Below are 111,704 nucleotides of genomic sequence, written 5' to 3' on the forward strand. Positions count from 1 at the left end.
GAAGATGCGAATGATCTGCAAGCTCTAGTAAATGAAAGTCAAGGAGCACAGTGAAAAAAGGGGACAACTAAATGTAAATCAGACTAAACTATTGACAACGGGTACAGCAACCAGCCTCAAGAAGAAGAGGATGACCAGCAGCAAAGTGGATGGACTTGGTTACGATAGCAATGAACGCACCACTGAGAGACCTTCAAGGCCAAGTTGAAGACAGATTATCATCCTGGAGAGAATCCATCAATGTGGTCGCTAAGAATTGACACCGACCTGACGGCACTTAATCAAACATCTATGCGCGTGTGTATAATATATAGGTCTACAAAATCTCTCTGTAACTGCAATATATAGTGTGTTAGAGTGTCCAATATTCATCTTTCTCTACACTATTTCTTTCTCCATATATAGTGTATGTGTCTAAGACACAATCTCTCTCATATATACCCCCCTCTATATATAATGTATATATAATAGATAATCTTAGTATCAATGCATGTCTAATTCACAATCTCTCCCCATATACACATACACATATAGTCTATGTGCCTTATATCTCTACACAATATCTTTATATTATGTGTCTAATTCACAAATGTGCCCCCTCTATATATAATGTATGTCTAATACACAATCTTACTCTCAGTGTCTAATTCAATCTCTCTCTCTCTCTCTCTCTCATGTGCCAAATATCTCTCTCGACACATCTCTCAATATCATTATATTCCTTATATGTGTCTAATTCACAATCTGTCTCTATATATAATGTATGTTTAATAGATAATATTACTGTCAACATATGCCTTTCACAATATCTCTCTCTCTCCCTTACTATCTATCTATAGAACGTGCCCAATATCTCTACACATCTCAATGTCTAATTCACAATCTCTCTCACACACACTCTATCTAATGTGCCCAATATATATCTCTACACATCTCTCAATATATGTCTAATTCACAATCTCTCTCTGCATATAATTGTCTAATAGACAATCTTCCTCTATCCGTGTATGTGTCCAATAGACCATCTCTCTCCAAACAACCTTTCAGTGTTCCCTGTATCTCCACAAAGTCTCTACATATATGCACACACACATAGGAAACTGCCATATACTGAGTCAGACCATTGGTCCATCTAGCTCAGTATTGTTTTCACAGACTGGCAGCGGCTTCTCCAAGGTTGCAGGCAGGAATCTTTCTCAGACCTGTCTTGGGAGATGCTGCCAGGAAGGGAACTTGGAACCTAGATGCTCTTCCCAGAGTGGCTCCATCCCCAAGGGGAATCTCTTACAGGGCTCACACAGGTAGTCTCCCATTCAAATGCAAACCAGGGCAGACCTTGCTTAGCATAGGGGACAAGTCATGCTTGCTACCAAAAGACCAGCTCTCCTTTCCACATATATTATGTGTCTAATATCTGTCAACTAAACTATATATATGAAACCATAAAAATACAAATGTCAGGAGACTGAGATGGATGAACAAAGATATCTAGTGCAGTTTTTTTGGTTATTTTCTTAAGCGAGTTTTGTGGAAATCCAACGTGGATTGAAATGCAGCTACCTGAAATATTTGTTAATCATTCTGTGAAAGTCCAGACTTTGTCTCTAAATAAAACAGCCCAAGTTTGTCAGAAGGCATAATTAACCATGCCTTTCCAATGGGAGAGTTTTCCTTCATTTTCCAGGAAAGTAATGAATTTTCTAGGTTGCCTCCCATTACCTTCCCCCATTATCTAGTGTGGTTGACGTCTGGAACCTATCCATGGTTTGGTCTGTAAGTTTCATGTCAGTGAATGAGCGAGTCCCAAGCAGTTTTCGATTTATAGAGGGGTGTGTGTGTGTAATATTTGTCTACAAAACCTGTCTCCTTGCAAATGCACCTACTGTGGATATCTGCCTACAAAACTGCTCTCTTTTTAAGAAGAGTTGTGTGTCTAATATCTATGAATTCACTCCCTTTTAGCTGTAAAGGAAGGGAAAAAATTGTGTCCACAAAAGAACATGTTGTGGCTTTCTAATGTTCATTCCTATTAAACCATCGTTTCTTCCCTCAGGAGTGCAGCAGATGGCACCACAGCCCTTGTTCTTCCAACTAATCCAGACTGGGATCAGCTTACTCACCGCAAAACTGGTCGCCTGGGTTTTCCCACCATCTGCATAATTTCAAGTAAATGGTTTGTGTAAGCAGCAGGCGAAAGGGGGAGACCAAGAGATGGAAGTTCTGTGGCCTGGCCCCTTACAAGCTTTGGAGTTTCAAACTCTTAGCGCAAGGCCTGTCTGCTCTGACCGGCAGCAGCTACGGTCAGGGACAAAGAGACTATTCCCACCCTTGCCAGAAATCCTGGAGTTGGAAAAGGGAGCAGATGGTTCTGTACGTAAAATGTGGGCCCTCCCTGGTCTTGGAAGCAACCTGGTCAGCTAGCTCATTGGTTCTCCGAGGCCAGAACTGTCTGCTTGGATTGGCAGCAGCACACCCAACTCACAAGCAAAGGTCTCAGCCCAGCTTTTTGTGGGAGAGTCTGGAGACACAACCAGAGGCAGGTAATGGGTGCAAATGTTGTCGTGTTACAGCTCTACACCTGTTGAAGTGGTGGCACTGGGGGAAGAGGAGAGAGAGGGAGGGACACTAGGTCCCATGAGTACAAACAGTACTGAAGGTCTAAGCTTGTGGGAGGAGCTAGACTGGAGACCAAATAATAGCATAGTGTAATGGTTGGACTAGGACTGGGAAGACCAGAGTTCAAATCCCCATTCAATCATGAAAATCACTGGGTGACTCTGGGCCAGTCATAGATCTCTCAGCCTAACCTACCTCACAGGGTTGTTGTAAGGATAAGAATAACCATGTACTGAGGATAAAAATAACCATGCACTCCGAGCTCCTCAGAGGGCGGGCAGGATATAAATGTAATAAAGGTGAACAATTTTGGACCACCACACCTGAGGAAACTCCTGCTTCAAGATACCCTTTTTGAGATGGAGCGGCCAGAACTGAAGTGGTTTGTTTTTTTTTAAGTGGAGATCTTAGATTGTAGTAATGACGCTTGCAGTTTTATCGAGACCCATTTCCCAATTCTACTGTTTGGTCCCTAGCATGTTTTCTAGAATTAATATCTAGCTTAACTTAAGAACATACTAGCTCCTCCTAACCTACTATTCTCTGCTGTGGGAAGAGCAGAAAGTTCCAAGCTCCCTCCCTGGCAGCATCTCCAAGATAGGGCGGAGAGAGACTCCTGCCTGCAACCTCAGAGAAGCCGCTGCCAGTCTGTGAAGACAATACTGAGCTAGATAGACCAATGGTCTGACTCGGTATGTGGCAGCTTCCTATGTTCCTAAGTTAGTACCACAGATGGACTCTGGTCACAGCTGGCTTTTTAAATTTGCAATGGAAGATTTTCTTTTTCTGGCCTAGCAATCCTTTGTAGAACCTGCACTTAGCCCTAGGCTCTGCTCTAAGCCCATTAAAAGGGCATTTTCTGTAACAGTCTCATTTACTGCATTTTTATACCATCTAACAAAATTTTCTCTAGGCAGGTTACAAAGTCAGACTGGAGACTTGACAAAAATTTGTCTCTAGTTTGAGACAAATAAATCTCTTGAGACTAAAACACACACCTCATAACATTTTCTCTCCTGATCAGCAGTGGGAGGAGAGCTGGTCTTGTGGCAGCAAGCAAGAGTTGTCCTCTTTGCTAAGCAGGGTCCACACTAGTTTGCATTTTAATGGGAGACTACATGTGTGAACACTGCAAGGTATTTCCCTCAGGGGATGGGGCCACTCTGAGAAGAGCATCTCCACATTTGCATGCAGAAGGTTCCAAGTTCCCTCCCCAGCATCTACAGATAAGGCTGAGGGAGACTCCTGCCTGCAACCTTGGGGATGCTACTGCCAGTCTGGGTAGACAATACTGAGCGAGACGGACCAATGGTCTGACTCGGTATATGGCAGCTTCCTAAGTTCCAAACTGTTCTGCTGTCTGCACAGCATGCTGTGATCCCAATTGGTACTGATGAGGCCATCATTTTACCTCCTTCGTGAATGTTGTTTTAACAGGCCGCGATGGCTGTTTGTTTCTAAAAAGAGAACAATTCATCAAGTCTTGTGCCTGTGTTTCTTTCTTACGCAGAGAAAGCAGAGGAGCCAATTAGCCAAAGCCCCATCACACTTACAGAAAAAGAAAACAGAGAGCTTTATTGAATGGAGTAGCATACTGCATGTTACATCCCGACTACTGCAGTGGCCAAAGTGCTCCCCCCACCCAAATATTTTTTTCCCAACATCCTTTTCAACAAGTGGTAAGATGTGTAAACCAAAACATGAAAGTTACAAGGTTCAAGTGACAAAAACCCACAACACAGCACAGTGGGATGGCTAGGACAGCTCCAGATCCCCGATCCCTCTGCGCCCAAAAGGAGCCATGTGTCCTGACGGAGGCAACAGGGAGAGATCGGGGGCCCGGCCCCTCTTTGGCATCCCTGCTGGGAAGAAGGGGCATCGGAGAATCAGTCACAGCAACCAGAAGCCTTGCCCAGCTCCAGAGTTTGGGGAGTGACCTAAACTTTCCAACGGTCCCGAGAGGTTGTATTCCCCGCTCCCGCTCCCTATCACATCACCTGCTTGCTGCTTCCTCCAAACCATTCAAAAGCAGAGTCTATAATGAGGCGCTATAGAAGAAATCAATTCCCTCCCCACTCTCAATTCGGAAGGGGAATGTACACTTAAATACAGCTTCATAAATAGTTACATTACAGGGAGAGAGAAAATCACACACACCTCTCGAGGATCTTCAAGTCCTTTCCTCGTAGGACAAAAATAGAGAATTGTGGGAAGGTTTCCGGGGGGGGGGGAGATCAAGTGTGTCTAATATAGACAGTTACTTAAAATACAACTCTGAACAAATTGGGGAGGGGGGTGACCAGAAGAAAGGAGGTGGGGAGGGTCTTGCTGCGTTGCTTAAGAGTTTAGTTCCATACAGATATTTTCCCACTGCTCTAGGTTACCAGCTCTTAACAGACCATGGGAGACAACACGTTTTGATGGTAATGCAACATGTGTTTTCTTCAACACACTTTAAAAGAAGCTCATTAAGATATATTAACCATAAATGCTCGGTCCAGAGCTAACTTCTCCTGGCGGTGTTTAAAAGACTGGAGGGTGTGCAGCTATTCCCTTCCTCAATCTCCCAGCAAGGTACAATGTTCTGCTTGGGCTGAGAACCTGGTTGGGATTCCAAACAACCATGGTTGGGATTGCCTTTTCAAACCCTGGCTTCAAAGCTAGCCATGGCTGTAGTCATAAAGTTATGCCATGTCAGGCACAGGAAAAGGGCAGAGAGAAGTGGAACACCCCCAATTCCTTAACCAAGGTTAAGAGCAGAAATTGGACTTGCACTGGATTTAAAAAACGTGTTTGGTTTCAAGTTGAGATCATGACGCAGGGGGAGAGGGGGAAAGATTCTTTAGCTGTACACTGAAAATTAACTAGGAGAAATCTACCCCCTCTATAGCTTCTAAGCTTTCTTTATTGCGATGGTTGACAGAAAAATATATAAAACTCTTATGGAGGGGGAGAGAAATTCTTCCCATTTATCACTATAAAAAGGTTAGGGGAGCTAGAGAGAAATACACATTCTCTTTTGAAGGCAAGGGCAATAAGATTTCATGTTTTCTTTTTTAAAAACTTAGACTAAATTTTGTTTTAAAAAAATAATCGGCACAATGCATACCCCAAGTGATTGGCGATGCGGAAGGAATTCCCACAGCCTGAGTTAGGAAAAAATACAGCAATGTTCAGTGTCACATAGCTTTTCTCTCCCCTGCCTGCTCCCATTTCCAACAAGCTTGGAAAGATCAACACACATGGCAACTAGTGGAAGGAGAAGACCCGTTGCTATGTTTGTGTGTGGGGAGAGAAAGAGGGTTGGTCATTTTCTGAGCAAAAAGGAAACTGGGCTGAAAATCCTCAGAATCAGGCTCGATGCGTAGTTATCAAAAAGCCCGGGAATTTGGGGACTCTGTCGTGTGTTTTTTTTAAAAAGAGGTTTTACAAGTCTGAGCCCTTAGAAGGGCTTAATACTGAGAATGAGGGGGAAAGGAACTCCTCTCTAAGAGGGTGAGAGCAAAAGTTTGGTCCACAGATAAGAATACTGAAGGCTTCAAAACCATTCTGGGCTGTTCTTGCTTCTGGAGACACACAGACATACGGTGTAGTTGTAAAACCAAAGCACTGAAACATCCCTCCTTTCCCACCCTCTCTCGCAACCCCCACACAGCACCGTGTGGCAAGGGCGGGCCAAGGGAGAGACTTGCTTGCATCACTTCCTCTTCCTCAAGGTGATAGGCATCCCTCAGACATAGGGGCTGTTTGCCTGCCGTAACACATTGAAGATTTTAAAATGTGCGAAACGCACTCGATATGTGGCCCAGAAGGAGAAAAAGTGTCTCTCCCTCAGAGAGAGGCTGTTTTGGTGCGCTGACTTCAACAACAACAACAACAAAAGTACTTTCTTGGTCTAAAATCATGTGCTAAAAAAGCAAAACCTAAAAACCGGATATGACAATTCAGGAAAAGAAAGAGAGTTTAAATACGTTTGAGAGAATAAAAAATAAAAAGACCACACGGATCTTCCGCAGACTCTTCTAAGCAGGCTCACCAACGCACACAGCAGCCCTCTCCCTCTGGAGGGACTGGGAAGCGGCTTTGGGACCCGTTCCGCCCCCTCAGTCCAATTAGGGGTGGGGGCCAGCCAGAAGGGCCTCCTGTCCTCTCTCCAGGCTTAGCCCACCGACCCCTGCCTGCTGAGAGGGTCCTATTTGCCTGCGCCGGGAGAAGTCTGGGGCCTTTTGAGGGCCTGGGGGCTTTGGGAGCGGGACTGGAACTGGCAACACGGCGCTGCCCAGTCTTCTGACGCTCTCGAAGGGGTGTCCGTTCCAATCCAAAAAAGTGTCCTAGGTGATCGGCTGCCCAGGCGGGCCGAAGGTTTGGCAGACTCCGCAGGTCTTCTACAGAGCATGGAGAAGTCTTCTGTTCGCATCAAAGTAAATGCAGCCTCGTCCCTGCAATTTCTCACTGAGGAAGGAAAGACAACAGGCAAGAAAATTAGGCCAGTTTCAGAAGGCTGAAAGCGCATGGCTGAAGAGAAGGGGGAGAGGCAAAGTGCTAACCTGTTTCCTGTGTGGTCATGAGAACAGAGGAATCTGACTGACTTGAGTCAGACCCTTGGTTCATGCCACTCAGTCTTGTCTACAGCAGGCCTGCTCAACTGAGGCCCCCCAGCTGTGTTTGAACTACAACTCCCATAATCCACAGCCACGGTGGCCAATAGCCAGGGATTATGGGAGCTGTAGGCCAACATCGGCAGAAGGGCCCAAGTTGAGCAGCCCTGGTCTACACTGACTGGCAGCAGCTTCTCCAAGGCTGCAGGCAGGAGTCCCTCTCAGCGCTACCCAGAGATGCTGCCAGGGATCCATCCCAGGACCTTCTGTGTGCAAAACAGACGCTCAACCACTGAGCTACGGCCCTATCCTGTAGCTCAAGTAGCCCACACCCTGGATATTCTGGGAATCCAGCAGCAGGCCAGCCATAGGCTGGAGATCCTTCTGTTGGCCTGCGGCGAGAGCTACTAAGCGACTCTCCTAGGTTTCCCCAGACCGAGTCTCCCCCTTTCTCCTCACCTCTGTGAAGTATCAGGTCTTTACCTTCAGGCCAGGGCTGAACTACAACTCCCACAGACCCCAACTACTAGCCACTGTGGCTGAAGATGATGGGAGTTGTGGTCCAGCCATAGCAGGAGGGGCAAAGCTGTGCAGCCCAGCTTGAGACTGCAAGCCTGAGGAGGAGCCCTGTGCTGTTTCTCCATGTTGTGGAGTGTCTAGCAAAGTTGGGTGCTTGAAATGCCAACAGACTAAAGCGCTGGGGAAGGAAAAGGACCATCACTACAAAGCCTGTGTCTTTACGGCAAAAGACACAAGACAGAAGCTCAGCCTTCGACTGAGTCAGGCCCTTGGTCCACCTAGCTCAGTATTGTCTACACGGACTGGCAGCGGCTTTTCCAAGGTTGCAGGCAGGAGTCCCTCCCAGCCCTACCTGGAGATGCTGCCAGGGAGGGACCCTGGAACCTTCTGCATGCAAAGCAGACACTCAACATAAGAACAGCCCTGCTGGATCAGGCCCAAGGAGGCCCATCTAGTCCAGCATCCTGTTTCGCACAATTGCCCACCAGATGCCTCTGGGGAGCCCACAGGCCAGAGGGGAGGGTATGCCCTCCCTCCTGCTGTTACTCCCCTGCAACTGGGACTCAGAGGCATCCTGCCTTTGAGGCTGAAGGTGGCCCACAGCCCTCCGACTAGTAGCCCTTGATAGACCCCTCCTCCATGAAGTTATCCAAACCCCTCTTGAAGCCATCCAGGTTGTTGGCCGTCACCACGTCTTATGGCAGAGAATTCCACAAGTTGATTATGCGTTGTGTGAAAAAGTACTTCCGTTGGTTGGTCCTAAATCGCTGAGCTACGGCCCTGTTCCTTGTTGAGGAATGTGTGAATTCTGAAACAATCCTCCACCCAGGAGATGATTATTTGACTTGGTTAGAAGCGTCGTTGCACAGCAAATAAGAAGCCTGCTTGGCATGCAGAAGGTCCCAGGTTCAATCCCCGGCAGCAACTCCAGGTAGGGCTGGGAAAGACTGCTGCCAGAAATCTCCAAGAGCGGCTGCCAGGCAGTGCAGACAATACTGGACTAGATGGACCAACTGCCTGACTCAGTAGAAGGCAGCTTCCTAGGCACAGCTTTGGTCTTAGGGCCTTGGGTTATGCATGGAGACTCAATGTGGACTCAATTTGGGAATGCCCTCCCATGGCAGAAACAACAGGCCCCCTCCTGGCCTGCTTCAAGGCAGCTGCTGAGAACCTGAGTGGATTTCCCATGGCCCTTTCGACAGATGGCTTGTTCACTAACGGGACTTTGCTCTTGGATACTCTGGACACTTCTAGAGGATGCTTTTAATTCATTAGCCATTTCAGGCCTGGGAATGCAAGAGAGGTAGGAAAATAAATCCCTATAATTAATTTAAGAAGCAGATAACTGCCTGAACAGGGGAGACACAGGCAAAGGCAGGAAGAGGCAGGCGGAGAAAGAGAGGACTTACGAAGCTGATCTCCGTCTCCGGCAAGTCCTCAAACTGCTCGGTCAGCTCGGATGCTGGCTGTTCGGCCACCTGGGCTCCTGGGGAAGCACTGCGGAGCAGGCGGGGAGGGAGAGGAGAACGTGAGAGGTGGAGGAGTGCGGCCACCGTGATGAGCTTGCAGGCTGATCAAGGAGGCTTGCCATCCCACTGCCCAGAGCCGGCTCCCTTCCAGACCAAGGCCTCCCATCGCAGGCAGCCGCAGAGGTCCCCGCTCCCTTAGCAAGAGGAGAAGGAGCCTGGCCCAGCTATCGGCTGCAGGCAGCTTGCTCTCCCGCCCCTCTGAGAGAGAGAGAGAGAGAGGGAGGGGTCTGGCGGGGTGTGAGGCGAGGGCAGGTTGTTTGGGGAGCAGCCCTGTTTCAGAACCAGCGAGGGAAGGGCAGTTTGGTGGCACTGGCGTACGGAGCTCCCGTTCCAGGACAAAATGTTGTAAACTGCCCAGAGCCTTGAGTTTTGGGCAGTATAGAAGTGTGTGTTAATTTAAATAAATAAATAAAATAGCTCACTTCACTTCTGGCACAGCCAAAGGTCCCAACTCAGTTCCTCCCCCTCACTCCCCCCTGTGCCCCTATTTGTCCCTTGAAAATGTGCAGGCAGGTGTGGGAGGGAGGAGGGTGGGTCTGTCGCTCCGAGGCAGAGCCCTCCCTTTGCACTCAGAACCTGCCAGGCTCAAGCAGGCAGTGGCAGATGGAGCCCCCGCAGAGCTGCTGCCAGTCAGAGTTCAGCCTATCAGACTGGAGGCCCAACTCAGCACACAAGGCTGAGTACGGACATTGGAAGCTGCCTTCTACCGAGTCAGGCCGCTGGTCCATCTAGCTCAGCATCATCCACACTGACTGGCAGCAGCTCTCCAGGGTTTAAGGCAGGGTGTAGACTTCCTTGCAGACATCGCCAGGGGTTCAACGTGGGACCTTCTGTGTGTAGAGCGAGGGCTCTAGGGCCAAGCTGCAGCCCCTTCCTCATATGTCCATCAACCAACCAATAATATTCCTGATATTGTTAAAAGGCTACAACCCCTGCAGTCAGCTCTGCCCAAGTTCTATCTGGATGGAAACACTGCAAATAACCGCCCAGAGACGGAAGTTTGGGACGGTAAACAAATTTGAACACACACACACAAATTCTGCCTCCTGGAGTGTGCAGCTTGGCTAACTCAAAGGAGCGACTTTTCTTCTTCTAAGCAGCATGCTGCTTTGGGCAAGGTGTTTTTTTTGCAGGGGGGGGAGGAAGGGTGTTTGTTTTATTAAAACAAGAGAAAAAGGTGTCCATTAAAATTAAAACCACCACCACCACCACCAGAAAAGCAATTATATACAAAAGTTACAGAGACATCACGCAGTAATAAGAAAACTGAGCGAATACACCATCATGTCTACCTCAACCCAAACACACATTGGAAATTAAAAGTGACTAGTCCTTAAGGTGATTGGAGGGGTTCCCTCCAGCCACCACATCCAAAATTTCCTCCATTTCTCTCAAGGCAAGGTTTCCCTTTCTTCCCACCACCCGCTTTGCTGCTTTGGGGCATGCTGCAGTTTGCGGTCTGTGGCTGGATGGGGGAAAGACGAGACGCTCCCCTCTTTAAGGAGGAAGGCAGAGTTTGCCTTTGAACTCTGCAACTTGTGGGCAAGGGCAGCCGACAGCCAGCTGGGCCCACCTGCCCCCATCATCGTCGTCAGCATGCTGCCTGCAAACGTGGCCTGGCCTACAACAGACCAGTTGGAAGGGACCTCAGAGGCCTTCTAGTCCAACCTCCTCCCCGGGCAGGAAACCAATACAGGAGCCTTGAAGCATGGTCAGCCAGCCCGCTTTGAAATCCTCGAGCAAAGGAGATCTGACAAGAATGCATACACATTTCAGGCTGCCAAATTCTGTGGTACAGCACAGAAAACTCACCATGAAATGACAAAGGCCCCCCTTACTTCAGTTTATTGAAATAAATCAGTTTAAAGATTGCACAGGAATCATTTTGTTTATACGGTGAATAGGTTTTTGTCCTAATTTTGACTGATACAGACTGCTTTGTTGCACTGGGTATGGTTCATAGACTGTAATAAAGGTTTGCTTTGATTCGAGCCCACCATGGCGTGAGGCAGACTGTTCCACGATCAAACTGCCCAAAAATTCTTCCCAATGTCTAGCCTAAAACCGCTTCCTGGTACTTTCAACCCACTGGTGTTTCCAACACGAATCTCATCCGTGCCAGGTTGGGCAAGACCTTGTTTGAAAGCACCCGAAGCGTGGCTGTGAAAAAGTCGGGGAAGTTACTCCAGAAGGAAAACTGCTCTGAATATACTGCCTCACTGGGGCTACAGAGAATCACAACATCCCATTCTTCTCTGTAACAAGGGATGCTCAGAGGTTGCTGACTACAACTCCCATCATCCCCAGCTGCAATGGCCTTTGTCTGGGGATGATGGGAGTTGTAGTCAACACCTGAGAATCCCCATTACAGAGAGTACCACATCCCACCCCCGTGCACCAAGAACAAGCAATAGTCTTTGCAGGCAAGGTGGTTTTGGTTTTCAGGAGATGCTGCTCCGGCAGACAGCTGGGCCCTCCCCTCAGCTTGGGCACCTGCAGCCCAGCTGGGATCCCCTTCAGATATGGGCCCCCAAGTCCTAAGCAAGTCAGGCCCAATTTGTAAAAATAATTCCATCTGCTGAAGATTACAAGTGTTTACTCCATAATGAGCAGTTCCTGTTTTTAAACAGAAGAACTGTTAAGTGACGCTCTCAAATTGTTCTCAATGTTGTCCCAGCACAGACTGTTTTTAATTCTGGGGTTTTGTAAAGTTATATCCTGAGAGAGAGCGTGGGTACAGGCCCTGCTTGCATCTGAATTGGAGACTAGAAGTGTGAGCACTGTAAGATATTCCCCCCTTAGGGGATGGAGCCGCTCTGGGAAGAGCTTCTAGGTTTCAAGTTCCCTCCCTGGCAACATCTCCAAGACAGGGCTGAGAGAGATTCCTGCCTGCAACCTTGGAGAAGACGCTGCCAGTCTGGGTAGACAATACTGAGCTAGATGGACCAATGGTCTGACTCTAGGAACATAGGAACATAGGAAGCTGCCATATACTGAGTCAGACCATTGGTCCATCTAGCTTAGTATCGTCTTCACAGACTGGCAGCGGCTTCTCCAAGGTTGCAGGCAGGAATCTCTCTCAGCCCTATCTTGGAGATGCTGCCAGGGAGGGAACTTGAAACCTTCTGCTCTTCGCAGAGCGGCTTCATCTCCTGAGGGGAATATCTTGCATCTCTGAATCAGTATATGGCAGCTTCCTATGTTCCTATGCTGTACACACTTGAAGCATGTTGGGTATCAGCACAGGAATTCCTGCATTTGAGGTCATTGTCTTGGGGCCAGTATTCCCTTGCAGGTTAAAATCTAGATCCCTGCACTGACCAGGTCTTTGTCCTCGAAGATGGGGCACAGACAGCAGCTTCTTTGGGCCTGGTTCTTGCTGAGGTGGAAAGCAGCACTGCAGACAGCGAGGGGTGGGAAGTTCCTAGAATGACATGCTCCTTGGCACAAAAAAAGATGCAGGACTGGAAGAGACCCCCCCTGTGAAACTCTTGGAAGCTCCTTCCGGCCAGAGGAGGGATACTGTGTGCACAATGTACCAGTGGTTTGACCTGGGAGAAGTCAGCTGCATGTGTTAAGAATAAAAGGTCCCTCAACCCAGATAGCCAGCATGTCACAGGAACACAGGAAGCTGCCTTATGCTGGGTCAGACCCTTGGTCCACCTTGCTCAATATTGCTTACCCAGAGTGGCAGCGGCTTCTCCAAGATTGCAGGCAGGAGTCTCTCCCAGCCCTCTATGGAGAGGCCGGCGGGAGGAACAGCAGCCCCATATCTTGCCAGTGCTCACAAGTCATCTCCCATCCCAATGCAACCAGGGAGCCCCTGCTTAGCAAAGAGGACATTACATACTTGATCCCACAAGACCAGCAATCCTCCTCAATTGTCAGAAAGGGAGCCCACATGTCCGCCCCCACCCTCCAAAATTTTACTACCCACCTGCCAGAGAATGCAATCACGCACACATGCCCCCAGGCGCGGTCTGAAACATTACAGCCCAAACAAGGCTTACGACCTCAGGGAGAATGAGGCCCTGCTCCACCCACTGCTTCCTGCAGCCCAGGATGCCTTGTCCCTCGGGGGGGGGGGGGGGGGCGGCATGCACATTTGGAGCGGCCGGTTTCAGCCGCTGCCTCCTCTAGCTAGGTTAGGTCTCACCTACTTGGAAACATGCCGGCCTAGCTATCTCCTCATCCGAGTTGTCTGAACTGAGAACCTCGCCTCTCTCTGACCTACGTGGGAATTGAAGAGACAGGCCCATGATCATGGAGGAACTGCCTGACTATATCCGGTAAATATACGCTCCCCCCCATCCCCTCCCCTGCACCAAGTGAACCTCAACTTTAAAGTAGCATTCGACCAAAGAAGCTGCAATCCCACGTATGCTTACCTGGGAGCAAGCCTTGTTGAATATAGTGGGATATATACTGAATTTCCAGTAATCCACAAACCTTCAGTTTAAAGGTAAAAGTTAGAATACACTCCCCCATCTGAACATAGAAAGCTGCCATATACTGAGTCGGACCCTTGGTCCATCTCGCTCAGCATCATCTTCACAGACTGGCAGTGGCTGCTCCAAGGATGCAGGCAGGAATCTCTCTCAGCCCTATCTTGGAGATGTCAGGGAGGGAACATTGAACCTTCTGGTCTCCCCAGAGCGGGAATCTCTTACAGTGCTCACATATCAAGTCTCCCATTCATATGCAACCAGGTCAGACCCTGCTTAGCTAACGAGACAAGTCATGCTGGCTACCACAAGACCAGCTCTCCTCTCCATATTATACTCCACAACTGTGCCAGTATAATATTCTGAGCAGATGTGCCTAGGAATGGGCTAAAGCAGGGGTCCCTATCCTCCAGATGATGCTGAACTACAACCCCCAACACCCCTAGCTACAATTTATTGTGGCTGGGGGTGATGGGATAATTTATTGTGGCTGTTGGAGAGGTAGTAACAGCCTTGTGGTAACAAGCATGACTTGTCTCCTTAGCTAAGCAGTGGATAGGAGACTTGATGTGTGAGCCCTGTAAGAGAGATTCCCCTGAGGGGATGGAGCCACTCTGGGGAGAGCATCTAGGCTCCAAGTTCCCTCCCTGGCAGCATCTCCAAGATCGGGCTGAGAGAGACTCCTGCCTGCAACCTTGGAGAAGCTGCTGCCAGTCTGTGAAGACAATACTGAACTATATGGACCAAGGGTCTGACTCGGTATATGGCAGCTTCCTGTGGGAGCTGTAGTTCACAAACATCTGGAGTGCCACAGGTTGGGGACCCCTGGCCAAAGGGAAAGGCCAAGGCGTGGTGGCCACACACATCAGCTTGGCTACTGAGGCCAGACAGGATGCGTGGGCTAGTGCTGGAAGTGGAGCCACAGCCCCTTTAGCCTCCTTCACCAACAAGAAAAGCAGCAGCCCTCCCATTTTTGTGGTGAATGAAAGGATGGTGGGTTTGTTTGTTGGCTGGACACTCTAGCCAATTCTCTTCTGCCTAGGACCACCCCAAGGAGGTACAATGTTGCTCCAATCCATCAGCACTAGTCTTTTTTCAGGAGGGAAACAACTCCTGGCAGCTGTGTGTGATTTCCTCACAGCGATTTAACATCCTTGCTGGCCAAGCACTAACCCCACAGCACTGAGGACTCATCTGGATCCAGCTCATGCCTTCGGGTGCCTGTGTGAATGCAGCAATGGGCACATCACGGGAGCTCCTAGTGTCTCCCCCTGAAAGGCCTTTTCGGACCAAGAGTCCTCGAGCTCTTCTTGGTCAGGGGAAACTAGCCCTGCTTCCTGATCTGGGGCCATCATGAGTGCCAGGCTTATGACCCTGTGCAAGTGCATTCCTAATGTGAACAGGTACAAATATCTGCCCACCCGATACTGGACAATGGAAGCAAAAGGGGCGTAACTATCCTAGGGCAAGGGGAGACAGTTGTCTGGGGGCCCACTGCCTTGGGGAGGCCCCCAGAGGCAAGTCACATGACTGACTCCCCCAGCCGTGCACCCGCCCGGGCTTCCTTTCATCCTCCGAAACTGATGTGAGTGTTAAGACCTGGAGCTACCAGAACAGCATCTCTTTCTCTAGTACCATTCAATGACTTGCATCGTCCACAATTGACAAAACCTTTTAAAAAATAATTTAGGATGATGTTCTCTTGTGGCACATAGGAGGTGTGTGTGTGTGTGTGTGTGTGTGTGTGTGTGTGTGTGCGTGTGTGTGTGTGTGTATTTACTATGCTTTTTGTTACCACTATTCAGCCTCATTTAAGATTTCTTTACTTCAGTGGGGGGGCATTTTTAAATCTTGTCTCTGGGCTCACTCCAACCTCGCTAAGTCCCTGGGAAGCAAAGAGGTGTAGAGAGAGGTTCAGGGACAGGGTCAACTGGCCCACTTCAGACCACCTATTTTTAACAAACTGGTTCAACTGGCCCCAAACCTACAGTTTTCAGGGGGCACCAGAAACAGCATCTAATTCCTGGTGCAGAGTACCAGCAAGGTGTCATGACAGAGTGCTGGACTCGGACTGGGGAGGTCCAGGTTCAGATCCCCATGAAACTCACTGAGCGACTCAGCCTAACCTACCCCACAGGGCTGCTGTGAGGATAAAGGGATATTCCTCTGTGTGAACCACCCTGAGCTGTTTTGGAAGGGCAGCATAGAAATCGAATGAATGAATGAATGAATGCATGAATGCATGAATAAATAAATAATGAAGGGAACCATGTACACCACTCTAGGCTCCTTGGAGGAAGAGCAGGACATCACCGTAAGAAGTGAATGAACCATGAAGGTTCAAAAGTGAAATGGGAACTGGGTACGTTTGTTACCCCTCCCCAAAGAAGTGCCCCCCACGCCACTGCAAAGAGGTGCTTGTTACAGCACCAGGGAAAGTGGCCTGAAGGCAGAGGGCAACCTCCAGCGTAACTCCTTAATTAAGGCTTCTACCTGCAGAGAACATCAGTCCTACAGTGCCAGCAGGCCTGCAGAGGTCTCGCCTCACCTAAGGGAGCAGAAGCTGAGCACGGTCCTAGTTTCTGCCGAGAGATCTCCCTGCGACCTATGCAAAGATGGAATGAAGCAATACATAAATAACCAAACAACTGGTTATGTGGCTCTCTGGCAGGGGCCGGACCGACAGCAGCTGGGCAGCCACACTGAGCAGAGGGCGCCCCGGGAAAACCCCAGCGGGCACAGCCAGCTGGAGGGCAGCCCCCTGCTACCGGGTGCCCCCTTCAGCCCCCACTTTCTCTGTAATTTAAAAGAGGACTAAAAGCTTGTTTTGAACAAACAAGAGCTTGTAGTGCCCATAGCAAGCTTCCCAAAGCTTGTGCTGGTTGGTTCTCATTGCCAGAGTCCTCTCCAGCCTCCTCTCAAGTCAGTTAGTGGCAGTATTAACAGCAGCAGCAGCAGCGCTGCCCACAGGAGGACACAACTAACTCCCTGCCAACTGAGCAAAGAGACCTCCTTTAAAGTGGTGCTTCGCTTGTATTTAGCAGGGGAAAGCAACTGGCCGTCTCCAGCCCCAGCAGAGCACCCTTCCAGTGGCAGTTGCTGGTAGGTTTCTTTTCAGATTGTGAGCTCTTTGGGGACAGGCGGCCATCTTATTTATGTATTATTTATTTTTTGATGTAAACCGCTTTCAGAACTTTGATTGAAGACTAATATATAGATATCCGTAGTAGCAGATCACTCCATCTGCATCAAGCTGGGGCTTCTAGCCCTTCCTTTTCTCCACCTCTGGGGAGACCGTGATCAGCTCCTCCCAAACTGAGAACACAGACAATCTTTGGGGTCAGCCCATCCTAATACTGTGAGAGCCAGTGTGGTCAGAGTGTTGGACTAGGACTGGGGAGACCAGAGTTCAAATCCCCATTCAGCCATGAAACTCGCTGGGTGACTCTGGGCCAGTCACTTCTCTCTCAGCCTCACCTACCTCACAGGGTTGTTGTGTGGATAACCATAACTATGTAGACTGCTCTGGGCTCCTTGGAGGAAGGGCAGTATACATGTAAAAATAAAATTTAAAAAATAAAAATAAAAGAATTAAAAATGACTGCTTTTTACAGGGTTGTCGGCCTAGCTGGAAGAAATAAGAAGGCATCGTGGGAAAGTGAAATGCTCTCTCACGTTTGGGTTGAATTGGCAGGGAGCAGCCTCAGGCCCTGCCCAATGCAAAAGGCTTGTGGAGAAAGAAAGGCAGTTCCTAATACTCCATCATGGCCAAGAAACAGAACCCAGGATGGGCCCAGTGCAGAAGGAGGAAGCCTGAATCTTCATGGCAGGAATCATACACTGTTGTGCTCCCTTGGCAAGAGTGAAACATACCGGAAAAGTCATTCCTTCAGTTCAAAGGTTTAAAAAATAAAAAAATAAAACACAAGGGGAGGGGGAAGAAGGCAGATGCTAAAATATGTCATCTTTGTAGGTCTGAATATCCCCAGCCCTCACCTAGGGGAGCAGTTTTCCGGAAGGACTTGAGTCGGAGCCTTTGAGGTACCCAATTTGTGCACTTCAGACCTAAGCAGAGAAATCAAGAGAAAGAGAGGGGATCCCTGGCCTCCATGGCAAGTGAGGAAACTGGTCCTGGGCAAGTGGATTTATTCCCACACCCCACCAAAAGGAGCAAGAACATATTTTGGGTTTGACCCACTGAAGGTCCAAATGGATCCCCTTTTCTTTGGGAGGATGATTTATATAATCCAGTTCTTGAGCTGCTGATTCAGCACAGAACAAAGTAATGTAATAATAGACATGGATTGGATTCCAGCTACGTTTTTTTGCCACTGTGTTTTGGGAACTGGCTCTAGGCAAAGCTTATTCCAGAGAGCGCTTTTTACCTGATCGTCTGGGAGACAGAGCAACCCAGGGGGGAAAGGCTACCTGGGTGTGAGATACAAGTCGTCGTCACCATGGATCTGCCTCCTCATTGTTCTTGCTCCCTTTTTAGGATGGACGGACATGCAAGGATGCACCCAGCTGGAGGATTTCTTCTTGGGAAAGGGTGTGGGGGGAGGCAGCATGCCTTTCTCATTCTCCAAGTGCATTCACAGAATACAACATTCAACAGAAGCAGATGACATCCAAGGAGAAGTGTATCTGGGAGGTGGCAGGAGATTTCTAGGTCCATGACTGAAGCTGGGCCAGGCAGACGCACCAGTAGGGACCGTCCAGTGAGGCTCAAACCATCTAATGTGGATGTGTGAATGGCTGGGGGCGGCCTGGGGACAGTGGTTGCTATATGCCCTTCAACAGGAGGATGCAATCAAGGCAGCTTAATAGGGCCCTTGGGGACACAGAGCTCCTTCAGGGCTCCAGCAGAACGCCAGCACAATACTTAAGTCCCCAGGGCTCTGCTCAAATGCGTGACTGAGCTGGTTCAATCCAGCTGCTCCCCGCTCCCATCTCCAGGTAGGGCAGGGAAAGACTCCTGCCCAAAACCTTGGAGAGCTGCTGCCAGTCAGAGTAGACCGTACTAAGCTAGAGGGACCAAGGGTCTGACTCGGTGGAAGGCAGCTTCCCATGTAGGGGTGGGGCCACAGCTCAGTGGCTGAACATCTTTGCATTTGCAGAAGGTCCCTGGCAGCATCTCCAGGTAGGGCTGGGAAATACGTTTGGCTGAAACCTTGGAGAAGCTGCTGCCAGTCAGTGTAGACAATACTGAGCTAGATGGAGCAATGGTCTGACTCAGTATAAGGCAGCTTCCTACATCTTTATGAGCAGCGCTGAAGCTGACTGAAGCGGGTGGCACACAACTATTTCTTCAACATGCCAGCAGATGGTGCTGTCGCTGGTGTTTTTCTAAAGAGAACAGCAAACCCCGGCAGGGCTTTTAAGCCACCCCCAGGATGGCAGAGACGGCTCCGAGATGCTCTACAGCCCAAGAGGAAGGGAATGCGGGGAGGGTGGAAGCAGCACGGACACTCAGGCAGCTGTGCCTGGGGAATCTTTCGGCCCTGCACGGTTAAAATCAAGACTCCTCATTTCAGAGGCCCGACGAAGCCGTCTGCAGGGCTGCTTCTGGCCGAGCCCATCACAACAGAGTGAAATTTATGAGCCCACAGTTGCTACAAGATGGCCATCAACTGGCTCCGGAGGATAGGGCTGGAGAGATCAGGCAGTTCACGCTATTCTAATTAGTCCGGAAGCTGCGATCATTTTGCGAACAAGTGCGAGGGAAACAGCAAGGCTGGAGGGGGAGGAAGTGAGCATCTGGGAGGGAGGAGCTGGGTCCAACGGCAGGGTCCTACTCCGTCCTCGTACCCAGCACTTTACCGAGGTGGGAGGCATCCCCCCCCCGACCCAGCGCCTCTCCCCCTCCTCCTCCAACCTCGCTGCTTCCCTTGCGCAGGTTCACAAAAAAGGGAGAACACAAAGGAGGGACAGCCATTTCTCCTGCCCCAATTATGATCACGTGAACTACCTTACTCACTGAAGGGTGTGTTTCACACAGACTTGTGCATTCATTTCACACCGACATTCCTCAAGCCTCTTACCCCAGAGAGCAGTCTTCGGAGTAGAAAGATGCACCATCTGACACACAGTCCCATTGGCTCTGGGTTGTGTACACAGCCGATGGCCTCCAACAGGGGAGTCCAGAGCGGTGTACTGCATACTTGAGTTTCTCTTTCACAACAACCTTGTGAAGTAGGTTAGGCTGAGAGAGAAGTGACTGGCCGAGAGTCACCCAGCTAGTTTATTATTGATTGATTGATTTGATTTATATACCGCCCTTCCAAAATGGCTCAATGGTTTCATGGCTGAATGGGGATTGGAACTCGGGTCTCCCCGGTCCTAGTCCAGCACTCTAACCACTACACCACGCTGGCTCAGTATTTGCTTGGTGCCCTTCCAAAAATGGCTCAGGGCGGTTTGGGGGCCTGTTTGGACAGGGATTCCGTCCCTCCCCCACCCCCTCTAACAAAGATTCCTAGATGTTGTTCACTACAACTCCCAGCATCCTCAGCTGCAATGGCCTTGGGCTGTGGATTCTGGGAGTTGTAGTCAACAGCATCTGGGAATTCCTGTGTTGCTAGATGTGCTTATTCTGCGCAGCATGAGGCGGGGAGGGGGTCCTTGCTCCCCCAGGCTCACTCAGCAGGGAGAGCAATCTAACTGGGAGAGGCTGCACTGAGCAAGGCGCACAGTCCTGATCCTGCCACGTGTGTTGGAGGAACAAGACAGGCCCTTGTGCAGCTCCAGGGCCCACCCTTGAGAGCCCCCGACTTCTGGACAAGACAGCATGAGACACCAAGATTAGAAGATCGGAGAGCCTCGAAAGGTACAAGAGGATAGCGTGTCAGCTGGACGCAGATCAGGTCTTTTGACTGCTCCTTGGGGCAACGGATTTCGTTCACTCAAAAGGTTACCCACACCTGCCTCCCAGAAGTTAGTCTAAGACAAGGCTGCTCAACTTTGGCCCTCCTGCAGATGTTGGCCTACAACTCCTATAATCCCTGGCAATTGGCCACTGTGGCTGGGGATTATAGGGGTTGTAGTCCAAAAACAGCTGGGGGGGCCCAAGTTGAGCAGGCCAGGTCTAAGAGGATGGGGGCCCTTGCTAACTGAGCCAAGAAGCACCCCAGCACAACGTCCCTTTTTGCTGTTGCTGGTGTCTACCTTGTGTTTCTTTTTAGGTTGTGAGCTATTTTGGGACAGAGGGCCAACTTAATTTTTTTTAAAAACATAAACTGCTTTGAGAACTGTTGAAAAGCACTATATAAATATTTGCAGTAGTAGAAGACGGCTTTGGCTATCCTTTGAATAGGCTAAATTTACTGATTTTCAGTTTACTGATTTGGCACATTTCTATATATGCAAATCTCTAAAGTCTAACAGAATTAAAAATAATTTAAAATATAGATGAAAACTCCAAAACTTAAGAACTATAAATTAGATCAGGGGTTCCCAACCGGGGGTCCTCCAGATGCTGTTGAACTCTCATCAACCCCAGCTATAATTCACTGTGGCGGGGGGTGATGGGAGTTGTAGTCTAGCAACATCTGGGAGGACCCCTGGCTGGGAACCCCTGGACTAAAATCCATTGTGTCGCCTCCATGCTGCCACTCCCTGGGAGGAAGGATGGAAAGTCAGATCTCAAGTTAAATAAAGCCTTTGAATTTTGCTGGTGACAGCTTTACGTCACTTCCCAAAACGGCCCTTCCAGGAAAACGAAATGCTGTTGTCAGGAGGGGCTGTGGATACTCTGAGCGAGCTCCTGGATCCAGACTCCACGCCAAGGAAAGACCAAATCCGTGAGGTCAGCACACAGATATGTGCTTTGCTTGCACAATTAATCCTGACTCAGCTGGCTGCGGGGAGGAGGGCGAGGAGCTACACAGAGGAGCCAAGCATCACCTCTCGACGCCGGGGCTTCCCGTTAACCCCTTCCCCTGCTCACAGCTTTTCAAGCTCATGCCAGCACCCATAAGGACTAGAAACTTGCTCTTTAAAAAAAAAAACAAAACCCAAGCAAATTCCAAGCTAGTATTCTCAGGATCCTGAATTCTCCCCGCTTTCCCACTTCTCCATTTCTGGGATGCGATCATGAAAGCCACGCACAGACACGTCCGCCATCTATTTTTCCATATAGCTGATTCGGTCACGGCTTCAACGCTCTTTCTGAGCGGAGTATTCTGGCTTGAGATCAGGTCACAGAGGAAGCTGACACTTGTGGTATGAACACAGAAATGGGCACACACAAAGCAGCAGAAAGCTTGCAGCCCCACGTGAGCTCTTTGCAGGCCGCACGGACTCCCCTGCTCCCTGTCATGCACCAGAGCACCGGCTGGAAGCTCACCTGTTGGCTGGCGAGTTGTGTCCTCGGCTCCCGAGAGAGGAGGTGGACAAGGTCGTTGCTGCTGAATCGCTGTTCACTTCCTCTACGGGGGGAGTCCGGGGGAGAAGGTCAGGGCGGCCCAGTTGGGAACCTGGGAGAGTAAGGGGGCAGGGAGAGCGGTCAGCTTAGCCGACTCCCTGACTGTAACACAGAGCGCCTACCCAGCCTGTGCTGTGTGCAAAATGGCACTTCCTGCCCAGGGCTCCCCAGACAGAGTGAGGATTTTTGTTTTTGAAAGAATAGGAATACGACAAATATTTATATACCACTTTCCAACAAAAGTTACCAAAGCGGATTACAGACAGAAACCCCCCGCCCCCGTCCCCAAAGGGCTCACAATCTTAAAAAGAAACAGAGGATAGACACCAGCAACAGCCACTGGAGGGATGCTGTGCTGGGGACGGAGAGGGCCAGTGGCTCTCCCTCTGCTGAAGATCTGCAACCAAAAGCTCCGACTGGTGGCTGTTTGTGAATCTGCACATTGGGCCACCCAGTCAAAGAGTACAGAATGGGAGGGCCCAACAACAAATACAGGGAGCACTGCATGGGACCATGATGCAGCAGGGAATCCTGGATGTTGCCGACTACAACTCCCATCACCCCTAGTGGCAATGGTGGGACGTGGGGAGCCGTAATCAACACCGCCTGGGAATCCCCATTGCAGGGAACACTGGTCCCATGGCATGATAGCAGGGCACAGGATGCGGCCAGCTTGCTGAAGCTAAGCAGGTCTGGGCCTGGCCAGGGCCTGGATGGGAGACCACTTGGGAACCTCTTGCCTGCTCCCTTGAATTCCAGGGTGGGGGAAAACAGGGCACTCTCTCAAGGACGGACAATCCCAACAGCATCCTGCTCAGCTCCCCAGCCCGGAGAGGCAGAGAGGCCTCCATCTTTAGCCACCACCCAACTCAAGACCAGGGCTGGGTTATCCACTAGGCACAATGCCAAGGGCCTGTGAGAATGTTTTAGGCCTCCCCCCGCCCCTATTTCAGAAGACACAAAAAATGAGTCAAGGAAACTACTACGGACAATCCAGCCCTGCAGATGCCCATTCTGACACATTAGGGGGTGTATTAGACAGATACACTGTAAAGGGAAAGTGTGCCCTCGAGTCGATTCCGACTCCTGGCACCCACAGAGCCCTGTGGTTTTCTTTTGGTAGAATATAGGAGGGGTTCACCATTGCCTCCTCCTACACAGTATGAGATGATGCCTTTCAGCTAGAGCACAGCAATCGGTTATTGTCAAAGGTTCCTGATTTTATGTATTTGATGACATTTTAGATTTTGTTTCCGTTTTTGTTTTCTCTCTTTACTGTGTATATTCTGTGTCTATTGATGTTTGATCTAAGATCGTAAACAAACAACTATAGCCTTTCAGCATCTTCCTCTATCGCTGCTGCCCAACATAGTAGCAGCGGGGATTTGAACCGGCAACCTTCTGCTTGTTAGTCAAGCATTTCCCCGCTGCGTCGCTTAAAATGCAAATCTCTATCGCTCTATCTTGGGGGGCGGCAGCGACGATTCTGAGAACGCCGGGGGCCTACCAAGACTTTAAACCGGCCCCGCTCAGGACAGCCACTCACCTTGCTCGGCCTCGGCCTCCATCGTGACCTGCACTTTCATTTCGCACAGCGCTTGCATCTGGGAGGGGGCCCCACCCTGGCCCGGCCGCCGGGGCGGTGCTGCGCCAGACCGGCTCTTTTTCGAAGGGGAAGGTTTTACTGAGGAAGAAGAAGGAGAAGAAGAGGGAAAGTGTCACGTACACAAATGGGACGTCATCTTAGCCACAGCCGCAATTATTGTGAATGCCAGGCGTAAAACACAGCGGGCGAGGGCAACCGAGAAGGCAGAGCTAGCTGAGGGAGGCTCCAGTCCACCGCCCCCTCCCCTGGCCTGTGGTGCTGCAGCCACGACTTCTCCCTCCGCAGCAACTCAGCTTCTATTCAGCGGAGTGGGAAAGCAGCCCTGCTGGATCAGACCGAAGCTCCAGCATCCTCCTTTCTGTAGCAGCCAATCAGGTGCCTTCAAGGAGGTCCACAAGTGGGGGAAAGGAAAGCAACCGCCCTTCTTTGTCACTTTGCCCCAGCAACTGGGACTCAGAGGTAGACTGCCTCTGAACATGGAGATTCTATTGGGTCCAGTGTGTGCGTGTGTGTGCGTGCGCGTGTGGCGGGGGGAGACGGATATGGGGTTTTTGCAACCATGCAGAAAAGTGAGGCTGTAATTCGCCTCTCTTTGGAAGGAAATGGGAAAACCTTCAGGCACTTGGGAGGACCGTTACCTCTCTAAGACTGGCAGGGGGTCCAGAATGTCCCCTGCTGCTGCTCCGCTCGTCAAAGGATGAAATGAACCCCCAGTCTACAGAACAAGGTCACTTACGAGGGATTTTCTTGAATACCACGTTACACATGAACTTCTGGAACCTCTCTGCATAGAAACTGGGTCGGTGAACTGAAACCGTATCCTGCAAATGACAATGACCCAGTCACATGGCAAAGCGCTTTGGCTATCGAGAAGCAACCCAAGCCTACAAAACTCTGCCAAAAGGGTGTGCCTCCCGGTACAGGAACCTGACGCAGACTTGAGGGTTGTCAACCCAATAAAGTTTTTTAAAAATCAATATTACTCATTCCCACCCTGCAAAAGTGCCCCTTGGAGATGTAGAAAAAAGCACAGAGAAGGAAGCGGAGATACAGAAGAAAGTAATTTAAAATTGCTTTTCCTCCTAAGGTGGAAGAATAGCAGCTTTGTAAAAGCCACTTCTGTCAGAGGCTTGCGTAACGTGCAAACGGATTCTGAAGAAAGAGATCACTTCTCAGAAGGAAGGCCTGGCCTACTTCCCTCTCACTCCCTAGCACCCACAGGAGGACACAACTACCACCACAAGACAAACAAGCACACCCTTCACAGTGAATCTTACCTATTCAAAACTGTCCTTTAAACCATTTAAAATGTTTGCCAAGTGACCTGCCAACCACGGCCCTAATTTAAAGTTCAGGCTGCTGCAGAGGAGCAAGACCTGCCATCCTGAACGATGGCTACGGATATTTATATGCCCCTGGGGCGCTGGCTAAGGGACTGCAGAAGGAGCAGCCCACCAGCCTGCTCAACAAACTTCCGGTTTCAGTTCTGGGGATGTCAACCCATGACACCGCACCCCTCTTTTGAAAGGTGCCGGTACCTCCTAGACGAGGAAAAGCGCCAGGCAACGGTTCTATTGACTTACCCCGTCATGAACCAGTGCTTTCCATGAATGCTCTAGCTTCTTCATGAACCTGGAAAGGAGGATTGGACAGGGTGAGGGACACGTTAGTGCAGGTTTTCACTGGGAAGGAGAGCTGGGCTTGTGGGAGCAAGCGTGCATTGTCCCCTTTGCCAAGCAAGGCTCACCCTAGTTGCACTTGAATGGGAGACGACATGTGTGAGCCTTGTAAGAGATTCTCCCAAGGGAACGGGGCCTCTCTGGGAAGAGCATCTGTATGTTTGCAGGCAGAAAGTTCCAAGTTCCCTCCCTGGCATTTCCAAGAGAATATAACACTAGAACCAGGGGTCATCCCATGAAATGGATTGCCAGGAAATCTAGGACCAACAAACGGAAGTACTTTTTCACACAACGCATAATCCACTCGTGGAATTCTCTGCCACAAGATGTGGTGACAGCCAACAACCTGGAAGGCTTGAAGAGGGGTTTGGATAACTTCATGGAGGAGAAGTCTATCAAGGGCTATGAGTCGGAGGGCTGTGGGCCACCTCCAGCCTCAAAGGCAGGATGCCTCTGAGTCCCAGTTGCAGGGGAGTAACAGCAGGAGTGAGGGCATGCCCTCTTCTCTTGCCTGTGGGCTTCTCAGAGGCATCTGGTGGGCCACTGTGTGAAACAGGATAGACTAGATTGGCCATGGGCCTGATCCAGCAGGGCTGTTCTTATGTTCTTAAGATAGGCCCGAGACTCCTGCCTGCAAACTTGGAGAAGCCACTGCCCGTCTGTGTAGACAATACTGAGCTAGATGGACCAAGGTCTGACTCAGTAGAAAGCAGCTTCTTATGTCCCTATGAAGAGCGAGTTGCTGGAAGAGCGTGTGAAAGAAGCCCCATCAGCCACCTTGCCAACAACCCAAGCCTCTTGGCAGTGGGATGTTCTAGGCACTGCCAGGAGGACTAGCTGGTCCGCTTCAAGGATTTTGCTGCTACTGCATTTTCGCTGGGGTCGCTGAGTAAGCGTCAGGGCAACCACCAGAACAGGCAACAGTGCAAGGACAGCCAGCCTGCATCCCCACCCTCTGTAGCTGTGACTGGACTGAAACTCCATTCCTACCACCACTTTCCAATGGAGGTTTCCAAAGCAGTTTACATAGAAAAATAAACAACACATACACAAGAAGCTGGTCCCCTGTCCCCAGAAGGGCTCACAACCTAAAAAGAAAGTAGATGAAGTAGACACCAGCAACAGCCACTGGAGGGGTGCTGTGCTGGGGTTGGAGAGGGCCAGTTGCTCTCCCCCTGCTAAACGTAAGAGAACCACCACTTTAAAGGGTGCCTGTTGGCTCGGATGGCAGGGGCTCCAGCCACCACCAGCCACAGTGGCCAAGAGACAGGGCGAAAAGAACAGGAGCTGCCCTCTTCCAGGTCAGGCCATCGCTCCACCTGGCTCAGTAATGGCTACACTGCCTGGCCGTGGCTTCTCCGAGGTTGCAGGCAGGAGTCTTCTCCAGCCCTCCCTGGAGATGCTGCTGCCAGGGAGGGAACCTGGGGCCTTCTGCAGGCCACGCAGAGGCTCTCCCGCTGAGCGACTGCCCTGCCCCTCCAGGTGAATACCTGACAGTCACCCATCCAAATGCAAACCAAGGCAGTCCGTGCTTAGCAAAGGGGGCCATCCATACTCACGACCACCAGACCAGGTCTCCTCTCCTCTTCTGGGCCTTGTAGTCTAATAACAGCTGGAGAGCCTTGACCAACCTCGAGGGAGTCGCCTGCTACTGAACAGAAACCCTGCAGTGCCAGCGGAAATCCCCCAGCATGCTTTGGGCCTCCTGGCAGGGCCAATGTTGACTACTCTATGGACCCATTTGATGAGCTCAAACACAAAATATAATTTTTTTTAAGAGAAGGGCCTGTCTGCGTCCCCTCCCCACACCCAGCTCACTCTGACGCAAGCGAGCCCTTTGGCCTCGGCAGATTTTCAAAGCAATCCTCTGTCCTGCACCCACCAGCCCGCTTTGAAGTGAGTTTGGCTTCGGCTCCCTTGTCACAGCGGCACCCTGCAAACAAAACGCCAGCCAGCCAGAATTCCTGGCAACGGCAGGCCGCCGCCCGCTCCCCTCCGCTCCCCCCACATCGCTCCCTGAACACCCCCCACGGCATAATGACTTGATACAGAACAGGACCTGCAGGGACCTGCAAACAGGAGTTGCTTCCTCAGCGGGAATTCCTTGCTGGGGACAGGCCTGCTTCCCCTCCCATCGACTGGGGAAAGAGCCTGGCCCTGGACTCGGGGCCCTCTCCTTAAAGGAACAAGGGCTGCTTTCCCGGGTCGCGTTCCTCCTTCTCAGGCTGCCAGTTGTCTTGGGACACTTTCGCTTTGAGATACGACATGGATTGTGTCGGCATATTCTTGTGCACTGTGGTCCCGCGATAAGATGGGCGGCGGCGGGCGGGGGGGGGGGGGGAGGTGGTTTGGTGGTCTTTCAAAGAAAAGGTTAGGAGCACAGGAAGATGTCTTAGACCAAGCCAGGCTATTGGTCTAGCTAGCTCAGTCTTGTCTACACTGACTGGTAGCGGCTCTCCCAGGTTTGGGGCCGGCGTCTCTCCCAGCCCTACTTGGGAGATGCTGCCAGGCAGAGAACCTGGGACCTTCTGCATGGGAGCAGATGCTCGACCACTGAGCCACGGCCCCATCCCCTAAGAGAAGTTTCTTACAGCGCTCACATGTCGCCTCCCACCCAAGTGCAAACCAAGGCAGACCCTGCTTAGTCAAGGGGACCATTCATGCTTGCTACTGAAAGACCAGCTCCCTTCCTCCAAGTCTCAAACAAGAAAATCTACCTCCTCGTTCTAAGGAGGACACTTGGGGCTGCTCTGGTCTCCAGATAACAGGACACTTAATGAAGGACATTTGAGGAAGATGATGATTAATTCTATTTCTATTTCAATTCAATTTCTATAACTCTCTTCCAAAAATGGCTCAGGGAACGAAGAAATAATACATAAATAAAATTGTGAGCCCAAAGGGCTCACAATCTAAAAAGAAACAAAAGAGAGACCCCAGCAACAGCCACTGGAGGAATACTGTGCTGGGGGTGGAGAGGGCCAGTTACTCTCCCCCTGCTAAAGAAAGAGAATCACCACGTTAAAAGGTGCCTCTTTGCCAAGTTAGCAGGGGTTAGACATAGAGACGAACCGATTTCACAGCTGGCTTTGCTGTATAATAAAGGAGGCGCCATCTAGTCAGAATGGCATCACATGGCTCCAAGCACACACAAACGTAAGAGCAATCCTGCTGGACTGGACCCAAAGGCCCCTTTATTCCAGCATCCCATTTCCCACAGTGGCTAATCGGAAGTCTCTGGAAAGCCCACCAGGAGGGGCTGGAAGGCAACAGCTCTCCTTTGTAACATGCAATACTCAGGTAGACTGCCTCAATATATGTAGACTCTACTCCTAACTACTGGGGCTAAGAACATCATCTGAAGAGGCCTGCCAGACATCCCACATCTCGTGGGAAGGAGTTCCACAAGCGCACCCTGTGAAAGAGGCCTCCCTTGGGTCTGCCTTGAATCTGCCACCATTCAGTTTCATAGCAGGTACACTACACAAAAAATCCAAGATAATGCAACATGAGATTGTGGACTCTGTCTCTTTCCCCACCACACATACAGCCCTTTGAAATGTTTTACTTATCTCTTCCATGAGTGGAACTGTGGAAAAATACTTTACTACATCTCTTTGCTAGTGAAGCTCAGATTGCTTCCGGGCTCAGATCTGACCCATTCTGTTGTTGTTGTTAACATCTTATTGCAATTAATTTCATGAGCAGGCGAGGCATGTATTAATCTTGGTTTCACCCAACATATTCACTAGTTCAGATCTGACCCATTCCACCGCAGAGCAGGGTTTTCCCTCAGTGATGGACTACAACTCCCATCATCCCCAGCCACAATGGATGACAATGGGAATTGTAATCCAACATCCTGAGAACCCAGGGCTAGGAATCCTCGCTTTAGAGCAGGGCTGTATCACTTTGGCCATCCTGCCGGTTTTGGATTACAACTCCCATCATCCCTATCCACAGTGGCCAAAAGGGATGATGGGTATTGTAGCCCAACACCTTCAGCCCTGCAGTTATGCAGCCCTGCTTTATAGAAAGGAAAGTCGCTGATCCAAAGTGAACACACCAGAAACAAAATCTGACTCATCAAAAGCTAAGCTTGAACTATTCGGCGTGAAGGGACGAGGAAAGCACATGGACAAACCTGTGCGAAACCAGCAAGGTGAAGAACTGCAGACCAGCCTGCGAAAACACTCTTCTCACCTGTAAGACTGCAACACGTCTATGATCCCAACGTAGAGAAGGAGCCTCTCACCCTTGGCATTGCGTGCCGGGATCCCTCCCATCCTAGGAGGAAGAAAGCAAGAGATAGGGACGTGTGAGCTCCTGGCTGAGCACGGAAGTATGAAGAGGCTTGGGAGAAAGAGCTTGCTTCATGAAAAGGCTAGGATGCGTTCCGGAAGTTCCAAGGGATGTCCAAGCTTCTCAGAAGCACCATCTCAGGCGAGGTATTCCCCTTTCATGACCAGACAGGAGGGGATGCCCCTTCTCGTTCCATCTGGGAAGAGGCATTCCCTCTTCACTCTCACACAGGAGGGGATGCCTCTTTTAAGATGGTGACAGCTGCAACACGTACATGATGCAGCATCTTAAAACCAGGAAAGCACGTTTTCAAAACGAGTGTGCAGGTTTAAATCAAAGCTCATCTGATCCATCAATTCAGATTTCTTTTGTCAGGGGGCAACCCAGGTTTACGCCCCTCACTCCCATCTCCACGTGGCCACAGACACTTACTGGTCGTCGGTCTCTATGGTGCCCCCTCGCCGGGCCTCCCCTTGGATGGACTCCATGGCCGTGGAGTAGAGGGCCTTCTGGGCATTGGGCCGCCGCGTGTCTGCATGGGACGTCCCGTCCGCCACAGCCCGCTCCCTTTGCGCCAGATCAATGTTGTGAACGGCCACCAGCAAACTGTAGTCCATGATTTTGAAACTCTGCAAAACCTGGAGCAGCGGGGACAGGGGGGGAACCACACGCATTGTCAGGCCGGATATATCTCAAAGCCCGTCTCCAACTTGGTTACACAAACAAGGAGTCCACACTGCATCACTGCAGTCCTATGCCAAGCTTGGAAATTTAGACATTTAACTTGCCATGCCCCAAGGGATTCTTCAGGTCCTTAGCCAAGCTCAAGATTTTATCAGCCTATAAAGGGCTTGCCGAGGTGGAACGGCTCGTTCCTCTTTTAAAAGCAGGTACAGACGTCTTTGCAACGAAACCAAGAAGAGTGCAAATGGCTCCAGTTCAAAATCTGGGTGCCCCCATCATCGGGAATTTGGTAATTAGTGAGTGACCCTTTAAGACCTTCAAATTTATTACTTAAAAGCAGATAACAATACCCTGTACAAGTGTTGTTAAAAGCATAGTAAACTTTTGAACTGGTTTGGTTACAGTATTGGGAAGTGAAAATTCATCTTGGGAGAAGTCCCCAAACTAAGTGGTACAGGAAACCAGCAAAGAAAGATCTGATTATGAATAATACATCAGCACATCCACAGATTACTAAAACCCACACTATGGAGAATATAGTTAAAAGAGCAGTAACAGTCTCATCAGAGGAATGAATACAAGGAACAAAGAGAGAGCTACTGCATTGGGACAAAGGAATGGCTGCAGGTTTCCTTTAATAAGAATGGCCGGAATTAAATGTATACCTGACTTACCGGTTTTGAAAATTCCCTTTGTATCTGACAATTTTGTTAGACAATGTCAGAGGACATGACGTACGTATGACATTAAGGCCAATGTGGTGGTTCAGTCAGCTAAGCCTTTGAAACATCAACTGGTGAGAATGAGATTATACGACAGGAGATGTGACAAGACAGATTGTCCAGTATGTGAAATGGGGCGAGGGGAGCCCCTGGTGGCGCAGTGGTAAAACTGCCGTCCTGTAACCAGAAGGTTACAAGTTCGATCCTGACCAGGGGCTCAAGGTTGACTCAGCCTTCCATCCTTCCGAGGTCGGTAAAATGAGTACCCAGAATGTTGGGGGCAATATGCTAAAATCATTGTAAACCGCTTAAGAGAGCTCCGGCTATAGAGCGGTATATAAATGTAAGTGCTATTGCTATTGTAGATTAAAAATAGTGTACAAAACAATGTGTAAAGAGTGTGGGGAGTTTTATACTGGAGAAACAGGAAGAGAGTTAATCACTAGATTTAAAGAACACTTGGCAGATGCAAAGTATGTGGGGAGAGAGGGAGGGAGAGAGAGAGAGAGAGAGAGAGAGAGACCATATGACCAAATATCATGAAAGAATCACAATGCCTATTAAGGTGGATGTATTGGAGGTGGAGCGTTGCTTAGTAAGAAGACAGATTAGAGAGGCAACATATATAAACTCAAACCCAGTGTAAATGGCAGGGAAGAGTTAAGGGAGACCGTGAAGTATATTGGCTACTAGGAAGAGAACTGGTCTTGTGGTAGCAAGCAGGACTTGTCCCCTTAGCTAAGCAGGGTCCACCCTGGTTGTGTATGAATGGGAGACTACATGTATGAGCACTGGAAGATATTCCCCTTAAGGGATGGAGCCACTCTGGGAAGAGCAGAAGGTTTCAAGCTCCCTCCCTGGCGGCATCTCCAAGAGAGGGCTGAGAGAGATTCCTGCCTGCAGCCTTGGAGAAGCCGCTGCCAGTCTGTGAAGTCAATACTGAGCTAGATGGACCAAGGGTCTGACTCCGTAAATGGTAGCTTCCTATGTTCCTAAGGAGTATGTAATGTAGGAACACAGACACACAGCTGTATGACCTTGGTTCCCTTTACCTCTTGTCTCCCCCACTTTTACCTTATTTGTTGACTGAAATTACTGCCAGAGTGTGTGTAATTAAAGCTGTGAACAATATAATCTGGTGATCCACAGAAGATGGAGGAACAGCACTAAGACTGGTGACACCCACACGCTTGTTTTGTTTTTACTCTGCTTTTAACATTTCAAACAGTGTTGGCATTGTCATCTGCTTTTACGTAATATATTTGAAGGTCAAAGGAGTACTCAGGAGTCACCTTAAATATGCCTATTGCATTGCCAGCTTATCAATTCATACTAGTAAGTGAGTCAAGGCCCCTTCCGGGAGTGGCTCCCTGATTGGGTGGACCTTTAGTCAGAGGGGCACCTGGGCTCAAATCCTTGCACATATAGCAAGTTCATGAGGTCACTGAGTCCATCACCCTCACCCAGCCTAACCTACTTCACAGGCTTGTTGCAAAGACGGCCTGGGGGTGGGGAGGACTGTGTATATTGTCCCCCAACCCCTTGAAGGAAAAACAGGAAAATAATAAAAGCAATAATCTCAACAGAAAATGGTAGGCAAGGATATTTGTTCTCTAACTGGCACGATGGGCTGCAGAGCAATGTAGAACAGGCCTGCTCAAATTAGGCCCCCCTGATATAGAACCTTGCGGATGGGGTTTCTGTCCGTATATTTGACAATTTTGCATTTCTCTTTCAAATTTTGTAATTTTTATATCATGGGATGTGGCGAAGGCCACCCGCTTGGAAGGCTTAGACAAATTCATAGAGGACACATATCAATGACTACTCATCCTGATGGCTTAGGATGTCTCTGAACAGGGGTGCAGAAATGTTGGCTCAGTTTATCAGCCAGAAAAAAATATTTTACTCGCCAGATGGTTCCTCAAGCTATGCTGGCACATTACTCACCAGGACTTTTCCCACTCCTCACAGATTAGTAGATTTCCTCAGCCCTGCCTCTGAATCCCAGTTGCAGGGAAGCAAGGACAGGAGTGGGACCACACCTTCATCTCCTGCCTGTGGGCTTCCCAGAGGCACCTGGTAGGCCATTGTGGGCAAAAGGATGCTTGAAAAGATGGCCCTTGGGCCTGATCCAGCAGGGCTGTTCTTAACAAATTGTAAACTTGGCCACAAGTACCCCCACCCCTAAGAGTGAGCCAAGCCTCAAGCACTCAGCACTTTGAGATGCAGCAGTGGAAGCGCTTCCCTTCCAGCCCCCACCTACCAAGCAGTCCCTCTGCAGTGTCTTGCACAGGGCACTGTACATGTCGGCATCCAGGAAAAGGCCGTCCGAGACCTCCTGCATGAAATCCAGGTCCTTAAAGGTGGGGAAGACCTTCTCGCGCTCCTTCTGGGATGCCCGGCGCTTGTAGGTGGAGCCTTTCAGGTCATACTTCTGGTGCATGCGCACGGAGCGGGGCAACAGGTTGTTCATCACCACGATCCGGATGTTCTTGCCGCCGGCCTGGACGCAGTAGAGCCCGTAGAACTTGGGCAGCAGGGTGCGGGGGTTCTGGTTCAGGTTCTGGAACAAGATGCCTCCACATTCAAGCCGTGCCACAGTATGGGAGAAAGGGGGAGATCCTTCGGGCTCAGGAGCCCACCTGACCCAGGGCCGGACAATTCTGGATCTCAACGAGGACAATCAACCCGAGACTGAGGGGGAGGAAATGGCCACCCAGAGCTATCCCATCTCTGCATCACCCCTCGAGAGCTTGGGAATGGCTTCTCTAGGAATGGCTAGTGTTTTCTAATTTGAAATAATGTGGTGGGCGGGGGTGCCATTTTTGTTTCTTTGCCCCAACAGCAATCGGTGCTACCCAGGATTGCTCTTGCACCCAAGAGGGGTTAATCTTATCAAGCCTCTACTTCCTGAACATCATCTCAGTTCATGAGCCAGACCCACAGACTTTCGGCATCAGTACCATCACAGGGGACAAGGGCTCGTCATGATTTCTGGCAGCATCCACACACACCCCCCCGCCCCCGCCCAGAGAGGGAACATACTAGGTGATAGCCTTGTTGCACTGACAGCTTCCTCTGTGTCACCATCCCTTCGTCATCCCTACCCACAAACAATTAGGGTAAAATTGCTGCCGTTTTTGCACAGAGCAAAACGCTAGGGTGACAGGAGACAAATGACTGAACTCTCTCCATGGAGTCATCTTTGGAAGACTTCCTGTCAATTTTCATTCCCATGCCTCCAACAATGATAAAATTGTATAATAGTTTCCCTGTTAGAATTTTTAAAAGCCTTTAAGACAGCCTTGCAAGTTTGGCCACTGCAGGCTTGACAGTCAGGACAAGAAAAGCATGAACACGCTGAAAGCTGAAAGATGACCATGTTATCCGCGATTTCCCATTTCTAGGGGTGCGGACCTTGACAAAAATCACCACAAGCATCTGTGACCACCCCAGGTGCCTCATGGGCCATTACAAAATGCATATTGGGGGGGCTGGGCTTTCTTTCCATCCTACCCAACTTTGAGTCTTTCTCCCCCCCCCCCGGTTGCATTCCTCAACATCCAGCCTGAAGAAGAATGCTGGGGAATTCAAAAGCTTGCTCACTACTTTGGGGCCTTGGAAATGACTTGCCTAGCCAGCTCATGCTGCCGGGTGCCGGTTCAAATCCCCGCTGGTATGTTCCCCAGACTATGGGAAACACCTATATCTGGCAGCAGCAATATAGGAAGATGCTGAAAGGCATCGTCTCATACTGCGCAGGAGGCGGCAATGGTCGACCCCTCCTGTATTTTATCAAAGACAACCACAAGGCTCCGTGGTCGCCAGGAGCCAACACAAACTTTATCTTTAAGAAACGAATTGCCCTACGGTGGTACCTGGAATGAGCATCTGTGGCAGGGAGGACACTCTGCGTGCCTCCTAACAAGCAGAGCAACTTCAGGATATTATGAATATCGGACATCACAGACAGGCAACCTGCAGACACTCCTTCCCCTCTAGAGTGGCTCACCATGTAGTAACCAGGCAGCAGCTTCTGCAAGAACTCGGCTTCTTTGTGCTGAACTGTTTTGATGATGAACTCGTCATCGCTGGAAACGTAGAAAATGGAGCCGCTGGCCCCGGAGTTGGAGAGCTCGATGAGGGGTTCGCTGCAAAGGGAGCACTGGGGGAAGAGAAGGAGGTCTTGTCAGTACGGGGAGGGGGGCTGGTCTTGTGGTAGCAGGCAGGAATTGCTCCTTTTGCTAAGCAGGGTCCACCTTGGTTTGCATTTGGATGGCAGACTACATGCAAGCGCTGGAAAGTATCCCCCTTCGAAGCTGCGGCCCTAGCTCAGCGGCAGAGCATTCGCTTTGCATGCAGGCGGGCCCCGGTTCCCGCCCTGGAAGTGGGAGAGACGCCCTCTTGAAATTGCCTGAAATTAGGGAGAGCTGCTGCCAGTCAGTATAGACAATCCTGGCCTAGAAGGACCAAGGGCCTGACTCAGTAGAAGGCAGCATCCTAGGTTCCTCTCTCCAGGGGCTACCCACTGGTCTTGGGTCGCAATCCAAAGTGCTGGCTACGACCTACAAAGCCTTCAAGGGTTTGAAGGGCCACCTTCTCCCAGGCACACCTACCCAAGGCCCTTTTATTATTTACTTACTACATTTTCATACCACCTTTCTGCCTTAACAACAAGGCACCCAAAGCAGTTTACAATATTAAAAGAAGCAAATTACAGAAGATAAATAAAATGTTGTCTCAGGCTGTTGGGTCTTTTCAGGAGCGGAGGACAAGAGCTCCCTGGCCTGGGTGCCTCCTTTCTTGCCTTCCTCTCAGGACACACCGGTCTTTCCGTACTCCTGGGAAGGTGGGCAGGGGGCTGCCCCAACAGGCTTACAGGTCAGAGCGGGTCTCTATGGGGGCCGATGTTGTGCTCTCCCCTGGCCTGGGCACCTCCTTTCTTGCCTTCCTCTCAGGGCCTTTTCTGGGCACCCCGCCATCAGAGGTTCGGTGGGTGGTAACCAGAGACAGGGCCTTCCCTGTGGTGGTGCCTTGGCTCACACACAAATGTCCTGACTATGGGGAGAGGGCCACACCTCAGGGGCAGAACATGTGCTTGGCATGCAGATGGTCCCAGGTTCAGTCCCTGGCAGCATCTCCAGGTTGGGCTGGAACAGACCCCTGCCTGAAACCTTGGGGGAGCGGCTGCCAGTCAGAGTAGACAATACTGAGCTAGAGGCACCCAGGGTCGGACTCAGCAGAAGGCAGCTTCCTAGGTTTCTCTTCGAGATGTCAGATAAAGACCATTCTGCTTGCCTCCGCTTCCAACCGCCATTAATGCTGACTGGCTCCGTTTTGATAATGCTTGAACTGCTGTTCAGCTCGTTTTGGGCTTGTGCAGTAATTAATTCCTTTTTGCAGTGAGCTGCCTGGAAGGCTATTGTAGTGGAGAGATGGAACTTTTTAAAAAAAAAAAAAAACCTGGCAAACTGGGAACATGTACAAAGCTGCCTTCGACCCAGTCAGACCTTTGGCGATCTAGTTCAGCTTTGTCTACACCAGGGCTGCTGCTCAACTCCAACCCTCCTGCAGATGTTGGCCTACAACTCCCATAACCCCTGGCTATTGGCCACTGGGGCTGGGGATTACAGGCAGGGTCCAGAAACAGCTGGGGGCCTAAGCTGAGCAGGCCCGGACACCAACTGGAAGCACTCTCCGAGATCTCGCCTCGTCCTCCCCAGCTCTGCTACCTGGGGAGATCCCGCCAGGGATGAACCTGGAGCCTTCCACATGCAAAGCGGGGGCTCTCCCAACAAGCCATGGCCCCATTCCCAGCTGGGAGAGCACCAGAGGGGCTGTGTATACATGCACAGAGTGAGCACAGCTGCAGCGGGGTGTGGGGAGAAGAGGCCAGAGGGGACTAGCCAGGCAGTTGCCCAGTCATCAGTATTTCCCAGGCTGCTGCATTAAGGCCTGTTTGTGTCCGTCACGTGGCCGAGCTGTCTGAGGCAGGAGGGAGATGGGAGGGGGGGGTGAAGGTGTGCGTGGGAGGCTGTAATTACTGCATCCACACCCTCCTACCCCGCCCAGCTTTAAACCAGCAGATTGAGCTAATTGAGGGCTGGGAGGACCGAGGGAAGATGCAAGATAGCAACAGGAGTGATGGTATCTCAGACACCAGTCTGTGTGGCTGCCACGATGAAGCGGACCAAGGGTACGAGGCTGGAGCTCAGCAGCCAATCGCCTTCGTGTCCAGAGGGACCCCAGCATCTCTGATGCCTGGGGAAGACCCTGGCTGCCCCAAACCCTGGAGTGCCACAGCCAATCAACGCAGCAACGCCAAGCTACACAGACTAAAAGAAGGCAGCTTCAGAAGGATCATGTGCCTCGTTTCTGCTTTTGCAAGGTTTTACGTTGAACACAAAGAGCAGGCTGCTAGTCCTCAAGGTTATGTGGGCAGGGAGAAGCTCAAAATAAGAAAGCTGTGTGTGTGTGTGTGGCTCCCTGTGCCTCGAATGGCCCTGCTTATACTTATGGAGATCTTAAGTTGCCTTCTACTGAACTAGATCCCTGGTCCACGTAGCCCAGTGAGGTCTACTCTGACCAGCAGCAGGGCTAAGGTCTCAAGCAGAAAGACCTGCTCTTGTGGTAGCAAGCATGGACTGTCCCCTTTACCAAGTAGGGTCTGTCCTGGTTGTGTCTGAATGGGAGGCTACATGTAAGCACTCTAAGACATCCCCACCCTTAGGGGATGGGGCCACTCTGGGAAGAGCATCTACCTGCTTGCATGCAGAAGGTCCCAAGTTCCCTCCCTGGCAGCATCTCCAAGATCGGGCTGAGAGAGACTCCTGCCTGAAGCCTTGGAGAAGATGCTGCCAGTCAGAGTAGACAATACTGGGATAGATGGAGCAAGGGTCTGACTCAGTATAAGGCAACTTCCTATGTCATCACTTGGTACCAGAGAACCCTCTACCAGAAGATGCCGAGGACTGAATCAGAAACCTCTGGTATGCAAAGCAGATGGCTTTATGCACTGACCTACAACCTCAAGATACTGCTTCCTACTGAGTCAGAGCACTGGTCTATCTAGCCCAGTGCTCTCAACACTGACTGGCAGCTCTTCAGAGCATCAGGCACAGAGGGATCTTTCCCAGACTAGCTGCCGGAGCTCCATCTAGCTGGAGATAAAAGAAAACTAAGGCTGGATGGCGAAGCCCAGCAGTTCCATGCCCTAAAACAGAACAGAGCTGTTCTTTGTGGTGACAAGCATGAATGGTCCCCTTTGCTAAGCAGGGTCCACCCTGGTTTGCATTTGAAGGGGAGACTACATGTGTGAGCACTAGAAGATCTTCCCCCACCAGGGGATGGGGCCGCTCTGGGAAGAGCCTCTTCCTGCTTGGATGCAGAAGGTTCCAAGTTCCCTCCCTGGCAGCATCTCCAGATAGGGCTGAGAGAGACTCCTGCCCACAGTCCTGGAGAAGCCGCTGCCAGTAGACAATACTGACCTAGATGGACCAATGGTCTGACTCAGTAGAAAGCAGCTTCCTATGTAACCCAGAATTCTTTGACTGACACACAGAGGCTCTGCAGGGACATGTAGGCGATTCCAGCTTGGATGAAAAGGCAAACAACTGCAATGCCCCCCAAATCACAGTTAAGGCAAATTCAAGGTCCCTTTTGCAGGAAGGAAACCATCCCACAATTCCCAGGAAATAACACAGATTTATTTTGGTCTACTGAACATAAAACAACAAACATCAACCCCAAAACAAAAACAACAAAACTAAGGATCATTAATCCAATCAAATCGTATAACTCCAGAAGGGAAAAAAGCAAAAGCAAAAGCCAATACAAAACTGAATTAAAATTAAAACTCAACTCGGCCTCATCCAGTCTCTCCGACCGTCTTCCAATAGCTGCCACACGGAACTTAGCTACGTTTTCAGTTACTGTTGCATTAGAATCAGGGGTGTGTGTGTGTCTATCATAAGAATTCCCGGGTTATGAGCAGAGAACAGGAGAACTAGAACTGGTTCTAATATCTTTGTAAAGTTACAATCCATAGAAGGATATGAGCTCATGCTTTAATGGCGCCACTTCCAGATGGGCGAGGTAGACCTTTAAATCAACCTTCTACAAGGGCTGATGGCAGGACATTCAGCCTGGCCCTAGAAAAGGCTTTCCTGCATTTGGGAACAGAAAGGTAACATGCCGCTCCCACAATTCAGGAGATGACACACCTGCCATTCTCATGGAAACGCAAAGAAAGTGACAACTGGAAAACGGTCTCAGCAGGAAGTCTTCTCATTCGGAAAAGGCCTTCCTGGATTACCTGCTCCTGCTGCACACCCTGCAAAAGACTGCCCTAGCTATGTTCATCTGCTGCTTATATCTGGTAGGTTCTGTAATTTTCAGAGATCCCAATTTTTAGCTTTTTAAATAACTTTTAATTTGAAACTTTATTCTAAAAATGTAATTTTAATTGTGATTTTAGCCTGGTCTTTTAACTTGTTTGACAATTCAGATAACTTTATTAGTCTTATTTTACACTGTATCTATTTTATTAATGTTGTGAGATTCCCTGATCAGTAGTGTACTGGAAGGGCAAGGTAAACATATTCTAAATAAATGAATAAAGTTACCCTGCCAGGGGAGCCTCCATTTTGCACGTGTACTGATTCGCCCCTGTTTAAGGACAGCAGACCAGCTCAGACCTGACCTTCACCTGCTCCCCCACATAAGCAGATCTCAGCCTGGCAAGATTTGGGAAAAGGCAGGCCCAGGCTCTCAGCCACTCACCAAGTAGTCATCTGGCCGGATCCCAAAAAGCTCGCGGAAATAGCGGAAAGCGACAGGGGCGTAGGTCTTGAAGCGGAAGTCATTGTAGTGATGGGCTGGAGTTAGGTTGCTGCCTTCACTGGAGGGAGAGAGGCAAGGGGCCATTAGGCATATGAGCACCCGAGCGCATAAACACACAAAAAAACCACCCACAAGATCTTCCAAGGTTGTGATTGCCAAGCCTCCTACTCACAGGGAACATGCGTCAAATCAAAGTATATGCCCAGAAACCCCTGCACCAGTGTTCCCTCTAAAAAGGATTCCTAGATGTTGTTGACTACAGCTCCTGGAAAGCCCAAGCAAAAGCCACTGCAGCTGGGGATTCTGGGAGTTGTAGTCAACAACATCTGGGAATCCCTGTTAGAGGGAACATTGCCCTGCAAATCTGCTGAGCAACATCCTGGGGAGTACTGAAGCAGCTCGGTGTAGTGGTTAGAGTGCTGGACTCGGACCAGGAAGACCAGAGTTCAAATCTTCCTTCAGGCATAAAACCTGCTGGGCGTTTCTGAGCCAGTTACTTCTCTCTCAGCCTAACCTACCTCACCAGGTTGTTGTGAGGAGAAATGTAACCACCCATATCGCTCTGGCCTCCTCAGAGAAAGAGAGGGATGTAAGTGTAAAAATAAGTTAAAATAAATAAAAATAAGTCTCTTGGGGTTGCAAACTGCAAAAAGGTTAAGAGTGGGGAACAAGTGCTCCTTCAAGGAAGCTTGTCTGCCATTAATGAGGAACTCTGAACTCTAGGGTCTGAAGAACAGGGCATCTAATCAAACCCCAAAACTGTTTCAATGTTTCTTCCTTCTGCATCATAGAACTAAACCCAAACCTAAAATCTCTGGGTTGCCCTGGCCTTGAGCCAGAAAAGAAACCACAAACCACAAAAAGGGACAGCCAGTCCAAAACAGGGGTTGGATGATCAAGCACTCTGCTTTCATTAATATGATTTAACAGTTTCCCGTGGTTTATCCAGTGGTATATATTTTGTTTGTAAAATCCTTACACAAACAAACAAAACATCCTATCTCTGGTTAAACAGTTATCATTGCATTAATGATGTGGAACAACACTGAAAGCAAGAACATCTGAGATCATTCGGCATGGAATGTACTTAAACTAGCTCCGCGTGTCTGAAGTAGTGCCGGAACTGAAGAGAGTCCCAGCATGCCAATGAACCTGACAAAGACTGACTGCACATTTTGAGTGGCTTGACTTATGCACTGAAAACAGCTGCGTTAAAAAAACAGGGCTTGCGTGCCATCAAGTATCACCCATACCTGCCCCCCTGGAGTGGATCTCTTCCCCAGGAGACCTCAAAGCCTCCATCAGAATATTTCCTCCAAGGCTATCCTTTGCCACCCAGGGCTTATGAGCTGGTTTTGGTCAGAGGAAGCTGCCACATACCGAGCCAGACACTTGGTCCATGTAGCTCAGGGTTGCCTACACAAACTGGCAGCGGCTTCTCCAAGTTTGCAGGCAGGAGTCTCTCTCTCAGCCCTCTCTGCAGATGCCAGGGAGGGAACTTGGGAGCTCCTCCATGCATGCAGGCAGGCGCTCTTCCCAGAGGGGCCCCCTAAAGGGAATCTCTTCCAGTGCTCCCACAAGTAGTCTCCCATCCAAATGCAAACCAGGGTGGACTCTGCCCAGCAAACGGGATGATTCATTCTTGCTGCCACAAGGCCAGCTCTCCTCCCGTGGTCAGAGGGGTCTGGAAAATATTGATGTGTGAACACATGGAGAGGCTCTTTTTATGGAATCGGAGCACTGGCCCAGCTAGCACATGGCTGTCCCCTCCTGACTGGCAGATGATCAGCTGCACTGCAGGCAGAGGGGGGCCCTTTTCTACCGGCACCCAAGACCCCTGACTGAAACTTCCTGCATGCAAAGTATGGGAAATACCCTGAAGCTCAGCCCCTCCCTGCACAGCGCATGGGCTACTCCACGGCTTCTGCCATTATAAAGAGGTCCCCCCACCCCGCTCCTGCCACCCTGCCGTACTGAAGTCCAGAAGGAAGAAAAAAGGTTCAGAGCTCACCCAGGGAAGAAGATGCTTTCAACTACGTAGAAGTCTTGCATGAGCACATCTCGCTCAGGTTTGGTGCTCAGGCTTCCCACTGTGTGGGTGATCCCAAGCTGGATGGCACCTTTGAGGGCTGAGGACGTCGTCTGGGGGCAGAGGGGAAAAAGCGTTACACCTTCTGTATGGCCGTCCACAAGAGGAGGTGCTTAAAGAAGAAGCTTCCTTTCAATAGAAGAGCATCTCTTTATTCCGCGGTGGGGAGCTTAGTTTTCACCACCCTCTTTCCACGTGCTGGCATCTGTCGTCGCATTTTAATATAGATGTTCGATTTCTCTGTGTGTATTTTAAACATAGGAAGCTGCCTTCTACCAAGTCAGACCTTTGGTCCATCTAACTCCGTGTCGTCGATCCAGACAGGCAGCGGCTTCTCCAGGGTTACAGGCAGGAGTCTCTCTCAGCCCGATCTTGGAGATGCTGCCAGGGAGGGAACTTGGAACCTAGATGCATTTCCCAGAGCAGCCCCATCCCCTGAGGGGAATCTCCTACAGTGCTCACACTTCTAGTCTCCCATTCACATGCAACCAGGGCAGACCCTGCTTAGCAAAGGAGGCAATTCAGGCTTAGTACGACGAGACCAGCTCTCTGACCATTTTAATGCTTATTTTATTCTGCAAATATAGAATCAGCTAGACCACACACGCAGGAGGAGTCAAGCTGAGCCTCAAACATGGTCTGAGAGGTTTTTTCACCCCAACCTCGACACCCCTTGGTTGCCTCAAACCCAGAGCTGCTCAACTTTGGTCCTCCTGCAGACGTTGGCCTACAACTTCCATAATCCCTGGCTAGTGGCCACTGTGGTTGGAGATGATGGGAGTTGTAGCCCCAAAACAGCTGGGGGGGGGCCTAAGCTGAGCAGGCCTGCAACATAGAGAGTGGTGGAAACCAGTTCAGAATGAGCAATACAATTGTCAAGAACTCAGATTTCAATTGTAGGATTAAGGTTTTGTTTTCCTGCTTCTTGTTTCAATTCTTGGGGGGAGGGGAGACTGTGAAAAATTGCAAATATCTTCTTGCACTGTAATGGTGAATTGAATATCAAACTGTATTTGTGTGGCCACCTCATAACCTTTGTTCTCTGGGAAGCTCACAAAATCAAAACAAAGCGTAAACTAAAACACACGATTAAATACACATTAAAAATGACAATACAACCAAAAAACATGTAAAGTCATTTTAAAAGCATTTAAAGACGCGTTAAATAGTTACCGTGTCCATTTTATAGAGCAACAGTGCAAGGAGAGACGCAGGGAGTTATTGTTAAAATTATTTTATAGTAGAATCTGGGTAGATACTGTGTCACAAAGCATGAAGGAACAGGTCCCTGCCCCGAAGGGCCCACAATGTAGATATCACACAAGGGAGACAACAGAGGAAGGGGAGGGAAACTGAGGCAGTGGTGAGCAGAGGAAGAATACGCCTTTCTTTCACGCGCATGTACTCAGGCTTAGTTCAGCCAGGCATGAGGACTGAGGTGTTAAACACAAGGCTTCTCAAACTTGGGTCCCCCAGATGTTGTTGGACTTCCACTCTGCAGTCCAGCACTGGTGTGTGGGGCTCTTTAAGGGCGGGGGAGGGTGTACTCCCCCCCCCCCCGTAGCCACGTTTCCCCCACGGGCGCGTTCGTTTCGAAAAGCTTTTGGGGCAACAGGATACCTCCCTGCCGCCCCTTCCCCCAGTCTTTGGCAAAAGGCTTCAAAAAGCCTTTTGCGCGTGCGCACATCACGTCTCTGTGACAGACGTGCACGTGACAGAGACGTGATGTCCGCACGCGACATATGCACGCGCGAAAGGCTTTTTGAAGCCGTTTGCCGATGACTGGGGGGAAGGGGTGGCAGGGAGGTATCCTGCCACCCCAAAAGCTTTTCGAAACAAACGCGCCGGCGGGGGAAACGCAGCGGGGGGTGGTAAGTACACCCTCCCCGGCCCTTAAAGAGCCCCCACATACCAGTGCCGGACCGCCCTGGAGGCCTTCAGAATGGCCTCGGGACCGGTCCGGGCTCATCCCTACCAGGCAGCATATCGAGGTAGGGCTGGGAAAGACTCCTGACCAGTGGCCCCTCTAATTCTTTAGATCTCTGTGCGGAATGAGTTTTGCTCTGGGCGGCAGTGTCAAGGCACTGTGTGTGCCTACCTGCATTCAGAGGGGGGCCTTCCTGATACAATCTGAGCGGGATCTAAAATTAACTGAGTGGACATCCAAATACCTGTGAGCGCACACACATGTGCACGCCTTACACAGTGCTCCTGACTGAAACTGAGCGCCACTGCCAGTCAGTGCAAGCAGAACTGAGCTAGATGAACCAAGGACCTGACTCAGCATAAACCAACAAGGAACAAAGAGATTCCCCCCCACCGCTCTGCCCCGGCAAACTGTCCACTAACCATGTGATGAAAAAACAAACACAACTTTGTTGGATAGACCTGTAGGAGGAATTATATTCAATCTAAGACAAGACAAAACCATTGGAGATGGTATGAGAGGAATGATCAAGTCCATAGTGTGGAAACGGAGACGATGCAGAAAAGAATAAGTCCACACATGCTGACTCAGTAGAAGGCAGCTTCCTACGTCCCTCTCCTATTCCTTTGCGGGGGTTTATTATTATTTTTACATTTAGATCCCGCTCTTCCTCCAAGGAGCCCAGAGCGGTGTACTACATACTTGAGTTTCTCCTCACAACAACCCTGTGAAGTAGGTTAGGCTGAGAGAGACGTGACTGGCCCAGAGTCACCCAGCTAGTTTTCATGGCTGAATGGGGATTGGAACTCGGGTCTCCCCGGTCCTAGTTCAGCACTCTAACCACTACACCATTCTGTCCGGCTGCAGCTCAGTGGAAGAGCACCAGCTTGGCATGGTGTCCCAGATTCAATCCCTGGCAGCATCTCCAGGAAGAGCCCGGAAAGACCTCAGCACTGCCGGTCAGAGAAGACATGACTGAGCCCGATGGAACAATGGTCTGACTCTGCATAAGGCAACCCCTGATCTCAGTTTTGGAGACAGGACAGAGGGTGTGCACGGACCGTTTGGCCAATTCGGACTGAACGGTGGGTATGTGAACTGGTTCAGGCAAACCAACTTGAACCGGCCCAGTTTGTGATCAAACCGGTTCTACGCACCGTTAGACAGGACCGTAGCTCAGTGGCAGAGCATCTGCTTGGCATGGAGAAGGCCCCAGGTGCGATCCCTGGCAGCATCTCCAGGCAAGGCTGGGAAAGGCTCTTGCCTGACACCTTGGAGAGCTGCTGCCAGCCAGTGTAGACAATACTGAGCTAGATGGACCAAAGGTCTGACTCGGTAGAAGGCAGTTTCCCGTCTCCCAGCACAAATTAGTACACAAGGAGGGTGTGTGTGTGTGTGTCTAAACAGGTCTGCTGTGTGGCGGCACCTGAAATATTCATTGTTTCCCCATTCTCTCTGGCCTGCCTCAAAACATGACTGAGTAAACCTCGCCCAAGAACTTAACAACTGCCTTGCTGGATTCAAGTTCCATCTAGCCCAAACTTCTATTTTCAACAGCAACCAAGTAAAATGCTGCCAGGTGTTCACAAGGAAGGCACAAAGGAAATGGCTGTACCCTGTTTGTCCCTAGTACCTGGTGCTGGTATACTGCCTTGGGACATGGACGTTCCATTGAGCCAAGAGATGTTGACAGACTTCTCCATGAATGCAATCCTTTCTAAAAAGCAGTCCTCCCACCAGCTGGAGAGTCCTAATGCCACTAAGTTGGCCAGGCAAACCATTATCAAGCTTCCCTAGCAGGCCGCGTTACATCAAGAAAGCTAACTATCCCCCCCATTAGGACACAGGAAGCTGCCATATACTGAGTCAGACCTTGGGTCCACCTAGCTCAGTATTGTCTACACAGACTGGCAGAGGCTTCCCCGTTATGGGCAGGAGTCTCTCCCAGCCCTATCTTAGAGAGATGCTGGGGAGGGAACTTGGAACCTTCTGCCTGCAAGCACGCAGGTGCCCTTCCCAGAACAGCCCCATCCCGAGGGGAATACCGTACAATGCTCATGTGTAATATCCCGCTCAAATGCAAACCAGGATGGATCCTGCTTAGCAAAGGGGACAATTATTCATGCCTGCTACCACAAGACCAGCTCTCCTCCCTGGGGCACAGATTCTAAATCCGCTTCCATGGGAGCACATTCCAGTGCAAATCAGGGAGCTTATTATCACGGCAACGTGTGTGCGTGCGTGTTGTGGAATCTACAAATGGTTCAGACAACAGCCCAAGCCAGTTCACAGTTTTTTTTCTTTGAAACATAGAAAGCTGCCTTATACAGAGTGCGGCCCTTGGCTCATCTTGCTCAGAACTGCTACGCTGACTGGCAGCAGCTCTCCAAAGGTTCAGGCAAGAGTCTCTCTTAGCCCTACCGGGAGATGCTGCCAGGGATCGCACCTGGGACTCTCTGCATGGAAACAGATGATCTCCCATGGAACTACGACCCATCCCCTAAGGCAGGGGCTCCTAACTTGTGGTCCTCCAGATGTTGCTGAACTACAAGTCCCATCATCCCCAGTCACAAACTGTAGCTGGGGATGATGGGACTTGTAGATCAGCAGCATCTGAGGACCACAGGGCGGGAAACCCAGCCCTAAGGGGAATATTTTACAGCAACCCATGTTCACACATAGTCTTCCATTCAAATGCAAACCAGTGTAGACCCTGCTTAGCAAAGGGGGCCATTCCTGCTCACCACTGCAAGACCAGCCCTCTCCTGCTAAGCTCCTCATGCTCTTGGATCTAGGATCAAGTCCAAAGATTTAAAACCAGACCGCCGACATTTGACAAAATCAACGGACTCTGTGACCAACAATGTGAAGGCAGTCAGTAAATGGGCTTCTGTTATCGCCTTTACAACTAACTGATTTAGAAAAGGGGCTGCCTGAAACAAATAAAGATTTCACTAAATAACCTACCTCCTAATCTAGGTGCCCCAGCTCCATGGCGCCTGGGATTTGTCAAGCCCTGGGCCAAGATTCCATTCTGACCCTAAAGACGCAGGAAGTATTTGCCCAGCAGCGCTGCTCAAGGGAGGGAAATCTCTAATCCCCTCCTTCACCCAGAAACAAGTGCTGGCCTGTGATGTCATCAGGCAGTGCCATGGCAAGGGAAGGCCCCTAGCATGTCTGGCGTGAGGGCTGGAGTTCGGAAGCCTAGGGTCAGGGACTGATGAAGAGAAGTGAGAGAGCTGAAGCGTGGAAGGAGGTAGGGATCGTGAGTGGGGGCAGCTGAGACCCACCTCAACAGGGCTGAAAAAATTTTCAAACTCGGGTGGTCAGGGATTAGGGAAGAGGAGGATGTAGCCTGCAAATCAAGTTTATAGGGGGAAAGAAAGGAAGACAGACAAACAAACAAACAAACAAACAAACAAACAAACAAACAAACAAACAAACAGAAAAGAGGGGTCTACGGCAATTTGGCAGCATTGATCAGCCTTGGAAAAACCACGGTTCCCTATTACTTGAACCATTCAATATGTGCTAGGCGCTGTGCAGAAATTTTGATGTTAGTCCCTGCTTGCAGGATCACGATTAAATTATATGTGAGTGAGTGAGTGAGAGAGAGAGAAGGTGGAGGGAAAGGAGAACAAACTTGGCACACACAAGGAGAGAGGCAGAAGGAGGAAAGATGAATAGGAAAAAGAAAAAACCCCAATAGTGCAGCAACAGAGAAGCACAAGAGGAAAGCAAAGTTTGAAAATAATGTCTTAGAGCAAGGAAAAGAGGCTGGCTGAATACATGAGAATGAGGAGGAATAGGTTACTAGTCCATAAGGTTCTGGCTTAAGTGTTTCACCAGCCCGCATACTTGGGTTGGTGGCCTCAAAGGGAGGGAGGGAGGGAGAGAGAGAGAAGCTGGTTTGCTTTGAGGAGATTCTCTGCTGCGTACAGCGAGGCTTCTTGAGGGGGCAATTTCCCTTATTTTCCTCGTTCAGACGGATGCCTCTTGGACCACCTCCCAGTACAGCTACTGCTTGGTGGAAAAATACAAGAGCTACCCTGAGGCTCATTTCCACAAAGCCGTTTTCTGGAAATCCCCTCCCTTCTCCCTTCTTTCCGACTTCTCAACCCAGCCCAACCCAACCTCTAGCATCCCACAGAAACTTGGCACTGGGGAGTTTTCTACCTTCACTTTCTTGCTGGGTGTCCAACTCCCACAAAAGGTCCAGCCTGTAACCCTGTACGCACGCACCCACCATCTGCAAGGTTTTATTCACAGGCTAGACTGAAGCCCAGCCTTCGCTCAGAAACAGAGCTCCTTGGTGGAGGCCTCTCCACTTGGAGGTTTATCCACACTGGGATCATGGCAACGCTGGGGACTGCCTGGCTTCCTGCTTCCGTCTGGGGAGGAGCAAGACACCAAGCTTTGCTGCTGCACTACATGCCCCGTGGAATCAGGCACATGCATTGCTTTTCAAGTTCCTAGCCTTCATGACGACAGGCAAGTGACAATATTTCAGAAACCAGAGGATGAGCCTCACAGGCCGTTTACGGGTTACAGGAGGGGAGCCGAGCTGGCAAACTCACATCTCATTTCAAACCATCTCATTCATTCATTCACTCCTCTAGGCAAACTCAAATCCAAGAACTCTCTTCCTGGAAGGAACTACCTCCCTGAGCTCCCACAGGGTACTTGCCACCTTTCCTCCTCAAAACCCACCTTTCCCACAAAGACTTGGGCACAATCCCTTCACCCCTGCCCACATATACGTGGCTGAACTCAATGCAAGTTCCTCCCTCCTCATCGAACTGAGTGTGAATCCCTCCATTCCCCTCCTCTCATTTCCCCAGGTTGACGTCTACCATTGCAAGCCACTTGGGGCAGGGACCTCTCCTCTTATAAGTTCTAAGAGTCCACACACACACACACACACACACACACACACACACACACACACACACACAGACACACAGAGAGAGAGAGAGAGAGAGAGAGAGAGAGAGAGAGAGAGAGAGAGAGAGCCACAGCGTGCTTCCCTGCTTTGTAGTAAACCATTTAGGGTACTCTAGCGTAGAACATACACTATAGATCAACAACAACGTTTTATGTTTCTGGACTGCTCTGCTCTGTGCTTGTGCCATTGTATTTTAGGCTTAGACAAGTGCTGCTTTTCAGCCCCGAAGTGGTATGTAGTCCATGAGCCGGCTGGGCTAGTGGTCGGTCCCCATCTGGGGGGACGAGCGCTCCTTGTGATTTTTTGACAAGATCTATTCCCCTAGAGATGGAATTCCCTAGTAACTGCATTGCAAATACTTTCTCATGATGGGATTGTCCAGGTCATCGGCCCTGCAGTGGCTGAATGTGCAAAGGGATTTTAAAAGCTTGCAAACGTTTTAAAGACTGCTATGAAGTTTTACTGATGTCAGAGGAATGGGAATAAAAATGGCCAGAATGCCCTCCAGAAATTACTCCATGGAGGGAGCATGACAATTAGTCCACTGTCATCTTGACCCTAACCCTTTGCTCTGTGCAAAAAACCACTGCAATTTGACCCGAATCATTTCAGGGAAGGAAGGGGTGATGACACACAGAAAGCTGCAAGCAAGACAATGCTATCGGCTAGTATTTTCCATCACTTGGGGAGGGGGGGAACGTTGCCGAAAATCATGAGCATTCGTCCCTTGAGAAGGTACTAATGGCCAACATTTGTGGCCTGGCTCAGGGACTAATATAAGTTTATGCTACATCACCAAGCCGGCTCATTGACTACCTACCGCTTTGGGGCTGATAAGCAGCACACTTCCAAGCTTAAAATACGACAGCTCTCGCCATTTTGGCCATGCACACAGACACGCTCCCATCTGCAACGTGGAGACAGCAACCCCAAGCTCCCCGATGCACTGCTGTAAGGACTCCCGAAGGGAGGATGGGGCCGTAACTCAGTGGCAGAAGAAGACCTGCTTTGCATGCAGAAGGCACCAGGTTCTATCTCTGGCATCTCCTGGCAGGGCTCACTGTCCCCTCTAAGGCATGCACACATACGTGCGCTCACAAGTTTTTGGAAGTCCGCTCAGTTCATTTTAGATTCCGCTCAGGCTGAATCAGGAAGGCCCCTCTCTGAATGCAGGTATGCACACACTGCTCGGATACTGCCGCCCAGAACAAAACTCTTTCCGCACAGAGGTGAAAAAAACTAGAGGGACCACTGGTAGGCTGGGGAAGAGCCCTGTCTGGAACCCTGGAGAGCCACTGCTGGTCAGAATCTAGATAATCCTGGGCTGGATGGTCTGATGGGCGAAAGCAGCTTCTGATGGACCTGTGACCACAACTGTGAAGCCCTTTTGAGCCTTCAAAGCACTCAGCCAGGTCTCAACAATGTGTTTTTTGATCTAGAAGCCAGTCCAAATTTTAGGAGCCAGACAAATGGCTCCTAACATTTGGACACAACTGGTATATTTATCGGACGTCGTGATGGATATTGAGGGCAAGTGGTAATGGGCTTTCCTTTATCCTCTTCCAAGTAACATCCTTAGAACAGGAACAGGGCTGCCTGGGACAAACATATTTTATTAAACAACTCCAGCTCGGAATATGCTAGTTGAGGTGCCATGGCTCCTTGATGCCCAGAATGTGTCCAGCCCTGGGCTAAGCAGAAGCTTATGGGGGGCTTCCATTCTTTGCAGCTCCTTCCCACTGACAGAAGCAAAAGCAGGTGAGGGAACTAAACCTTGGGCAGAACCCGGATCACAGAATCCAGGCGCTCTACAAAGAATGCGCTCCACAGCAGTTTACAAAACAGCCAGCAATAATCAAAGAGCAAACCAGATCTCTCGCCCTTTCATGCCACAGAGCCTTGCACGGATTAGGAGGCTGAGCAAAAGATCTGGCCACTGGGCACAGGCTCCAGAATGGGAGGGGACACCGAGCAAGCTGCCCACCCCGCTTAGGAGCGCCAGCATCTCTCTGGGTTTACAAACAGGTGTGTGAGGTCGGCGCCATCTTTGCCGAGTCCGGTCAACTGATACCACAACAAACGCCAACCCAAGGGCCTCGGGGAAAGGCGGGGACATGCGGTGCTCAGGACAACAAACCCAGAAGGAAACAGGAAGTGGCTCTTGCACCTCTCTCCTCATAGCAACACCGATGAGATTCCTGAGAACTGCTCAGAGGCTTATACAAACAAACAAGCACACCTCCGCCTGATCTTCAGTCCTGAAACATGACAGTGCTTGGGCTCCAAGAACTGTCTTGAGTAAGTACTCTGAACTGTACTGAACACCCACACTTAATTCCACTGGATGCCAGAAAGCTGGAAGGAGCAAAAACACTCTCTCTCTCTACTTCAGTTCCTCAGTAATCTGTCCCCACTAATAGGAGAGCAGATTTGTTGCATTCTTCATGAATGCCCCCCCACCCCCCCACACACCAGTCTTTGGTGTATTATTAAATACAGGCAGGTGTGGCCATTTCAACCTGCAGGCCAGCACTTACGTAAAAAGATGACCGCCGGAACGAGTGGATCGTACTACCATCCATTTAACCCAGACACTGGAGACAGGCTTTTCAGCCGAGCGCGTTGAAGCATGCTGCTCAGCTCCAGCTGAAGAGCTGGGCCCCAAAGTTTAAAATGGTCGGAAGCAAGGGAAAGAATCGGGCCCCCACAGTCTGTTCGACAGAAGCAGATCCCAGCTAGGTCCAGTCCACAGCAAACTGCTACCACCTCCCAATGGCAAAGGAGAATCGGGGAGGAAAGAGACTCCTAGGAACACAGGACACTTTCCAAGCAGTAAGCGAGAAATCCCTGCCGCGGAACAGCGACGCCAACACCGGCACTGCAGCCCTCACATTCCTGGAATCTGCCGACACACGGCCATCAAGAACTGCTTGCAAGGTTTGACGTTTACCTGAATTGCTCCAGGATTTTGTGCGCAATTGGATGACTCAGATACTCGAGAATGCTGGGCGGCATCTGCTGAGGGAGGAGAGGAGGGGAGAGAGAGATGCACACACAGACTTACACAGAAAGAAATGCAAAACAGCACCTACCTTTTTATATGTGGTTTCGCCGGTCGAGTCAACTCCCCGGTGCCCTTTCCTTATTGTCTGGGACGAGTATCCAGAAGAAGAACCCGGCATCTAGGAGTGGAAGAGAGAGAAAAAACAGCCAGGCTTGATTTGCTTAATCTAATTCCACGTGCTTTATTTGTTTAGCATATTTATATACTCACCCAAAACTCAGGTCTCTGGGTGGTTTCCAACAACACAACACAGATTAAAACAAAAATTAACCATTTAAAAACAATTCTATCATCCTAATTAAAAGCCTGGATGGATAAATGTGTCTTAACAACCCCTTTAAAAGCTGTCAAGATGGGGACTTACACACACCACCTTTCATACAGGCATTTGGCAGAGTGCAACAACAAATATTTATATACTGCTTTCAACAAAAGTTTCCAAATTTTATATAGAGAAATAAATAAGTAAAGAGGGCTCCCTGTCCCCAAAGGGCTCACAATCTAAAAAAGAAACATAAGACAGACACCAGCAACAGCCACGGGAGGGATCCTGTGCTGGGGCCAGTTACTCTCCCCCTGCTAAATAAAGAGAATCACCACTTTTAGAAGGTGCCTCTTTACCCAGTTAGCAGGGGGTACAACACAGCATTAAGAAGCCAGAAGCCAGCACAGCATAGTGGTTAGAGTGTTGGATTAGGACCGGGAAGACCCAAGTTAGAATCCCCATCAACCATTAAACTCAATGAGTGACTCTGGGCCAGTCATGTATCTCTCAGCCTAACCTACCCCACAGGGTTGTTGTGAGGATAAAAATAAGCATGTACTCTGAGCTCCTCGGAGGAAGAGTAGGATATAAATGTAATACATATAGAGAGCCAGTGTGGTGAAGTGGTTAGAGTGCTGGACTAGGACCGGGGAGACCCAAGTTCAATCCCCATTCAGCCATGAAACTCACTGGGTGACTCTGGGCCAGTCAGGTCTCTCTCAGCCTAACCTACTTCACAGGGTTGTTGTGAGGAGGAACTTAAGTATGGAGTACACCACTCTTGGAGGAAGAGTGAGATATAAAAATGTAAAAAATAAAAATAAAATAAAAATAATTAAATAATAAATTAAAATGGCACTAAGAGTCAATAATATTATTTATTTAAATCCAAAGGCTGACTCCAAAGGCTCTACGCAGTTCACACAAATAATAAAGGCTCAAATACAACCAAGCGAGATCAATAGCTGCTCCAAAAAGTGAGATCCAAAAAGAACAGCATGAACCTCCTCAGGGCCCAAAGCATGGGAAAACTGTTGAGTTTGGGGGCAACAACCCAAAAGGCTCTGTCTTGCATACACACAAAGCTTCTTTAAGCTTCAGGACACAGAGCAGGGCTCGCCTCCCACAATGATCAGCAAGAGAGAAGAAACGTTTGGGAGAAAGCAGCCCCGCTTATCTAGAGCTCAAGATGAGACGCTCTAGAGGGGCTTTATAGGGCAAACACAGCCCCTTGAACTGGACCCAGAAACAAAATTGGCAGATCTAGGGATATGCTCCCAATGGGCAACTGAGGAAAGAGCCCAGGTTGTCACATTTTGTGCTGGCTGAAGGTTTCAGATAATCTCCAAGGACAGCCCTATGTACAGCATGCTGAGTAATCCAGAGGCAACATAACTAAGGCAAGGGTGACCGTGGTCAGATCTGCTTTCTCAAGAAAGGGGTACAGCTGAGACACAACCCAAAAGGTGTGCAAAGGCCAGATCCAGCAGGAACCCTAGATTGCATACCTGCTCTTTCAGAGTGAAGGCAATCCCATCTACAGTAGAACGGACCAAATCTTTCCACCCTGATTAGTTTTCTATTTAAGTGCATTTAACTGTTTAAAACATCCCAGCCCTTTCCTCAAGCTCAAAGCAACTGACGTATATACGGAGTTATGAACACACTGGTCAAACTAAGAGAATTAGTCATCCACACCCAAGGCTATCGGGGCGTGCTTTACACCCCCTCCAAAACTCCGACACATTTGCCACAAGGAGTGAAAATGTGAAACTACAGGACTTGAAGGAGGGGATCAAATGGGTGACCAGAGCTGGCACAGAGAGACAAGAGGCAACAGCCCTCGGGATGTGTGGGGTCAAAGATGTGAAGGGCTTTAGAAGCAACTCAGTATGTGTGTAACAAGCAGAGATAGAGAAGCTACTGAGGTAGACTGTACAGTCGAAATGCATCTGGCCGTTATCTACTATTGACCATATTTTGTACATCATGATGATCCTGGAAGGAACTGGATGGGAAAACTACATACTGTAAATCTGAAGAAACCTTGTTGAAAATAGTTGATACAGGTGAAACTCGGAAAATTAGAATATCGTGCAAAAGCCCATTAATTTCAGTAATGCAAATTAAAAGGTGAAACTGATATATGAGACAGACACATTACATGCAAAGCGAGATAAGTCAAGCCTTAATTTGTTATAATTGTGGTGATCATGGCGTACAGCTCATGAAAACCCCAAATCCACAATCTCAGAAAATTAGAATATTACATGGAACCAAGAAGACAAGGATTGTAGAATAGAACAATATCGGACCTCTGAAAAGTATAAGCATGCATATGTATTCAGTACTTGGTTTGGGCCCCTTTTGCAGCAATTACTGCCTCAATGCGGCATGGCATGGATGCTATCAGCCTGTGGCACTGATGAGGTATTATGGAAGACCAGGATGCTTCATTAGCGGCCTTCAGATCTTCTGCATTGTTTGGTCTCATGTCTCTCATCCTTCTCTTGGCAATGCCCCATAGATTCTCTATGGGGTCAGGTCAGGCGAGTTTGCTGGCCAATCAAGCACAGTACACTGTATACTTTTCAGAGGTCCGATATTGTTCTATTCTACAATCCTTGTCTTCTTGGTTCCATGTAATATTCTAATTTTCTGGGATTGTGGATTTGGGGTTTTCATGAGCTGTATGCCATGATCATCACAATTATAACAAATTAAGGCTTGACTTATCTCGCTTTGCATGTAATGCGTCTGTCTCATATATCAGTTTCACCTTTTAATTTGCATTACTGAAATTAATGGACTTTTGCATGATATTCTAATTTTCCGAGTTTCACCTGAATATCTCATTATTATGATACTGCAAGCGGCATTGTGGATTATTGGGAATAATTTCCCTCTCAAGCAGAGGTTTATTGAGACTTGGAAGATTACTAATAAGTAGATTACATGCAAGTATAATTAACTCTAAATTCTTTTATAATGGCTGTTCAGTTCAATTTTATTGCGATCTTTGATCAAATATACAATCCAGATCAAATAAAAAGAACCTTTAAAAGTAAATATCAATACAAACGTATATTTGTATACATGTGGAATCTATTACATAAAAATTGAGATAAAATAGCATAGGGTAAAACAAAATTAAGAAAAAAAGAGGAAAGGGGCAAATAAAACTGACCGTTTCCGATACACCATGTGCAGATCTTAACCACAGCCGTACAAAATTTGGTTGCCATGTGTGCGACATCAGTGTATTTATCAATTCTCTTGTAATAGTTGATTTTGGGGTTTTGGATCAAGGATACAGCCTTATGGTTTCCCCTCTAAGGGCTTTGAGAGGCCAGAATCAGCACTGTGAGCTGGGTCTGAATAGACCGAGAGGGGATGCACAGGCACACATTTCTGCCCAACTGCGAGGACAACGGTCCCCAGTCTTGAATGTTGCTGGATTACAACTCCACCATCCCCATTCCGTCTCTGTGGCTGGGGATGAAGGGAATTGTTGTCCAATCCCACCTGGGGGCCCAAGATAGGGAGCCCCCATCCTAGGAGAGACTCATCAGTGTTTTGAAGGAGCTGAAGCTTCCGGTGGGGGGCAGGGGGGCTTCAAAATGTCATGTCCATGGAGATATTTTGCAGAAACTAGCCAAGCATGTGGTTTGCTTCTGCAGAGACTTTTGACCCCTGAAGTAAGACACTGTTAAGCACTGAGTGCCCATACCATGGCATGCACCCCTGGCTTGGAGAATCAGGGCTTGGCTAATTGATCATTAGCATACCACTTAACACCTGGGCTTCAGGTAACAGAATCCACCTGTGCCGCCCTAGACCTGTGACATTCGTGGCACATGGCTTCCCTCACCTGTCCCAACTTACCTCGAGTGATTTTTTTAATGTCGTCATTCCTGGTGCCCCTGGTTGGGAAGAGAGAAGGAAAACTATTAGGAACTTTGCCATTAAAATTAAGACAGGCCTCTTTCAACCTCGAAATTGGGCGTCCCTGAAGCTGGGTGGGCAACTCTGATCAGGTTGATTCTCTCAGTTTAAACCCAGGACTGCACTGCTTTGGCCCTCCAGCTGTTGTTGGACTACAACTCCCATCATCCCCAACTACTGGTCACCGTCGATGGGGAGGATAGTTGTAGCCTAGCAACAGCTAGAAGGCTGTTATGCAGTCTGGAATAACATAAGAAGATTGGGCCTGCTCAACTTTGGCCCCCCAGCTGTTTTTGGACTGCAACTCACATAATCCTCAGTCACAGTGGCCAATAACCAGGGATTATGGGAGTGGAAGGCCGAAGCTGAGCAGTCCTGCTCTAGACTGAATTTCCCCCTCAGTCCTGGAGCTCAGCGAGCGACCATGAGCCAGTCAATTCTCTCTGCCTGACCTACTTCACAGGGTTGTTGAAAGAATAAGGTGAGGATGTGAGAATTACCCTTAACCCCTATGAGAAAAGAGCAGGTTAGCAGTGAAATAAGGAACTAAAGATTCCAAACAGGAACCCTTTAAAAAAAAACCGAGAGAGAAGTCTCATTTCTGCTTCCCTCCGATCTTTTCTGTTTCATCACAGTGGAGAGAGGAAAGCCCCAGCCAGGTTCAGAGGAACCACTACCCCACTTGTGAGCAGGTCATCCTAACCCCACTCTAAGGTGTATCAGAGCAGTCAACTTTGGGACCCAGCCCAAATTTCCTCTGGCTTGACTAGATTCTCTGCATTCCTCGTGTTTTGTGTAAACCAAGAGACCGGAAGGGATCTGAGTCATTCACGTGCCAACAGCTTAAATGCTTTTCAATGCGCGCGCGCGCACACACACACACACGGCCTTCTAACTCAGCACAGCCTAGGAATGGCACTTTGTCGTCTTGGGGACTGCTCAGGACAGTGGCCGGGGCAGCGACAGAACAGCGAACTTTATAAGGAAGTTAGAGACATTTCACAGCAAGGGCTGTAAAGTTAGGGAGCACATGTGCTCGGGGCACAACGTGATGCACAAAATCATTGAAGCACGGAATCTCCGTTTCTCATTGACAAGGCCGACACCACTAGAGAAAGGAGGGAGGCAATCACATTGCAAGACTTTTTGCTTTCAGTGTGCTCTCATGCTTTGATTCCTTTTGACAGAGGAATGGAGTGAAAATTGGCAGGAATGTCCTCCAAAGATGACTCCATGGAGAGAGTAGGACAAATTTGTTCATTTTTACTCTAACCCTGAATCTAACCCTTTCCTCTGTGCAAAAGCAACTGCAATTTCCCCCTAATCATTGGGGGTAGGGGTAAAGAAAGGATGAGAACACAGAGCAAGCTGTAAATGCAACAGTAATATCTCTAAAGGGGAAAGACAGCACCACTTTAATGAGTAACAATTAAAAACAAAGATCTTACCAAACTTGAGCAAACGTGTTTCAGTGTTAAAACATCATTCTCAATGTTCTATCTCAAACAGCTGGAAACTCTAGAGTGTAAATTTATTTAAGCTCAAGAGTTTACAGCTGTTTGAGATAGAGCATTGAGAATGATGTTTCAACATTGACATGTGTTTGCTCAGGTTTGATCTTTATTTTTAATGGTTTCTTCTTCAGGTGCTATCTCCTACCGGAGGTTAGCTATCATTAAGGCTATTCTGACTTTGGATGCCGCTGTTCTAAGAAGTTGTAAGGATGCACATCCAAACCATACCCGCAAATTTTTCAGCCAGGATGTTCTTCTGACACTACTTCTTCCTTTAATCTTTCCCTGTATGATTAACTGCAGTAAGGAGTATTTTCTCCCCTCTGATAACATGACCAAGATATTCAAGTTTTCTTCTCTTAATGATGTTGTTTGCTTTTTCTCTTTTGCCAATGATGTTGTTTGCTTTTTCTCTTTTGCCATTCTTCTCAAAATTTCCTTGGTAATTCTATCTACTCATGATTTATTTAAAATATTCCTACCCTGCCCCTCCAGTACATTACTGCTGTATATTGTCATAACATTGACAAAATAGTTACAATATAAAATAAGACTAATAAAATTAACCAAATTAAACAAGTTAAAAATCCAAGCTCAAACCAAAATCAGAATTAGCTTTCAAAATTTCAAACTAGATTCTTTAAAAAGCTAAAAACTAAGAATTATAAAAACTAAAAATCTAAAAAACATATCACATATAAGCAACAGGTGAAACATTAAAAAGCCTCTTTTAAAAGATGTATTTTTAGTTGTTTTTTAAGAACACAGAGGGAGCATGGTGAAGCTGTTCAGGGAGGGCATTCTAAAGCTGAAGGGCCACAACCAAAAATGCCCCATCTCTAGTCCCCACCAACCGGATCTCTGTTAATGGTGGGGCCATGAACAGGGCCTGAGATGATGAGCTGAGGGCCCTGGCAGGTTCGTATGGGTGAATACGGTCCGACAGGTACCCCGGCCCCAAGCCGTGTAGAGTTTTAAAGGTCAAAAACAGCACCCTGAATCTCGCCCAGAAGCGGGCTGGTAACCAATGAAGCTGCCGCAGGATGGGTGTGATCATGAAGCATGGGATCCACAATGCATCCTTGCACCTACGAGCATCCTCGCGACAGCATTCTGAACCAGCTGAAGCCTCCGAACTGTCATCAAGGGCAGCCCCACATAAGGTGCATTGCAGTAGTCCAATCTGGCTGTTACCAAAGCACGAGTGACTGAGGTCAGGTCTGACTTCTCCAAGTAGGGTTGCATCTGTCGCACCAGCCGTAGCTGGTAGAAGGCACTTCTGCACACCACCACCACGTGACCTGTGCCTCCAAGGATAGCAATTGGGTCCAGAAGCACCCCCAAGCTGTGGACCTTTGTCTCTCAGAGAGAATGTGACCCCGTCCAAGACCAAATTTACCTCACTATTTGGATAATTGGTTTTACCAACCCAGAGCACTTCTGTCTTATCTGGATTAAGATTCAGTTTGCTTCAGTGTTCCAACAGGGATTCCCAGATGCTGTTGACAACAACTCCCAGAATCCCCAGCTGCAATGGCTTTTGCTTGGGGATTATGGGAGTTGTAGTCAATAACATCTGAGAATCCCTGTTAGAGGGAACAATAGTTTGCTTGCCCCCATCCAGTCCAGAACAGCCTCCAGGCCATGGTTCAGAGCATCCACTGCCTCCCTGGTGTCTGCTGACTTAAAAGATGGGTAGAGCTGGGTGTCAAAAGCATACTGATGGCACCACAGCCCACACGTATGGATGAGTTCTCCCAGAGGTTTCATGTAGATGTTAAACAGCATGGGGGGACAGAACAGATCCCTGTGGCACCCCCCAGCACCACCTTCTGTGTACAACCCTCAAGGTAGGAGTGAAGCCACTGTATAACCATGCCCCCAAGTCCCAACTCAGAGAGATGTCCCCGAAGGATACCACGGTCGATAGTATCGAAAGCAGCTGAGAGGTCCAGGAGAATCAGCAGAGTCACACTCCCTCTCTCAATCTCCCTACGTAGGTCATCCACCCTGTGAGTTCCCAAGAAAAAATAGCTTTTGCCATTGGTATTTTTACTGAAAAAGTATTTGAGCAGTAGCACTCCTTTTTACAATCTAGAAAAATGCGTAAATAAAAAGAATTGGGAAGCCGATTAACACTGATACAGAAGGAGACTTTGAAGATGCTGCAGGATCGAGCCAACAAGAAAAACTACAACCCTCTCAGGAGGTGATCTCCCTTCCCAAATTGTGAGACATTTTCACCACATAATTACGTAGCACAAATTCAGCAATCAACGCAGCGAATTGAAGAGAAATTGGATTCCTTTCAAACAGAAGTGAAATGCAGATTTGATGTAGTGGAAAGGAAGTTAGCCGAGCATGACAAACTTATTCATAAGATGACGGAATCTCAGAAGGAACTGGAAATCATGAAGACAACACGAGAATCCGATTATAAACGCCTGGAACAGCGGGTGAAGATTTTAGAATTTCAGTCTCATGCCTGTAATTTGAAGATTCGTGGTGTGGGAGAAGAGGTGGGAAAAGAGAATCTGGAAAAGGAGATTGAATCTCTTCTTTTACAATTTTTGGGATTTGACCCGGAAGACTCTCTTGATATCCAAGAAATTTATAGAGTGAATTCCAGATATGCCCGAGATAAGAAATTCCCAAGAGATATTATGATAAAATTTACAAACTAAAGGACCAAGGAAACACCTCTTCCAGCACAAAGTCTCCCCTAGAGAGTAAGCAGATGGAGATTTTACCAGATGTCCCTGTTGACACTTTAAGGAAGTGCCAGGAGTTAAAGTTTCTGACTGTTGCTCTTCAGGAGCGAGGACAGGTGGGCAGTACCTTTTTGTTTGGAAGTCTTTATGGACCGTGGGAAGGCACAGATATACATGTCTCAAGATGCAAAACGTTTTCTGGAATCTTTAAGTGTAACAAACCCCTCTTACCAGACCCCTTTTACCAGATAAAACTTTGGATGGGGACCAACCAGAAGATGCAAAATGGGATCAAGCCTCAGCTTAGAGGGGTGGGGGAAGGACAAAAAAACAAAAACCAAACAATTTTAAGAACTTAGAATCATTGATGAACTAAAAATATTTAATGTAAATGTTAATGGATTGAATAATCAATTCAAAAGGAGAAGATTCTTTCTGAAATTGAAAAAAGAAAAAGCAGATATCATTTGCCTTCAAGAAACTCATATTAAGTTCGAGTAATGTTAATTTTAGGGATGTGCAAAAAATTTCGGGCACAGAATGATCTGTGCCCGAAACGAACAATTTCGGGTGATTCGGGGCCGAACCGAATCACCCCCGATGTCCCCCGATATTTTTCAGGCACGAGCCGAATCACCCGAATTTCGGGCACGAAAAATTCGGGTGATTCGGTTCACGGTTGATTTTTGGTGAATTTTTAAAGTTTTAGTGACTTTGGGGCAGTTTGGGGGCATAGAATGGGATCTGGGCAAAAGGAGTGGGGTGGGGTGGTAGTGCCTAATGGGTGCAGGCTACCACCCCAATTTCAGGGGGATTGGGCCAAGGGCTGATTTTTGGTAAATTTTTGAAAATTTCATGTCTTTGGGGCAGATTGGGGCATATTGGGGCAGAAAGTGGGGCCTGGGGCAGAATAGTGGGGTGGGGTGGTAGTGCCTAATGGGTGGAGACTACCACCCCAATTTCAGGGGGTTTGGACAAAGGGCTGATTTTTTGAGAATTTTTGAAGTTTTAGTGACTTTGGGGCAGTTTGGGGGCAGAAAGTGGATCTGCCCCAAAATAGTGGGGTGGGGTGGTAGTGCCTCATGGGTGGACGCTACCACCCCCATTTCAGGGGGATTGGGCAGAGGGCTGATTTTTTGAGAATTTTTGAAGTTTGGGTGTCTTTGGGGCAGATTGGGGGCAGAAAGTGGATCTGCCCCAAAGGAGTGGGGTGGGCTGGTAGATAGTGCCTAATGGGTGGAGGCTACCACCCATCCCCAATTTAAGAGTGATTGGGCAGAGGTGGGAATTCTGGTGAATTTATTTTTATGAGGTTTGTCTTCATAAGGTGAAGTGTGCTAAATTGATTACTTCCTCATATTCATAGTAAGTGTGAAAAAGTGAAAGTGGGGTCATGAGAGTTGTTTAATTGAAAAATATCTCATTTGCTATGATAGAATGAGAATTCACACCTCAGAAGTTTTTTCTGAGGTGTGAATTCTCATTCTATCATAGCAAATGAGATTTTTTTCAATTAAACAACTCTCATGACCCCACTTTCACTTTTTCACACTTTCCTTTACTATGAATAATATGAGGAAGTAATCAATTTAGCACACTTCACCTTATGAAGACAAACCTCATACAAATAAATTCACCATAATTCACCCCTCTGCCCAATCACTCTTAAATTGGGGATGGGTGGTAGCCTCCACCCATTAGGCACTATCTACCAGCCCACCCCACTCCTTTGGGGCAGATCCACTTTCTGCCCCCAATCTGCCCCAAAGACACCCAAACTTCAAAAATTCTCAAAAAATCAGCCCTCTGCCCAATCCCCCTGAAATGGGGGTGGTAGCCTCCACCCATGAGGCACTACCACCCCACCCCACTATTTTGGGGCAGATCCACTTTCTGCCCCCAAACTGCCCCAAAGTAACTAAAACTTCAAAAATTCTAAAAAAAATCACCCCTTTCTCCAAACCCCCTGAAATTGGGGTGGTAGCCTCCACCCATTAGGCACTACCACCCCACCCCACTATTCTGCCCCAGGCCCCACTTTCTGCCCCAATATGCCCCAATCTGCCCCAAAGACATGAAATTTTCAGAAATTTACCAAAAATCAGCCCTTGGCCCAATCCCCCTGAAATTGGGGTGGTAGCCTGCACCCATTAGGCACTACCACCCCACCCCACTCCTTTTGCCCATATCCCATGCTATGCCCCCGAACTGCCCCAAAGTCACTAAAACTTTAAAAATTCACCAAAAATCAGGATTTTGCCCAATCCCCCTGAAATTGGGGTGGTAGACTCTACCCATTGGGCACTACCACCCCACCCCAAAATTTTGCCCCTGGGCCCCTTTTTACCCCCCCGAATCGATTCGGATTCAGATTCGGATTAAATCCGAATCCGAACCGAATCAAGGGTGATTCGGGTGACCCAGATTCGGGCACAAAACAGAACAGGGGTGATTCGGTTCGGGTCCGAGCCGAATCACCCGAAATCCCGAATTGCACACCCCTAGTTAATTTGTTGAACTGTAAATCTTTGGGCCACAAGTTATGTGGCCTCCGGGAATACAAAAATAAAATAAATGGAGTGGCAATTTATGTTAAGGACCTGTCGTGGACTCTGGAAGAACAAATACAGGATACAGCTGGCAGATATATTATACTGAGGTTTCAAACTCAGCAAATCTGCATTACTGAGACTGACTGAGGTTGAAGTGGCTCCACTTACGTATGCTGATCACAACCCGTTAGACTTAACAGAGAACCCACAGGGCCAAGAAGGTGGAGACTGAATAATCTTTTGCTACTACAAGAAGAAGTTAAGTTGAAGTGCCAAGATGAATTAAAGAGTTTCTTCCAGAGAAATATGACATCAGAAGACTCGTTATTCTCCACATGGGACCTCCAGTAAAGCTTTCATGAGAGGATTGCTTATGTCGGAGGCCTCGAGGAGGAAGAGGAATCTGCAGAAACAGAAGGAGTCCCTACTAAACGAGCTGAATCGCTTAGAAATGACTCATAAGATGAACCCTTTGAAGGACATATGGCAGGGTATAAAGGAGTTTCGTAAACAAATGGATCTCATAGAAGCAAAAGAGACATACAAGAACATGATTGATACAAAACAAGAACATTTCGAGAAGGGTAATAAACCTGATAAACTATTGGCGTATCAACTGAGTAAGGCAGGCAAGAAGAGAGTCATCACCTCCATATGGGACGAGGAAGTGTTTGTTTCAAATACAGACAGAATGATTGACTAGTTTACAGATTATTACTCCAAATTATACAGAAAAGAAATGTTGGATCTGGAGCAGATTGCACAGTACTTAGAAAACCTACAGATAGCAGAGTTCACTGACAGACAGAAAGAACTGCTGAACAAACCAATTTCCAAGGAGGAAACCAGAGGGGCAATATGTCATTTAAAAAATAATACCCCTGGCCCGGATGGATTCTCTTCGGTTTATTTCAAGTACTTTCAGGAAATATTAACTAGCCCATTGACTCAGGTAATGAATGAAATACTACACTGCCATGCGCTACCTTCCTCTTGGCAGGAAGCATTCATTTCTCTTATTCATAAGGAAGGGAAGGATGCAACTTGATCCGAATAATACTGACCAATTCCTTTGTTGATTATAAACTTTTTGTGGCGATTCTGGCAGGAAGGCTGAAGGGCTTTCTGACTGATATAATACATCCCAATAAAACAGGATTCATACCGAAGAGAAATATGAAAGACAATCTGAGATTTGCACTGTATGCAATAGATGATATTACAAAGAAGAAGAGTAAAGCGGCGATGATCTTCTTGGATGCAGAGAAAGCATTTGATAATCTGGATTGGTCCTTTTTGTTTATGGTTTTGGGAAGAATGAACTGTGGATCAAATTTCCTCTCATGGATTCAAAGTATCTATCAGGAGCAATCAGCAAAGATAATAGTGAATGAGACTCTATCAAAAAAATGCGCCATCAACAAGGGTACCAGACAAGGGTGCCCTCTTTCTCCACTGTTGTTCATTTTGGCTCTCGAACCTCTGACAAAGAAAATTCGGCAGGAGAAAAGAACTTACGGAAATAAGTTGGCGAAGCAAGAGCATAAAATAAAATTGTGCACTGATTATGTGGTCCTTACAATTACCTGGCCAAAGGACTCTCTAGATCAGTGTTTCTCAACAGCCGGTCCGCGGACCGGTGCCGGTCCGCGAAGAGTTGAGTGCCGGTCCGTGGCTCAGGGAATTAACCCCCTCCCCCACTGTGAACCTCCTCCGTGTTTTTTTAAAAAAATGTTGTTGAAATTCCAGCCGCCACGTGGCTGAGGGAATGGCTATGAGGAGTGTGTGTGTGTGAGCCAGTAGTCCTTATATCCCGCCCCACCCGCCTCGGCAGCGGCTGATAACAGAGCGACGCTGTAGCTCGCCATCTGGCCCGATGGCACTTCTCAAATGCGAGGCGAGCTCGTGTAGTTAATAGTTAAAAACACAGAGGTTTGCAGTTGTCCTGGACAGCCAGAGCGGCTTTGCTTCTGCTCCTCCTTTGTGAGTGTGTATAAATGTATGAGCCTAAATCTGCTGCTATCTAATTGAGGTGTTGGGATTCCTCGCGTGAGAAGTTGATTTGTAGTTTGAACACGTGGCTCATTCAAAAAGCCGGAACATTCAAATGATTTTCTCTCCTCTTCCCTCCTTCCCCTCTGGATTTTTTTTTTTTTTTTAATGGCGAGGTGGTGTGCCTACATTCATGCTGCCAAAGGGGCTTGGTGGCAAGACAAAAATAAAGTCATTTCCCCCAATCTCTCCTCCTTTTTCTTTTCTTTTAAACCTACCATCCTACTTCCAAAAGCATGATGATTTCCTCTATCTCTCCAGATAATGCAGCGAGCGTTTAGTATTCTGATTTGATCACGGGCTCCCCCCCCCCTTTTTTAACTCCAGTAAGAGAGCGGGGAAAGAGGAGTGGGTGTGGGAGGGACAGATACAAGCAGCGGCGGCTCCCCCCTCCCTTCTTGGTGTTTGTTTGTTTTGGCAAGACAAGGTGTGTGTGTGTGTGTTTTAAAGTTCAGTTGGGAGAATGTCCTCCAACTTCTCAACCTTAGCTACCCTTCCCCCGCCCCATTATCTTTCCGGGGGCTATTCTCTTCGGCTCATGTCCTGGTCGTTCCTGCCTCCGGTATGTTGCCCCTGAATGCTAACATGGACCGAGCTCTTTTTGCAAGAGGTGTTCAGCCCGGCTTGTAGAACTGGGCTGCACTTATTTAGTAGAGCTTCAGCTTCAGTAGCACTATGTGAGGCCTTTAGGGGGGTTGGCGCTCGGTTAGCCTGGGCGAAGACCTGTGTAGTTTGTGGTCCTCTCTTCTCTCTCCCCACTTGCAACTCACACACGCTGTCAGGTAACGTGCAAACTGGGATTCTTAAAAGCCTTTTCATCATTGAGGAGGAGCAGGGCCGCCATGAATTGGAAGAATATTTTTTAAAAAAACACGGAGGTTCACAGCATGCAGGGGGTGGGGGATAGAAGGACTACTGACTCACCCCCACACACCTGGCAGCCATCCCCAGACAACCCCTCAGTCACGCACCGGCTGGCATTGGAATTTTTAAAAATACATGGAGTTTCATGGCATGGGAAGGCAAGTGGCAAGCAGAGTGAGGTGCAGCGCGGTGGGGTGGTTCTTTCCATCAGTTTCATTTTAAACTTTCTCTCTCTCCCTCAAGCCAAACCTACCTATCATGTTTCCATCTCCTTCTTTTCTAGCTTTTTCTTTCTTTCTCTTCCTCTCTCTCTTCAAGCCTGCCTCATCCCCTTTTCCTTTTTCTATCCCTCTGTCTCTCTCTCTCTCTCTCTCTCTCTCTCAAGCGAAGCCTACCCCATTCTCTTTCTCAAGCCAAGCCAGAACTATTTCCCCCCTCTTTCTTTCCCCGTCTTGCTTCTCTCTTTCCTTCTTATAAAAGCCTGTGTGGTGAAGGAGAAAAACAATCTTATCAAAAATTAAGAGAAAAACTTCTCTAATTTTTTTCCTTAGAAATGCTCCATGTTAAGTGTGATGATTTGGCAGAGGTAGAAAGGAAGAACAATGCATTTTATTGTTATGTTATGTATTTTGTACAGATTGTATTGTATTTATTTTATTAGAATTTTTAATTCAATTTATTTTATTTTAATTTAAATAAATCTTGGCCTGCCAGAGCTTCAAAATTTTTGATTAAATTCATTTCAATTAATTTCACTTTGATTTAATTAATTGATTGATATTAAGTTGAGTTGTGCACACCTGTAGTATACTTTAGTACTAATAGATAAACTTAAAACCCTTTTACTAACTGCTGGTCCAGGAAACTCTGCACAGATAATGTACCGGTCCCTGAAACTGCGCACTAAGAATTTACCGGTCCTTGACTCCGAAAAGGTTGAGAAACACTGCTCTAGATGCAATAATGGAAAGAGAAAAAAACAGTACAGTAAGGTCTCGGGATACAAGATTAACAAAGGCAAAACACAGATCATCACATGGAACCTGTCAGCTACGGAATTACTGTATCTGAAAGACAAGACTGGATTTCAGACGACAGCAAAACCTATTAAATATCTGGGGATTAACCTAACAAGGAACAATAAATACCTGTTCAAGAACAATTATCTAACAGTGTGGAATCTTATCTTAGCCAACTTAAATAGGTGGAAAAAGAAACATTGGACTTACCGTGAAGGGTTCTTTCTCCTCTGAAGTAGGAGGTCACGGCTTACATAGGGTTAACTTCCACTCCTTTGTTCCCAATAGACTGGAAGTCTCAGGTCTTTCATGTGTCGCAGGTCCGTCCCCCTCTCCCAGCATGCTCAGGTGTGTTCCCCCAGTTCCGACTGTTGCATCTCATGATCAGCCTGTTGTTGCTCAGGTTTGAAAATGGTTTGTGAAGAAGAGCAGATAGCATGCAAGGGGAGTCCGGAAGTAGATACGACAGCCTGAGATTGGAAGACCTGAGGTGTCAGTACCAAGTTATACAATAGTTAGTGCTGGCAGAATTGTCAGCAGGGCATGTCTTAGATAGTGCTGGAGGAGTAGTCAGAAAGGCATGGTCTGACCCTAGATAGTTCCTGATCCACGGGAGGGCCGCGTGACCTACTTCAGAGGAGAAAGAACCCTTCACTGTAAGTCCAATGTTTCTTTCTCCCTCAAAGGAGGTGGTCACGGCTTACATAGGGACCTACCAGAGCAGTATTGAATCCCGGGGGAGGGAAGTGGATCAGTGCTGCACCACCTGTTGTAGTACCGTGTGCCCGAAGGCTGCCTGCTCTGCAACAAGCGAATCAATTTTGTAATGTTTGAGGAAAGGGGAAATAGAGGACCATGTGGCCGCGCGGCAAATTTCCCCCAATGGCACCTGTGCTGAGAAGGCTGCCGACGTGGCTGCGCCGTGGAGCGCGCTGTGATGCCTTGGGGCACTTGCAAGGACAGGGCCTGGTAGGCTGATGCAATACATGCCCCAAGCCAGCGTGCAAGAGAGACCTTGGAAGCCTTAGCGCCCAGGGAGGTAGCGTGGAAAGATACGAAGAGGGCCTCGGACCATCTCAGGTCTTTTGTTCTCCGAATGTATGTGCGCAGGGCCCTGCGCACGTCTAAGGAATGCCAGCTGCGTTCCTGTGGATGCTTGGGCTTCGGGCAAAAAGAGGGTAAAAAACTATTGCCTGTGACCGGTGAAACATTGAGTTTACCTTTGGGACAAAGGTAGGATCGGTTTTTAAGAATACTGCGTCAGGCTGGAAAACACAGAGCTCTTTTCTTATTGAAAGAGCCCCCAGTTCTGACACTCTGCGGGCCGAGGTGATGGCCACTAGGAATAGAACCTTATAAGAAAGATACTTCAGTGGAACCGAAGAGAGCGGCTCAAAGGGGGGCTGCGTGAGGGCATTTAGGACTTTATTGAGGTTCCATGAAGAAAAGTGATGGATTGGCGGGGGGGGGGGCCTATGTTGTTCACTCCTCGCAAGAAGCGAGAAAGGTGAGGGTGGAGCATGTTGTTACCTGCCCTCCTTAACTTAAGGACTGACGCTAGAGCCGAGGCCTGTCGCCTCAGTGTATTGGGCCTCAGGCCTTGGTCCAGCCCCGCCTGTAGAAAAGTGAGTACCTGGGGAACCTTGGCAGAATAAGGGTCTACCTTCTTATGCCTTGCCCATCTGAGGAAGGCGGCCCAGGTTGTTTGGTAGATCCTTTTTGTGCTATGCCATCTCGCTGCCAGGATCGTGTCCTGCACTGTCCTGGAATAGCCTCTTTTTGCTAACTGTGCGCGCTCAAACTCCAGGCATGTAGCTGGAGCCACGCTGGGTCCGGATGGCGCAACGGCCCTTGAGTTAGGAGGTCTGGCCGTAGAGGGAGGGGCATCGGGGGCACTATTGAGAGTAGTATTAGGTCAGCAAACCAAGGGCACCTTGGCCAGAACGGGGCCACTAGTATGACCTGTGCTCTTCTCTCTCGGATTCTTGCCAACACCCTTGGAATGAGGGCTACTGGGGGAAAGGCGTACAGGAGACCCTTTGGCCATGGAGAATTCAGGGTGTCCGTTCCCTCCGCGAGGCGGTGGTGGAACCATGTGAAGAAACAGGGAAGTTTGTTGTTTGTCGGGGACGCAAACAGATCCACCTGAGGGAGCCCCAGATGGCGCTGTATCTGACTGAAGACGTTGGGGTGGAGAGCCCATTCTGACTGGTCCACTGTTTGGCGGCTCAGCCAATCCGCCTGGATGTTGGCTGCCCCGCTCAGGTGCTCTGCCCTGATCGAGGCCAGATGTCTCTCTGCCCACTGGAAGAGTATATTGGACTCCTCCATCAGGGACCTCGACTTGGTCCCTCCTGTTGATTCACGTGGGCCTTGGCTGTCATGCCTGTTCTCACCAACACATGTTCTCCCTGCAAGTGGGGCGAAAAGTGGACCAGGGCTAGTCTGATGGCCCTCAATTCTAGCCAATTGATGCTGTGTACGGCCTCCTCTGGGGACCAGAGGCCCTGTGTCATCTGCTCCCCGCAGTGAGTCCCCAGCCGGTCAGGCTGGCATCTGTAGTGACGGTCACCCTGTTGGGTTCCCTCAGGGGGTTTCCTCTTTTTACTGCTGGGGACAGCCACCAGAGTAGGAACTGTCTTACCTGCGGTAGCAGGGGAACCTTCCTGTAGGAACGGTTGGCGATTTCGTCCCGATAGGGTAGCAGTGCCCATTGGAGAGGGCGCGTGTGCCACCTTGCCCATGGCAGGCATTCTATGCAAGCAATCATGGACCCCAGGAGCTGGGCTAGCAGCGAGACCTCTACCTGGGACCTTCGCAAGAGCAGGTGTATCCGCTTGCGAATCTTTTTCCCCCTCTCCGGGGGAAGGGATATGGTCACCGCCCTGGTGTCGAACCAGGCCCCCAGGTGCAGCAACGTCCTGGACGGCTGGATGGCTCTTTGCATCGTTCACCAGGAACCCATGTGACTGGAGCAGTTGGCGAACCTTGGACACGTCTGCCTCTGCCTGTTGGAAAGATTGCGCTCTGATCAAAATATCGTCCAGATACGCATGGACCCGAAGCCCTTCCAGTCTCCTTTGTCCCACCAGGGCAGCCAGTACTTTGGTGAAGACTCTCGGGGCTGAAGAGAGGCCAAATGGTAGGGCCTTGTACTGGAAATGTTCCTGGTTGTAACAAAACCTGAGGAACCTCCTGTGAGAGGGGAAAATGGGTATGTGGAGATATACCTCTGTCAGGTCTATCGATGCTGGGAAATCGCCTGGAGCGACCGCCTCACTGATGGAATGGAGTGATTTCATGCGGAAATGCCGCTTCCGAATGAAGCGGTTCAACTGCCTGAGATTTAAGACCGCGCGCCATGAACCATCTCTCTTGGGCACCAAGAACAAAATGGAGTAGACGCCATGACATAATTCGGTCAATGGCACTGGCTCTATCGCTTGGATGTGGAGCAGGTGGAGAATAGCTTGCTCCATCCGAAGGTGCTTGTTTTGGTCCTTGGACCTTGGACAGATGACAACTTGGTCGTGCGGCAGTGTGGTAAACTCCAGGCAATAGCCTGACCTGAGTGTGTCTAGAACCCATTTGTCTTGTGTTGTCCTCACCCACCTGGGGGCGAAGTGCTGCAGCCCGGCCCCTACCAGCAGATCGTCAATTTTGTTTTCGGTTCTGTCGCCCCCCGGACTGGGGAGCCGTGTAATGGCGGAACCCTGGTTTGTTCCTCTGGTTCCCGCGGTTGGTGGTTCCCCACTGAGGTCATCCCTGGAATCTGCTGGAGCGTTGGTCTCAAAAACGAAAGGCCTGCTTAGAGGAACGAAAAGGCTGTCGGTTATTGCGGAAGCGGCTACGGCCATCCCTGCGACCCGCAGGCATGGCCCTTTTCTTATCCTGTGTCTCCACCAATACCTCGTTCAGAGCTTCCCCAAATAGGCTACCGCCCTTGAAGGGGGTGGAGGCCAAATTGGATTTGGACTTGTCGTTCACCCGCCAATTCTTCAGCCAAAGTGACCTGCGCAGGACCACATTGGCTGCCATAGCTCTGGAAGACGACTGAATGGAATCCAGACTCGCATCCGTCATGAAGGCGGCGGCCTTTGCCAGCTTGTTCAAACCTAGCTGAAGCGCCATCTGACCGGGCTTGATCTTGGTGAGGAGGTCCTTAACCCACAACACCGAGGCCCAGGCCATTATGGATGTCGAGGCAGAGGCCCGAATGGCGGTGGCTGACGCCTCATGAGCCTTGCGCAGGAGAGCATCCGCTTTCCTGTCTTCTGGTCCTTTGAGTTGTTCATCCCCCTCCTTGTTCATAATGGCCCCAGAGACCAGGGCCACCATCGGTGTGTCCACCTTTGGTACCGAGATCTCCGCCATCGTCTCCTCAGGTAGCATATAAAATCTCTTAGGGAAGGAGCCTGAATGTTTAGTGGAGGCAGGGTTTCCCCAGTCGGCCATCATGGTGTTGCGGAAAAGGGGCGGGAAGGGGACCACCGGCCGATGCTGGCTAGTGGAGGGAAAAACCTCCTGTGAAAGCTGCCCAGAAGCCTCCTGTGTTTCAGCAGGGAGGCCGCTGCATTAATGACCCTCATGGCCTTAGAAAAGAGAACCTCATAAGCCTCCTGGGAGAAAAGCCTCAGAATGGTTCTGGGCCTCTGGGGGACCTCCTCTTCGGAGAGCTCCCCCTCCTCATCAGATAAGGAATCCCCCCCCCATGCTCATCGGGGTTGGGACCCCGATCTGGAGCGACCCTTATAGTGGTGCTTCCAATGAGCCTACCATGAGCCGATGTGGGGATCCCCACTCCTCTCCCACTACTGGTACTGGGGAGGCTGGTACCCTGGATGTCTGCACCTGCGCCAACTGATGATTGACGACGCCTCCTCCTGGACTGGGCCCTGGGAGGGGCTGCCCTGTCGGGGCTGCTATCGGAGGGTGAAGAGGAAGAGTTGGTGCGTGAGCGCCTAGTTGAAGGCTGAAGCGACAAGTTTTGAATGGTCCCTGTGAACTTCCTCATTTCCAGGGCCACCATCTCTTTGACAGAGCATGAGAGGCCCCTGGCGCTCGCCCTCAGCAATCTGGCCATCATGTCCCGCACCCAGAGGGACATATCCTGCTGAAAGTCACGACAGTGTGTCCAGATAGTCAATTTGTCCAGGTGGCTACGCCACATTGCTGGTTCCCTCCATAGGGGGAAAAAGGGTGGTGCGGCACGCATGCAGCACGCTTCCGGGAGGTTGCTCCCCGCCGCACAGCTGATCGGCGCCCCAGTAGTGGTTGGGGAAGAGCATGCTGCCGCGGCGCCTAAAGGCGGACCCGGAGTCTGAGCACCAGTCGCTGTTGTTGCCACGGTCGGGGCTGAGACCGTGGGGCCAGGGGTGCCCTCACCGGTGCTCCCGCCGGCCGAGAGACCGCCTGGATGGTGCAGTCCTGGAGAGGCGTAGTTAACTGCCTCCCCCTCCACATGGTCCGCCACGGTTGAGCCGAGGGGCAAGGTCGGGGGAGGCAGAGTTGTTAAGTCCCCACTTCCCCCATGCGACCCGCTGGCCACGTGCACCCGAAGTTCCAGAATGGGCAGAATTGGGGGGGCCAAGAGGAGCGGAGCTCCACTCCCCGCTGCCTGCCTGCCAGCTACATGCGTCCCCATACTCCCAGGCTGCTGCAGCGAGTCGCTGCAGACAGCCTGGATAAGGATCTGTTCGCTCTGCCTTGGAGCAAGGATCAAAGAGCCTTGTTTTCCCTTGTCTCCTTTTTGTTTGGGGGGGGTTTCTTTCTCTTTCCCATGCCATGTGGGTCAGGGGAATGATGGTGGTGCCGTTTAGTGGCCTTTTTACTAGCCACCTTACTTCTCTCTCCCACCCGCCCCGTGCTCTCTGATAAGGAGCCAGCTAGGGTGTCCCCAGCCTGTGAAAGGTCCATCCCAAGAAACAGAAAGGAGAAAAAGATCACCAAAAGACGGATGTATCTAGATAGAATTGGGCAGGAGCCCAGGTGTATGTCTGATCAGGAGCGCAGACAGGAAGGAACTGGGGGAACACACCTGAGCATGCTGGGAGAGGGGGGCGGACCTGCGACATCTGAAAGACCTGAGACTTCCTGTCTATTGGGAGCAAAGGAGTGGAAGTTAACCCTATGTAAGCCGTGACCTCCTACTTCGAGGGACAAAACTAAATCTTTCTTGGCTGGGAAAGACAGCAGCAGTTAAAATGAATTTTTTTATTTCAAGTTATTCTGGTTAAGATTGAAGATAAAACATTGAACATATAGCAGAGGCATATAAACTCCTTTATTTGGGCTTACAAGAAGCCAAGAATCAAGTTTAGGATCATGCAAGACACAAAAGAATGGGGAGGATTGGCTGTCCTTAACTTGAAACTATACTACCATGCCAGTTGTTTGACATGGATCTCGGACAGGATCAGAGAACCGTACGATTCAATTACGGACATGTAGGGATCAGATCAGTCGGATGGACTACATAAGTTTTTATGGACTAACATAAAAAGAAGTGACCAGGAAATAAAATCCCACACAATTAGAAACAATTTGTTAAGTGTCTGGGATAAGTATAAGAAAAGGATTAGTCTGGATCTATCACCTTTGGCATCTATATTAAACATCTTTTTTCATGAAGAAGAAAAATCTAATAAGTTTGACCTTTGGAGAGAGAAGGCATATAGCATGCGAAATTTAACTGCTGGAAAAGCAAAACCTAAATCTATTCAAACTCACTTTGGAATGGTCCAAGGAACCTCGTGGTTTCAACATTTACAAATTAGCTCGATAGTGCAGAAAGAAATACAAAAACAAGGTGATAAAGTCAGAGACTTAACGGAATTTGAAGTATTAATAACCAAAAATGTTGATCATTTAATGGGATTGATATACAAGTTGCTGTTGAAATACGACTCAGGAACAGAACAGATTAAAGACTGCATGATTAAGTGGATGCAAAACTTAAATAGGTCAATTGATATTCAACAATGGAAGCATCAATGGAAGGTGAATATTAAATTTACAGCAAGTAGTGCCTTACGAGAAAATTGGTACAAAATTTAGTTTTGTTGGTACACGACTCCGGTGACCATTAGAAAGATGGACAGCAATTAACCAGGAGATTGTTGGAAATGCAAGAATCACGCGGGGACATTCTATCACTCGTGGTGGACTTGTGGCACAGCACAACAATTTTGGGGGGAAATTCTTCTTAAGATGCAACAAATTTTAAATATAAATTTTCCTTATTCACCAGAACTTTTGTGTGTGTGCTAAATATGACTAAACCCAGTATACCTACCAAATACACAGAGTTGTCCTTATACATGATTACTGCCGCTAAGGATTCTTTACTGGCAGTCACAAGCAATCCCGACTTTGGATGAATGGCTACTAAAGCTATGGGAATATGCCTCAATGGCTAAGGTTACTGCTTATTTGCAGAATAATTCAGAGAAAATATTTGCGTCAACTTGGGAATCTTTCATAAACTACAATATAGCACAGGGTCAATATCCACATCCCAGATTTGGTTTTTCTTAATACCGAGGGCTGACTAGTGTATTACTTATACCTTATACTTTTCTGCAATTTCCGTTATGAGGGCAAAGGTTGGCAAAGGGTGGAAGTGGAATCTTGGATTGTCATATGTAAATATATCATATGTAACTGCTGGAAGCTCAAGAGATGTTAATGCAATCATGTTACTTCTTTCTATCTTCTTAATAAATAAAAATTTAAAAACAAAAAATAACAAATGCAACCAGGGCAGACCCTGCTTAGCTAAGGGGACAAGTCATGCTTGCTACCACAAGACCAGCTCTCCTCTCCAGGATAGGGCTGAGAGAGACTCCTGCCTACATCCTTGGAGAAGCCTCTGCCAGCCAGTGTAGGCAATACTGAGCCAGATGGACCAAGGGTCTGACACGGTATATGGCAGCTGCATTCAGTAGTGGATCGACCTGGAATGATCTCTGCTGCCCACATTCTTAAAGACACCTAGAGCTCTCAACAGTTAGGAGCCATGTACAACCAGAACTGTGCGGGATGGTGTAATTCCGCAGAAGCACAAAAAGGCGGAAGAATCTACTTCTGGGCCCAAGGAAGAGCTTCCTCTTTGTTCCTAACCCTTAAAGAGACGCTTGAAAGCATGTGGATGCCTGCAGAAGTCTCAAAAGCTAGACAAGGGACCGAACAAGATCTTCAGTGGTTGAGGGCAGATTCCAGCACTGGCCTTTGTGCCCTCATGACTGGCGAAAACCCAGAAGGATGCACAATAAAGAGAATAAAGCAACACTATCTCCTTAACTTGCATGATCTACATACAGCCCAAAAGGGAGCTTTCCTCTGGAAATTCAGAAGGTGGCTGTGCTTGAAGAAGGCACAACCCAGCTTATGACCCCCTTCTGGGGAAGCCCTTTGGCCTTCTTAAGAAAGCAAACCACAAGTATTGAGAGTGACTTGGCTCAACTTGGCTTCCTCAGTCCTTGCACTAGCATCAGGGGGAAACAGTTGGCCTTGCAGTGGTGAGCATGTGTTGTACCCTTTGTTAAGCAAGGTCCATCCTGCTTTGCATTTCAGTGGGGAGACCACATGTGAGCACTGTAAGATATTCCCCCTGAGGGGATGGGGCCTTAGCTCAGTGGAAGAGCAACTGCATGCTGGCATGCAGAAGGCCTCGGTTCAGTCTCTGGTAGCATCTCCAGGTAGGGCTGGGAAAGCCTCCTGCCTGAAACCTGGGAGAGTCACTGCCAAGCAGTGTAGACAGTGCTGAGCTAAGTGGACTATGGGTCTAACTCGGTAGAAGGCAGCTCCCTATGAACCTATGCCGGTTTTCATGGGGGTGGGGGGGTTGGCTTCGCTGCCTAAGCCATGACTTAGAAACAGATCCCACCAGAAAGACGGGCAGGCAGCCTCTTCCCATCCCCATAGGCATCCAAGAATCCCACCATTTTAGCCAGTCACCTAGCACTCGCTCCTTCGGAAAATGCTGCAAGAAGTCCCTACACTAGCACTGAAAGGTTGAATCACACTCTTTCTGCACACCCTGTGCTTCCAAGCAAGACTGATTCACTGCTGCCTGCCGAGTCTGCTTCGGCATGCAGATCCGTGGACTGAGCTGGCAGGGCAGACGGGAGCCGTCCCGCCCAAGGTGCCCGGGCTCAGCCCGTCCTCTGCTTCCTGTGCTGGGGGCTTACACAAGCCAAGCAGGCTGTCGGGTTCAGACAACACTCAGGAAACCGCCTGTGGTGACATTTCAGGGCTGGCCATTCATTCTCAAGAATCTGCTTCTGCCTACTCAACAGAAATGGGGGGAGCCAGCCGGGCCCAGCAGAGAGGGAACTGCTGTATACTGTGTGTGTGTTTTGCAGGGGTTCTCAAACTCAAGTCCCCAGATGATATTAGACCACAACACATAGGAACACAGGAAGTTGCCATATACTGAGTCAGACCCTTGGTCCATCTAGCTCAGTTATTGTCTACCCAGACTGGCAGCGGCTTCTTCAAGGTTGCAGGCAGGAGTCTCTCTCAGCCCTGTCTTGGAGATGCTGCCAGGGAGGGAACTCAGAACTTTCTGCATGCAGGTGCTCTTCCCATCCCCTAAGAGTGGGGACGTCTTACAGTGCTGACATGTAGTCTCCCATTCAAACACAAACTGGGGCAGACCTTGCTTAACAAAGAGGACAATCCATGCTTGCGACCACAGGACCAGATCCCCTCCCATTTGGATTGGGCAGCCATGGATTCCAGTCTCATCTCTCCACCACAGACTCGCTGTGTGCTCTTGGACAAGTCCCCAGTCTGTCAGCCGACTGCACAACCCAAGCAATTCACAAGAAAAGTTTTGGTTTTTGAGTCACTTTAAATTCAGAGTCTCTTAGTTGAGCTCTTTAACCCTTTCCTCCCCAGCATCAACTGCAACAGGGGCTTTGGCAGAGGTTTCCCCTCATGCCTGTCACCTGCTCACCCTGACTGACTGGCTCATATGCCAGTGGGGGGGAGGGGTATCTTCCCCTCCCTTGCCAGGAACTATATTGGGGGTCAGATTTGGTGGCCCTGGGAAACTCAGTCCATTACCAAATGACCTTTCAAACCCAGGGGAAACGCCACCTTCTAATACAAGATCACTTCTGCATTCAGTTGAACGCCACACCACAGCTGATGAAAACAGGAAAGGTTGTGCGAGCCAGTGTCAACTCCTGGCGACCACAGAGCCCAGTGGTTGTCTTTGGTAGAATACAGGAGAGGCTGACCATTGCCTTCTCCTGTACAATATGAGATGCCTTTCAGCACCTTCCTATATCGCCACTGCCCAATATAGGAGTTGCCCATATTCTGGGAAACACACCAGCAGGGGTTTGAACCAACAAGCCTCCTGCTCTTTAGGCAGGTCACTTCCCTGCTGTGCCAGTAGGAGGCTTGATGAGGAAAACAGAAGCTGCCTCAAATTGAGGAAACTCCTTCGAAGCACTGTTGGAAGGGCACTGCCAGCTCCCATCCCCTTGGATATTAGCTGTGCTAATAGTTCGTGCACAAGAGCCACTCTTATGCTCAAAGCTATTCCTAACTTCCCTTACAAGAGCCACGAAGGGATCTTTTTTTAGGCAGCCTGAAGTGCATCCAGTCCGGGAAAACATTACCACGGCTACCACTACTGCCTCCTGGATTAGTTTTCTTCCTCACCAGGTTCTGCTTCAACCAAGGTGGCTAAACTTGGCAAATTCCCTGCTAACTTGGCAAAGAGGCACCTTTTAACGTGGCGATTCTCTTTACTGAGCAGGGGGAGAGTAACTGGCCCTCTCCACCCCAGCACAGCATCCCTCCAGTGACTGTTGCTGGTGTCTATCTTGTGTTTCTTTTTAGGTTGTGAGCCCTTTGGGGACAGGGTTCCATATTATTTATTTATTATTTCTCCGTCCCTTGACCCATTTTTGGAAGGGCGGTATAGAAATCAAATCAAATAAATGAATGAATAAATAAATAGGTAGTGGTTTCGGGAGCTGCAACACCCTTGCAAGTAATGGCTAGTAAGATTCTAGAAGCAGTCAAGCTATTGTGTTGAACCAGGGGATACTGGCAAGAGTGCAATTCTCTTCTCCAGAAAACGGTCCCTTAAGAGGCCACCAAGCTCCATTCCCTCCTCAACTTCGTAAGAACTGCCCCCCAGATCAGCCTGAAGGTGATTTATCTGCTCTAGCACAGTGGCCCACCACTGTGAAGCTGACTTTCCTGCTGCAGGGAGCCAATCACCACATCACAGAGAGGGTGGTCGATATTGCTGTCAAGGCCTCAAGTTGAAGAGAAAGCTGGGAGTTCACTGGGAGAGCTGGCGTGGTGTAGAGTGCCAAGCTAGGACCTCAGAGTCCCCAGTTTAAATCCCTCCTCAGCCATGTTGCAGGGGAGCAACAGCAGGAGAGAGGGCATGCCCTCACTTCCTGCCTGTGGGCTCCCCAGAGACATCTAGTGGGCCACTGTGGGAAACAGGATGCTGGACGAGATGGGCCTCCTTGGGCCTGACACAGCAGGGCTGCCTTTATGTTCTTGTGAAACTCAATGGGTGACTTTGGGCCACTGTTCCCTCTAAGGGAACAAGTTTCTAAGGGAAATTTGTGCATGCACTCCCAAGTTTTTGGATGTCCGCTCAGTTCTTTTTAGATTGCGCTCAGGTTAAATCAGGAAGGCACCACTGTGAATGCATGTGTGCACACACATTGCCTTGATACTGCCACCCAGAACAAAACTCATTCTGCACAGAGATGGAAAAAAATTAGAAGGACCACTGCTCTGGGCCAGTCACTTCTCTAACCTACCTCACAGAGTTGTTGTGAGGATAAACATAAACCATATACACTGCTCTGGACTCCTTGAAGGAAGAGCAGGAGATACATGAAAGCAAGCTGCTGAAATCTGAGCATATTCCATGGGGAAATTTTAACCCTGTTACAAGTTTACTTTTTAAGATTACTGTTAAAATGTTGCTTCATTCCTTTTATGATTTCAAAATTATTTTTATTAAGTGGTATTGATTGTTTTAAGTTCTGTCCGCCACCTTGAGATTTCGGTGTCGGGCGGTTTATAAACATAAATAATTTTATGATTGTAAGAAAATTATATTATTTTATTTTCTATGGGGTTTTTGGTTTTGATATGGTCAGATGACTAATCCATGAACTTATTATTTCATTCAGCAACCAGCCAGATGCTTCCAGTAAGTGCCAATGCCACAGCCAGCAAAGCAAAAGTAGAAGTGAGCTTCTTTCCTATCCAAAACTCCTGAGAGTACTCCAATTTGAGAACACATTCCTCCGCCCACCCCCAGACCTCCCAAATCTGGCAACAGTGGACCAAGAGTTCTGATTTGACATAATGGCTCATCTGAGATGCATCCCGGCTGGGGTCTATTTTAAGGAGCCTGTGCCGGGAAGTTTTCAATGTGCATCTCAAGCTTGATAAAAATAAAAACAGGAATGCTGGCCAACAGCAATGCTGATCAACAACTCTGGTGCTTCCAGGGCAAGGAGCTCCATGCAAGGTGAGGAACGCCACCATTTCCCAGATGCACCAGCTGAGGCAGTAAAAGCTGCCCAGAGGAAGCATCAAGTCTGAAGCCCCAGGCTCACGCTCCGTGCCCAATCCGTAGTGAGCGGCTGCAAAATCACCACTTCATTCGAGAGCCCAATGTCAATGGCAAGTCAGGGGGCGAAATGGATGCCAGAGCCTGAGTCCAGGATAAGCGTATTAATTCCAGCAAGAACATACGACTGTTTAAAATGTCACGGGAGGCAATGCAAATTGGCTACAAAGAACTCTGCACAGCTATGAGGGGAAGCTGCAAAGCCCTCGGCCTAAACTGTTAGGCTTAGGTCAGTGATCATCATTATTTTTCAAGTGGGGGCCACTTTGGCAAAAAACCTTCCATGCGAGAGCCATTTCCCACGGTGCTGACCTCCAGACAGTGCTGCACTTTCCCCAGTGCGGGGAGCAGTGTTCTCTCTAATTTTTTACAGCTATGCGTGGAGCCCCTGGTGGTGCAGTGGTAAAACTGCCGCCCTGTAACCAGAAGGTTACAAGTTCGATTCTGACCAGGGGCTCAAGGTTGACTCAGCCTTCCATCCTTCCGAGGTCGGTAAAATGAGTACCCAGAATGTTGGGGGCAATATGCTAAATCATTGTAAACCGCTTAGAGAGCTCTGGCTATAAAGCGGTATATAAATTTAAGTGCTATTGCTATTGCTATGAGTTTTGTTCTGGGCAGCAGTATCACTTTAGGGTTGACAAGGACCGCCACTGGCTTCCAGGCCTTACAAGGACAGACACTGGCTTTGATCTTGTCTACCAGACCTTCAAACCGGAGTATCGGCGGGCAGCCAATGGTCTGGCTCTGTATGAGGCAACTTCAAAGACTAGAGAGGAACCACCACCCAGTGGAAGAGCACCCGCTGTGCATGCAGAAGGCCCCAGGTGCATCTCCACTTAGAGCAGAGGTAGGTAACCTTGGATCTCCAGCTGTTGTTGAACTACACCTCCCATCAACCCCCCAGCCACAATAAATTGTAGTTCAAGAACAGCAGGAGAGCTATGGGCTGCCTACCCCTGAGTTAAAGGATCTCAAGCAGCAGGTCTCAAAAGACCCTGGCCCACCCCAAACAGAAGGCAGCTGCCAGTCAGAGCAGACAAGATGGGCCAGTTCAGAAGGAGGCAGCTTAATTCCCAGTGAGAGGCTTTAGGCAACTTCTCCCGTAGGAACATATAGAGAGCTGCCTTCTAATAAGTCAGACCCTTGGTCCCTCAGGCTCAGTATTGTCTACCCAGACTGGCAGCGGCTTCTCCAAGGTTGCAGGCAGGAGTCTCAGCCCGCTCTTGGAGATGCTGTCAGGGAGGGGACTTGGAACCTTCTGCATGCCAAGTCAGTTTACTGAGTCAGACCCTTGATCCATCTAGCCGACCATCTAGCCAAGTATTGTCTACACAGACTGGCAGCAGCTCTTCCAGGTTTCAGGCAAGAGGCTCTCCCAGCACTCTCTGGAGACACTGCCAGGGAGTGAACCTGGGACCTTCTTAGATGCTCTGCCACTGAGCCATGACCCCATCCCTTACAGGGAATTTTGTACAGCACTCAGATGTAGTCTCCCATCCAAATGAAACCAAGGCAGACCCTGCTTAGCAAAGGGAACCATTCACCCTCTCTGCCACAAGACCAGCTCAGATGCCCAGCCTGCAAACTGAGCACACATCAATAACAGCCTGCTTTCCAAGGCATTGATGTGGAAACTATTATTGAGATACAAAAGCATTATCGAGAATGTGCCCTAAGCACTTCGAGTGCTGCAAAAATGTGCATTCCAGATGCCAGCACAGAGATCTGAACAAAGAGATTTTAAAACGTTTTTTTTGAAGCCACTTAAAATTAAGGAGCAGCTCTCACACGCAAGGTAGCAGCTTCAGCACCACCACCACTCCAAGCGTCTGAAGAAAACACTCGACTCCACACTGCACACGGTAAGCTTCAAGCCAAGGCTGTTTAGCAGCTAGTAATAGGAGAGAGGGGAGAAACCCATGCGACTTTACCCATACATCTACGTCTTCGAGAAGACATCACTGAGCAGCACAGAAAGCTGAGAGCTATACCAGGAGGAGGAAAAACAAAACAAAGCAAAATACATGTCATTTAGGAGTAGAAATTATAGACCGAAGCTTCCAAGCAAGAGGAGAGTTGTGTTACCTTGGCTAGGGAAAGGAACAAACAAGCAGACAGAAAACCATATATCAAAGCAAAATGTGAAGGAAAAAACCAAACAAAACCCCACCAGACTAAAACAGAGAGTCAGGATGGGAGTAAAGGACTCCTCCCAACTGTGGAAGGACAAGTCACTTGTTTACTACAGAGGAAGCTCCAAAGGGACCTGGATTTCTACAGCATCTCCTCCACCGGGAACAGCCTTCCTCTCCCCTGCATCAAACTGCCTGCTCCGCTTCACCTTCCTCCTCATGCCCCACTGCAAGGAAGCCCTTGCTGAAGCTCCACAGCAGAACCCTGACCCTCAAGAGATGATCAACAGGATGCCAACTGGGCAAAGAGCAGGCCAATCCACTTGCCAGGTCACCAGTGGTGAGTGCACCCGGCCCTCCGCTGAGCAGAACACCCAGCCCCACACAGAGCTCCTCCCCAGAGGTCTCATTTCCACTGCCATTTTGGAAGGAAGAAAGAATCAACAGGAATCCCTCCTGAGCAGTAGGAGAGGGCGCCCATGGTTTCTTCCCATCTCCACTTCCCAGTGCAAATGACAGAAGACCTGCTTCTCTTCTAAGTGTGCCGGAAAAGGATCTGAGGAAAGAGAGGGGTCTGGTGGCGACTACAGACAACAGCTGGCTAGTGAGCTAAGCCTAAATGTGTAGATCCCTGGCAAGGATGTGCTTTTCAAACTGGTGGTTCTCTTGCTATTTTGCAGGGGAAGAGCAACTGTGCCCCCGCAACCCCAACACAGCAAAAGATTATAAGAGCAGCCCTGCTGGCCCACCAGTTGCCTCGAGAAGCCACACAACTGGGAGATGAAGGCATGCCTCCTCTCCTGCCACTGTTCCCTTTTTTGAAGGTATCCTGCTTCTGAACATGGAGGGAGGATTCCCCGAGGGGTTGTGGCTGGAACATAGGAAGCTGCCTTCTACCACTGGTCCTTCTAGCTCAGTATTGTCTACACAGACGGGCAGCGGCTTCTCCAAGGTTGCAAGCAGGAGTCTCTCTCAGCCCTATCTGGAGATGCCAGGGAGGGGACTTGGACATTCAGATGATCTTCCCAGAGCAGCTCCATCCCCCTGAGGGGAATCTTTTACAGTGCTCACACATATAGTCTCCCATTCAAATGGGAATCAGGACAGACCCTGCTTAGTAAAGAGGACAATTCATGCTTGCTACAAGACCAGCTCTCTCACTGGTGTCTACCTTGTGTTCCTTTTTTGCTGTGAGCCCTGCTGGGGACAGGGAACTATCTTTTCTCCATTTTCTCTATCTATGTAAATCATTTTGAGAATGTTTTTGTGGGAAAGCAGTATATAAATATAGTAGCAGCACCACCACCACAAGACTCTTCCCTAGCCCCATCCACCCAGGACTGTGCACAGCCATTACTCGGTCGCCTGCAGCGAGCTGGATTTGCATCCAGGGGGCCAGCCATGGCAGCTGTGGAGAAACTGGGTGGGTTTCCCCTGCCCCATCCTTCATTTGAGCCCCAAGTGATCCACATTTATTCACTGCATTTGCTATAAAAATGTATTTATAACCTGTCAAGGTGGCTAAGAAGCTACAGTCACAATGACCATTTCCCCCACTTCACAACTATGGTTGTGCTGGCTTATGCCTACGCATATACATGGTTGTGTGTGGGCAGGCGGGGAAGTGACTTTAGTGGCTCTATCTCAGGGTTCCATCTCTATCTTTAGAGCTCTATCTCAGGCTAACTTTGGCCCATCTGCAGATGTTGGCCTACAACTCCCATAATCCCTGGCTATGGACCACTGCGGATTATGAGAGTTGCAGTCCAAAAACAGTTGGAGGGCTGAAGCCGAACCTACTCGCCCAACCCAAGACCTGAGGAGTGGAGACTGGCAGCAAAGAAATAACCATAAGTCTCCTCCTGACCTGGATCAAAATTAAGATGGTCAGCCAGATGACACAACATAGGTCTTGGTATGGGAGCGCGGGGTGGGGGGGAGCAGATTGTTCAACTTCTAACCGTGCCACAGGTGGAAGGCACAAAAGCTGGCTGGCCTGATAAACAGGGAAGGGCAGCAGACTCGGCTTGTGAAAGCTAGAAATGGGAAGTCCCCAACCTTGCTGTATTTCCCAGTTCTGCCCTTCTGGTTTGCTTTCCCCCCAGAAGAAAGTGTCCAGCTTCAACAGACCTGTTTGGACAGCGCTTAAAGGAAAGAAAGGGCTGGGGGTGGGGGTGGGGGAAGCAAGGACATCATCCAGTTGTTTTCACTGGGCTCTTGTACACATAGTAGAATGAAGCCACGAGGGCACAAAACGCTTCCTGAACCATTTTGCGTTGCCAGTGCAGACTGAAAGGCTGGCGTTTCAGCCTCAGGCACAAGAGTCACAAGTTCTCATTCCATCTTAAGCTGTGTAAGGGCCTGAGAGCTTAAAAGTCAACTCAGCCTCTGCTCCCTCACCTGTAAGACGGGAACCATTTTACACTGAGAGCCAGCATGAATTGTCTCCTTTGCTAAGCAAGGTCTGCCCTGGTTACATACAGATGGGAGGCTACATATGTGAGCACTGTAAGATCTCCCTTAGGGGATGGGGCCAGTCTGGGAAGAGCCCCTGCCTGCTTGCATGCAGGAGGTCCCAAGTTCCTTCCCTGGCAGCATCTCCAAGATAGGGCCAAGAGAGATTCCTGCCTACAACCCAGAGAAGCTGCTGCCAGTCTGTGCAGACAATACTGAGCTAGATGGACCAAGGATCTGACTCAGTATAAGGCGGCTTCCTGTGTTCTTAAGTTCAAATCCCTGTTCAGCTGTGAAACTCACTGGGTGACTATGGGCCAGGCATTTATCTCTCAGCCTGGACTACCTTACAGGATTGTCGTGAGGAAAAAACACAACTACATACAGTGCTCTAGGCTCCTTGGAGAAAGAGCAGAATAGAAATGTGTGTAATAAGTAAACCACCGTTATGAGCCTTCAAATGGCTGTTTCAAGGAGATGCTCAACCCAATCTTAGTTACTGACTCAGAAGCAGGGCCCTCGGCATTCAAAGAGGCTTGTTTCTCCAAATAAGCATCCTCAGGACTGCAATTTCACAATACTGGCCAAGAGTCTGAACAGTAAGTAAGCAAGTCCCTGCTTCAAGTCTCACCTTAGCTATGAGCTTGGTGGGTGAGGGAGAGCGAGCTTTAAGCAAGCCTTTCTCCCTCAACCCCCACTGCTCAAAAGCAGTATGGAGGATAATGCTGATCCATATCTTTCAGAGTCAAGCATGAGTTACCAAGCTAATACTGGTATAGTGCTGCATATAAAAGTATTGCTGAAAAGCTGGATGAGATTATGAGTGTGTGAAAAACTTTACTTCTTGTTAACCTCCTTTCCCCAATGCACCATCACCATACACACACACACAGTTGATAAGCAAATACATATCATTTTAAAATGATAAAATCAGAGCTTTTATTTATATTTTAAATTGCTTTAATCATATTAATATTTTAATGGTTGTTTTTAGGTTGTGAACCACCCAGGGACTTTTGTGTGGGGCAGTATAGACATGTACTAAATAAATAAAAATAAAATATGTTCAATTTATGTGAACATATGTGAGGAAGATTCAGCAAGCCTCAGTTTTCCCCACCCCAATCTCTAAAATGGGAACAGTTTTAATTTTTTAAATCAAAAAATGTCCTGCTTTTTCTCCTCAGAGAGGTGTCCATAGTATTTAAGATACTGTCATTTAATACAGGCCTCAATGAATTTGTTTTGGATGTGGACCACTGTGTGAAACAGGATGCTGGACTGGATGGGCTTTGGGCCTGATCCAGCAGGGCTGTTCTTATGTAGTGGAGAATATAATGTATAAATACATACATATGTCAATCAGAACAGTCATAGCTGCAAAGCACTTGCTAAGTGGAGACTGCCACCCGCCCCCCCACCAAAAAAAGAAAGAAAGAAAGAAAGAAACTTCATCAGGAAGTTAACTCCCACTAAGCGCAGGGAGCCCTATTTCCACATCAACAGATTTAGAACTATGCCAACAGTGCTACAGAAATTCAGTAAAAATATGACTAAGCTAAAAAACCTCATCTACAGACAGTTGTATTTCATAAGAGGAAGAAAGAGGGGGAGCCCACAGCATTCTGTCGGGTGCCTTTTGCAGATGTGACCCACTTGAAAGTGAAAGGAAGGAACTGTCTAGCCCTCCTGGGCATGTGTGGCTTGGTTCCCCTCTCTCTAATTGAGAAACAAGCCACTGGCAGTTCCTAAGGCCTCCAAATGTTGGAATTATACCTTGGATAAAGAGAGAGAGAGAGAGAAAGGGTAACAAACCAGGAGAAGGCGAAAGGCTAATAATTTCTGCCTCAAGAAGGAGAAAGAGAGAGAGAATGTAAGAACAAACCAGAAACTCCTGTGCTCATAAAGCAGAAAGAGGCAAAATATAAGGTGGCAACAGCAGAAGGGTGGGTCTTCAGCAACACCGTGGAAGTCAGAGGCTACTGATCAAGAAAACACAAGGGAGAAATAATAGAAAAAACAAGAAAATATATATATATATATATATATATATATATATATATATATATATGAGAGAAACAGGGATAATCTTTTTTCTGACTAGTATGACTAAGAATGGAGTAGTACCATATATATAAGATGGGGGAAAGGAAGAGAAGTTCATAAATGGGAGAAGTCAGCTATCAATTACGATTTGTTACAGTTCGTAAATGGATCTATTTAAGGACCACGAATTGGCGACCCCAAGAAGAGTCTGCCAGGGCTGTAGAAGCTGCCAAGGTTAATCACCTTGTTATTCCCGGCTTCCTCTTGGGGTTTTCCAGACTCTGGAGCCTTCAACACCACTTCCAAGGAAGTTGGAATGGAGACAAGGAGTAGGAACCATTGGGCAGGAGAGGAGAAAGAGATGCACTGTGTGCACGCATTTTAAGATAGAGATCAGCAACTGCAGGCTCCGGAACCAAATCTAGTCCGCCTAGCAAGACTGCCTGACCCCTGCAGTTGCCAACTCGGAGACAAGAGGGGTGTGTGGCACTCTGGGAACTGAGGGCAGGATCCTAGCTTCTATCTACTCCCTAACTGCAGCAACATAGGCAGGCAAATCCACTTGCCAGCTTGCCAGTGGAGAGTGCCCCCAGTCCTCAGGCGAGTAGGACACCCAGACCCACACAGATCTCCTCTCCAGAGGCCTCATTTTTGAGGAGGAATACCTTCTGAGCAGCAGGAGAGGGCTCCCACTGTTCCTTACCATCTTCATATCCCAGGGCAAATGATAGAAGGGCAGCTTCTCTCCGCCAGAAAAAGATCTGAGGCAGTGTTTCCTCTAACAGGGATTCCCAGATGTTGTTGACTACAACTCCCATAATCACTAGCAAAATGCCTTTGTAGCTGGGGAGCTGGGAATTGTAGTCAACAACATCTGGGAATCCCTGTTAGAGGGAACACTGATCTGAGGGAAGGGAGGGAATTGGTGGTGACCACATATCATAGCTAGCTAGTGAGATAAGCCTACATGTGTGCATCGCTGAACATGGAAAGTTGCCTTATGCCAGTCAGACCATCGGTCCCTCTAGCTCAGTGCTGCCCACACTGACTGGAAGCAGCTCTCCAAGGTATCAGGCAGGAGTCCTTCCCAGCCCTACCTGGAAATGCTGCCGGAGATTGAACTTGGGACCTTCTGAAAAGCAGATGTTTTGCCACTGAGCTACGGCCCTATTCCCATCCCAGAAAATGGGAACAGGGTTGTAGCTCAGTGGCAAAGTTACTCAGAAGCAGTTCTATTATTATTATTATTATTTCAATTTCTATACCGCCCTTCTATTTCTATACCCAGAAGCAGTCCTCAAAACTAGGTTCGTGACAAGCTTTTGTGGTGGGGAAGAAAACCCTCTCACTATCACTATCTGAAGCTTCCCCAACCATCTGAGAAGCAACAAGCCGCACACAGAAGATCAGACCTCTGCACGAGGGATGTGCACGGAACTATGGCGGGGAGGCTCGAAGGCGGCGGGTGTGCTGCTTTAAGTGCGGGGGAGGGTGCACTTACCCCTCCCGCTGCTTTCCCCCCGCCGGCGTCCATTTTATTCCAAGCCCATTGAGGTGGCAGCGTACCTCCCTGCCGCACCATTGCTTGGATATGACCGGAAGCGCACGCAGGCGCGTCGGAGATTTCTGGTCATATCTGGACAATGGGGCCGCAGGGAGGTACGCTGCCACCTCAATGGGCCTGGAATAAAATGGACGCCGGCGGGGACGGGGGACGGCGGGGGGAGGGTGAGTACACCCTCCCCCGCTCTTAAAGTCAGACACCCCACCATCGCACCGGCACGCACCATGCACATCCCTACTCTGTACTCCACTCCAATTAACCCAGAATTACCACCATCCACAGACTATACACTCCGTAATCTCTAGGGTGGGATTAAAACCCCATTTCTCCCAAAAGTATGGGGGAAAATCCCCCCCCCTGCATCCTTTGCAGCCATTCTGGTGGGGAGTCCAGCAGCAGCATGCCTTGGATGTTCAGAAGAAATAAATCTTGGGAACATAAGAAGCTGCCATATACTGAGTCATTCCACTGGCCCATCTAGCTCAGTACTGTCTACACAGACTGGCAGTGGCTTTCCCATGGTTTCAGGCAGGAGTCCATATTTGGAGATGTAGTCTCCCAGAGTGGCCTCATTCCCTGAGGGGAATATCTTACAGTGCTCACACATGTAATCTCTCATTCAAATGCAAACTAGGGTAGACCCTGCTTAGCAGAGGAGACAAGTCATGCTTGCTACCACGAGACCAGCTCTCCTTCCAGACCAGCAATCCTATTGTGTCTCTGCCTCCAGATGCAGCTAATTCCCATGCAGGGAGGAAACCACTAAGCCACCAGCTAACAACAACAGAACAGAAGGTATGATATGAGAGAGAGATACAGGAGGCCACTTGGGAAGGAAGGACTACCATCCAGCCGAATCTCATAATCTAGTATCTGGGACTTGCCCACAACACCAAGGCAACGAGGACACCACCCTTCTTCTAAAGAAACACATCATCCCACCTTTTCTTCATGGATATGGAAAGAATGACTTCAACAGCCATGGTCATCGTTGCCCCTGTTCCCCTTACCAGGCAGAGAGACAGGAAAATCCCTTGCCGAAGCAGGATGCACCCCCACCTTCTCATTCCCACAGCAAGGGAAGAAGCATTTCCTTCACTTCTGATTCTGATGCTATACTCCATTTCGCTCCCCTCACGGAGAAGGCAACTAGCTGTGCATTTGCGCGCACACACCCATCTGTGTGCCCTGCTCCCAAAACTTACCTGTGCACCATCTCATCCCCCAAGGGGCTCAGTTCATTCTTCCCCACAAAAGATCGATGTTCAGCGCCAAGCCCCTGCCCCCAGACAGCCAGCTAGCCCCTTCCTTCAGAAAATGTCCTGTATCCAAGCAGGGTCCCATCCTCCCTGGTGGTTGAGAAGGGAGCATATACCCCAAAGCCATGCCAGTACTGCCATCATGTTAAGGGTTCAGCTCCCCACAAATTTAAGCTGTATCATTGTTTATTTCTTTTAAAGACTAACTTGCTAACCCCATTCTAACTTGGCAAAGAGGCATCTTTTTAACATGACGATTATTTAGCAGGGGGAGAGTAACTGGCCCTATCCACCCCCAGCACAGCATCCCTCCAGTGACTGTTGCTGGTGTCTATCTTAAGTTTCTTTTTAGATTGTGAGCCCTTTGGGGACAGGGATCCATCTTATTTATTTATTATTTCTCTGTGTAAACCGCCCTGAGCCATTTTTGGAAGGGCGGTATAGAAATCGAATTAATAATAATAATAATAATAATAATAATAATAATAATAATAATGACAACAACTGAAGTTCATCCTCAGGCAGGAGGTAGTGGTCTCACGGCCACATAACCTTCCACCATAACAGGGTTCTCCCCCTCCTAAGATTCCTCCACAATCCAGTCAGTCAGGGTATTGCCTTTAAAAGAAAAAGCAAGGTTTCTTCAACTATACCTCAACACAGGGATCTACAAATTATTTGTGGTCACCACCAATCCCCTCAGATCCTTTTCGGGCACACAGGCAGAGGACTTAGGAGAGAAGCAGGTCTCCAACAGCAATAGCATTGGTTTTATTTCACTGTCTGTTTTTAAACTCTGCTGTCTCCTTTCTTTCGTTTTTACAGAAATTAAGCATAAATTAATAACAGCAAGTTAACATGGGGAAAGTTAAGAGAATTAGAACCTTTAATTAGTGGGGAGAAAACTTTCCCCACATTAAAAGGTCCATTTGCCCCACTCCTCATCACCCAGACCACACAACTCCTCTCCAGTGTCCCCCTCTCCACAGTCAGGGCTCACTCTACCCTCCAAGGGCCCTGCCCCCTTCATTACATCACCACCCTATACTCAGTCTCCTCCACAATTCTAATTCTAAGGAATCCCGCCAACTCCCAGTCAACCGTCAATTACCACTATTATTTTATTTGGATCAGCTACACCAGGGTGTCTTTGATATTTGGATACCTGCTGTTTTATATTTTGTAATGGCTGTTTGCACTGTTTCAAGTGATTTATTGTTCAGATGCCTCTAACTCCATTCCCAGCAGACAGGAGACACATCAGTATTTCAAATACATACACCAAATGCATAGGGGAAGGGAGGCACAGATCACTGTCCCCACTCTTGCCCCCCCGCCCCCCGCATGCTCTACACTGGAAGCTAAATACCCTTAAAATATATGTTGCAAACCACCCCCAGTTACAAATTCGGGAGGATATATAAGCCTGTAAATGATAAATATTCAGTGCCCTGGCATCCTCCCAAAGTACCGTTGGAGATTCAATCCCCACCCCTGGAAAAGTCCCCTTTAAAAATACCCCATCTCCCCCCCCCCACTCCAATGCCAGAGTAGCTTATTTATTCATCACCCCATAATTCCTGCCACAAGTTTTTTAAAAAGTGCATAACTTCTGGGATGGAGACCCCAAAGCACCCCTCCCCCAAGACACACAGCCATCCTCCCCCCCACACACTCCCCTCTGAGGATATGCCAGGCCCCATAGGAGCCTTCACCCCCAACTGTGCCCCACACAAGCAACACCATCAAAATCCCCTCCCAAGGAGGAAGGACTCATTTGACACCTTTCTCCCTCCTACCCACAGAAAGGGGGATTCAGGAGTTCCCCTCAAAACTATAACAAGACACTGCCTCCCCACATAAAGGCTTCTCCCCCCAGCACCCCCAGTTTCCTTCACAGAGGGAAGTGGGGTGTGTGTGTCTCACATTAGCCTCATCACCACAGAGCCCCATTTCTCCTTTTCCCCCTCAAAGAAAGGGGGGGGCGGTTTCCTTTTCCAAACCTCTCCTTTTCACCCCCCCCCCACAGAAAAAACCCAACCCCTCCCAGACCCAAACAGCCTCCCCCACGAATAGAGAGGGGCCTCATTTGCCTCTCCACCCCCACGAAACCCCTCCCACTCATGGGGGGGCGCTGAACATTTCACCTCCAGAGTAACCTTCCCCACAGAGCCACCCCTTACCTGAGGGGGCGCCGCCGCTGCTGCTGCTGCTCCCCCCAGACTCGGGCCCAGCCGACGCCATCTTGGCGCTTCTTCGCCCCCGCCCCCCTCCCCTCTGACGTTTTGTTTCCCCTCACAACAATCTCTTCTTCTCTCCCCGCCTCCCCAAATTCTTCACTTGGTCTCGCCAGCCGCGCCTACGAACCGCACCATCTGCCCACTCGCAGGGGTGACCACGCCTCTTCCTTTTCCACTAAGCGGTGCTCTCCTTTCTCTCTCCCCCCCTCCCCGCTTTACTCCGTGGACCCGCCTCAACGGTTTGCGGGACAAACCACTCTGAGATTTAGAGGGGAGATGAGAAGAAAGGAAAGAGAAGCCACCACCTTGTTTATAACGGAATTGAGGTGAGGGGGAGGGGAAGCCAGGAGAAACTACTGCGCAAGCGCTGAGGCGACCCAGGGTGGGCGGCTGAAGCGCTCACTGAGGCCACCATGCGTCACGTGGGAGTGGGCACGGCTCACTAACATCACAAAGCACTCTTCTGCCCCCCCCACAGGAGCCATATTTGGTGTTGCCATAGCAACACATAAGCTAGCCAATCCTAGACATTGCAGTTCACAACATGAGGACATCTAGACTCCCTCATGGCATCTTACCTCTCTAGGTGACCTCATCCTGTGATGTGTTGCAGTGACATCACATCCCTGGGCAAGCCCGCATCAAATTAGCTCAAGTGCACCAGTCCCATGTGATCAAAAAGCAAGATGCAAGCCTAATAAATAAAATCTGGATGTTATTTAGCACCTTATCCACCTTACACTTTTTGTACAGGAAGCGCTTTGCATACTCGGTCATCCTTGTGGATAAAAAACCTCGTTAAGGGCCAGCATGATGTGGTGAATGCCTCATTAGATATAAACCAACGAGACACAGGCTGAAATCCCTGCCTGGCACCCCAACTCAGAGAGCTAATCACGCTCTCTCAGCCTGGCTTAAGAACATAAGAACATCAGAAGAGCCCTGCTGGATCAGGCCCAAGAAGGCCTATCCAGTCCAGCATCCTGTTTCACACAGTGGCCCACCAGATGCCGCTGGAAGCCCACAGGCAGGAGCTGAGGGCATGCCCTCTCTCCTGCTCTTACTACGAGGCTTACTACACAGGGTTGTTGTGAGGACAAAATGCAGTCTGTCACACACACAGAGCTCCATGGGGGAAAGTTGGAATAATACATGAAAATAAAAGCTGGCCATTCATTGACATTTCCATGTAAATGATACAGAACTGGGGCAGAACCATAATAACTTCCAAGGCCATTCTCTGCAGAGATAGAACTTGAATTCAGAACCTCAGAGTCCAATCTAACCTTGGACTGTTTTCTTGCCAAGTCACCTCATCATGACATGACATATAAATTGCTTCATATTTAAAGTTGGTTGAGCATATTCAAGTTGAATGGGACCCGATTAATCAGGACACAGATGTCTAAAAATACCTGGTCAGTTATTTTGATACACAAGTTCTTACAAAACATTTTAACAGCTGGTTTCCCCGTGGGGGAAATTCCCCCTCTCTTTGATCTGCACTTTTCGGGATGCCAGTGCCATAAAAGGTGGCCAACCCTGCTGAAAGAGCAGAATATAAGGTGTAGGAGGTAGTAGACTTTTTGAATTATTGGAGCAGGAAAAGGGTGAGCAATATGTGACCTAACTCCATTTCAATTTGGGCTATCCCTTTGCTAGCCGTGGTCACCACCAGAATGCATTCCGATTTTATCTCAATTTGTGATGATTATCTATTTAAATTATCTGAAAGCCTTCCACTACTGGGGATTCATCCAGAGATCAGCAGGGGTCACAACTTTACTAAATATTCTACAGACCAAGCCAATAAAACCAAAGAACTCAATTTTAATCCAGTATTTTTTATTTCAAGTGTTATAGACTATCCAATAATGTCACTCTGCCCGGAATGCTACCTCTACAACTGTCTCCATCCAACTTTTAAAATTGTTTTATAATTATTTGCCTGGCCCCCTATCAGTTTCAGAAAGGGTTGCAAAATGTTTCCTTTTTTCTAGGAATTCCCCACAGTGCTGCTAGCAATTATAATAAAGTAGTTGAGTTTTGAAAGAGCTCAGCTGCTTCAGCATATGCCTGACAAATATTAAATTAATGGAGATGGATAATGGTTGTGAATAGCTATTAGACATAGTGCAGAACCTCTCTGTACAGTGGCAGTCTATCTCAGGATTCCTGATATTGGGACAAAAATAACCAGGCTGCTGCTGTTATTGTATAAACTTCCCAGAGGCATTGCTTTGGCCCACAGATTTCACATCAGATTGGGCAACACAACGTTTTTGATATTTTGGAGCTCATGCAATTGGTTGAGATCATCCAGGCTAAGGTTGTTGCTGGCTTGATGTAATTCTAACAGGAACCATGGGGTGCTCCAAAGCCGAAACCCTTCCACGGTTTATTCAAACTCCTGTTTTGATTTCAACCTCTGTCAATAAGAACACAGTTGAAAGGCAAGCTGAGGGAAATCTCGCTAGGTAGCAGTGACTGACAAAGCTAAGACCAGCAGGTCACAAGTGCGGTCAGAATAATTAGGCAGGGTGCCAAGATAGCTTCAAACAAAACTGTGGAAAAACCTTCCCTTGGCTGGTTTCCCAGGTACGGATCAGAGTTCAGCCAGCAAACCTCACAGACAGATTGTTCCTTGCTTGCCACACTTGGGCCCCTGAAGTAGAAATGGGTCACATCATAAACACTGCAGTAGCAAACAAGAAAATGCATTCAAGAAACACGACCAGCTTCTCTTTAGACCTGTTTGATTGGTTGGTTGGAAATGACAAGGAGTCCAGACCCATCGCCAGTGGGCGATTCACCAGGGGACAGGGGCTAGGATGGACCTATCCCCCTACATTTTTCTCACCACCCCAGCTATTTTTTTTTCTTTTTACAAACAAATACTATTTTAAATGTTGCTTGCATTTAGGACTGTGGGAGCCAGACAACTTCTCTACTTTTTTTGACACTCTTCTAAACTCTGAGGCTGGCTATTGGCCTGAAGAAGTCCCGGTATAATCATAAATTATATCAACAGACCTGACCAGACAGGCAGAGTCCAGCCCCTAAAAGCGGCCAATGTACCCACCAGCTTCACACAGATTGCCCTGCACTATCCCAGACTGCAAATGGTTTCTCATAAATGAGCTATGCAATTCACTACTGCTCATTTAGATGGTATTTTAAAAAGGATTGGTTGGTCTATGACTGTAATAATAAACTGCAATAAACTGCATTGTAAAGAGGATTAGACAAAGACGAGGAGAGACAAGAACTATTTGTTGCAATATATGATGGAACCTCCATGCACAAAGGCAGTTTACCTTTGAATGGCAGGTGATGAAACAAGTAGGAAGCTATTGCTTTCCTGCTTGGTAGAATTTTCATGGGCATTCTCTAGGACTGGTCTGTGAGATGGGTCTATCAATTAGCCATGGCTGGTAGAAATGGAACCTCCATGTTCAAGCAAACTACCCCTCTGGGCACCCGTTGTTGGGGAGGGATAACAAGGAAAGACGGCTGTACTTCACGCTCTGCTTGTGGGCCTTCTGGTCGCATCTGCTTGGACACACTGTGGGGAGCGGTGCGGGGTGGGGGGAGGATGCTGGTGGACCTAATGGGCTTTCTTTGGTCTTCGCAACAAGCCTAGTCTTAGGTTCACTCGACCTTCTCGGCCTTTGATTCACTGCCATCCACTTCATCGGCGCTCGACCGCCACTCTTCCGGTTCACTCGGCGCTCAATTGCTCGACACTAAGGCGCGCCGCCAGCCAGGGCCCGCAATCGAGAGACGAAAACATCGACCGCAGCGCTCCTTCTCTGCTGCAAGGAGGAAGCAAAATGGCGTCCGCGTCGTCCGCCTCCATGGGTCTGGCCGGGGGCCGAGCGCCGCGGCGCACGGCTGGGAACCGGCTCTCGGGGCTACTGGAAGCCGAGGAGGATGAATTTTATCAGACCACCTACGGGGGCTTCACCGAGGTAAAATAGGGCGTGGCTGAGGAGGGGCTGGGGGCGGAACGCCTGGGAGCATGAGGAGGGGCTTCCACGGCATTGGCTAATCCGTAGTGCGCTTGTGATTGGCTGGAAGGCGGGCCGAGGGGCGAGGCTGCCACAGCAGAGCAGAGGATGGGGGCACCTTCAGGGATCTTAGTTCAAGGTGGCTTAATGCTGTGACCCACAGAAGCCACCCAGATGCCCCCTCACCCCGGGAAGCCCCCAGACAGAACATGGAAGCAGTAGTAGCAGTTTCCCCCTTCCCTTGCATTCTTTGCCTCCTCCAGCACTCTAGAGGTAGACTGCTCCGGGATCCAGAAGCTCCATTTCACTATCCCAGCTAATTGCTGCCAATCGAAACCGTATCAAAGACTATAGAAACTTGCCTTCCAGAGTGATCTGACTGACCGCCAGTCTACTCCCAACATCCCGCTTCTGGAGGTGGACCACTAAATGCTGCCGGAAAGCCTGCAAGGGCGGCATGAAGACAAAATACCTTCCCCTCTCGCCCCCAGCACTTGAGAGTATACTACCTCTGAACATAGCAATCCTAACTATTGTGACTAATAAGAACATCCAAAGAGCCCTCCTGGATCAGGCCAGAAGTCTATTGCCCTTAGATCAAAGTGGCTTAATGCTGTGACCCAGGTCTGTCCCAGGTTTGATTGCTTCCAGCAATGGTCAACCACTTGCCTTGTTGTTTGTCCCCGCATCTGGTATTTTGAGATAGTCTGCCTCCAAACATGGAAGTTTCACTTAGCTGCTGTAGCAAATCCCTGTTGATAGATCTCCTTTTAAAGCCATCTGAACCGTATCTTGTGGAAGCAAGATGTACTGTCCAGGCTCTTATTTTGCAGGAATATGACCTGGAGCAGTGATTCTCAAACTTGGGTCCTCAGGTGTTATTGGACTTCAACTCCCATAATCCCCAACCAAAGGCCACTGAGCCTGGGGGTTATGGGAGTTGAAGTCCAATAACACCTGAGGACCCAAGTTTGAGAATCCCTGACCTGGAGGATCAAGGAGCCGAGTGATGCTGTAGGGGGTGTGGCTTTTAGAGGGGCGTGGCTTGGAGACAGGCTCATCAAGACAGAGCAGTGATCAGTGGGGCCCTTCACCATGAAGAGTGAGGGCTGCTTACTCCTGACTAACAGTTGCTCTTGTCTCTCTCGGGCAGGAGTCGGGTGACGACGAGTACAAAGGCGACCAGTCGGACAGCGACGATGAAGTCGATTCGGACTTTGATATTGATGAAGGAGACGAGCCTGGCAGCGATCAGGATGACGACGAACCCAAAAGGAAGCGCAGAGTCGTCACTAAGGCCTACAAGGTTCGTAACGTGGGGTTGTAGCTCAGTGGTTAGAGCATCTGCTTGGCATGCAGAAAATCCCAGGTTCAGTCCCTGGCAGCACCTCCAGGTTGGGCTGGAACAGACCCCTGCCTGAAACCTTGGGGAGCTGCTGCCAGTCAGAGTAGACAGTGCTGAGTTCAAGGGTCTGACTCAGTAGAAGGCAGCTTCCTCTGTCCCTCTTGCAACTTGTAGTTTCCCAACGGTTCCTACTTGGGAGGAAGGGGAGGCCAGCTCAGGCACCTGCTTGGATCAGGGCCAGCCTGAACTCCAGTCCAGGGGGCTGCTAGCACCTACATAACTCCTCCCTTTCGGAGGCCTTTCTTTGAACTCCTTTCTTGCTAGACCCGGATAGGGATGGGGAGGGATCCGTCGGTAGCCCCTCCCAGGGAGCTGATCCTGGGATGGGCCACAGCTCAGTGGAAGCGCATCTGCTCAGTCCCTGGCAGCATCTCCACGTAGGCCTGGGAAGGACCCCTGCCTGAAACCTTGGAGAAGCTGCTGCCAGTCAGTGTAGACAGTAGTGATCTGAATCTGTACTGAAACCACAATACTGATTGGGGGTCTTAATCTCAGTAACCCAGAGATTACCGAGTGTGCTATGGATGGTAGCAAAAGTGTAAATTTAGTTAAAGTGAAGCGCAAAGGTCTGACCTTCTTCTGTAGGTGGCCTGCTGCTTCTCAAATGGTTGGGAAACCTTCAGATAGTGATCAGAAAACATTTTCTTCCTCTTCTCTCCCTCCCCCACTCCTGTCCCAAAACTTGTTTATGACAGCTAGACTGAGAATGGGGCCGTAGCTTAGTGGGAGAGCTAATGCATGCAGAAGGTCCACAGTTCAATCCCTGGCAGCATCTCTATGTCCTTATGTCCTTGAAACCTGCCTCTTAGAAGTACTGATGGGTCCTGAACTTGTTTGTTTATCAAAGCCGCTTTGGCATGTTACTGGGGTTATCTGGTAATATCTATATATAGTTCTCTTGGATGTATTCTTGTTAATCCCATGCGTGGCTTCTCTCACGAGAGTTCGCAAGCAAGGGGAAGGGGAGAGAAAGTGATGGTGGTGGGGAACTTAAGGCCAACAGACAGGCCAGCGAATGGGCATGCCAGCAAGTGGGCGGGCGGGCGGGCAGGTGGGGAGAGAAAGCGGCAGCGGCAGCTACAGGGGAGAGAAAGAGAAAGTGGCAGTGGGGTGGGGGGAGTGAAAGCGGTGTGTGTGGGGGGGAGTGAAAGCAGGGGGGTGGGAGAAAGCAGCTGGGGGGGAGGGGGAGAAAGCAGCAGGCAGCCGGAAAAAGCGGCTGGCCAGGTGGCCGGCTAGAGAGAAAAAACATTGAAGAGGGAAGAGGAGGCGGGAGGGCTGAAAACAAGGGGCACGGATGCTCTCCAGCCAGGCCAGCCAGTTAGAATTATTTCATATCCCCAAGTCTGATAATAAGAACATGAGGAAATATCTATTTTTGTTGAGCTAATGATTGGTAGCTTTTTATTTGCCAAAACTTGAGTCCTTCATAACTCCTGTGGTTTGAACCTGCTCTAGGAACCCATCAAAAGCTTGAGACCCAAGAAACCGGATGTTCCTGCCAGCAGCACCCAGAAAGTGAGAGAGGAACGGTCAGCCCCGGTCGAGCTCCAGGATGACATAGGCGACAGTAAGTGTCTGTGTGGGTGCTGGCAAAGAAAAAAAAAACCTGGTTCAGTTTATTAAGATCATTGATCAATTAAAGTGGATATAGATACAATTGAAATAAAATAGAATAGGATGAGAAAAACTAGAAACCTGTATTAAGCATTTCTAACACAGCATGTGCAAATCTTAATCGCATCTGTACAGAATTTGGCCATCAGATGTGAGACATCAGTGTATTTATCAGAAAGAAATAAGTTTATATAAAACTCAGATTTATTTGGGTCTCTAAAAACAAGGAGCAATGTATCTAGCACACAAATCACGATAGAAAGAACTATACAAAAGCACATGGCCAACTGTCTCAACATCACCGTTCCCACAAGGACACAGTCTCTCCGAATAGGGAACTCTCCTAAACCTACCCTCTAATACCACAGAGGGCAGCACATCCAACTGGGCTAATGTCGGGGCTCTTCTGGGTGTTGGATATGTCCGATTATACAGGTATTCAGCTGTTTTTTTACAAGGGCTTAACCATTCCAAAAGTGCCCATAGCTTGATGCCTGGCTTAGATCTGTCTGGTATTCCATATCCGTAATGTGCTGCTTAAGGATCACCTTGGCAGTACCGCAGCCCAGGGGGAGGAGATATTCCATTGACAGCCCATACAATTTTAACTTTTCCGTGAGGAAGTGTGTCCAGTCCGAGGGGTACTCCTCCTCAAACCCTCTTGTTCTTGAAAACCTCCTCCCGAATTCACCTGCTCCCCTTCCCTCTCTCCAGGCCGCAAGCACATGCGCCAGTCAACCACCGAGCATACCCGCCAGACCTTCCTGCGCCTCCAGGAGCGCCAGGTGCAATCCAAGCGCAAGAAGGGGGCCGGCCCCAGCTACAACAGGCCGCTGACCCAAGAGGAGCTGCTGGAAGAGGCCAAGATCACGGAGGAGCTCAACTTACGGTCTCTGGGTGAGTAGGGCATGCCGCCTTGCCCAGGAATCTGGGGAAGTTACTCGCTGTAACAAGGTTGCTCAGCTTCGGCCCTCCTGCAGATTTTGGCCTACAATTCCCGTAATCCCTGGCCATTGGCCACTGTTGCTGGGGATTATGGGAGTTGTAGTCCAAAAACAGCTGGGGAGCCAGAGTTGAGCAGACCTGATTTAACCTCTACTTTTTAAGGGGGTTGTCTTAAATTCAGAGTTGTCTTTGATTCAGGTAAAGATAGTGATTTGATTTTGTATATTTATATCTCACCTTGTGGGGCCTTCCCCTCTCCAGGCTGCTAACAGTTGAAATGAATTAAAAACATTCAGACGTTGATGATTAAGAAACTAAAAATAGTTTCTGTGGTTGCTGGTCTTCATTCTTGCAGTGTTGAATGAGGTGGGTTCACACTAGAATTTAAAGCTTGGTTCTATGGCCGGAAGTTGACTGGAGGCATATGGGAACAGGCAAGGCACAATTTTTTAAAAAATTTTTTAGAATACACTTCAAGTTTGCAAGCCCAATTCCTGCAAAGAAGTTTGTTTGGGGACTTCCCTCCACTCCCCCCCCCCCCGCCCCCGTGGCTTATCTTCAGTTGGCCCCCCTGTGGCTGATCTTCTACTCCACTCTGCTTTCGGGGGGGGGGGGGCGCCCGGTTTAAAGGCCACCCGGGTGGTGTAGAAGGTTGTTGTGTGTGCCAGCACATTGAAACTGAGCACTGACGCCAAGGTGTGTGGTGTGAGCAAACCACTATGGCAGGGTTTCTGAGACTTGGGTCCCCAGAGGCTGTTGGACTGCAACTCCCATCATCCCGAGCCACAACGTGGCTCGGAGCAACTCAGAGAGACGGCTTTCTGAGATTGCAGGGAGAAAGTGGGGAGTGGGAACTGGGAACTCTAATGGGGATTCCCAGTGACTACAACTCCCAGAATCCCCATCTGCAATGGCTTTTGCTTGGGATTCTGGGAGTTGTAAACAACAGCTGGGAATCCCTGTTAGAGGGAACACTGGCAGAGAGAGAACTCTTAGTAGAGAGCTGGTCTTGTGGTAGCGAGCATGAATGGTTCCCTTTGCTAAGCAGGGTCTGCCCTGGTTGGCATTTGGGTGGGAGACCACGTGTAAGAGATTCCCCTGAGAGGATGGGGCTGCTGTGGGAAGAGCATCTGCATCTTTGCATGCAGAAGGTTCCAAGTTCCCTCCCTGGCAGCATCTCCAAGATAGGGCTGGGACAGACTCCTGCCTGCAACTTTGGAGAAGCCGCTGCCAGTCTGGGTAGACAATGCTGAGCTAGTTGGACCAATGGTTTGACTCGGTAGAAGTCAGCTATGTTCCTGTGATGCGCGTTGTAGTTCAGCAACATCTGGAGTACCACAGGTTGGGATGGAAACCTCTGTTTTAGCCAGTCTTGGGCCAGTTTCTTTCTCCAGTGAGGAGAGGGATCCTGGGAAGCGACTGAGCCACTCTGGCCAGCTGGACCCGAACCAAGCTGTTGACGGGAAGGGGGGATGCCGCCACTTTAAAGAAGAGGCCAGAGTTGTATATTCGCCCTACATTCTGAGGCCCTTTCCCCAGTCATGGCTTGGTGGCACACGGGCCTTGAGAACAGCACATGTGTGCGTCCAGACAGTGGCTTAGCAGGAGTTCAACTTCCTTCTTTTGGACCTCCCCTCTGCCTTCTAAGCCACCTAATGGCTCAGCAGGGAAATGGCTGGACTACCAAGCCAGAGGTTGCCGGTTCGAATCCCCACTGGGATGTTCCCCAGACTATGGGAAACGCCTATATCAGGCATCAGCGATTATAGGAAAGATGCTGAAAAGCATCCTCTCATACTGCGCGGGAGATGGCAATGGCCAACCCCTCCTGTATTCTACCAAGGCCAACCACAGGGCTCTGTGGTCGCCAGGAGTCAACATCGACTCGAGGGCACACTTTACCTCTCCCTTCTGCAGAGACGTACGAGCGCCTCGAAGCGGACAAGAAGAGGCAAGTGCAAAAGAAGCGGAAGTGCCTAGGACCAACCATCCGTTACCACTCGGCAACCATGCCCCTGATCTCCGACCTCGGCTTCAAGGAAGAGAATGTGGACGTTGAGGGGTGGGTCCTGCCTCTCCTTGGGAGGCATTCATTCCAGCTTGCACAAGTTCCTAGTCCATAGGAATTTGAGCCCGCCTGCTCACACGTGTGTGTTTTTCATCAGTGACACATTATTGAGCTAAAAGGGGCGGGGGGGGGAGGATCTGTTCTTTTCCAAGTTTCGAGAAGCTCCTCTATCTGGTCGCCTGGGAGAGGATTCCCAGGCGAGTGGTTATATACGACGACAAATATCTACATACCGCTTTTCAACCAAAGTTCCCAAAGCGGTTTACATAGATGTAAATAAATGAAATGGCTCTCTGTCCCCAAAGGGCTCACAATCTAAAAAAGAAACATAAGATAGACACCAGCAACAGCCACTGAACAGATGCTGTGCTGGGGGTGGATAGGTCCTGTTGCTCTCCCCCTGCTAAACACAAGAGACTTTTTAAAAAGTCTCTTTTAGAAAGTGCCTCTTTGCTCAGTTAGTTTGTAAGCCTAGATTCATTTCATAGGCTGAACAGATGCCCTGAGATGTTTTATAACAACAGTTAATACTTTTAATGCAAGTAAACATTAAACTGCCATCTGCAAGTGCCATCTGCAAATAGGTATTCTCCCTTTTCTGCTCCATCTTGGAAGAATGCATCTCCCAATACCATCTGAGAAGAGGAATTCTCACTTCCTTCACATGGGAAGCGGGGGGAGGGGGGCCGGGCCAGGTGAAAAATTATTGTGGAGCCTGTTTATTTTATTTAGTACATTTATATACTGCCCCATACAAAAATGTCCTTGGGCATTTAACTACGACACCCCAGGAAGCGCTGCCTGTACAACTACAAATATCCCTCTGAATAACTACAAATCAGATTCTAACAGCCTAATTTGGGAGTCTGGAGCCCTTTTTAGCATTGCTGTTGTAAAACAATTGGGAGAAAGACCCTTATCGGTCTACTGCAAATACTGCAAATCATAATCCTGCGATCTTCCAGTAGATCCCCATCCACCGCCCCTTGCTATAAATCATAATAATAGGCCGGAGCTCAGTGGCAGAGCAGGTCTTGAACCTGTCCAGGTTCAGTCCTTGGCAGCATCTCCAGGTAGGGCTGGGAAAGACGCCTGCCCGAAATCCTGGCGAAGCCATCGCGTCCAAGTCAGTGTGGACAACCCTGAGCTAGATGGGCCAAGGGTCTGACTTGGTATAAGGCGGCTTCCTGCGTTCTGATTCCTTGGAGGTAAGCCTCGCCATGTTCATTGGGACTTAACTTCTGCCTCCGTGTGTCTAGGATTCCAGCCCAAGTGCTCTTTTTTGGGGTGGGGGGAGGTGAAAATCTATCCCAATACAATCTATTTCTGGGAGGAGTCGAAGAGTTTCCCACTTGCACTCTTCTGAATGTCGTCCCCCCCCGCTTGCCTTTTTCCAGCTTGGACCAGGACATGCAGCCACCTTTGGAAGCCCCACTGGCAGCTTCCGCCCCGGCTGCCAAATGCTCACGCACCTTCCTCACCTTCAGTGACGATGAGACCTTTGAGCAGTTCTTCCCGAAATCGCGGACCCCCAAGCTGCCCGTGAAGGAGATCTGCCCCGTCACCCACAAGGCCGCTATCTACCGCGACCCCATCACCGACATCCCCTACTCCAACATCCGGGCCTTCAAGATCATCCGGGAGGCCTACAAGAAGTACATCACGGCCCACGGGCTGCCCAACGCCGCTGCCACGGCTGCCCTTGGGGCTGGGCCTCCCATCACGGACCCCAGCGTCCGAGCCACCAGACAGAAGATCATCATCAAACAAAGTGTCCCGGCCACGTAAACCACGACAGAACCGCCACCTCGTCATTGCGTACATCCTTCCCCCTAAATACTTCTTCAAGGAATTGTACACAGGTGACGGAGAGACTATAAATCTGAGCATCTTTGTTTTGTATTGTGTCGTAAAACTTTGTAGATTTGTTGGGTTTTCCCTTTACAAACCTTTAGGGGAAGCTAAGCTAACTCCTCCTAACTCTGTCCTCTTGTTAGGCCGTGATCTTGGTGGGTCACATTTTGACTTGGCTCCCCAAACAGGTTCTTAAAAGGAGCAGTGAATTACAAAAATTGGTTCTAGGGAAAAGCTCCCAATTTGGCTTCCAAAATGGGGGTGGACCATGTTGGGGGAATGGCTGTTCTGAAGTGGTCAGATCTCTCATTGGATTGTCCTGTAAGGAAGCTCCTGCAGAAATGGACAGGAGTGAGAAAGTTGGGGTCTGGAGGTGAAGGCCTAAGAGGTCGCGGGAGTGGAGTCATTTAAGAGGTAAGAGATCTCTGGGGGTCTGGAGGGAGGTCCAGGCATTCCAAGGGAAATGGCAAAGGGGCCTTTTTCTCGTGTATGCCCCAGTCCAAAATGCATATCCTCGAGAGTTGTCCTCTTGGAGTGGGAGCTGTTTTTTGTGAATTAAAAGGACTTGGGTTTGGGGGAGTGGTACAGAAGATAATGGTATCATTATGGTTGTTGTGGCTTGACCAACTTACCCCGCTTGTCTTGGAAGCCATCAGCCAGCATGACCAACAAGCTGTTTTGAGGTGAGGTTGGACAAATGTGGGCAAGGTGGTCAAGAATCGAGGGGCGTCCATCAGATTCGGTTTTATTCTGTTGATGTGCAGACTCTGCTAAGTCTCTCTCCTCTCTCTCTCTCTCAACAATAAAGGCAATAAATGCAATCTGAGGGTCGTGTGTGTGTGTGTGTGTGTGTGTGTGTGTGTGTGTGTGTGTGTGTAAGCTTGCAAGGAAATTATTTGCATAAGAAGCTGTCTTATACTGAGTCAGACCCTTGGTCTGTCCAGCTCAGTATTGTCTACGCAAACTGGCAGCTGCTGCCTCGTGTTTCAGACAGGAGTCTTTCCTACCCTTTCATGGAGAGACAGCATAGCGTGGTGGTGAAGACCTGAGTTCGAATCCCCATTCAACCATGAAATTCACTGGGTGCCTCTGGGCCAGTCGTGTATCTCTCAGCCTAACCTACTTCACAGGGTTGTTGTGAGGATAAAATTAACCACATACACTGCTCTGAGCTCCTCAGAGGAAGAGCAGGATATAAATGTAAAAAATAGATATATACATAAATAAATAGAGATGCTGCTAGGGATTGAACCTGGAACTTCTGCAAGCATCACAAATGTGCTACAGGCCCATCCCATTTCTGTACTGCTTCTCTTAAGAGTTCTAGTGGTTTATGGGAACACCATGAAATGAAATTAAGAACAATGCTGTTCTAAACATAAGAAGAAGTGCCTTCGGCCCTTTCCGGAAAGCCATCAGAGAGGTCGCTTTCTCCACCTCCTCCGGATGGGGGCTTCGCAAGGGTGGTGCAATTGCCAGAATAAGAAGGTCTTATTTATGACTGTCACTATCGGTAAGGCCTGCTAACTAGATGTCAGCTGGCATATGAACTTGTAAGGGGAGAGAGAGAGTATCCCAGACTGTGTGAGGGAAAACAAAACAGCACCTTGAATTGCATTTTACAATTTTATTGGTTTTTACAACATCTTAACAATCCAGTTACATTTAATTAAGTAAATATTGACTTCCCGCTTACCAGTCTGCACGGTTCATATTAGCTACAAATCTACCATTGCTATAATAATTCAAAACACATATACTCCACATTGCAAACTCAATTTTACTCTACCCAACCTGCTATTATTACTAAATTTCAAACCCTGCTGAAAGGTCCATATTAGAAAAATAGTTCTTTAAGTATAGTAAGAATGGCTCCCAATCTTCTTTGAAACATTCCAAGTTTTCATCCCTTATGAGTGCTGTAGGTTTTGCCATCTCAGCATATTCCAAAATTTTTATCAACCAATCTTCTTTTGAGGGCCTTTTATTATCTTTCCATTTCTGCGCATATACTATTCTAGCCACTATGGTTGCATACATTAAAAATGTTAAGTTTCTTCTGGAGAACTCTCCTTGCGTTATTCCCAGCAGGAAGGATTCTGGCCTCTTGGGAAATGTCATTTTAAAAATTTTCTTCAACTCATTATATATCATATCTCAAAAGGCCTTTGCCTTCCCGCAAGAGCACCACATATGAAAAAAAGTTCCTTCACAATGTCCACATTTCCAACATTTGTTTGGGACATTTTTATACATTAACGCTAATTTTTGGGGTGTCAAATACCACCTGTACATCATCTTATAATTAAAGTATAACATGCAGTGAAACTTTAAATCTGTTTTCCATCATTTTTCCCAAGCTGCCATATCTATATTACAACCCTCATCTTGAGCCCATTTTATCCTAGTCTTTTTAACCACTTCATCTCTTGTCTCTTCCAAAAGCAACAACTTCTACATCTTCGAGACTAATTTTTCATCATTTTCACACAATTCCTTCTCGAATCTCGACATTTGATCCTCAAATCCAACTTTAAGATCCTTCTTGTAAATTTCGTTTACCTGATGATACTGAAACCAGTTACTAACCAAATTTTGTACTTAGATTAAGTTTTTTAATTTACAGCCCCTCTCTTGAAAACATAACAAGTCCCTAGGTACCCCATTCAGATTGCATATTTATCTCTTTACGTGCCAAAGCTTCAATCGGGGATACCCATAATGGAGTTTTAGATTCCAGCCATTTTTTATATTTTACCCACACTCCCATTAGACTTCTCCTTACATAGTGATTGAGAAAGTCTTTATGTACTTTACTTTTATCGTACCACAGATATGAATGCCATCCAACCTTCTATCAAATCCTTCCAAATCAAGTATTCTGGGATTTCTTAATGTTATCCATTCTTTTAACCACGTCAAACAAGCAGTATCAAAATACAACCTTAAATCCGGCAGTGTAAGACCGCCTCTTTCTTTAGCATCAGTTAACTTTTTAAATTTAATTCTTGGTCTTTTCCCTTGCCAAACAAATTTGGTTATGTCCTTTTGCCATTGCTTGAAACAGGTTACCGTATTAATTATAGGAATAGTCTGGAAAAGAAACAACATTTTAGGTAGAACATTCATCTTCGCAACTGAAATTATTCCCATTAAAGATAAGTTCATTCAAAACAGCACCTTGAATTGGGCCTCAAAGCAGAAGTTGAACCTCCATGTGCAGAAACAGTCTATTTGAATAGCACAGTATGGGGGGCATGCAACAAGAAGGGCTGTTTTCTTCATGTCGTACGTGGGAGCTTCCTAGAGGATTTTGCATGGTCACTGTCTGAAATGGCCCTTTACTCTCTGATATGTCTACTGCTACTATGGATATTTATATAATGCCCTTCAACCCAAGTTCTATGTAAACCCAAGCAGTTTACATAGAAAAATTAATCATACATAAATAAGATGGCCCCCTGTCCCCAAAGGGCTCACGATCTAAAAAGAAATATAAGGTAGACCCCAGCAACAGTCACTGGAGGGATGCTGTGCTGGGGGTGGATAGGGCCAGTTGCTCTCCCCTTGCTAAATAAAGAGAATCACTTTTAAAAGATGTCTCTTTGCTCAGTTAGCAGTGGGTCTCCCCCGCCTAGTGCTCCAAAGCAGGCTGCTTCTGTACATGGAAGCTCTGCTTCTCACAGTAACCTCGGAGGAGCCCTGCTGGATATGGCTGAGCATTCTGCTTCCCCCCTCCAGAAAGGCCAGAAATTGGATGAAGCTTATAGTCCATTGCTTGTTGCTGCCCAGCAAACGGTATTTATAGGTAGACTGCCTCTGAGTCCAGAGGTTCCACATTGCCACGGGGGGGGGGGGGGACGGGACTTCATAGATCAATTCACCCTTTGTGAATGTATCCGATACCGTATTTACCTGAATAGATGACAACTCTGGAGTTAAGATGATAACGTGTGTGTGTGTGTGTGTGTGTGTGTGTGTGTGTGTTTTAAAGGGGAACTACAGGTTATACCTGTATTCACCCAAACGGAAGACGACTCTGGATTTAAGATGACCCCCAGTTTCTTACATCAAAGAGCTTGGAAAAATCCTAGTCTTGGATTCAGGTAAACAGGAAAAAAACGTAAGAACCCTGCTGGATTAGAGTCAAGCTCCATCTCGGAGTCTCATAGGAACATAGGAAGCTGCCATATACTGAGTCAGACCATTGGTCTATCTAGCTCAGTATTGTCTGCCCAGACTGGCAGAGGCTTCTCCAAGGTTGCAGGCAGGAATCTCTCTCAGCCCTATCTTGGAGATGCTGCCAGGGAGGGAACTTGGAACCTAGATGCTCTTCCCAGAGCAGCTCCATCCCCTAGGGGAATCCCTTCCAGTGCTCACACTTCTAGTCTCCCATTCATATGCAACCAGGACAGACCCTGCTTAGCTATGGGGACAAGTCATGCTTGCTACCACAAGACCAGCTCTCCTCTCCAACCAGATGCCTCCCAGAGGCAGCCCATGAAGGCAAGAGCCCTGCCTTCTTCTTCGTCCTCAGAGCCATGATGACTGTCTGTGCCCATGGGGGCTCCACAGAACCGTCATAGCCACTTTAGAGGCTGTGCGGTCTAGCTGGTCCCTTTCTCTGTGTAGGTCTAAATTTAATGTTTATGAGTGGACTGCAAGAGTGTAAATGGGGGAGGGAGCAGGAGAACTCCGAGGCTGAGAATGTAGGCCTCGGCTCCAGGATGGGGCAGACAGAGGATCCATTTGCGAAGTCCTCCCTCTCTGGCTAGGAACTGAGGAAGCAGTCTTCTACTGAGTCAGACCCTTGGTCTGTCTAGCTCAGGATTCCCTACACTGACTGGCAGCAGCTCTCCAAGGTTTGAGGCAGGAGTCTCTCCCTACTCAGAAGAAGAACTGAGTGGGGGGCACGGAAGGGGCAAAGTGTGTTTATGGATAGGAGAGCTCTGTCTCACATGTTAGATTTCTGAAACAAAAAGGTGGTGCAGTTTATTTGCCTGAGGGCATGCTCCCTCCCTACCTGCCGTATCCACCCTTGGCCTTCCCTGGAGATGCTGCCAGCGTTTGAAGTTGGGCCCCATCCACACGTGGGAAATCTCTTCCAAATGTAAACCAAGGTGGACCCTGCTTAGCAAAGGGGACAAACCATGCATGCAACCACCACACCAGCTCTCCTCTCCTGACTTTCTCTTTAGAAAGTCTTTAGAGAGCCAGCATGGTGTAGTGGTTAGAGTGCTGGACTAGGACCGAGGAGACCCAAGTTCAAATCCCCATCCAGCCATGAGACTTGCTGGGTGACTCTGGGCCAGTCACTCTTCTCTTAGCCTAACCTACTTCACAGGGTTGTTGTGAGGAGAAACCTAAGTATGTAGTAAAAAGATCGCACAGACTGACTACAAACAAAGGCATGACAAGGTAGCAGGGATGATACACTGGAACATCTGCAAAAAATACAAGCTACCTGTAGCCAAAAATTGGTGGGACCACAAAATTGAAAAAATGGTAGAAAATGAAGATGTAAAAATATTATGGGACTTCCGACTACAAACAGACAAACATCTGCCACACAATACACCAGATATAACTGTAGTCGAGAAGAAAGAAAAACAAGTCAAAATAATCGACATAGCAATACCAGGGGATAGCAGAATAGAAGAAAAATAAATAGAAAAAATCACCAAATACAAAGATCTACCAATTGAAATTGAAAGGCTGTGGCAGAAGAAGACCCAAATAATCCCAGTGGTCATTGGCGCCCTGGGTGCAGTCCCGAAAGACCTTGAAGAGCACCTCCACACCATAGGGGCCACGGAAATCACCATCAGCCAATGACAAAAAGCAGCTTTACTGGGAACAGCCTATATTCTGCGACAATATCTATAACAATTGACAATAAAATTCAGCCATCCCAGGTCCTTGGGAAGGACTCGATGTCTGGATAAAACAAACCAGTCAAAAACACCTGTCTGACTGTGTAAACAAGAAATAATAATAATATTTAGGGATTCTCAACCTTGGGTCTGCAGATGCCACCAGCTGAAGACTAATCTAAACCACTGACTCGGCTTAGACACAGCTTCAACAACCTAGAACACCCTGGCTTGGGCCTTACAGGCACTGTACAGCCAGAGTCCACAGAACCCAGCTCTAGACAAAAAGATATGATGCTGAAAACAACACAGCAGCAGCGAATGACCTTACGAGGCACATGCGGAAGAGCTTTGCAAGTAACCCTCCAGAACCTGTTAAATCAGTTAAATCACTTCTAAGTATATGAACTTTATTAAGACACAAGGGTTGCACACAGAAGAAGGAAATGGGAATAGGGTGAAACTGGGAGTAAAGAAAGGAATACAGGAATTCAAAAGAAAATACAAGCAGCATTTACCAACTGACTAGTTTTACGTTAGTCTATCAGTAGGCAGGTCCTTGGCGGGGAAGCGTTACTCTCTACAGTTTCTCCCATGGAGCACTCATTTTTGCAGCTGGAAAAGGGTGGACACTGGCCACTGGCCAGGCCTTTGTCCTCTAGCTTTAAAGCCACAAGGGAGGACGTGAGCTGGCTCCAGGGACTTTGGGTCTCACACCTGTCCGAAGTTAGTTATTTCAAAGAGTGTGTTAATTTCCTCCCCTCTGGGTGATGAGATGCAAAGTGGCTCTATCTCCTGTGTCGGTAAGATTAGGAAACTGGTGAACTCTCGGTTTGCCACAGCTTGTAATACTAGAACTGATCCAAAGACACTGATAGAGCACCTTGGAGCCCTTCCACAAGGCTTAATTGTCTCACTGTGACAAGTTGTGATAGCCCCTGGCAGCTTAAATGGCTTTGAAAGGGGTTTGAACGAACTGATGGAGGAGAAGTCTAAACTGTGGCTACCAACTAGACAGAGCATCAGTTGTTCCCAACCGTTTCCTTTATGTGGACCACAACGTCATCACCACATACGCTAGCTGTTTCGGGCATTTTTAACAAAGCCTATACCTGACAGGAATCAAAGCTGCTGCCAGTCTGTGTAGACAATGCTGAGCTAGATAGACCAAGGGTCTGGCTTGGGAAAAGACAGCTTCCTGTGTTTATTCTATTTTATTTTATTTTAACATTTTATATCCCGCTCTTCCTCCAAGGAGCCCAGAGCAGTGTACTGCATACTGACGTTTCTCCTCACAACAACCCTGTGGAGTAGGTTAGGCTGAGAGAGAATTGACTGGCCCAGAGTCACCCAGCAAGTCTCATGGCTGAATGGGGATTTGAACTCGGGTCTCCCCGGTCCTAGTCCAGCACTCTAACCACTACACCACGCTGGCTCTCCTATGTTTCTGCCAGTGGGAACATGATGTGTGAGCACTGCAAGGTATTCCCCTGAGGGGATGGAGCCATTCTGGGAAGAGCATCTAGGTTCCAAGTTCCCTCCCTGGCAGCATCTCCAAGATAGGGCTGAGAGAGATTCCTGCCTGCAACCTTGGAGAAGCTGCTGCCAGTCTGTGAAGACAATACTAAGCTAGATAGACCAATGGTCTGACTCAGTATATGGCAGCTTCCTATGTTCCTAAACTTATAGATCAAGGTGTACGTGTGAGCACTGTAAGATACGTGTGAGCACTGCTGAGAGAGACTCCTGCCTGCAAACTTGGAGATAATAATAATAATAATAATAATAATTCGATTTCTATACCGCCCTTCCAAAAATGGCTCAGGGCGGTTTACATAGAGAAATAATAAATAAATAAGATGGATCCCTGTCCCCAAAGGGCTCACAATCTAAAAGAAACATAAGATACACACCAGCAACAGTCACTGGAAGTACTGTGCTGGGGTGGGGGTGGACAGGGCCAGTTACTCTCCCCCTACTAAATAAAGAGAATCACCACGGTAAAAGGTGCCTCTTTGCCAAGTTAGCAGGGTAGCAGCTGCTGCTGCCAGTCTGGGTTGACAATGCTAAGCTAGATTGACCAATGGTCTGACTTGGGATAAGGCAGCTGCCTGTGTTCCTATGTTCCTTCCAGTGGGAAAAAGATAACACTTACCTAATGAGAAGGCTGATGTTGTTTATGTCATTGACGTCCCCACTGCCCACAGACCAGCTGCTCATGGGCCACCAGTGGTCTGCAGACCACAGGTTGGGAACCACTGAGACAGAGCATCCATGTTCAGAGGCAGTCTATCTCAGAATACCAACTGCTGGAGAGCCACAACTGGACACAGCTATTGCCATCAAATCTGACCTTCAAATCGATTGCTGCCTTCACATCCTGCTCGTGGGTTTCCCAAAAGCATGTGGCTGGCCCTTGTGGGACACAGGATGCGGGACTCAATGGACCTCGGGGTCTGATCCAGCCAGGTTTGGAAGATAGTCTTTGGATTGCGTTGTTAGGATTGTTCTTCTATTACATTGGTCTAACAAGCAGAAGATTGCTGGTTCAAATCCCCGCTGATGTGTATATCAGGCAGCAGCGATCTAGGAAGATGCTGAAAGGCATCATCTCATACTGCGTGGGAAGAGGCCATGGTCAGCCCCTCCTGTATTCTACCAAAGACAACCACAGGGCTCTTTGGGCGCCAGGAGTA

General features: G+C 48.7%; 2 protein-coding genes and 1 non-coding gene across 12 annotated transcripts; 2 read left to right on the forward strand and 1 right to left on the reverse strand.

The window, feature by feature from the left end:
• Positions 1 to 4,165: 4,165 nt before the first annotated feature.
• PIP5K1A (phosphatidylinositol-4-phosphate 5-kinase type 1 alpha) lies at positions 4,166 to 94,927 on the reverse strand. Of its 10 annotated transcripts, none has more exons than XM_053277973.1 (18): positions 94,557 to 94,927; positions 56,142 to 56,179; positions 52,020 to 52,109; positions 41,978 to 42,108; positions 39,907 to 40,024; positions 35,138 to 35,290; positions 33,389 to 33,688; positions 30,149 to 30,354; positions 29,618 to 29,701; positions 25,319 to 25,367; positions 24,472 to 24,556; positions 23,676 to 23,813; positions 22,052 to 22,181; positions 17,704 to 17,772; positions 16,256 to 16,312; positions 13,423 to 13,492; positions 9,143 to 9,230; positions 4,166 to 7,068 (listed from the first exon to the last, which is right to left on the reverse strand). In XM_053277973.1, the coding sequence occupies exons 1-17, from the start codon at positions 94,624 to 94,626 to the stop codon at positions 9,171 to 9,173; spliced, it is 1,848 nt and encodes a 615-aa protein (XP_053133948.1). In that variant the 5' UTR covers positions 94,627 to 94,927; the 3' UTR covers positions 4,166 to 7,068; positions 9,143 to 9,170. The 10 variants fall into 10 exon arrangements, with proteins under 10 accessions (XP_053133948.1, XP_053133952.1, XP_053133949.1 ...); XM_053277977.1 differs by lacking the exon at positions 94,557 to 94,927 and adding an exon at positions 91,372 to 91,559; XM_053277974.1 differs by lacking the exon at positions 94,557 to 94,927 and adding an exon at positions 91,183 to 91,559.
• A 26-nt stretch (positions 94,928 to 94,953) lies between these two features.
• Positions 94,954 to 103,956, forward strand: VPS72 (vacuolar protein sorting 72 homolog). Its single transcript, XM_053277984.1, has 6 exons — positions 94,954 to 95,210; positions 96,403 to 96,555; positions 98,110 to 98,221; positions 98,983 to 99,165; positions 101,131 to 101,275; positions 102,679 to 103,956. The coding sequence occupies exons 1-6, from the start codon at positions 95,073 to 95,075 to the stop codon at positions 103,067 to 103,069; spliced, it is 1,122 nt and encodes a 373-aa protein (XP_053133959.1). The 5' UTR covers positions 94,954 to 95,072; the 3' UTR covers positions 103,070 to 103,956.
• TRNAA-GGC (transfer RNA alanine (anticodon GGC)) lies at positions 96,567 to 96,639 on the forward strand. Its single transcript has one exon. It is a non-coding gene; the product is annotated as a tRNA-Ala (tRNA).
• Positions 103,957 to 111,704: the final 7,748 nt, after the last annotated feature.

Source organism: Hemicordylus capensis, chromosome 14, assembly GCF_027244095.1.
Source record: "Hemicordylus capensis ecotype Gifberg chromosome 14, rHemCap1.1.pri, whole genome shotgun sequence".
Lineage (NCBI taxonomy): Eukaryota > Metazoa > Chordata > Lepidosauria > Squamata > Cordylidae > Hemicordylus > Hemicordylus capensis.

Coding starts and splice junctions, on each gene's coding strand:
- PIP5K1A (XM_053277973.1), bottom strand. CDS start 94,626: ATGCCCATGAAAATTCTACCAAGCAGGAAAGCAATAGCTTCCTACTTG. Junction 24,557..25,318: donor AAGCACTGGTTCATGACGGG/GTAAGTCAATAG, acceptor TGTCATTTGCAG/GATACGGTTTCAGTTCACCG. Junction 22,182..23,675: donor GGAGGCCGAGGCCGAGCAAG/GTGAGTGGCTGT, acceptor TTACTCTCCCAG/GTTCCCAACTGGGCCGCCCT.
- VPS72 (XM_053277984.1), top strand. CDS start 95,073: ATGGCGTCCGCGTCGTCCGCCTCCATGGGTCTGGCCGGGGGCCGAGCG. Junction 96,556..98,109: donor TCGTCACTAAGGCCTACAAG/GTTCGTAACGTG, acceptor AACCTGCTCTAG/GAACCCATCAAAAGCTTGAG. Junction 98,222..98,982: donor CCAGGATGACATAGGCGACA/GTAAGTGTCTGT, acceptor CCCTCTCTCCAG/GCCGCAAGCACATGCGCCAG.